Source organism: Embiotoca jacksoni, unplaced genomic scaffold (genome assembly GCF_022577435.1).
Source record: "Embiotoca jacksoni isolate LCO1_2020_lvr unplaced genomic scaffold, fEmbJac1.0.p SCAF_7, whole genome shotgun sequence".
NCBI classification, from domain to species: domain Eukaryota; kingdom Metazoa; phylum Chordata; class Actinopteri; family Embiotocidae; genus Embiotoca; species Embiotoca jacksoni.
The window spans coordinates 9,480,806-9,624,984 of record NW_027185425.1 but is presented as its reverse complement, the minus strand read 5'-3'; the positions used below and the strand labels follow the sequence as shown (position 1 = coordinate 9,624,984).

The 144,179-nt window shown below is 42.1% G+C and overlaps 5 protein-coding genes across 5 annotated transcripts; 2 read left to right on the top strand and 3 right to left on the bottom strand.

Annotated features, from left to right (window-relative positions):
• Nucleotides 1–8,826: 8,826 nt before the first annotated feature.
• Nucleotides 8,827–16,668, bottom strand: fam8a1a (family with sequence similarity 8 member A1a). Its single transcript, XM_069176714.1, has 5 exons — nt 16,136–16,668; nt 15,727–15,847; nt 15,396–15,519; nt 14,433–14,572; nt 8,827–13,329 (listed from the first exon to the last, which is right to left on the bottom strand). The coding sequence occupies exons 1-5, from the start codon at nt 16,554–16,556 to the stop codon at nt 13,185–13,187; spliced, it is 951 nt and encodes a 316-aa protein (XP_069032815.1). The 5' UTR covers nt 16,557–16,668; the 3' UTR covers nt 8,827–13,184.
• Nucleotides 16,669–30,087: 13,419 nt separating this feature from the next.
• fabp4a (fatty acid binding protein 4a) lies at nt 30,088–32,007 on the bottom strand. The gene is made up of 4 exons (XM_069176708.1): nt 31,859–32,007; nt 31,436–31,611; nt 31,231–31,332; nt 30,088–30,372 (listed from the first exon to the last, which is right to left on the bottom strand). Exons 1-4 carry the CDS (start codon nt 31,929–31,931, stop codon nt 30,319–30,321), a joined length of 405 nt encoding a protein of 134 aa, XP_069032809.1. The 5' UTR covers nt 31,932–32,007; the 3' UTR covers nt 30,088–30,318.
• Nucleotides 32,008–33,250: 1,243 nt separating this feature from the next.
• Nucleotides 33,251–36,674, bottom strand: mrpl53 (mitochondrial ribosomal protein L53). Its single transcript, XM_069176912.1, has 3 exons — nt 36,557–36,674; nt 34,448–34,560; nt 33,251–33,455 (listed from the first exon to the last, which is right to left on the bottom strand). Exons 1-3 carry the CDS (start codon nt 36,649–36,651, stop codon nt 33,337–33,339), a joined length of 327 nt encoding a protein of 108 aa, XP_069033013.1. The 5' UTR covers nt 36,652–36,674; the 3' UTR covers nt 33,251–33,336.
• A 2,667-nt stretch (nt 36,675–39,341) lies between these two features.
• Nucleotides 39,342–91,763, top strand: pag1 (phosphoprotein membrane anchor with glycosphingolipid microdomains 1). Its single transcript, XM_069176001.1, has 9 exons — nt 39,342–39,613; nt 72,649–72,684; nt 74,768–74,999; nt 76,406–76,463; nt 81,098–81,194; nt 81,659–81,828; nt 82,109–82,540; nt 88,238–88,297; nt 88,667–91,763. The coding sequence occupies exons 3-9, from the start codon at nt 74,812–74,814 to the stop codon at nt 89,027–89,029; spliced, it is 1,368 nt and encodes a 455-aa protein (XP_069032102.1). The 5' UTR covers nt 39,342–39,613; nt 72,649–72,684; nt 74,768–74,811; the 3' UTR covers nt 89,030–91,763.
• Nucleotides 91,764–93,260: 1,497 nt separating this feature from the next.
• znf704 (zinc finger protein 704) lies at nt 93,261–140,110 on the top strand. The gene is made up of 9 exons (XM_069176799.1): nt 93,261–94,099; nt 99,789–99,976; nt 130,087–130,190; nt 131,508–131,785; nt 136,670–136,770; nt 137,109–137,406; nt 138,131–138,265; nt 138,361–138,452; nt 139,511–140,110. Exons 1-9 carry the CDS (start codon nt 93,839–93,841, stop codon nt 139,623–139,625), a joined length of 1,572 nt encoding a protein of 523 aa, XP_069032900.1. The 5' UTR covers nt 93,261–93,838; the 3' UTR covers nt 139,626–140,110.
• The last annotated feature ends 4,069 nt before the right edge of the window (nt 140,111–144,179 follow it).

The window sequence follows — 144,179 nt, the reverse complement described above, 5'->3', positions numbered from 1 at the left end:
AGTGAGAATAGGATTGATTAAATGCAATAGTACCTAGTCCCCAGTCACCAGTGGAGCAGCACAACCAGAAGCCATTACTCCATTGTTTGATGTCTGTGTTCACCCTGCTGTCCCCAAAATAAAAACAGCAGCCCCTCATGTATCATAAATGAGGATAGTTCCTCATCCATCTTTTCTGGTTTAATAAGGGTTGAAAAAAAAATATCTCTTATGTCTGAGCCACTCTCCTCCCACTAAGCAGTCACTTTAATTATTGACCAGATCAGGGAGGCTTTCCAACACACTTTAGTACAAGCGCAAACACCCAAGCATACATACACACATACATACAAAAAGTGGTGAGTGATATCAGGACAGATCTTCTCAGAAAATAGTCACTAACTCAGGGGTCAGAGTGGAGTCAGCTGGATAATAGATGAGCTTGAAAGAGGCAGCCGACAAATCTATAGCACTCGCCTTACACCCTGCCTGTCTGTCCCTGTGCATGATTTGTTTTTTTCTTTGTGTGTGTTTGACAATATAACTGTGTTAGAGGGACAAACTGTCAGTCTCAGGAGCCACTTTCTGGAACACAAGTGAGTGGTAGAAAGACAGAGATAGAGGTAGAGGATGAAAGAAGAAAAAGTAGAGCAGAGTTTCCCTTTGATCTATGGTGGAGGAGGCCTGAGAGTGCATTGAGAAAATCTCCTTAATTTTAGATAACTGTATGTTAAACTTTGTCCCATTTGTTTTGAACATGATGAACTTAATGAGAAGACTGGAATTCAAATGTCATTCAAGAATGAATTAGTTGATCGATTTACTAAGTAGTTGACAAAAAAAACTATAAAAACAATTTTGGTTGACAGGACTGGTTCAGGAGTTTATTCCCGTCTTGCTAGTTCTAGATGGGCGGATCGACACCATCAGCACGTGAGACTCCAATGTTTCGCACATGGGACACATGTGGTCACATGTATGACACATGTTTACCACATGTTGCAACATATGATAACATTGGGAAAATATGTGGAACATTTTTCATGTGGGAATCTAGGTTAGGCTAGGTAATTACTTTATTAATCCCCGAGGGGACATTTTTTCGCTACAGCAGCATACAGAAGCAATAAGATAATAATAGAATAATAGAAAAGCAATAAAATAGCAGTAAAATAGCAGTAAAAAAATATTAAATATAAATATAAAATATAAAATGCACAGTGTATACAGTACAGTATATATCTATATATATTATATACAAACAACCAAGAAACACAGTCAACAGTGTTGTTGTTATGTGATCTACATGGACTTCACAAATTACACCATGAAAATATTCCAAAACCACATGTTTCCAATGAAGTAAATGCATGTTTCACAACAACGTGTATGTGGTCACATGTGATCACATGAGTTTTGAACATTGAAATTCATGTGTTTTTTCTGTAAGGGGCTCATGTGACAGGGGCAAAGGAATCTACAGGCAGCAGACAGTTATCTTAGCTTTGTATCAACACTGGAAGCAGAGGTTCAGCTAACCTGGCTCTGTACAAAGGCAAGAAATAATCCACCTATCGGCACCTCTGAAGCTAATAAATGAATGTATTAAATATTGTTTGCTTAATCTGTACAAAAGAAGTGAAAAATAATTGTGTTTTTAAGGGCATAATGTGTGCAACTATTGCTTGGCGTGTAACAGAGACTTCGAAGACACAGGCATTAGAAGGGTATTTTCCAAAAGAGCTATTTCTTTACAGTCACTTATGATGGAAATATTTCAGAAATGTGGTGGTTCCACTTCAACAGCATGTGGATTTGGATGGTTTTCTCAGTTTTTTGTATCTGTAAATTCCACATCTTATAGTTGTGATCTACAGTAATGGTGAGTAATTCTTGTGCTTCAAAAAATGGATCATAATTATTAATGACGACAGGAATCTTCAGTTGGAGTCCTACATTACCAGAAACGTTGTTAGAGGATAAGTGGAGCAGAGGGACAAGAGAAATTCCCGTATCTTCATCACATGCTTTGATTACACTGCATCGTGGTCACTGATCAATACTGGCTTCACCCTCTAACTGTCATCATTAGCATCTGTATATTGAGGTTAGGTTTGCTTTCTCACATGTCTCTCAGAGATGCAATGTGTTGGTTTTCCTCTTAAGGGGCTCGAGTGCAGGCCTTTTCCTTGTGAGGGATTTGAGGAACATAGGAGACTTTAGTGTTGTTGTCAGATTCAAAACTTAAGTTTAGTTTATTTGACATTGTATGAGGAGTAATGTAGACGCACACATCTACAAATTTGATGGAGGAAATAAAAAAGCCTAAAACTATCATCATTATGATATTGTAAAGTAAAGAAAAAGGACAAAAGGGCAATCTATTTTAAAAGGGTGATTTACTGGACTCTGCAAGAAAGGAAATAAGCATACACTATTTTCCAAAATGCTGAACTACATGGCATACACACTATCCTTTGATTTCCTCAGACTTTCCCTAATCAGGTTTTTCCAATTATGTTCCTCTCTATGAACCACTGTCAGTCCGTTGCAGATCTAAAGTGCTTCTCCTCCACCTCTCCAACTTCATGACGACATGTGGTTCGGTGCATTAAAGTGTACAAGAACCTTGCAATAGTAGTCGAATTGAATAAGATTGAAATGCAAATGCCTGACTGCAAAGCAAACTTGTAAAAAAAGCTGACTTCATCTGCTCTTGAATCTCCTTCACCCTTTCATTCTGCCACTAAAGTTATCTGACGGCTGTGCTCATCAAGTGCAATTGAACATCCGCCAGGCCAGATCGTCTAGACGCTCGATTTCAAAGGCTTTTTAAAAACGTGAATCAATAAAGTTGCTGTCTCATCAACACACACACAGTCTCCCTAGATGCCTGGCCACAAGAGGACTGATAACATTGTGCTCGACAAACTCTGAAACACCACCAATTAATCTTTACCGCAGAGTCTCTCTGTATGTTGTTATAAGTGGGGAAGAGCTTTCTGAGTGGGGAAAAGTCTCAGTATGAAGTTGCCGAGGATGTTCTGTAGTTATGATGAATGCCAGTTAAGCCTCATGTTTACATGTGGTTATGTGTGATCAAGCGCAGTCTGTATTGGGGAGTGTTGATTTATGTATTACAAGACGTGGGAAAATGTTACCACTTATTTTGATTGTGGTAGTCACTTCCCAAAGTTATGAATGTACTGGTTCATCAGAGTCACTTCACACTTCACGTCAGAATGATGTAACAGTCTTCTTTGTCTCTGTTTTTGCTCATTTCAGATCTACGTGATTTGGGAGATTCATCTATGTGTTTTAACACTGCACAATATCAAGGTAAAATGTGCAAGAATTGGTAGCCAAAGCTTTACTCTATCTACGACAATGAGCCTGAGGCTTATCATCAAATGCAAGCAACACTGTCAAACCGTTTTCCTACATTTAAGGTCACAGTACTTTTTATTTATCAACATTATTAACATCTCATTTCTTAAGATTTTGCTTTTACTCAACATCACATTCCTGGTCAGTCTCTCATTTTAGTTTCAATCCATTAAAACAAATATAGAAATTTCCATGCCAATTTTTCCTCCGACTTCCCGATGATGAAATAATAGTCAAATAGTTGTCAGCGAAAATTGAAAACTATTTTTGTTTAAAATTCCCACCCTATCAAGTATACTATCTGGATTTATAAAACACATCTCAGGCCTGGCTATAGAATCTGCAGCACAGGCTTTATTTGATATAAAGCTGAATGTAACAGGATACTATGCCCTACAAATGCCCTCACAACTCAACACAATCTTCTACTCACTGGCTCTCTGAACAGCATGTGTCTGAGTCATGTATTGCAGCTGATGGTTTCCTCTTATGGCTGTGTGTGTGTGTGTGTGTGTGTGTGTGTGTGTGTGTGTGTGTGTGTGTGTGTGTGTGTGTGTGTGCATGCGTGTGTGTGAGTGTACTGAGACCTACTATGTGATTTAAAAAGTGGGGTTTTCCAAATACGATATGTATCTTTATCAGTGTAAACAAGACTAAATTATTACATGTCCCAACTGAGGCGAAGACACATTTCCACTTACACTAACACATGCTATAGTGCAAATTTAATATCTTCCTTGTACAGCATGCCAAAAATATAATAGCGATATTTATGAAATTTGCTCAGCACTGGCACTAAAGAAAAGAGTCGTTGGTGGGAATCAGCTGGAAACGGTTAAGTGTAATCTAGCAAGCTAGCATTGATAAAAAGCAGAATCAATTTAGCAAGAAATGTTTAAACATACAATAAACAATAAATCCTACTTGCAAGTTTTGATTTATAACCTTCATAGCCTCATGGATTCACTCTCAGGTAATATTCTTACCATTACTGTGCCTGTTTGTTGTTTTAACTATCCAAACTAACTAAATAGTATTGAGGTAATGTGCCTGGCATTAATTATTATTAAACACAAACAGCTGAATTTTAAAGTGGTGTGTTGTTATTTGACCTGTGCAGTGATTTATGACTATGCTTGTGTGCATCTGATCGTGAGTGCGCTTTCTCACTTGCCTCTATTAATAGCAGACCTCCAGTAGCTGACCCTGCATTAACACATGTTGTCAGTCAGCAGGCCAGATTATGACCCATCACACTGTTACTCGGCCATCTGGTAGAGAGGGGTGCAGTTTTCACATTAAATGTACACTTACTTCCTAACTCTAAGACTGACAAGGGTTAAATCACATTTGCATATTTAGCTCTCTGGCTCCATCTTCCTTATTCTTACTTATTCTGATTCTCTAATGTGTCCTTTGAAGTCCTGCTTCAGGCACTCCTGAAACCACTAAACACACAATGACATGCATAAATGCCATCTGTCTACACTGATACGCATCCACACATTTGAACATACAGTACGCCCACACCAGCAGCCATTCAGAGATTATTTTAGATCTGTTAGTGTGTGGGACTCCTGGCATCTTGTACATTCCTCCACCAAGGGGAACCAGGTGTTGGGTGTGTTGAGGCCCTGCTGCAGAGGCACTAATCCTGGGTCACTGCTGGCTGTCAGGGCCTCGGGCCTGAAACTTCTGTGTCATGCAATGCATCAACGCAGCCTCACAGAGGACACAAATGCTCTGCAGATTCTGTCGACTGAAGGATTACGCACCACTCGGTACAGTATGTTAAGTATGTCGACATTAATCACACACACATACTGCACTGCAAACCCTGCAATGTTTGTCTAGATAGATGCTGAACTCTTCCAACACACTTTTAAACTGGGTCACACCTTGAAAGTATTCCCAGTCTCTGTTCATATTAATTTAAATTGTGAAAAAGAGTACATGTGAGAAAAATAACGTGTTGCGAGTATGAATTCTCAAAGAAGGTGTGAGCTGACAGTACTGCTTTGTACACACACACACACACACACACACACACACACACACACACACACATACACATTAACACAGCCCACAATGAGGCTTCTGCTCTGTCATTGAGTGTTTACCACATCCTCCGCCTCTCTACTCGTCTCCTCCTCCCGCCCATCCGAATATAGTATAGTACTACATGCTCTAGTTGACAGCTCATGCCGAGCCAGCACATTCCACATTATTACTACTTCAGATGTTTGTGGCCCAGAAGTGTGCCGATTGGCTGAGCCGCCTCAGACACTGAGGCTACCGAGAACCAATGAGGAGCCGGCTCTGGGGAGCAAGGAGTCCAGACAGTTATTTCAAAACGAACTCCCTCTGCTGGATAACACAGATAATGCCTGGGTTTATCTCAACACACACACACACACACACACACACACACACACACACACACACACACACACACACACACACACACAACTGTATGTTAATTGAATGAAGCCTGACACTCACGTCATGAAGAAAGTTACATATTCCCATCAGCCCTATTTTATCAACTCCCTTCCCCCCTTTTAGTCTTCACTTACATAAATGTATGCACATACTTTTTTCCTTCTTTTCCCATCCTCCCGTCCTCAATTACTTATTGTTACCTTCCGTTCCAAATCTATTAGCAGTTGTGTTGCCATACAGTCTGCTGCTGCCACACTTGTCCCTGAGAAGACATAAAAACACAGAATGTGAGTCACCTTTTCCTCACAAACATACAAACTGATATGGGTTTCTTTGGTATTTTACCAATAATGTACAAGATCATCTCATTATTAGAACATATGGAAACTAAACCACTGGTCCAAGAACAAAGACCTGTTTGCTGTTGCTCAATTAAGCCCTGTGTGGTGTTGGAGCACATCCAAAAGGCCTACGGTGACATTCTGTGAGGTATCTGAGTGTCCCGGTATAAAAATTCCTATTAAATGTCAGTCTATTGAGTCAGTTGGAAAGTCCAGTTTTGTGAGTTATAAAAGGGGAGTCACAATGTGTGTCAAGGGGCTTATTTTAACATCCCGGTGGGGACTTTATTCTGAAGGCACACTAACCCGCGGGGACTCATATCACTGTGGGGACAAAAATGAAGGTCTCCACGGGAAGATTCCACTTTTTGAGGGTCAAGACTTGGTTCTAGTGTTATGGAAAGGAATAAGGTTAAGGTTATCAGCATTTATTTCTGATGGTTAAGGTTAGGGTAGGGTGCTAGGGAATGCATTAGATCAATATGTGTCCCCACTGGGATAGTGAAACAAGTTTAGCTGTGTGCTTGTGTGTCTTTATAAACTTCACTCAGGTTTCCCGAATAAAACTACAAACACAATCATTTGGATGTCTATCCTTTCTACTGTAACAGGTTAATCAACAGATTTTTGTCTGTCTATATTGCTAGTTACATCACTACATACTAATAGTACACCCATGATCATTTTACACAAGAATTTAATCTGATAAAACACTCACCGTTCTTCTTCCAAATGTTTTAAGTTAATTAGTGAACCCTGAAATCCACTTGTGAACACAGTAGAGCATTCAGCAGCTAACTAGCCACCCATTTCCCCCAGGATATGACAGAAACCAGAACAGCACGAAAATCAGAGTGAACACTGGAATTTGTTGTATGGCCAAAGACATGCTTATGTTTATCTGTATTTGCTGAACGTGCAACTAACATTGTTTGGCTGGCAAGTTTGCCACATCAATTTTATAGTGATTGGACCGAGTGATTTTAACTTAAAATCATGTTAAACTGAGACTGTTCTCCTCCACAAAATGACCCCTCAAATCTTTTATGCAAGCATTATTTAGACCAACAGTCATGTTTTAAAGTTCAGTGACTTCTTGTGGTCGTATTAATAATGACAACCTCGGGTCCCAAAAAAATGACACCATTTTAGTGACGTGTACATAATGTGAGTTTTTCCTTGTGAAGAGGAGGCAGATTTGATAAATAGTTCAATACAACAGTGGGTGCAGGAGACTGCTGTTCACTTCCTGTTTCCAACTACGAGTCGGGAAATTTTTTAACCAATGTTTGCTGTTGCCATTATCATGAAAATTGCGTAACTTGAACACACATAACACTTCCTTCATTGTAATCCAAACTACATTTCCCGAACCAAGTGGTGTTTATGCTGAAATCTAACCAAGGGTGCTAATTTAGGAAACACTTATGATAGTTGTATTTACGGTAAAAACAAAATACAGCCTATATGGTCGTATGGGTTGAAGGACTTTAATGAAACCCCTTTAAAGCCATTTTGGTGTCCTTTTGTGTGCTGGCGGGTATGAACTCCTGTCTTGTACCTGTCAGTGATTTGTGTTTTTGATGTTTTGAGAGATGTTGGCATCATTACACCCTGATGTTGTTTGCAGCTTAACAGTTAAAAGTCAGACAGTTTTGTAAAATAAATAAAGTGTATAAAAAAAATAAATAAAAAAAAAAATCACTGTGAACTATGGACAATTAAAAAGAAGTGTTCAAAGATTAGGTTTAAAAAGCAGCAAATATGTCAACACATATGTTAAGTAAAACATTGTTTTGAAACAGCTTACTTCAGTGCTCTGAAGACCCATGCTAAAGTTCCATATTCTATACTGTACCGTGTGAACTTCAAAAGATTTTCCTCCTATATGTTTGCTTGTCTACCGGTGAGGACACCAGTGAAGTGGTCATGTGTGTGTGTGTGTGTGCATGCGTGTGTGTGTGTGTGTGTGTGTGTGTGTGTGTGTGTGTGTGTGTGTGTGTGTGTGTGTGTGTGTGTGTGTTGGTGTGTATGCAGCTGTTTGTCTTGTTGCTTGTGTGTTCATGTGCTGCATGTGTGTGTGTGTGTGTGTGTGTGTGTGTGTGCATTCAACAGAGAGCAAACAGAGAAAGCTGAGCTGTGCAGGGCATCTCGTGTATAATAACTGAAGGTTTAAGTGAGGCTGGTTGAATTTTAATAGAGTTCTGCGGGGTATTCCATCGCCTCTGGTCCCACAGCTCAAAGATCAGAGAGAATTTTCAAGCGTGGTGTCTCTCAGCCTCTTACGCTCACTCCTTTTCATTCTTTCTCTCTACCTCCCCTTTTTCTTCCACTTCTCTTCCCATTTTGCTCATGTCTCATTTTGAACTCTTTTTTTCCAATCCTTTCGTCACTCCTGGGCTTTTGTCTTTCTTTTAATCCCTTTCTGTGTCTCACACTTTCTGTTGCTTTCTCTCTCCACTCTGACTCCCTGTGAAATTTGTATTAGAGCCACTCGAGGCGTAATTATTGCTAAGCCTCTCCCGGTTCCCGGCACAGAGAACAACTCATGACTCTCAGCACAAAAACTTGCAACTGAAGGACAAAATGCTGCGACGTACATTTAATATCACGCACAATGGCTGACAAAATGTTTGGATAGTTTTTCCATGCACAGAGATTATTCAACAGAAAGCTAATTTTCTCATTGCCTCAAAGCCATTTGAGGAATTCCATCCCATTTTTTTAAACTCATATCAAGTAGCTGAAGATTTATGGAAGATATTACACATTTATAATTTAGACACTGCATTAACATATGCTCTAACCCTCCACATGTGCTGAAGACCACACACGTAGGCGTAAATGCAATCTACAAATTGATCTGATGATCCCTGACAGCCAGATTTTGGTAGGAATTAGAAAAAGAGAAAATATGCGAAACAGCTGGCATGACAGGAAAGAGAATGAAATTAAAAGAGTCGAGCTAGTAAAAAGTCCTGAATGGTGGCTGTGATTTGTCTTTTGTTTCATTTGTGTGCATGTTGGAGTGAGAAAGTTGGCAAGAGACTGGTGATGATTACTAATTCATAAGGATTAATGGTTGCTATTTAAAAACTACCATTCTGAGAAGAGCCGAGCGAACATTGCGTCTTCCTGCTGGGACCATAAGACAAAATATGCCCCTGGCTAATCTTACATAAACACAGCACATACGAATTAAACTCTACAGCAATTTGGTGGTGGAAATAAAAAAATGTAAAAAAAGAGGGTAAAGGAAGTTATTTCCAAATAACAACTTGCTTGGGTAACTCAATCAATTATTTGAGGTGTTTAATCAAACACAAAACGTTTGCTCGTGTGAGGGAGTCAGTAGATCGTCATGATATATTTAGGTGCTGCATCAGAGCCACCCAGACATGCTGTAGATTTCTTTAATACATCTCATCCATAAGGCTTGTTCAGTTATGACTGACTAATAAGGAGTTCCAGGCTTTATCCCGTGACATGGATCACAGAGAGTCTTCACACACAGCATGGTGGTATCGCACCATTACTGATGTGATCAGTAACACTCAGTAATAAAAAATAAAGAAAAAGCCCCATGACATCCAAGCATCAAGCAAAAACAAGTTCTACCATCCACTTACATGTGCACAATAACACCACTCACTATAGTGGCAAGTTTTATCAATATAATGCATGAACCTACCAAAAAAATGTTGATTCTGCAGCACCACTTGGCTCTGTGAGTACCAACTTAACTGTTCTGGTTCACTGTCCCTCTCAGGGTGTTTTTCAGCCAGAGCAACTCTTCATGTTCTACAAATCAACAGTAAACTACCTGTTCCTACTGCCTACACTAAACAGGAGGTAGACACAGCAACTAACTGGTGAAGATCAGCATTCAGCTGCTAAAATTACAACTTTTTCCACTGGAAGTGTTTGAAGACCTGTATTTTAGCTCTGTTTTTAGAGACCAAAAAACAGAGCTAAAAGAGAGTGAATACTGAACTTGTATTTGCCAGATTGCCGGAAACACGACTCCAAATGAATGTTGCTCTGTAACAGCTGGAGGTGTAAATCAGCAACTTCCGTTTATCATGTCAACTGAAAAGATGATGTGTTAAGTCAATATCCCTGGGTGACGTAACGCAGACTATATTCACACCAGTAAAGCTCTGTCAACATGCTAAGTAGAATGTTGTGCTGTGTAACTTCTGGCCACATGATTTCTCCAGATATTTTAGCTCCAGAAGGGATTTTGACAACAGATGGCTGCAGATGTCAGAGGACAGAAGTCTACTGTTGGACTGTGGGGAACTGTGTTAGTATGGTAAAGAAAAGTCTGCCAAGAATGTGAGTGACAGGGTTCAGGGTTCATGTTTGACATATACCTGACAAAAGACAATACGGGAGAGGAAGTGCGTAATGACAAAAAGACAAGCAAGGACAGGAAAGTAGGCACAGCAGGTAATACACATTTTTGCAAGCCAGCATACATCCCAGGCTTTACTTTTTATCACTCCATGAAAAGTACGTGCAAAAAAATATTTTAAAACTACTGCAAGCAATTACAGCGGGTCCACGCCACCCCACGCAATTCAGACATGAAAGGGCTTTAACCAGTGGTTTGATATACAATGGGATGCATGGCTGGGTTCAGGCAACCTTTCAAAGCACACAGTGACAGGATCGTTGGACCAAGAGGAGTTTTCATCACATTCCTGAGTGCTAAAAGGACGAAAGGTAAACGTGTTCAACATAAATTAATTACATGTTCTGCAATAATTCTGAAATCAATTTGTTTAATCATACTAATTGCCTCGTGGGCATGTCAGCATTTATGAAAGTGTACGTAATAGATGCAATAGAATATGAAATGTAGAAATAAAACATATGTATGCAATTTGAATCAATCATTAACTTGTAAATCGTTTCACACACTATATTTGGTAATAAATAAATTAATGTTACTTTAAATAAACAACTTTCATCATATAAATTGACAATTTTATCCATATTTGTTCGTAATAGAGAATAAAAGTTATTCAACCTCTGCATTTCAGCACCTTTGCAACGCCAACAGTTGAGCCCAAAAACACCTTTTTTACAGCAGCAGAAGAAAAATCCAAACTATTATAAACAACTCTGTTGCTGCTTCGACCTGTAACATTTCCGACATCTAGTAAATACAGTATTTCTGTCTGTCTCAGCCAGTATTGATCTGTGTTGCCCCCATGTGGTGTGACCCCAAGTGTGCAACTGTGGAGGAAAAAAATACTACCCTATTCAACACCAGTATGAAATTCCCTTTTCAACTAAAAGAAAGCAAAGGTGTCATTTACTCTTAACTGGAAGTTGGTCTGTACAGCAATTCAAAGTGACCTTTGTGGTAAAGGCCAGTTATTGACATGAAGTTCCACACAGCATGCCTGTTGTACCCAAGTGTGTAATGTCCTTTCCAGGTCTTTAGGTAAAATCTAATCCATTTAATCCTATATTTGTACAATACATTAGCTCTATCGCCCACTCTCTGGGGCATGAGTCAAAGAAAATTGATTTCTAAATATTTTCGGAATCGGCTGTCAGTTATCATTCGACACAACATTAAAGCATCCTCCACATCTCTGTGCAGGAAAATGCACAATATATAGTATGACCCAACAGAAATAATAAAAAAAATATATCAAACTATGGATTCTATACATTGTAAAATCTAGTTTTATCAATGTCTGAATTTGTTCTTTTAGTGAAAATCTTTTTATTTGGTACAATATGATGGCAACCTTTGCAACAGAGTGTGTTGCATGACATCCAAAGGTAATCTGTTAGTAACCATTCTAGTGAACACCCTATAAAATCTCAAGAAACTATTCACCTCAGCCACTGAAATATTTGACCAAGTTATAAACAATGAGTACTTTAAATGTCTCATTTTAATTTGTATTCTAAATCTTCCTTTGTTTTCAGCTCTGATGTTTGACATTGATTGTATTTCAGTATTACTGAGACAAGCAGAGCTGATGACAAAGGTATAATTCAGCATAATAATACAAACAAAATAAAACTGAAATTACTGGCAGCATAAATCTGGCAATAGCAGTAGCATTCAATAATCAGTTGAGACAAACAGTAGTTCTTTGATGCAAAACAGTTGCCCTGAGTCACAGAAATTACGAGTTTGAAGAAAATATAAGAAGAGAATTTACAAACAGAACTTCTCATGTTTGAAGCACGAGAAGTTTTATCTATACATTTCATCATATCAAAACAATACTTCATCCATAAATATATCCATATAGGCACAAAGAATAGATACAGAGAAGCCTGGCATTTTTCCTTCTGTGAGAGTGCATAAGAATTATCACAATATAACAAAAAAATGATTAGTAACAGAAACATTTGACTCAACATTGTTACCTTGAGAAAAAAAAGAAAGAAATTAATGCATATAAGGAAACGCAGCAAAATAAAGTTGCACCCATGTCAAATTATTCTGAAATGAATTTTTCTGATAGAATATTAAAGATGAATTAGTATCTGTTTGTAGAAAAATTTGACAATCACTGTTGAAAGAGGGTGGAAAGACTTACGGCCTTTTCTGGTACAGCCACAAGGTTTCAGCCAAAAGTAAAATTTATCAATAGGAGCTTTCAGCTTCACCAAAAATAAATAAATTATATATTGTGACATAGCACACATATTTAAATTGACATCACACAAAGAGACATCTCGGGATGTCCCCTCAAACCACCCGTATCAATTTACCAGACTTTGCAATAAGCAAAAAATGAACAATACTTTTGAGGGCGTCCTCGTAGCTTATGTGTCATTTCAATGGTAAAAATTAAATGGTTTACGCCAAGAGATGAAATCTGTTTACATCTCACTTTAAAGTGCAGTCTAAGTAAAGTTATAGGCCAGTCCATAAAACTCTTCAATGTTAGTAAATTTGAGTTAAATAAAATCTTCCGGATACTCGGGACATGCGGTCTTGTCGCACTCTGTTGTTACCCGAGTATTGTGTGTAAGAGTCTGCCAAAAGAGGAGAGGCTATCTGTCCCCTCTGCGCTGGACAACTATGGTCCCCGCCACAATGTCATACACAGTCCTGTTGTGCTGAAAGAAGAGCAGAGTGATGAAGACGGGGAAGAGGAAGGCAATGGAGAAGTTCTTGTTCAACGCTCGCACTGTGGAGCTGTGGAAACAAAGACAACAGGCACAAGACAGAATCAAGTTACCGAGTCCCATTTCAATCAAATGATAATTTAAAAGGACAAATCAAGACCAACTAAGATCTTTAACATCTTAATCAAGCAATTCCACTAAATGCTGGAGCCAGACCCGTCTGCGGTGTAGGCAGTGTAGGCAGTGTAGGCGGAGACTAGGGGCCCCACTTTTAACTAAAAATATTTCAAATTAAAATATATTCAATGCATTATGTTAAAAAGATCAAAGCCTTCTGGTGCCCAGAGAAGAAAGGAGGAAAAAGACGGAGGTAACGTAATCAATGAATAGTTTATATTTTGCTCAATAGTTACAGTTGAGGTTGGAGCAGAATGTTACAAGCTCACTTTAGATACTAGTGACATTTGCTAATTCAATAAATAGCTAGAATTAACATTAGTTTCTCACATGTTAAATTCATTAGTGAAAGTTTCTAAGACACTTCAGGTGTTTGGGAAATAACAACATCATAGAGATCAAGAGAAATACTCTTTTTTTCTTTTAAGTGTGGTACACAAGTCATCGACTGTTTGCCTCAAGACAAAGAAACCCCAAAGACCCCAAAAACACTATTTATCGACTTTTATCGATTGCTTCCAAAAGTAAAATAAAATGCTTCTCCTTTTCTATCCCCCTTTTGAGATTTATATTCGTAAGCTTTAACATTTTTTTTATTATTATTGATTAACTTTGTATGTATAGCAAACAGCATACACCATGGGAGAAGTGCTCATCGAATACAGGGTGTAATTACTCTCGTTGTTTGTGTTTAGAGTATTAGAGGATATAATATGCTATTATTGGCTGTGTTTTACCATCAGTAGCTTTATTTATAATATAATGTGACACCCAATGGTCACATACAGTATACTCCTCTCGTCCCTTCATATATCCTTTTGAAATAATTCAGTCGCACCCCTGTAAATACTGGGCCACCCGCAGACCCCTTCTTCAGGTACGGCACACTCATAGTACAATTCCTCATACTGTCTTGTGTTGTTGAAATTAGTACCTAGTTTGTGCTTTTCATTCAAATAGTAACTGAACAAAAACAAACAATACGTGATCACTCACGATGAGAGGGAGACGTTGGATGCCGGGACCACAAAAACACGGTTTGGTCGCACTAAAGTGGATGTATCGCACGTCACCACCCGCAGGCCGAGCAGGAACTTCCCTGGAGTAGCACCACCAGCACCCCAAATACAGATCGTCTGATCGGACAAGAACGACAAACGTCAGACAGCTTATCACTGGATATGATATCAGTTGCCCAAAATTGTTAAAAACGGCAGACTCCTGAGTATGTTCATAAAATATATAATACAACAAATACAGCTAGAAGTTACTAATGACACCACAGTCTGAGTCAGTTTCATGTTTACACACCACACATGGTGTTACTCCGAGCAGAGGTGCCTGACAGTGCCGGTTGCCCTCCTGGGAAAACAAGCCACCGACGCAGAAGTCCAACAGGAGGCGTGATACATGACTTCATCACAGGCAACTGTGAATGCAACGTTGCATCACTGTCCTCTATGGGAAACAATGTTGTGTTGTAAAGAACTCTGACTTGGCCTGACTCCTCTCATTAACCGGGAGCATGTGGCAGCTCCCACTGAACGAGAACGAACACACTGGGGAATATTATAATGTATTTCAAGTGGAATTTAGTTTTAATTATCAATCAAATTCTGTGATAAAAGGTAATTTGCGTTGAGCGTTTCTGTTCAGGTCGGAAAAAAACCCTGTGCAGCGTTACATTAAAAATACTTAGCATTAAAGAGTTTGTTCACCCACAGAAGGCGTTTCTAAATGTAGTTAGGGGTTAACTGACAGTATTATCTTCATACAATACAGATTTGAATCAAATATTGAGCTAATTTTGCTAATTAACAATACAAAACTTAACTACGTTTGACCAAAAATGACCATAATAACCAAATAACGCTGCTTGATGTACGATTTTTCAATACATTTTGCATATTTATATGACTTAAGTTTGTCATTATCTACGTGATGTGAAATGTGACCCACCTCATAGACGCAGACTAGTACCCTGTAGACCAGAGCTACAGCCATCATCTTCTGTAGGTCCTCCATGGACGTGTTGTCATCTATCTCCTCCACGATGAAGTGGGTAATGAATTTGGCAATGTCCCTTTAAAGAGGAGAGAAAGTAGTTGCTTTGTTAGCACGAATCTGAGGAATGGTGAAATACTTCGGCATGAGAGTAATGATCTCAACTCTTCGGGCATGAAAATTGTCCGTTTTATCTAACTCACAATGGCACATCTGCCGCGTGAGATTTGTGGATATTTGCTTCTTTATCCTCTTGGTTTAAAAGCTGTCTTGTGGCTTTACTCACTTCATACCACTCAGATGCATGATCCACAACACAATAGTGGCCTTCACACAAAACAGGATAAAGAAGTCGACCGTCTCAGCGAGGAACCTCTGGAGAGGAGAGGGGATGGTGTACTCTCGTCCTGTGAAGCAGATGAAAAGACAAGTGATTCAGTATTGCAAAGAAAATGTGATTTCCTCATTACCAAACTCTAATCATTTATGTACAGTCTCAGCTAGATCTGCTGAGAGTCACCAAAGGTTAACAGAGGACTAAGAGAGACCTTGTGTCTAAGCGTATAAGCCTGTTTCATTTATTTAAGCCTCGCTTCCCATCAGACTCATGAGAGAGCTTATGCACAAAAGAACCCCACACATTACTACAGGCTCAAAGACAAAGTAGGCCACGCCACCACACTGAGCCCTCCTACCTGCCTGCGGTGGGTTCCCGTTCTGCTGCTGCTGGGCGAGCCGGGCATCGGCCGCTGGGTGCGGGACCGTGGCCGAGCTCTGCCCGCTCTGGTCACCACCCGGATGCGGAGACGATCCGGGGGAACCGAAAGGATACGGGTAGCTGTACCAGTGTCGTGTGTCAAAAACGTGCTGCTGCCCACTGCCGGAGGTGGAGGCAGGTGTACCCGACGTCTGAGCGCCTATGCCCGGCGGAGGGAAACTGCACGGCGGAGGGAAGGGGAAAGTCGACAGAGCCACCCAGTTCTGCCAGCTGGCGTACCCCCAGTAGTACTGCCACATCCACTGCTGCAGCCTGGCGCAGTAGTCCGTTGTGGCGGCGGTGGTTTGGGGTTGTTGCGTGGCAGTTTCAGGGCCGTTACGGCTCTTGTCTTCCGTCATAGTAACAAATATGTCTGGCCAACTGACAGGGTTGGCGAATTCAGCAGGAAAAGCCTTTTAAACGCCTTTAGCCGTCAGGTAATCCCTCGGGTCAGGAGCGGTCTGCTGTTGTAGCGCAGCGCCAGCTACGTCTGTTTGTAAATACAGGGATTTCCGGTACCGCTCAACGTTACACATTACTCCTCAGAGGGGTGTCAATGTATTATATTTGAATCAATCAAATTAAACAATAATATTTATTTTGGAAATACAGTGTCGGCTTTTTTTTAATGCTTCAGATATCACAAAACCACCACCGTGTTGTGGAAATAACTCGTAACCCCCCCTTTCCCGTCATTAATGGTATGAGCCATTTAAAGGGTCGTTCTGTGTTTTTTTATTTTCTCAGTGTGCAACGTTACTAACCTCTGTCAAGGCACAACATTCACTATATTGTGGTAGCTTGTTGTGCCAAAGTCTATTTCTTACATAAATGAAAAAATATATACTTAAACATTTCACTTATCAGTTTGTGTACAAAAAGATGGAGCATATCGGGCTTTTATTGATCTCTCATTTTATTTTCATTCACTCATTTTACTCTGACCGGCATGTCTCTCGTCTAATTTGATGGTTATGCACGACCTCAAAGTTGTTTTTTTTACTGTGTTGTAGCAGGTCATTTAAGAACAGAAATACTCTATGCCAGTTGTATTCGATATTCATTCAGAAGGTTCTGCAAGGTAAAAGTGGGCAATCATATAAATGAGAGTTCGTATTTAGTTTACTTTTGTCAAACAAACACATGTGCCATTATCACAAAATCTCACCAGTAGCAAATTTGATAGGAGAGTTGTAAATATCTGTTAAACTGAAGGGAATAAATTCTAACTGTGTAGCTTTAACACGTCACATTTTTAACATTTAAGTGCAATTAGAAATTAGCATTGCAGTATTTTGTTTATTTATGAGAGTGGCTCTCTGTGACAAAAGGTGTGAAAATATAAGTAACCTGCAGGATAAACATAAATGTCTTTCCTCTGGTACGGACTAAAAGAGCACAACCTCTCAGACTGCACCACAAGAGAGCAGCAGAGGCCCATTGATCCAAATTCATAACACATCAAATACAGCCAGAACAATACATATACAACAGAATAATCTTTCCAAATATGTTTGTATTGTAGCCTATTTATGCATATTTGTATTAAAGTAATCATATTAAAGCTGGTATAACTTCAGGCTTATTGGAATTTTATGCTCTCTGCTTTAGGTCAGGTTCATTTTCTGTTCATGTTAATTTGAAAAGATTCTCCAGAATTTTTTACCATTTCGATGTATATACCAAGAGTGGGTGGTGTGAGCTTGCAGCTTGCAGCCATATTTAGGAATGCCAAACATCTGAGTGACAGATCAGTAGTCTGTCATAGAGGTCACTGGGCTCAAAAACTCAAAACACTTTAAAAGGTACGGGGCTTTGTCTTTACTTTTTTTTCCCTTTGACTCCACTCTGAAGAATTTTCTCACAATTCTCTTTTCTGCTCCACCTATACTCTTACTTGTCTCAGTCTCTTTCTTTGTCCTCCCCATCTCTCATTTTCCTCCCCCTTCTCTTTGATTAAAGCTGGAGGGGGGCATTATATTTGCTGACTGGGCTGGCCTGACTCTTTGGGTTAGGTGTTAGGTCTGCCAGCTCCAAATGATTGTGCCGGGCCTTGTGAATGGAGCCAGTGAGGCGGACGCCAATCCGACCCCAATGAACGTTATCCCAGTCTACAGAGGCCATACGATGACTGTGCCCAAAAGTAATCGGGTCCAAATAAAAGCTGCGTCCAGCAAACGCTGACCCCCATAGAAACCCGACAACCTGGTGGGATTACTGCTGTGGAGGTGTGTGTGTGTGTGTGTGTGTGTGTGTGTGTGTGTGTGTGTGTGTGTGTGTGTGTGTGTGTGTGTGTTTGGGTAAGTGTATATGCTGGAAGAGAGGTGAATGAATAGGGGATTTTGGGTGACCTGGTTACTGCTAGACAATGTATCACATAGATGAGGAACATTTATTCAAGCAGTGTGACATAGTTTTAAATTTCATTTCATTTGCTTCACCTCAAATCCACTGTACATTTGCACCAACACATCTGATGACTTAAGCAACATATAATGAGCTTAAGGATATGATTCAGCCTGACTCAGCTAATGAAACAAATGACTGTTTGTCACGGATTCAAAAAACTTTTCAAAAAAAACAAAAAGAGCATTTTTTTTTTCTAAGAATGCCCGCAGTAACACAAAACTAAGTATGATCTCATGCTTAGCCTGCAGTAATAATGTCACCGATGTTATTACTGCACGTATTTTAGCTACTTTTTCTGTGTTGTTACCTTTTGAAAAAGTATGTGGTTACCATTGTTAAGATGCAGAAAATGCAAGTTTGCAATAATGACAAATTAAATCAATTCAAGGCAAACCTCACAAGCTCAATACCGTGAGATAAAGCTGTCTTATGGAAATATTGTGAACACTGTCATCCCAGCGGACACACAGTGTGTACCGTATAGGGTGAAATCCTAACTTATGTAATCAGAATGTACTTTTTTGAGTCAACACAACATGTATACAGTACAGTGAAAATCAGGAGATGAACATCATACAGCCGTGTATGAGTGCAGACGTGACCATGGAACCAGGATTTTCCTGTGCCCTAAATTGCACACTTTTTAAAAAGAATTTTAATTTGAATGTCAGATAAGAAGGGCACCAGGGCTACTCAAGTGTATCTGGATGGCTCGGGGCACATGTTCTACTTGTGAGGTCAAGTTTACTGGAGATGCACCCAACACACTCCCTTTTAAATCAACCTCATGATGGAACATTTGCATGCTTAATTTTTCAGTCATGTCACAAGGAATATGTTTCTTTCTGCCATGGCTGCCGCCGCCTGGTGTGTGGAAGACAAGCCCCTTCATTCAGTATGATTTTTTTTTTTTTTTTTGATCATGCAGCTTAGAGACTCTATGCACACTACAGAGAGTGAGACAGACGAAAGAGGGAGTGATGCATTTCCTGACTGCAAAAAGTACACACAGTCCATGGAGTTCCTGTGAAAGAGGTTGCTGTGTCTATACAGGATGGGTACCATGCTCCTAGACATACACTAAAGGAACAAGGTCACCAAATAACCTTAATTGCCCCAAAACACCCTTTTCAACAATTAGTCACTGTATGCCCTGACATGTTTGCGTCCTTGAACATAAAAACATTTTGGCTTCTTTGATGGATGTGACAGATGAACGCAGGCACCTGCCGGCCTCTCCATATGGGATATTTAAAATGCAAAACGGAGGCTAGCAGACATTAACTTGATTACTGTTAATGACTAGTTTGACATTTTGGGAGATAGACTGGAACATCATGTTGATTGTTTGGGGAGAATATTGACACCACTTTCATACCTGTATATTAAGTCAGCAGCCAGTTAGTTTAGTGACGCATAGAGCAAACTATAGTGACATTCTGGTGTATTGTCATCGTGCAGGGACTCTACAGAGTTAGGCCAAGGAAAAGTCCTGTAAATAATCTCTCATAAAACAACGTTGTGCAGTAAGCTGAAGATGAGATGAGATAGCCAAGTAGTGCGCTTTAGAGGTACTGCCCATTTTGTTACGTTTGTTCCAGTCTTCATCCTACTGTAGGTTATTTATGCTAATTGATTTTGTCTCCAGCCTCGTTGTGAATAGATATAAGAGAGTGGTATCAATCACTCACAGCAAGAAATCCATTAGACATATTTCAAAATGTCTCACCATTCTTTCACAATAGAGGTGGTTTGGTGAAAGTATCTATGCAATTTGTTTTGTAATGAAGGCCCTGCTGTCAACAGTCTGAGGATAATAAAGAAAAAAAGAGTTAGTTTCACTTGGTAAACGGAAACGTACAGCTAGCACCCATGAAATCTGAAATTAATGGCCACGTTTTTTTTTTTGTCTTTAGCAGGCTAATTATCCCAACACTGTTCACAGTGGTTAAAATGAGTGACTCCCACAGTTATTTGAAATTTAGCCAGTTTAAGTAAAAAAAAAAAATCTTTAGATAACAGCATATCGCTGGTGTTAGCCAACATGGGTGTGAAACACTTTACAAAAAGCAGTGTCTTGGATCCTCAAATATATCAGTCGGATAAGTTAAGTCGGAAAAATTCCACTCCTGGTCTTGTGGGAATTCGGGGTTTAGGGTTCTTTCCCTGCTGGCATGTAGCCTCGTAGCCCATGCACTGGTTTACGTTTTTACTGTGTACAAAGGTTAAAGCACACTGATTTAGCCCACTCACAATGGGTCGCAGGTTAGGGAAATGAACAAAGAATTTGTTAGTCTTCCAGAGAATGTGGGGAAAGGGGTCACTCATGTCCTGTTTTCAGAGTGGGGAGGGCAGCTGTCATGTGATCTATGTTTAAATTAGTGAGACTGGTGGTCAAAATCCATCAACCAGCTTTATTATTATATGCTATTTCATGTTTCACATTGTTGAGACAGTTCTTAGAAATCGGCTTAATCACTATTATTAACTAACTTCATGCAGAGATCAAGGGGTGTATTATGTTTACAGAGTTGCTCCTTTCACTGGGATTTGTGCTTTCAAATTAGTTTTGTCATCATATCAATAGTATTGTTGTAGAAATAAATACAACTTGAGAGTGTTTAAGAGGAACAACGACTTCATCTGCTGAGGCAGCAGAGTGAAGTTCATGCTACATTTGGCCCAAAAAAGAGAAAAATCCCTGCTTTTCCCCGCAGTGAGAGCCAATTAAGTAAATTATATCTGCTTCCCTGGAGTACTGACAGGAACACCCAAGGGGAAAATGAGGGCCCAACTGCTCTCCCACCAGCTACTGGTTCAAGCAAATCCCCCCCCCCCCCCCCCCCCCCGCCTCCACCAACCTCTCACCCCTCTTCCCCATCCTCCTCCTCGTCACTTTATCCCTCACCTAATTCTCGTTATTTCCTGTGCCTTTACCATCTCAGCACATACTCACCTTTCCCCTACTGTTAGTACACGGTGATAAGGAGGTGACCAGTTTGTTCATGTAACTGCATCAACCCTCCTCTTCCTGTTAATCAGGGTTCTTTTCCCTCTTATTAATGTCAATACTCTTTTTTTTTTGCCCCATTTCTGTTCTACCATTCATAAATGGTACTCTTCATAATATTTATTTATTCAGAACGTACATTCTAACGGGATATATTTCCCAAACTACTAGAATGATGTCAAAAGACGCTTGTGTCTAGCTGAAGCTTCACTTCTCAGCTGTTGTAATGGTTCTGTATAAAGTTTGATCAAGTATGTATATCTCAAAGAATACTAATAAATGTGGATTGTGATACGGAGTCATCATACTTCAAGAATGGCCTATGTTTTTTCATTATTGAACTTTTATTAAGTAGACCAAATGCCCTATCTTGCAATGTTAATGAAATACTTTGTGGATCCACCCTATGATTGGGATCTGCTAAAAAAAATGTATGGGTGCTTCTTTGGCCCACAATACACTCTTTCACCAAATTTCATAAAACTTAGCGCAGTAGTTTTTCCATAATCCTGCTGACAAACAGACAACCCTAACCAAAAACATAACTTCCTTTGCCGTGGTAATTATCACCCAACTCTGTAGTTCCTTTCAACTCTACTGATTATTTTACCACCTTTAAAGCCCGCAACTTTATCTTTGTGGTTTTCTCTCAACTTGCCACACAGCAAATACAAATCCTGATATTTCCCTTAGGAACAGATAAATACAGCGTTTAAGAACAGTGAAAATTAGACTTGGACAACACAGATTGAATCAACTTTAAAAGCTGGTATTTCACTTTTGCTTCTCGTATTTCCCACAAGTGGTCAAAACATCTTTTAAACGACCACCAAAGTCATAAAAAACATCTTGAACACTACAGAAGTTTAAATTTATCAGTTGCTCTGAATTAGATAATAATAAACAAACTTTTACTTTGGCAGAAATATTGAATGGTGACCTAACTTTACAATGCTTCACAATGCTTTCAACACCATTATTGCTGGATGTTACATCTTCAATGTTTACTTCAAGTAGATAACGTTGTCATATTTATGGTTATAGTTAAATTTTAAATTCCATCAGATCTCATTTTAAAAACTAAACTGCTTTCTGCTGTTTCCACAGCTCCCTGTAGAGCAACAAATTATTTCAGAAAAACCTTTTAACGCACTCAGCAGTCCAAATGATAAAGCTTCCTCTGGATGTTTCAGTATGTCTCACATTAACCTTTTAGTCACATGCTCCAGTTCTCTCCCTTCTACTTTTTTCCCCATCAAAAGAGCCTGACAAGACAAAGAGCTAACTAAAGAGTCGACCCACACAGGGGATTTGCTTGTTTAACGTGCAGCTGTGCATTGTGAGGAAGGCAGCTGAAGTTTTCCCGATGAGTTTCACAAGGACGTCAGTTCAAACAGCTGTAAACCCACAGACCTCAGAATAATGATAATACAATTAATGAAAACACATACAGCTCAAATAGTTAATACAGTTTTACTGACAAACTCACACTACCATTAGTATCTATCAGTTGTCAAGAGATGTTACCAATTACATGAAAACTTGATCAGCTCTGTTTAGGAATTGAGCTTTGTGCTGGCTTGATACATCTTGCCTGAAGGGTTAAGGGAGGTTTGGGTTATGGCTGTTTTCAAGCCACTTGGCGAAAGGTCAGCCGGTGACTAATGGCTTCCGCTTTCCTCCCGCCTGTTAGAGCCTGTGGTTATCTCTCCAGTGCATTGTGGGGAAGTGCCTGTTGCCTATATAGCACGTCTCAAAGTGTCTATCAGGCCAACTTTCCTGATGGCCCATTGTTTTTTCAATATAAGTTTCCTAAGCAGTCCAAATGGTCTGTGCTCTGTCGGTGGTGAAAAAAAACAACTGACATCAATTACTGAATGTATATATAGAAGTACTCATGCGCTTACTGTAGATAAGGACTCATGTCACTTTTTTTTTCTTTTGGCTAAAGTAAGATGACATATTTGGCTGTATGAGAATCCCAGAGACATGACCCACATACTGACTCTTTATACATTTTACAGCTACTGTGAACTTTGAAAAAAATCCTTTCAAGAACTGACAAAATGAACACAAAAGCATAAAACTGAAAAGAAGTATAAAGTCTGAGATTCAGTCTCTCACTCCTAACCCTTTTTTGCTTCTGGTTACATTATGAATAAAAAGATGTGAACCATTGAAACCAGGGCAGACAGACAGCATAGTGTAACTTTTAAAATATCAACACCACTTAGCCATACCACCTGCAGTAGAAGGTCAGTGTGTCTGTGTACCATACTTATGGCATAGAAACCACAACAATACATTACTTATCCACGACTCTATCCACTTAAATTTCTTGAAATCTCACAGCGTGCTGTATTGTCTGGCACAAATCCCGTAGAAAGGTACAGGCAAAGCTTCAGACTGTAATATCTGCTGTGACTCCTGAACTCAGCAACGCGGCCTCTTTTCTTTAGAAGGTCATGAAACACGGTCACATATGATCTTTGAAATGTCTCAAGAATTGCTTTCATATGCTGCTTTTAATGCTTTAATGCTAAACATTCGCAAATAATCATTTCAAATGTATATATCACATCTTAGAACATAAATAGGTTTCTTTGATCAGCACATTCCTTTGGGCAAAGTACAGTATGACGAATGCAAGGCCCTTTTGGTTTCACTGATATGATTGTGTAATATTGTAGTGTTTGCTCTCCCTAACAGAAGTTTCATTCATGCTCTTCATGCTGCGGCCATAAAATAAACTGCTCTGCATGTTACAGAGTCGCTGAGTTCTTTCTGTGAGCGGACCACAAAGAATGCTTGATGTGACAGAGGCCATTCTACAGTGTTACTTCCCATCTGGCTTAACACGGACATGCATATATTCAGCACAGATGCACACCCACACACTGATTTTAAACATCACCCCATTCCTCGCTCCTCCCTCTCTCCATCACCCCCTCCAGATTACAGATCACATGTCCTATCACACAGTAGTGGTAGTGGAGGAGGAGTGGATAAGCCAAAAGCCCAGATACCAACCTTTCCTGACTTTCTTAATGTTTTTTAATAGAACGTAAATGCATACATACATGGACAAGACAACAGACCGGTAATCATGCTTGTATATATACATAAAAAGTTCAGGGTTTAGATTGTAGTGATCTCTGGGGGGGAAACCATTGTGTACGGTCTGGTTTGCATAATCTCACTTTAAAGATTTCCACCATCCTTCCTGTGAGCAATACAATCGGTCGCAGGGGCCTCATTCTAAGCTAAACTTTGACAGGAACTCGTGCTGGGATGACTTGAAAAACAGTGATTATTTGTGTTGTTCTCAAAGGCAGAAATTAATTTCCAAATGTATAGTACAGAGGCCTTTCGAAGTTATATTTTGAGCTGCTTCCGTGTTCCTTCATCTCAGAGTGAGCCATCCGCTTTATCAGAAATATATTTTAAAGCTGAAACACCGAAAACATTTTCAGTTTCTCTAAATGCTTACGCCTAACCCTAATCCTAACCCTAATCCTAACCCTAATCCTAATCCTAATCCTAACCCTAATCCTAACCCTAACCCTATTTAGTCCAGATGTCTGCACAGAAATCTCTGATCCAAAACAGTGTCCCTGCCTTTTTCAGCATTTTATGGCAATAATAAAACAGCGTGCCTTGTGAGACCAGACAGAGCCCAGCTTGCATAACACTCAGAAACTTGTTGATGCACTTGTGATTAGTATAACTGGATTGCGAGGTTCACTGGAAAGAAATCTTGTTGCATAGCAACCAGCCTCCCCTACAGCTCCGAGGGGCCTCAGCACACATAGTTGTGTTCAGCTGTTTGGTTGCCCTGGAGACTGATCTTGGGTCAGCATAGGTGTCATATAGGTCCTGTGGAGAGGACTGAGATAAAACTGATGTGTATTAAGTGTTTTCAGTGAATGTGGAAGCATACTTCACAGAAACTCTCCTTAGAAAGCAGGTGGAGGTTGACCTCAAGGTCATCCCTACCCTTGAGCAGAAACCGAAGTCTAAAACCACTGAATGGGAGTGGGATTTGATCTGTAGTTACAGAAAAGATTGTCTGCTCATTCTGTTTTTGTTTCACGTTTCCTGAAACCAAAGACATTCAGACTCAACAACAAGTCACAGAGAGATAGTGGGTGTAAAGTTTTGTGAAACTAAAGTAGTCCCAACTTGTTGCTGCTGCTACTTTTTGCTTCATCATTTTAATAATGACACATTAAGTTACACTTTTCAACTTGTGGATGAAAAAAAAGGTTGTTTTTGAATTTCAAAGTGTAACCTCAAAAGCATAATCATTAACAAAAAGTGTAAAACCCCTCAAAACATTGTTGGAAGTTTTAGAAATACAAATTCTAGACATTTCAGCCAGGTCACTTGTCTTAATCCTCCCGATCAATTTCTGCTGAATTCATCTCCTGAATTCAAACATTACAGTCACACAACTAAATGAAAAATCGTCTTTTCTCGCAAGAGAAGAGTGTGAATAAAGTGCTGATAAAGGGGATTATCCACCTAATCCTCCTTATCTTCACATTTGTGTAGATGTGAAATTAAACAGGACCAATTTTGTCTCTGATTCTGTTCTGTTCTTTGCGGATCAGATTGTTGTGACTGAAGTTTCACTGGCCCAGACACCACACAACATTCTTACGCTTCATACCTCCTACCATGTGGTTCAGCATTCCTTGGCATTTAGCAAGTATCTCGCCATGGAGGCAGGTCCTCCTCAAGCAATGGCTAAAAAGTAAATAAAATATAATCACTCTTGACATGCAATCGTGTAATTATTGCCAGGTTTGTAATTGTTTTGTACACATTTGTAAATGCACTTTGGTTGTCCAACATAAAGGAAAGTAAAAATCAATCAAAGGAGTCACATGTCATGTGTTGCACGAGAAATAAAGGTTATATATCATACTTTTTTTTGTGTGCTGTTGATCCCCTAAAACATGAAAGGTGTTTGTGTTTGACAGAGTTTAAGTTAAGGACAAGCAGAGGAAGGGTGTCAACGCTAAAGCTCAAGTAGAGCTTTCCAGATGTTATGCGAAGGATGTGAGTTCATTCTTCAAGCCCGAGGTCAACAAGATATATTTGTCTATCAGGCTTGAGAACACACAGACACACACACACTCAATAAAACATATGCAGACAAGCAGCATTGCATTGAGTGCATGGTGTCAGAGTCTCTTTCAGCAACAAATATGTGACAATACATTCATATTTTCTTCAACATCATTTTAAGAGAGATGCCCTTATTGGAGAACAACAAACACTGAAGGTCACAACTCCTGTGTTTCTCCTGTGATGCCCTTTGTTTTCTTTACTTCCTTCCCTGCCGGTTCACCCTCAATGGGCTTCTCACTATCTTTCTCCTTCCTGAAAACTTTCCTAATTGCACTGTGAAACCACTCTGCTGATGTACGGTTTACCTCTGCAAACTGCGGTCAGCGGAGGAAGATCAGGACCTTTCCTCTCCAGTGGAATACCTCCCTCTCTATCCTGTTTGGTCACAGGCTAACAGAGTATTATTTCAGATGGTCAGAGGGAGTCTCTGACTCATACACACTGTTAATGTTTATGGTTGTAGTGTTTTTTTTATACGGTACATCTTCCACCAATCTGGTCGCAGGGAAAAGGAGACAGATTTAGTCATGAATGTCTGTGATCGGTTTACTTGGGCGTATTTGGTCCTGAGCACGTTGACACTCACAAACACACATAACAGAGCAGATGACAGTCAGCTCTACTTGTTGTTCTTTGAGTCAGTGTGTTTTTCACCTCTATGGAGAATAATGTTACTTGCACTGGCATTTTTAAGGTCCTCACACACACACACACACTCGACAAAAATATAAACAACACTTTTGTTTTCGCTTCCATTTTTCAGGAGTTGAACTAAAAGATCTTGGACTTCTTTTATGCACACAAAAGGTTTATTTGTCTCACATTCTTTTTACAAATATGTTTATTGGAGCCACTTGTTCGTTCAATAGTTTTCTAAATTTCCTGACCTGGTTTCCAAATTACATTTTAGATAATGAAGGAAAGCCAAGTACCATTGATACAAGATGTCTGAGATGAAAACAGGGAGCTGGAGATCTGCCCCGTTCCCTGCAGTTATTCAAACAGAGTGACGTGGATGCCTGTGGTTTTCAAGCAACGCACCTGTAAGTCAATCCATAGCAGATGTGATCTGTTCTCTCTGGCTGAGAAAACGTTGACATACTGTTGGAGTACTTTTTTATAATGCACACACCAAATACACAGCTTTTTGAAGTGCAATAGCATGAAGATAAAAGCAGCTCTTCAGGTGAAATTTAATCAGGATTTATTTTTTTCAGAGGTGATGTGAGTTAGAAGAGTTAACGTCTCTCACAGGAGAAAGTAGTTTACAAAGGTTTGGCTGTTGAAAGCTCAATTTCATGATCAATAATGAAACGAATGACAAAGGATATACAACATACATGCATTTACCCATTTATTAGGTACACCAAGTACTAAACTAAAACTAAGGTAGTGTAATACAACAGTACCAGCCATAAATCATTAGTTTATGAAGGTCACTCTATGATGTTCAGTTTCTGTTTTAGATAAGTTTTAATGCAACTGCATGGTCGTTGTGGAAGATTGAATTTGCAGTGCTGCTGAACTGCATCACACGATGAGGTGTTTCTGTTATTAAGTCCACCCTCAGCAATTTTAATAGGGTTGACAAAATTACAGGAAAATAAATAATTATTTTGGTGGAAAGTTATTCTTTTTTGGTATTCATCACATTCAAGTCTCTGCAAGATGATTTATGGCACAGCAAAAAAATAAATACCTGGTATTTTTTTCTTTGTATTGTACATGTTCTATTTTCTCTGAGCCTAGACTAAAAAAAAATGTTATATCTAAACAATACAAAATACAGTCAAATTTCTGAAAATGCATACAGTTTGTGGCACTGCCAGAGGAACCTGTTTGGATGAACAAGCATTAATTTGCTGTTAGATCCCCACTGCTTCCAGTTTCTAAAGTACAAGACACACAGCACCGTAGATCGTATCTTCACTACATTTTGTAGAGAACCCAACGCTCCAATTTGGGAGCTCTGCGTGACCCCAGGTTACCTGTATGTCATAGTTTGTACTAATCCAAAATAATAAAATAAAAGGTTGAGTAAAAAATTAACAAAAATTTGACACAGGACCCCCTCAACAAGAAAGATAATATAGCCATAAGATTTCCTGATAATACAAGACTCAGTTGATATTGTAATATCGTGGTGCAACTGCCCTGATAATCTTGAGTGTAATCAAATAACCAAATTGACCTTGAGGATTTTGAGGCTCCTGGAGTTCTGCAGCTAGCTTTGCCCAGTTAGTGATCCAAACTGGGCTGGAGCCACAGTGTTACGTTTCTTCTTTTTGTAATGGATGGGAACATACTAAGTGAGTGAATTTGTACCTCATTTAACTGATTCAGACGAGTGCTGTGTGTTGTGCTGTAAAAGGCCAGGGAGATTACAGTGATGCTTTTGTTTCCCAGAGTTAACAAATGGCTCCCCATCTGTAGAAGTGAAATGTCTTTGAGGCACTAAAAAACCAAGCCAATGACACACTAACACAGCTCTAACACATTAACCTTTGCTGGCTGTCCACTGTGATATTCTCATTCACTTGGCGTCTCACCAGAAGTTCAAACACTGTGTGTCCTCGACTGCCGCCAGCTCTATTGTCCAGGCAGAAGGGAACAAGTGTTTTGGCCCACAATTCCACCTGGTTCAGCTGTTTTGGCCATCAACGGCAATCAGTACTATCGTCCTCCCTTTTCCTGTCATGGGAAAGTGGCCGTAGCCTCTCGAACAATCTCCCCAACACACAAAAACTTGACCAGCGGCCAAAGGGTGGGGACGTCTGCAGGGACGGCCCCTGATGCTCCATGTACTCCCGCTGCCAGTACATGTGCAATGGGAAATGTTCAACCTCCCAAAAAGGAAGAGGGGACACATTTCCCCACTGACCTCGCTGCATGATGCTCTCAATACTTCGAAAGAGGTCACATTCCTCAGAGTCCCTGCCAACACACATCATATATCATCAGGATGGCAGGATGGTTTGCTTCTTGACCTTTCAGTAGGGGATGTGTTGGGATCTTTTTCGTTTTGTCTTCTGACCAAAATAAGGAAGCATAAAACGAACTGTACAAGGCAAAGCAGTTGGAAAAATCCAATGCATGTGGAATGATTACACTATTACTCCCCCAAGTATGGAAATAAACCAGGAAATCAGCAGTCAGATTAGGTGGTATGTTCCCATTAGAGTACATTTTTTGCATGACATTCTTCTGCATGCTCAAATGATTAGAATGCTTTCAAGAATGCCATAATTGAAGCAGGACGTCACACCGTCAATAGACGGCAGACAAACTGACCGCTACCAGTTATCAATATTCAACAAACTCACAGGAGACACCGCTTTGACAAATTTTTCTGCATTTTTATTCAAATCACCACAACAATTCCAAATGAAACCAAACGTGTCATGTTGGAGAACAGGGGCACAGAAATTTTATTTTGGCAACACAGTGAGGATAAGAGAAGAAGAAAAAGTAGAGCAGAACACGCTACCACTTTAGTTTGGTATTACGCTCATTGAACTGAGCCTGTCATCCAGCGATGCATCTACGGTTGGACTGAAAAAACGCCATCATGCCTCCTTCACGTACATCCTCACCGCCACCACGTCTCCCATTATGCATTTCTGTGTGAAAAGACAGATCAGAGTGAAGGGATCAAAAGATAAAGCATTTGGAGAAAAGATGATGTTGAAATCATGCTTTGAGTCTGGTGAAGAATTTGTGCTACAATATGATGACGGTATTCTTACGAAACCCTAAGTACAGGCTTAGATATATTTTTATATTAATCTTCATCGGATGTTCAGCTTTTTGTCATTTTATTACTTTATAGTAGTACAACTCTTTACCTTAACATGCATTACAGTTTGACTTGTTGTTATCCTAAATTATAGGCCTACTGAAAACATATTTATGATGGAAATAAACATATGCATCGTTTATTAAAACTTAACAAATCAAATGTTAAGATGTCTGTATTTAAAAATAAATATATATGCTCACTGTAAGAGCCACATGTGTATTATTAGTTCATTTGAATTTCGGGAATATTAGTAATTTAATTTCTGAATTATGCTCATTGTGCAGGAACTGAGATATGTAAAATATATTGAAAGACATTTATCTTAATGATGAACGTTCCCTTTTTTGGGGGGGGGGGGGGGGGGGATTTAATGACGTCGGCAGGTGCCACACAGAGAGCTGCATTAGGCACGGGAGCATATAGTTTTTCTACCGGTTGACAGAGTATATTATTTTGTGTTTTCAGTTAACGCTTTGCTGCGTGAACTAAAGATAAAAAGAAAAAGAGTTAAAAGATCTCCTGTCATTCGCGTAAGAAAAGGAAGTCACTGCGTCTGCAGCTCATTTTGGGGCTTAATAATGGACAACGCAGACGGAAGTTATGGAAGCAAACTACTGAACTACTGCCATGTTAACAATTCAGATGTCTAAGTAAAAAGTCAGAGAGACAAAATCCTTACCGCTATCAATTTCCCTTCATTGACCTCCCTCTCGATATTCGTCTCTTTTCCATCCCAGCTCTGTTTCTGCACAAGTTTGCCGTTCTCCAGAGTCACCACGGTCTGCAGGGCACATAAATACAGCAGTAAGCCGTTACTTCTATCATGATATTATTATTATTATTGTTTATTTTTTTTCTGCGCTACCTCCTCAGGCCACACTAACCATGGTCTTCCTGTCGTCTGCGGTCGTCTCCTCAAACGGCTCGTTGAGCTTGAACTTGATTTCAGTAGTTTTGAAGGTGCTCTGAGACTTCATGCATATGGTGCCCTGATCGTCCACGGTCACTACGAGATTGGGCTTGGTCCTGTTCCCCACCTGCCGGGTCGCAAATCCTACACCTGCAGAGGGGGGAGGCGGGACCATCAACATGCATCACATGTAACACAATTCGCACATTTGCACTTGAATGCAGCTATTAAGCTCAACTTTAGAGAGTTAGGTCGCCTATATCAAATGATGCCGTCCATGCAATCATATTTTAGAGGCCATAGCAAACTTTTTCCTCATATGAAAAGTTTTCATTTCAAATTGTTTTGAAAAATTGTCAAATTGTTTAAAAAAAATAAATAAATAAATCTCTCTTACCTATTGCTTTCATGTAGTCGTCAAAGTTATCGCTGGAAATCATCTTCCATGTCCCAACAAACTTCTCGACCATTTTTGCAGTCTTTGATGTGATATCCTGAAAAACAACAGATCGTCCCACCAACTCTGGACTCAACTCTCTTTCGGTGTGGGAACACGCTCGGAGCGCTTTTAAAGGGACAGTGCGTTCCTGGGCATCGCAGTGGGAACCAATCACAGCCTGCCACGTCACAAAAACAGACCAGTGAATACCCGCCCCCCCCCCCCCCTAGCTGCTATCACCTAAGAGGCTTTGCTAATAATGGATTTTGAAAGCTAAATGGGATTTATCACAACTCTGGACACAAAACTTTCAACACTGCAATTTGAACAAAAGATAAACATCGATTGTTTTGTTTGCATTCAGTGTCACGTGATTCTTTGGCCTTGTAGGAGTGTGTGTTTATTTAGTGTTCATATTCACATTATCCCCTTTTTCAATAATCTATTTAATAGTTACGGCAGTTATGGCAGACTACACCAAAATATAAACATATCAACAACTTATCTACAGCTGTATGCTCGATAATAAAACATAGAAGAAGTACTTTGGTCCTTTAATTAGTGCTTTACAAGAAGTACTGCTGTGCACTTCAAATTTGCTTGTGGGAAATGAGACAGACATCAGCATTAAATAATGATTACTAATATTTTAAACTGAATTATTACAATACAGAGAGGCTAAACAGCAGCTTTCAGGAACATTTACAACCTCCCAATCCACGTGTTTATTAAAGGCTTAAAACTGGTTTATAAAGCATTAATGAAACTAATAAAACTGTACATGATACTTTACAAAGAGTGCCTCATTAGGAGTTTTTGCTTTTCTGTATGTTGGAAGATATTCAAGTCATATCTTCATCTTGGCAGAAAAAACTGATATAAATACATTTATAAGTGCAAGCGGATGCAATACTAATCTATCAGTGGGGGAAAAAAAAAGAAAGCAAGTTACAGATGGTAATGTAGCAGAGGATAACTAGGAAGGCAGGATTTCAGTTATCGACTGGGTGAAAGGTTGTTTGTTTTCTTTTGATTTAGGTCTGCTGTGTCAAAGGTTGGAGCTTGCATAATGTTCTCCCAAACACTGAAATGGTCTTTTTTATCAGGAAAAAATGTCACATTATGCAAGGACACACTATAACCCCGCGCTGAGCACAGCTAGAACGATGAGGCTGATGTCCAAATGATTTCCCCGGGTACAACAGGGAGCAGGACTATTTATTTTATTTATTTATTTTGTTTTTATTTGACAGCAGTAAAGTTCATGTTGACTACAAAAAAAAAGAAAAAAGAAAAAAAAAAGATCAAAATTATGAATTGAGGTCCAATTAACACCAGGAGCACCACATGTACTCAATGAAATAGCTTTTTATTGCACGTTGAACAAGAACATACACAGATAAACGCCGATGAATTCAAACACAGCTACATCACGATCATTTCTTCGCTCCGGCTTTGGCCTGCTGGTCCTTGGCTGCGCAGCGGGACTGAAATGCGCTCAGCATCTCGCTGGCGGTCAACTTTGCTCCCTTCATCAGAAGCCTCTCTCCATCTACTGCGGTAAACAATGACACAATGAGGTGACTCACGGTGACACAATCGTTCGGGAGTGCGGGGAGGGAAAGGGTTGAGAAGTTCACTCTGAGCAAAAGTCAAGCAGCACAAAAGGAGTTCTCGTCAGTAACAGCGCTCGTGCCGACCCGCGGCGGACGTCTCCGCGCTCGACCCTCACTGTCTGCGAGTGACACCTCTTCGCGTCGGCATGAAATTCCCAGACCGGGTCACGCGGTGCTGAGCGTGCGGCACGCCGGACGCTGCGTTTTGCAGACGCGCGTTTGTTTTCCTTTTTTTCCTTTTTGTGTTTAAAGAAACAAACGAGGCCGCCGCGAGCTCAGGACTGACCGGCGCATGGCGGTAGTTCATTTACCGAGAGACGGCCCGTCAATTGCAGCGCCGCGACTCATTACTGTTCGCACAACTAATTCATCTGTCGATTATTTTCTCGATTTACCGATTTAGCTGTTTGGTCTTGAAAATGTCCACAAAAAAAAAAAAAAAAAAAAAAAAAAAAGTGAAAAATGTTGACCAGCGTTTTCCCTTAAGTCCAAGGTGCAGCCTAAAATGTTTTGTTTTATCCCAATCCCCCCCCCCCCCCCACACCCTCCCCCCCACCCCCGCAGTCCACAACCAAAAAAACAAATTTGGTTTATCATCACGGCGGACTAAAGGAGCCAGAAAATATTCAGCTTTAAAAATCCAGAGAATTTAAGCACAGCTGTTACTTAAACAAACAGCTCAAAAATATGAATCGACACGCAAAATAGCTGGCAACTAGTCCCCTGTCAACTAATCGATTCATCGACTGATCGCTGCGAGCCGTCCGATCGACACATGAACGCGTCCTCGGTGTTTCCCGCCGGTTGAGTGTTTACCCGTCGCGGGAAATGGCGCGGCGTGCGACCGGTGTTCGCGCGGAGGCTCGTAACGGTGTTTGGAAAAGAAGAGCAAAAACAACGTTCTGACGGGACGCGGCCGGGCGATACTTACTGTAAGTAATCTCCACGACGGGTTCAGACTTGTCGTGCTTCACCGCGGAGACCACCTCACAGTTCATGTTGGTAGCTCGGGCCTTCTCTGAACCGACCGAGGACAGGAACTCCCTGTGGGCCGAGAGGAAGAGCTCATTTCACAGTTGCTGCACGGCAGCCGTTGTGGGAAGTCAATATTTGATCAAAGTCTGAGGAGTATTTCGCCGGCTGGGAGACACTGTGCGATACTTTGTTTTTTTTATTCCGCTGCTGTAGTTACTTTAGAGATTTAGATTTTTTTTTTTTTTTTATTATTATTTTTTTTTTTAGCAAGGATTCATCATGAAATATTACTTTCCACCAAACCGGTCAGATGTAGGAAAAGTTGATTACATGAGCTCCAACCTGTGACATTAAATACTGTTTACCAGTGATAATAATCCAATGATACAGACTCCTTTATGCATGAATAATGACCTCTTAAAATGAAGGACTTATTTTAGATTTTATTTAGAGTCTGCAGGTATTAGAAAGTTAAAGGTCCTACACATCCATGGCCCACCAACCCCAGTGTTTTCACTTACGTATTTCATACCCGTCTGATTCTCTGCTGAACCTTTGAATGGGAGAAGTTACACCCTTTTTTTTTTTTAATTATTATTATTATTATTATTATTATTATTATTATTATTATTATTATTATTATTATCATAGGAGGTGGAAAGTAACTAAGTTCATTTGCTAAATTTACTTGAGTATTTCCCTTTGATGGTAGTTTATACTTCCACTCCACAACATTTCGGAGCAAAATATTGTACTCTCCACTCTTGACAGTTTAAGTTACTTTTAAGATACAGCTTTGACAAAATGAATAACTTAACAGGCTTTTAAAATACTACACGTTGTTAAAGATTAAACGAGTGGCTCCCAACCTGTTTGGCCTTAACGTCAAAATCCACAAAAATTCCTCTAAACGAAATGTTTTCATTTCAAGAAATGCTCAAATGATCCAATATCATCAAGAAAAGATTTGAGAAAAAGTTCAAAATCTGTGAACACATTTGCGGGTCAGATCTTTTATTTTTCCTTCTTTCCGCTCTCAGTAATCATCTGACTACTTCCTACATTTATCTGCTCTCTCTGTATATAAAACTAGATATATAAAGTCAATTCAAAGCGACTCCAACTGCAGCAGCTACAACAGCAGCATGCTGCTTACAAGGACTCGACAATATCAAATATCACAATGTTGTCAACCAAATACCTCAACATCAATGTTACAATGATATTGTATGGATGACTGTCAGTGCGTTCATAAAATGTTTACACAATGAGATTTTTGATAATCATCAGTAATGTGGATATAATTGGTAAAATGGTAAATAACAGAACAGCTAAAATAGTCTGGTAAATTCACCTTATTGCCTTTAAAACCAGGAAAAGACTTACGCTGTATCACGTTACAACATCCAAAAATCTGAGTTGAAAACTAATCTCTTTTCACAATGTGATAAAATATCGATATAATCACCCAGCCATACTGCTTACACACCGATGCCTTAGTAGTAAACATCTAACGATGTCATATAATACACCAGTCAAAGGAACCAAACCAGGACAATTACTTCAATACTTTTAACTACATCCTGTGTACTTTTCCGTGTACTTTTTTTTTTTTTTTACTCGAGTAGGATTTTTCATACAGGACTTTAACTCGTAATGGAGCATTTAAAAAAAAAAAAAAAAAATTTACGTTGCTTGTATTGATACTTTTACTGAAATAAAGGATGATGAATGCTTCTTCCACCACCCGGTGTTGCCCTGTGCAGTCAAAACCAACCGCAGCGACGAACACAGCTGTTTTAGAGGGCACGAGACCTCTTTTTTTTTTTTTTTATTATTATTATTATTATTATTATTATTATTATTATTATTATTATTATTTTAAACTACTTTTATAATCGCCATTACAGTACAACCAAATTTTGAATTTCAGACCTCACAGTAAAGACACAGATCAGACACACGTCACGTCACCGCACCGCGCGTGTCCACATAGCAGGTGAAGTATAACGACGAGTAAGACCGGAGAGCACTTTAAAAACTACGCAGCTCGTCCTTTTCTTACCGTGTGGACCGGACATTTGACTCGAACGGGCAAAACTGAACCGTAATTTTCTTCACAGCCTTCAGCAGCACGGTCGCTTTCCTGGGAGCCGCCATGTTTTCGTTCTGTTTTGTTTTTGTTTTTTTTAGTGGAGTGACCTCTAACCTCAGCGGGGAGTGACGCTTCTCACGGGGGACCACCAGAGGGCAGCAGAGGATAAAGAACTCATCGGTGATCGGCGGCGGCCCGGGGAAATTGATTATAGGTGCGGAAATATCACCTAATAAGCACATACGGAGATGAGAAATGAGAAGTATTTATTATTAGACAGGGGCCTATTTAATGTAGTAATGTGTGATAATAATATTCATGTGGATTTAAGTTGCATTTTGCAGCAGTAAATTCGTGCGTCTTCATCAGTGCACGTACTCCGTGATGTGTCCAGTTTGTAATATTCTGCCGCTTGAATTTTCCACCTCCGCAGTTTAATTCATATATGTGCGGGGCTCGTCCTCGCAATCATTCAAAACCCTGAAGAAAATTTGGTTCGCATCTCTCAGTCTTTATTTATTACCTACTGTCTTGAGGAGACATTGTCCCTTTAGAGAATTCACGTGACGTTAAAAATGCAGCACGATTAGAGCTGGGTAAACAGCAGCCTCTTTTCCACAATGGCATGACAGAGCTCATTAAAAACAAACTCAGGGGAGAAGAGGCTGCTGGCACCGTCCTGTAATCGTCACCGTGTCACAGAACACAATTACGTTAGAGGACGAGTGGGTAGAGGAGGTCTGTCAGGAACTAAGTCAATAAAGGAGGTGCTGCCTCTCCAAATAGACAATCAAACAGTCACATCTCATAATCAAATAGACAAGCGGGATGGGAAACGGTCCCCAGCTATTGCTGCTTCCCACCGAGCAGATGAAAAAAAAAAAAAAAAAAAAAAAAAAGGTCAAAAGCCTGGTCAGGGTATTGGGACGGAAATGCGTTTCAATTTTGACTGTGGAAGCACTTGAGCGTAATTTAATTATTGCATGAAATACTGTGAAGCGATGTGCTGGTGCGGGGAAGGAGTCTGCGCCATCACATCAAAACAACCATTTTGCCGCGTTAGTAGGTAAGGTTGTCAATTTTGATTTGAGCACGACGGTGTGTATCTCACGGACACTTTTTTTTTTTTTTTTTTTTTAAATGTGTGTTCAGTATTTTCCTCTACAATTGTAAACGCTTTTCAGCGGTCAGATGTTCTTTCTCTCAATAAATTGCTTGTTTACTTTGAAAGGACAAAAACAACAACAACAACAACAACAACAACACGTCGCCTTCAGCTGGGCCCTCCCCATTTTGCGCTCAACTTTACAGCTGTGTTCACTTCTTTGACCTTTGCTGACTTGCTTCAAGCTGAGTATTTATAGACTCGCTGTTTTCAGGGCGGGTTAAGAACAAATGTGTTATTCTCAGATTAGTACGCCCAAGCTTGTGCATTTTATTTGAACACGCCTCCAGTCTCTTTCCTGAATGTCCGACAGTCCGACCCCAGCCTGTGACAGTTGGACCAGTGGGGGCTCTAAATTTAGACTGTACAGCTTACTCAGAGGCGAACACGTTTCCTATACAGTACTTGCTGGAACTGTAAGAGCAGTGAGAAAGTAGGGGGGAGAGGGTGCTCCAAAAAAAACAACAACAACAATGAGCGCTCAAGGGAACGGTTGACCTCAAAGGAAGAAAAACACATTGTCTTGTTGCGGGACTTCATCCAAGGTCTTGAGCACAATGAGTTACGAAACGGCTCTACAAGGAAGCAGCGGTGTTTGCAATGTTCTGCTCATGTCATTTAAAATTTTTTTTTTTTTTACATACTATTAGTGCTGCGAGGATCTTTCACTGCAGGAAGTTGATGGTTACAACTCCGTTGTACTGTAACATCAGCGTGTCGTATTCGCTGATATTCACAGATTGGTTCCCATTCGGTTTATCTGTGAATATAGACTACAGAACCTGCGGTTAATCACTTGAGAGAACGAACTGGGAACGATCGTAATGGTTTGCTTTTTCTTTTTCTCGTGGAAATAGTCAAGGTTCAAGAACTCAGAGGGGGGGGGGGGGGGGTCATACGGGTGTTCCTACCGGTATTGGTAACACAGAACCACAGGAGCAACCGAGAAAACGAAGACAAATGAAGCAGTGAATTATATTTCTCACTCATTTCATTCTTCCCCCCCCAAACCTATCAAATGTAAATGTAAACTGGCACTAAACTCATAAATCTTGGAACTCGTAAATCAGTGAAAAAACAAAAACATTTCCCGTTGAGTTCCTCAGGGCAATCTGTTCTGTAAAAAAAAAAAAAACACAAGTGTGAAACTTGAAAGAATCCCAAAGTGTCTCCGACATGAACGACAAAAGCACCAGCAAAGCTTCTTCATTAAAGTTGTAGGAATATTTTAATGATAAATATTACAGTACACGAATAACAGTATTGCAAAGCGCCTTTTGATTAGTATATTTACTCTTAATCTCGGTTTTATTTTGCGAATGATAGCATGTCAAACACTTTTTAAGTTTTATTACTGTAAATAAAATTACGATTTGTGTGTTTACTTCACCGCGAGAGCGAACAGAGAAGCCTCACACTCATTTTACTGTTCAAATATTTCCACGCTGCACGTTATGTTGCTTTTGAAATTATACGAATTAAACAAGGCGTACTCGTGATCGACTACATTTCCCGTGAAGCTGTGCGCGGCTGCTCTCCGGCACGCCTCCGCCTCCTCCTCCTCCTCCTCCTCCTCCCAGCAGAGTCCTCGCTGGCTGGCGGAGCTCAGAAAGCGCAGCAGACTGAACCGAGGAGCTCCGGGTCCCCCATGTCCTGAAATGCGCGCAGGCTGAAGAAGAAGAAGAAGAAGAAGAAGAAGAAGAAGAAGAAGAAGGAGTCTCATCGCTCCCTGTCGCCTCCACAGACAACAGAGCGCTGTCACCTCTTTAATGTAGCGCGGGAGGCTCCGGACCAAACCCCACCACTTTGTGTTCAACCAGCCCCTGAATGCAGATTTGTTTTGGACAGTCCTCTTTCATCTGGTAAGCGCTCGTTTCGCAGCTCCACATCAGTGTGTAAAAGTTGTGTTGTTTCCCTGTGGTAGTTTAATTTTCGGTCCGTGCTGCATCGGAGTATGTGTGTGCTTTGCGTTTATGTATGTATGTATGTATCTCTGTGTGTGTGTGTGTGTGTGTGTGTGGGGAGGGAGGGTTGCACCGGGAAACTTCAGTGACAGAGTGCACCAGAGTTGTTACTGCGGCAGCCTCACTGCTGGCAGGGAAAGCCAAATTGGGAAGCGGTGACAGTCGAGAGCTGAGACAGGGACTTGTTGCCCGAGCTCGTGAAAAAAAAATGTCGTGGTCCCTGTTAATATAGAAAATCAATGCAGCATGATCAATTCATTATATTAATATAAAACATTTAGGCTGCTCCTTTCCATTTTCTCTTTCAAACTGGCTCGTTGTTAATTGCCTCATGCCTTTTATTCTTCATCTTTTAGGCTGCTGCATTAGATTCAATTCTAGTGATAACAAATCTGCACAATTCTGTCGATTCGTCGCAGCTTCAACACATGTCACCTTGCTGTTGCATCCAGAGACACCTCAATATTCCTATGATACTCCTTGCATGAGTTATATCTGGCCTTGCACCGTAGCTGCCTTCATTTTTGTATGGTTGCTTACAGTTCGCCTGCATGACACAGGAAATCCTTCATGTGGTTGGTTCATTAAATGGTCACCACGACATTCATGGTTAAATGAACGGATCTTTGTAACTGTGCGATACGCCTTTATTTGTTTTTGAGAAGCAAATCAACTTCCTTGATGGTGGTTTTAGTCACAGCCATACACACACACACACACACACACACACACACACACACACAAACAACATCCAATATGGATGGTCATGTGTTTAGATGTTGCTGAGCCCCCTGGGCATCCTCAGACTATTATAAACAGCACTCATCATCGACACTGACAAGTATGGCCTCTCTTCCCTCTGTATAGCTTAAAGCTGCCCAATGCATGCAGACAAACACGCATACTGTATGTGCGTATACGATGCAGATGAAGCAGAGGCACACACGCTTTTCTACAACCATCCTCTATAATTGTGCAAAAGAGTTTTCTCTCGGCTCACCTGCCAAATAAATAAACACCCCCTTTCACACTCTGTTAGTTATCTTTTCCCCTCCCCTCTCTCTCTCTCTCTCTCTCTCTCTCTCTCTCTCTCTCACACACAGCCACACACACAGCCACACAACCACACAGCCACACACACAGCCACACACACACACAGCCAAATGCCACCAACAGGAACCCCGCCTTCAGTCTGGGGTTGATGTGTTGGGTTGTTGAATATGTTGGCAGATCATTTACCCTGCAGCAGTCTGGCTTTCACAGAAGTTGACATTCACTTCAGCAAACACAATTTGCACTTTTGTTTTGAGCTTCCTTTTGCATTCACTGCAGTTCCTTGTTTTACAGCCGAAATGTAAATAAATTTCTGCTTTTTCCTGACAGCATCTTTTGATAAGAGCATGGTAAAATGAACAACCACCCCTGTGACAGAAGCAGTGGTTGTGTTTTCAATCCTGAATGTGTAACCATGCTTAAAATTAGTTATTTTTCAAACACACGCGTGACAGCAACAATAAAAGCCATTTAATATTTAAACCACCACGGAAGCCGAAGGATTTGAACAATGTTAAAAAAAACAAAAATCTGAAAATGCTGAGCTGTATATCATCATATTATGTCTGTAAGAAAGCTGGCGTGCTTTTTGTACAGGAGGGTCAGAGCGGGATGTCTGTGTATGACTATTTAACTGCCACTCTGTAAGCAATTCTCAGTGTTTCGGTGAATGTAAAAGGACAGTAGCGTGGCGAATGCTTTGTGACAATTTTAACTCCAGAGTATTCATAGCGTGCTGCTAATGCTGGAATTTGGATGGAGAGGAGGCTGGGTACATGCAGCTGTTGTACTTAAGAAGGAAGATGAGTGACGAGCAAGCGGGCCAGAGTGTTCACCAACGAGTTTACCAAACTGCACAGAAGGACGGGACAATCCCTGCGTGGAGAGGGTATGAATGTGGGATTGCTTGTTTCAGAAAATTGCAGAAATTGTTCAATATACACCCCAAATTTTCACATTGTCAAAAGTTTCAAGCACTGTTTGACCGGCACAAAAAAAAAAAAAAATCCCTGCCTGTCCTCATTTTAAAAACTGGAGTTAAAGGGAGTGAAAACTAGTAAAACAATTGTACTGTGTTTTGATAAAGCCAAACTCATAAAATTTGTCGTGGTTTTAATCACAGCTTACAAGTGCTGCTCGTTGAACAGGTCGGTCAGCTGTCTGCCTCGTCCTATGCGGACACAGAAAGTCTTGATTACTTTCAGGAAAGGATATTAAGTCTTATGATGAAACTGGTATGTTGAGTCATAACACCCTGTGGTAAAATGACTTTGTAGAAAGTCATTTGCATGACTAAAACCGTTCTGTATTCTGCAGGGTGAAGCTGAACAGCTGCCTGTAGTTCTGCACTCATTAAAACTGCTCATAATGTGTCTGTCTGATGGAGAAGCCGGTGATGCTGCTGCGCCGGGCCTGAAGGTCCTGCTGCTGAAAGGATGAGGTATAATCGCACTCTGTCCCACTGCCCCGCAAGTAGAGTTTCATCATAGGCTGTCAAGATGTCGTTTAGCAGACTACACACATTTCACAGTCACTTAGGCTTTAACAAGCAAGAATCCCATCTCCATCATTGGTAGGCAAACAGTGGAGTGTGTGGCTGCGCACCCCGGGTTTTACAATTACCCTGCACGCCCTGTTTGACACTCCTGTCCATCTGAGACACACACCTCGGGGAATGAGAGTGAGGATTGAGTCTGGTGCAAGCGCGTGTTGCCGTGACTACCAAAAAGTGTTTGTTAAACGTCTGGATGGATTAGGATTCTGTTATAAAAAAAAAAATGGAGAATGCTGTTATGTGCTGTTGTTCAAAAGAGTATTTGTTCAGTCACTGATCTGGAACAGAGCAAAATGGAGCGGCTATTGTCCCTTTAATTGCAGTTTCTGCTGTAGGGTTTTTTGTTTTGGGTAGATTGAATGGAATAGATTGAGATTTCTATCTTTGCATGATGTTTGCTGCCATCCGTGTCGACGCCAAAACATCACAAAGTGGTTTGCTTGTTAACCGTCTAAGCTCAATGTGACAGAAATAGCAAAACAGAAATTCCTATATTTCAAGATGGCCTCTTTGATACTTGTTTTTTCTTTTCATTTCTTATCTTAAAGTTATTTACATGTCCAGGAAGACGTGGTTTCTCAGTCTGTGTGGGGTTTTCTTGAAGAAACAGGAAACACCTTACATGCGCTCACACAGCAGTCAACAAGCTGCGGTTGGGAGGCTCATATTGTGCTTGTTAGCTGCAAACTGTCATGGGAACATCCATTCATGCTGCTAATGTAAACTGTTGTCTCTACTGACATTAGATATGCAGCGCTTCACGGACTGGTCTGAACTTCCACTTTTACCCTTCTGAATATTCACTGCCATGTGACCGGCCTGCGTTAAATGTGTCACTTTGATTTGAACATCATTGGCATAATTTGGCATCTTTTCGACCCAGCCCCGCCTGCGGTGAAGCTCTCCCAACTTAATCTGCAATTTTGCCACGCGAGTGCTGTCATTTTTCGAGCGAAAGAACCGAGCTGCTGCTGGAGAAATAGTCATTAACTATGCACTTGTACACTCTGGCTGAATTAGGGGTGGTTGCTGAAAATCTTTGTGTCCTCCGCTTGTAAAGATTAGAGGGTTTGGAGTGAGAAACGAGACGGAAACTGATTCAGAAAGAACGAGACGGCTGGTGCGACAGATGAGGAGAATAAGAAATGAAAGAGCAATTTTAATAATAAAAAGAGGATATTGATCTGCAGTGCTTGAGTTGGGTTATCACTGGTGCTCCTCTCTGTCTCCTCAACGCTATTGACCCTTGCAGAATTGATTTTTCATTCCCTTGCCTTATAAAGGGCACTTATATTTTTTTTTAAATCTTGTTTGTGGTAGTTATTAAAGTGCCCAAAGTGCATCTTCTTCAAAAGCGCACCATCTTCAAAGGGTGCACCTGACAGAGCTGATGGATCTTCAACAGGTCTCGAGCTGCGTTGGGCTCAGAAATGCAAATTCCCGCTGCAAAAGATGCCTGCACACGGGTAAAGACAGCTGACAGGTATTCATTTATGAAACGCCTCGGTAAGATCAGGAAACGCTCCGAGGTGCTTATTTAAAGCAGGGAAACCACCTCATATCCTCCTGAGCTAAAATATTACCACGAGTTAATCGATGACGGAACAAATCGTTGAACCACTGTGAATCTTTCTCTACATAGATGCGGTGTTTCAGACTTTGTACAAATTCATCATGCAGTAAAGATCTAGCTGAGGGATGTTTTACAGCTTTATCACTCTTTTGGTATTAAATACATTGTGACTGCAGGAATATAAGAAAGTGACATGTCTTAAAAGACTCTCGTTTCATAATTTATTTTTCCGATGTTGGAAAGCTTATACATGTTTCACTTCTAATAGCAAGACAAGAAGCAACAGAGCTATTTATGTGATACAGGGTTAGGAATGCAAAATCTCACCTGTGTGTGTGTGTGTGTGTGTGTGTGTGTGTGTGTGTGCGTGTGCGTGTGTGCGTGCGTGCAACCAACACTTAAATCATTGTTGGAGAAAGACTTGTTTGTTCTGACGTACAGTAGTTGGAATCCTGCCTTATCATGCTCAGAAACACACAAACACACACACACACACACACACACACACACACACACACACACACACACACACACACACACACACTGAAAAACACATAGTAAACACACACTCACAGCTGATACACACACACACACACACACACACACACTGAAAAACACATAGTAAACACACACTCACAGCTGATACACACACACACACACACACACACAGGTCATTCAAATACACACACACAGAAACTAACCCCCTTACACGTGCATAATTTGGACACACTTAACAATGCACCAGTTTCCACTCACACACACATTGTTTACCTCTTTCGTCCATACAGTAAGACACATTGTTATCAAATCACAGCGGCCCTTAGCAATTTTCTCAAGGATAGCAGGGTGTTTCGACTCGTGTTCGGCAGTGCACCAACTCTCTCCGTGCCACAGTGCAGAAACCGACCACTGTGCTGTGAAGGGGAAAAGAGTGAGCCGGGTGGGAGAGAGAGAGAGAGAGAGAGAGAGAGAGAGAGAGAATGGTTTGTTCAAGGCAAATAAACGCTGTGGATGCAATTCATTGAGAGGAAGCTCTGATAGTTCCTCTTCACAAAGATGGCGGGTAACGCGAGTTGTCATGCATTCACCCCCCCACCCCCCGTTGTTCGAGTCTATGTTGAGACGAGGGTGGGGAGTCCGAAATGACTTGCATTTTGTCATTGCTGTCTCCTGTGGGGAAAATAATGAGCTCTATTTTGAGCTTTCAACTCAATGACAGTCTCAGATTTACTGTACAGTGCTTTCAGTGCTTATCTCTCATTTATTTCTCTAAATGCTAACTTAAAGCCAAGATGGACAAAATGTCCTAAAAGTGCTGTGGATGAAGTTATAATAGGGACTGAGCTTGTATCTTCTTTTATGACAACCTCACCAACTCTATTCTCTCCAGAAGTCTGTGCGATGCAGTTTTAAAATGCAGAAAAAGACAATAAGTGGACCTTGATTTTGAATTGTTTTGTCAAACTGCGATTTCCATCGTGAAGTCGAAAGCTTTTTTTTGTGTGTCTGAAATACATGTTTTTTCTCGCTTCCCTCGTGATGTCTCGCAATGCAGATAATCTGCTTTATCTGGTGAGGTTTTGAGATCTGTCTCTGGGATGTCTGCCGCCATCCCGTTACAGTGGAGGCGAATGGAAATTTTTACACTCACAGGAAAGCGATGACATTCGGAAAAAAAAAAAAAAAGCTCAACAGGAGCACGTGTTTGCGGAGAGAATGTACAGATTGCTGCAGATAACGTCAGGGGCACGGTGCTTTAACGTTCAGCCGGAGAGATAGTTGCAGCGATAACGAATGTGAGCTCAGCGATTGGAGTTCGCCGGCTGAGATACTCCTCGAAAACGTAGTGTGCGCGCACTTCTAAATCCCCGTGTGCGCCTCCTTCTCCCTCCCTCTCGGTGTCACAAACATTTCTTATTCCAAAAGACATTTCTCAGAAGGCTGGCTGCACCAATGGACTCTACACTGGCTTTACACTTCGCTGCTGCCAGGTAGGATTTAGCAGGAGAACTATTTTAATACGCCTGGAGGCCCGTGGAGCTTTATTCCAGTTGTACTGGTGTAGTGGAAATAATATCAGGTTCATGTTACCTTCCTTTTGTTTGAGTAGTCGTTCCCCGCTTTCGAGGGCTACAACTTGCTGTTGTTGTTGCCTCTTGCTCGTCCGGTTAAAGTGGAGTGATGCCGACGACTGAAAGGGGACACGCAGCGGCGTCCTCTCTGTGACGAGAGCAGAGGGGTTTGTGGGAATTGTGGTTCCAATTTTAGTCATCACCACAAATACAGCTTGTAACACTTTTTACGTGGCTGAAATGTTGCCGTGCCAGTGATTTGTACTGTATGAGTAAACATTGTGGCAACCAAATGATGAACAGCATGCTGAGTGTGTGGCAGCGCGAGGTGAGATAAGTTGATGGACAGCGAGCATGGGTGAGTGAACACAGTGTGTGTAGACTGTCCCTTCTCCTTGGTGTAAAAGTGCTGCTGATGCAGTAGACGTACACACACACACACACACACACACACACACACACACACACACACACACACACATAGTCACACACTGCAGGAGGGGGGATGCTATAATGTCGCCCAAGGGGAGGATCCTCACCTTACACTCTGCTGGCTAAAGCACTGCAGGAGGTACACACACACACACACACACACACACACACACACACACGCACACACACACAGTTACATGAGCTGTACACACACAAAGGCCTGCATGCACATTTTGCTGAGCCTTATCTGTATTCTGTGGTGCCTGCTCATTTTTTTTTTTGTGTCTTTGTCAGAACAATATCTGTCTTTTTGTAAAATCTTTTTCTTCTCTGAATCTGCCGTTCTATTGGACTTAAACTGTGTGTCGTTCTGCATGTGCAAGCATGACTTTGTCCTTGCGTTCATCTCTGCCTGTGTTTTTCTGGGCATTTCTGCCTACGAAACTCGTAACAGCTGGTAAAAAAAAAAATAGTGAGCAGTTAATCATTTATTTTTATTGTTTTCATAAAGTTTGAGAGAGACGTGATACAATAGAGAAGTGATCTGCCAATGGTTATAAGGTCATCTTGTGTTTATGCCATCGACTGCACATAGAGATGGATGTAGTGAGGTGTGAAGTTACACACTGTTTTGCTCAGAGTTACAGGGAAGGTCATCATATTCTGTGTTTGGACCGTCCAAATAAGACATGCAGGGTTTTTCCTTTCACGCTATGGGAGCACAACCCCGTTAGCTTATTGGAAACACTGACTGGATCTCCAAAAATGAAGCTGGCGTTCGTTACTCTATACATTGCCGTCAAAGGCATCTTTAGTCAGCAGAAGCATTAAACGCAGCAAACTATGAGGAGACAGCAGCCCTGAATGGTGTTGTCGATGCAACTCCTCACCACAAACACAGTGGAACGGCATGTCTAAAAGTTCTTTTGCGCTGGCTCCAGCCCTAAGACGTGGTGTTCAGTTATACATGTTCGGAGGCAAACAAAATATCTGTTCACGGCCAGTTTATATCTGGTGCTGGATGAGGGTTATTGGAGACTTGCAAAGCTAAAACAAAAAGAGAATGATTGTTTGTTGGTTGTCTGACGTCTTCACGTTTGTGTATGTAGCGTGTGAGATCCACGTTCCCGCTCCATATCAATTGGACGAGCAATGAGGTGCACACGTGCGGGTGATAGCGTGGTGAGGTTTTGTCCTCTCCGGGGTGGTTGTTTGCTCCGGTTATGTATGTGCGGTCAGATGACGGATGGGACGGCCAGTGGATTGGCTTTCATCCATCACCGTGGACCTCAGGCTGGCTAACACCATTTTACACTTTCTCTCTCTATCTGTGTCTGCCACTCCTCTGTTTTTTTTTTCTTCCTTTATTTCTTTGGCTCCATTTCACAGTTTGTTTCATTTTCTCGCCAGTCTACCGTATTCGTATTTTCCTTCACCGCACCACCTCTCCCTCCTCTTCATCTTGTCTTGCATTCCAATCCTCCTCCTCCTCCACCTCTTCGAGTCTCACTTCTTTTTTTTTTTTACATTTTTCTTCAATGTGTCTGCTTTCCATTCCTCTTTCTGTATTTGTCATCCCCTCTTCTAACCTTTCTTTTTTGTTTGGGAGAAACGTCTGAAAACCTGCATTCTTACCACTGGTTGGACACACACACACACACACACACACACACACACACACACACACACACACACACACACACACACACACACACACACACACACACACAAAGACAAAGACAGTCTGTCCTGCTTACTATTAAAGCGTACCTCCCTTTTCCCTTTTCCCCAAGCAGGCTCATAATAGGAAATGCCCCTGTTATCTCATCAGGTACCAGCGTATTAATAAAAGCCGCGGACAAACAATGTGGGGGTACGTGCTCTGCTACAGTTTGCATGTGCTCTGATAAAAGGCGATAGTGCTGATATTGCATGGTCAGCCTTTTCATACTGTGTTCCTAGGATTTTTGTACTCCCCAGTATTGAATTGTGGCGCAAGGTGGTAAAGAACAGATAAGTGAGAGAGGAAAGGCAAGAAATGCGGGGAATGGAGTGAAACGTAGAGCTCTCCAGGGTCGGACATAAATTTTTATGAGTGTGGTGTAGGCTTTTTTTTTTTTTTTTTTTTGGCTGATAGGTAGAGATGACATAGCTGAGCGTGCATGAGGAGCTAAGCACAAGGGGCTCCGAAATCTAGAGGTCAAACTCAGAGGCTTGTAAATACACGATTGCGTGAAATATCACTGTTCAACACCCAAAGATGTTCAGCTTACTTTTCAAAAGTAGCATACTTTCTTTTGAGATGCTGAAACCAGATAATGTTCCTTTCCATTTTCTTCTGTACTGGGTCACTTTGTTCTCAGGATGATACTTCTTCTCACTGAATAAAGAGGCAAAAATATTGTATCATTCACTCATGTCTCGTAGCTGTCTGTCAACCATTCCTGTTTTGTGGAGTTGTTTAGGGTAGCTTCCCTTGAGGGTCAGCACTGTCAAGACTGCTTGATGCTGGTCAGTGAGTTAAATTTCTCTTTGCCCTTTAAAATGTGATACAACTTCTATCTTTTCTTATTTCTGCCTGTGATTTGTTCTGCTGCTGCTGTGTTACTGCCATGACAGTCATGTACATTAAATCAGATCATGTGACCAGAAAGTGGGAGCAGCGGAGGCAGCAGTCATGTGCCGCCTTCAAATGGAACTTGTGAGCTTGTGGTTTCGACACGGTAAGTCGTGTGCATGGCATGCTTGGCATGCAAAAGTGGTTCAGTTGTGAGAACACGGTTGGCAACAGCAGCATGGATGACATCTGGAAGCAACAGCGATGACTAATTTAGCAAGCTGAGAGGTGGGTAATGTAATTTGGGAAATGCAAAGGCACAATGACAGGGAAAAGATGAGGCCAATGGAAAAATCAACATTTTTCTGAAAAGTATTATTAAGTTATGTCGAAATTCTTGACTAAAATCACTATATATTGGCTTACCATCCAAGGAAAGATAAACTTCCACAGCTTTGTGACATCAGCAAACTGGGGGTGTTTATCTGGATTCTTCTCATGCACACAGTAAACACAACCACATTTGAAAGCAGCATGGGAACACGGTTTAACACTGAGGCCATGAGACCTATAATTTTTTCTGTGTGCAAGCCAAAGGTTAAAAAGATACCGCAGCAAATAGCCTCCAGCTGTTCTGGTCAGTTTTATGAAATGTTTAGTCTTCGCGGGTCGGTGATAGTGGACACTTTGGTACCACATTAAACACACAAGGTTAAGGACTTTCTTGGATGACTAGACTGAAACGACACATTGACGAAAGGAAACATGTTATTTTATTAAACATAGAAGCCACAAATCTGCCAACGACTATGATACAATGTTGAACTAACTCCGTTTTATCATCATGCATCAGACTTTGCCCCTCAGTTAATTATTAGCAATAAAGGAAGTGATCAGTTTTGATTTCTGTCTTGGCTCAGAGTGTATAAGCCATTATCTGGCTGCTACAGAGGAAATGACTGGCTACATTTATCAATTTTTCTCTGGAGATAGAATTTAGCCTGATTGCAAAGGACTGTTTATGGCAGGGACAGTGTTTGCTAATGTACCACGGGGCTTTATGTCACCGGAGACCATCACGCGTGTGCGTGTGCGCGCGCGTGTGCGTGCGCGCGTGTGCGTGTGTGTGGGAGGACGAGAAAGACAGACAGTGTTTGTGTCTGAATGTAACAATTTGCAACTTAAGAATTGTAAGAGGATGCAATTACAGCCATTAGGACTGTTTTCAGATGTTGTGTTTTCTCTGAAGGGGATGGCTTATTGATATCTGCGAGTCATCCGGGGAATTTACTCCCCGTCTCCTTCGGTTTTTCCCGCTCCAGCTTCCTCCTTCCTTTCTCCATCTCCGTCAGCGCTATACTCTTTGAATAGGCTGCTTGTTTGCCTCCGCTGGCTGCTGGTAAATATGCTTCACTATCGAGGAGAAGACAATGGCAATGACAAAAGGTGAAGGGAAAGAAGAGAGAGTGGGAAAATGAAACATACAGACAGAGAGTGACAGAGACAGAGAGTTGGTCTTGAATGAATGAGTAAATAGAATTGGAGAAAAGATGTTAGAGCCAAGTGGAAGAACAAAGAGCTGCTTGTTGAAGTAAACTGAGGGGCCTTTCAGTTCCTGGACAGTTGGACCCTGATGTTTTTCTTAGATTCCCCGATGAAAACTTAGAGAGGATTAGGCATGTTCACTGGGTAAACAGTTTCCATCCACACTGCCTTATAAGAAAAGACAGCAATGTACCGTTTTATTCATTGAACTATTCAACAGGCGTGCAATGTTTAAATGTTTTTGTTGTTGTTTGTTTTTGGACCGTCAACAGTAAAGGCTGACATACTTACTTTTTTGGTACCAACCAAACTGTGGCTACAGCCCAGAGTACAAGGGGAAACAATGATTTCTGTTTGGACTCCGATTATGATACTTTGATTTATCAGGTAATCTTGATTTCTAATTCATGTTCAATGCGTTTAATACCCAAATGAAAATTCTCTGTACCGCACTGCTGAAAGATGTGCTTTTTCTTTTCTTTTCTTTTTTTTTCTTTTTTAATCAGACAGTTTCTGTTTGAAATCTTAATTTTTGCACTGTATTTTATTGTAATTAGGGCCCGAGCATCGGTGCGAAAGCCCTATTGTTTTTCGTAGAAATATTCTTGGTAGTTCTTCTCCTTACCTAAAGTGATTTGCCTTTTTGGAGGCTTTATCATATTCAAAAACTCATGAAAGTGGATACACACATGTCTCCCGGCGAAAAATTGCGTATTCTAGTGGAGTCGCGAATGGGCGCGGCCAAACGGCTCGAGAGCGCCCCCTAAAGAGATGCCCCGGCGGCCACATTTACCTAAATTCACAAAATCCGGTGGACACGTGTATCACACCTAGATGCACAAAAAAGTTACATTGCACCGTTACGTCAACTCGACAGGAAGTCCACCATTTTTAATTTAGTCGCCATTTTGGGCGATTCTGACACGTACTTTGTCGAACTCCTCCCAGGGATTTTGTCTGACCGACTTGAATTTAGGTTCTATGGATATAAAACATGTTTGGGATTAAAAATTGTATAAATAATTCGTTTTCATCAATGTCTGTGCCCGTAGCGTGGTGGCCATTTTGAGTGTCTTGCCATGAAACTACGAGTTGCTTTAAATCTTATGCACATGGACCGACCTTCTCCAAACATCACAGGGTACATCACTGCTTGCAGTTTTAATTAGAGCTGTTTTTGTAGGCTTGACATTTGGGCTTTTTTGTTAAATGCAATAAGGTTTTTGTTGAACAATGTGTTTAGTCCTCTCTATTTAAAAAAAAAAAAAGGTTATTTGGAGGTGAAATTTTTTTATCTGTACTACAAATGTTTCTAAAGCCCACTTCAGACCAAAGATTCTTTAGGAGATGAAACTGCTTTAGATTATTGCAGGAGAAGTTGCAGCAGTGTGAACTGGCCTGTCTCAGCTCGATTGAAGCCAGCTGATGGTTGCCTGAGTCAGCTTGTTGAGTCGCAAGTGGAAAGTTTTGAACACAAGGCCCGGTAGTTTGTGTTTTTTCTTATTAGAGGAGACACCGACTTTTATGAATGACGTAGTTGCACCGGAAAAAGATGTTCACTACAACTAAAAACGCAAAAGATACAAGTAACTAAATCACTATCCTGACTCATGTTTAAAACAGTTAAAGCCACGTACTGTATGTGAACCTTGACCACTACATCTTCACTCAATGGAGTCAAAGTACTTATCTTTTACTTCTACTGTATAATCTGTTTTTTTTTCACACAACAGTTAGGTTGTGAAGAGTACATGCTTGGCCTGGGGAGTAGCACGTTTGAAAAATGCCTACAAAGCTTAAATGCTCCTGTTGCTTTGCGGAAGCGGCCCCTTTTCTTCAGATAGTGGGAGTGGGAGTTTTGACAAGAGGAAGAAAAAGAAGGAGGGGAAGATGAAAGTGGTTTACCTTTCAGCCCCTGGTAAAGGATGTGATCCTAGCGTCAGCGAGTGAGGGAGAGGACTGGACATTTTTAAAAGAGCGAGATGTGAGCTTGAAAAACAAAGATACCCACCACAGCGCGGTGCTTTGCTGAGCTACACTGAACAGCGACATAAAAAGGTTTTGAACCAGGTCCCTTAGCTCCCTACGAATACTGAAGGGCCGACGAGGGGAGAAAAAAGGGAAAGGAAATGATGGGAGGAGAGGGGAGTTAAAGAAAATAGGAGGGGTGAAGATGAAAAGAGTAGCATGGAGAGAAGAGGAAAGCAGAAAATAGGAGAGGAAAGGACAGGGGAGATGAGAGGAAAGGTGAACCCAGGGGAGTGATATGAGGAACAGTGCTTTCCACTGTCTTCTTTCAAGTTGACAGACTTCAGGAGGAAGCGCTGGAATTCCAACTAATTTCTAACGCAGTGCTTTAACTCCCTTGGAGACACTGCACTTCCTACAGAATCAACTACAAACACTCTTGAACAAAGAACAGAAATTCAAACATGAAGACTCCCTTAGAGAATGTAATGGTGGGTAATAGGAGTTGAAATCTATTAAAGGCTGTACTTTAGCTGGAGGTTTGGATATGACTCATTCAGAAATGAATTCACTGGTGTGTGTGGATCCAGAGGAATTTAGACATGGAAGGATGGAGCTGAGAATATGAGCCAGTGGCAACTCAGACAGACGGAGGAAGTGACAGCGGGAAATCCAAGTTGTAATTAAACCTACTTCATGCCGATTCTCTAGACATAACAGAGCTTAGAAATGCCTCTCATTCCGATTTGGAAGTTTCCAATTTTCCTAATCCAAGAGGAAGGCCCTAATTGGTTTAGGTTTTTGGAAATAAATTAGATAATATAAAGAATCTCCAAGCGTCAGTGAATTGTCTTTGCCAGTGAATTAGAGTGGAATTCATTCAGTGTGGAGATGAGTGGGTGAATTGTGTGTTTTTACCAACGCTAGCAGCGCGTGTCTGCGAATGGAAACTGTCTTTCCACGGTTGGTCGGACCACCACTTTGGACCAGACTGAATTATCTCAACTATTATTGGAGGGATTGCTATTAAAATTTGTACAGACGTTCATGTTTCCCACAGGGTGAATCCTATCAATGGTGGTGATGCTCTGAGGTTTACTATGTACGGCTTTTAGCAAAGTGTCCTGAAAACCATTGGTTAAATTGATTTAGTACAAACATCCAAATGTCCGTGAAGGTTATCAGTATTCCAGGCCACGGTCAATCTACGTTTTATCCAAAGGCGACTGGACTTCTTTTAGTTTCTTGAAGACGTTTCACTTTTTATCCAAAAGGCTTCTTGAGTTTAAATCTTCAAAACCGAGACAGCCTTGGGATGGCAGGCAAAACGTCTTCAAGAAACTGAAAGAAGTCCAGTTGCCTTTGGATAAGACGACCATGCCCCCCCCTCCCTCCCTCAGGATGAATTGTGAAGATGATCTCTTGACTTGTCATTTGGTCAAATACTAGATAAATTGGCGCTGTTAGTTTCAGATGCTGCACATGAAGCACGGACACAGAAGTATTTATGAACCACCCTAGACAATAACGGTCTTACGTGCTACCACAACGTAGCGTGCACAACATCGTATGTGTCATTGGATCAGAACTCAAAAATATTCCCGAGCATTATCCCGCCAGCGCTAGCCATCTTTCTCGGCTCGGCTGCCGGCCTGTTCTACCTGCTGCCTGTGTTAAGAGTGCTGTCCACTGCACTACATCGCATTAATAGAGCGTTTGAGTGCCAGTTTAACAAAAATATTAGTGCATGTTGTTAATTGAGAGGCAGTAACCAGCCAAACGTTTTGCATTTTTGCTCGAATGATGACTGCAACTTGTGCCTACAGCTGTTCATAGGCATTTCTCTTTTGCATACCATTGTACTGTGCTTCTGCAGAGTTGCACTGATTTGAATAAATGTTCAGAGAATTGTTTTTTCTCAGGTTTTCAGCAGCAATAAGAGAGGCCCGTTTTAAACAGCTATTCAGTGTCCTGTGTCGTACTTGATAAAGAGCACGCTGCAGTGGCTGCCGCAGTCCTAAAGCAGGGGAGACGGAGGATGGGGGAACTCCACGATATTGTTTGTCAGTTTTCTCCTCTCCCTTCCCCACACGAACACATTTGCCATTCTAGACTGGTGGCAGTAAACACACACCCGGTCATTAACCAAGAAATTAAAAGCCTGAGTCAGAGCAACAAATGAGACTGGGGGATTAGCTTCTCTTCAACCATGTTATGAGGGTTATTTTTAGGCTCCTCTCAGCCACACAATGCCTCATAAAATAACAAAGCTGGCAGGGCTTGGCTCTGAACACAGATCTCTGGCACTGTGTTTCAGTGGGTTTAGGTATCTAATTGATTTTTGGCTTCTAGCAAATTTAGCTTTGTAGCATTTTACATGACATAAAGGCAGGAGGAGGAGTTTGTGACAAATACATGAAAAATAGACTTTAAACTGAGACATGAATCTGTGTGTTTGTGTCTATAGCTCAGTTAGACCTGCCCCCTTTCCTCCCCCTTTAAACATACAAATGTACAAAGCCCCTGCCGTGTGCGCATAAATACACAGAAATCAGTGTTGGCCCTCAGCCTCCGCAGTAACTAATCACTCAGACAGCATGGCTTTACCCTCCCATTAAGCATGATGTACACTGAAAGCAACAATGCTAATGACTCTGCGTTGCTTGTTACAAATTACTTTTGAGACTTAATGCCATAATATCTGTCTAAAGCCAGACAAACTCTGCAGACCGACAGACAGACGACACACCTACCCAACTGTTTTGTCTCAGCAGAGAAAATAGATATTGAGACTATCAGGGTGCAGGTGAGCGTTCCTATATGCTTTCCTCTATTCTATCAATAAACAGAAGCTATATGACCCAGAGACCCCCGCTGTGCTCCCCCAACAATACAGACACTGTTCCAGAAACTTCACATCATATTTGTCCTGACGCCTGCGCTGCTGGTTCTCTCTGAGCTTTTTTAGCACTTGTTTCTGCGCTGTCATCTTGCATCCACTGAGGGCTGGAAGCGAGCATATAGCCCCCTCATCTATTATAGTAGAGTAAGCCTGCCTGCGCTTCACTAACTTGACATTGTCAGCCGAGCATGCACAGATTCAATCAACAAGAATTTGCAAGGAAGCGGATCACAGCACGGCTGAATCTGAGTCAGTAGTGTGCGCTGTCTGAAAACACAATCTGCTTCTTCTTTTGTGAAGCTCCAGAAATATTGGGGCGTGGCTCCAAAATAATGTACAACCACAAAGAGTTTTTTTGTAAACAGATTGTGACGTCATTCCTCACCACATTGTTTGTGGCAGAAGTTGTTTGCTGTACTTCACTTTTATTTTTCACTCTGACCATTGTCTTTGTTAACGGTTTTGTGTTGTTAGCTGGTAATGAATTAGGAAGATCATCCATTTCCCTTTTGTCAGTGCGAAGTAGGATATTAACGGTCTCAGTCACTCAATCACATGAATAATAGTACAGAGTAGAGAGTGACTACAGTGTGTAATACAAGAGTGTATAGGCTGGTGCTCGACCTTGGGTTATTCATAAATGTGTACAGGTGTGAGAGGGTCAGTGTATTCTGTGAATACTATATATGTGTATGCAGGAGGTGTCAGTCCATGTCTTTGTATTCTGTTTTCATACACAAGTGATTAGGGGTGTGTGTGTGTGTGTGTGTGTGCGTGTGTGTGTGTGTGTGTGTGTGTGTGTGTGTGTGTGTGTGTGTGCGTGTGCGTGTGTGCGTATGCGTGCGTGTGTGTAGGATCTGAAAGGTTTGCATTATCAACCTCCTGGCAACAAGCAAATGGAGAACCACAGAGTTCTGTTCTGTCTGTTCATTGTCAAGACCCAGTCGCCCCGGGTAACAGGGTTGCTAGGGGATGGATGGACGGACAGACTGGCATCACCAAAGTGCCAGCTAGACATGTGGTGCTCTGCATCTTAGTTTCCAGCTCATTGTTGTTGCCATCGTCCGTTTCATTTTATATCAAGATAAGCCTGTGAATTAATTTTACCTTTACAGAGTTTTATTTGAAAACCCAATTTGGTTTCTTTTTTGAGGTTTAAACAGAAAAACAGTGGTGCTTAATTAAATTCATGCAATTTAAGGAGATTTTTTTGTTTTTTTAAGGTTGATTTGATTATTTACAAGTCCTCAGGGTTACCTCTCAAAAAGGTGCTCCACCAAATGTGTCCTGCAGATGCTTGACTCCAATACCAAACGATTTGGGGATTAGGAAGCAAAGTTTGTGTGCTTGTGCTCGCCCCATAAACTGGGTGTGTTCTGTCCTTACAAACGGGAAGCATGAGTGCTTTTTTTATCAACCTGCGCCTGCCAAAACCAATGCAGAAATATTCACAATTTGCAAGTAGTCGATGAGGAATCCAACATCATAAATGCAGTTTCCTGTTCGCTTCCACTTATCGAGTTGTCATGGTGATGAATGCGTGTTTATTCACTGTAGATGTTATTTATTATTACTGTAAAGTGCTTAAGTAATCATGATGCTCCATTGTGACAGGATGGACACTTGAAGATATGTTGTGGTTAGAGAGTACAGTAGTGTGTGTGTGTGTGTGTGTGTGTGTGTGTGTGTGTGTGTGTGTGTGTGTGTGTGTGTGTGTGTGTGAGAGAGAGAGAGCGAGAGAGAGAGGGAGAGAGAGAGAGAGAGAGAGAGGGGAAAGGAGTGGAGGTATGAGGCGCCAGCAAAGAGGATATGTCTGGCAGCTGTGTCATTTTGCAGTGTAAAGGATTATGGGAGAATTACAATGAATGAGCAGGAGGAGACACACACAACGTTCGTTCTAGATTGCATGTGTGTGTGTGTGTGTTGAAGAGTCAGTGGAACTATTCATTGCTCAGTTGCTGCCTGTGACTTGCTACTGTGGCATTCACAGCAGCTGGTGCCACTTTAGTCACAGTCTACCTGTGCAAACAAATGACAGCAGTGACATTAAGCATTCACCACACTGTGGGTACTTTTTGTTAACTCTTAATATATTCATATATTGTATTTGTTGTGATGATTACGATAGGAGTCATTCTTCGGCTTAACCCTGCAAAGAGAAGGGACAAAAGGGCTTTTGGATTATTTGCATGAGTTTGCCATATATTGTTCCCCTAAACTGCCCTGGTTTGTAAATGACAAATGCAAACGTTGGTTTATAGCTTAAAATATTGTATCACTACACGATAGAATTGTTGTAGGATTTCTAACTCTCACATTCAGGCAGTACGCTCTTGTCAATGTCGGTGACACTTGAACATGATTGCGGAATGTGAGTCGTTGCATCAACTTGTCATATAGCCAAACCCAAACATACACATGAACACACACACACACACACACACACACACACACACACACACACACACACACACACACACACACACACACACACACTACACACCCCAGACACTCTCCAGTGACATACAAAGCCAGTCAGTCGTCTGGGATAATAGATGCGTAATGTGTCTGCGAAAGCATGTGTGCGCTTGTGTGTTCGACGAGTTGATGTGTCATCTCTCGTGCGCTCCGACGCCGCACTTCAAGGTTGCTTTATATCCTCGGGAGCATCCCCGAGTGTCTCTGAGGCTGACGATACACATTGTCGTTTTTACAGCCTATTATTGGGACACGCTGCTTTGGTGCAAGATGGCTTGCCAAGTAATAACAAGACCCAGGGAGGGCGTCCGACCTCTGAACATCAGAAGGGATGTTAACAAGCTTTCCTTGATCCCCGCATGTTTGTTATACAGCACACACACTCGCACAGATGTGCGGCTACTCACTGGCTCACTTACTTAATAGCATCAATCAGTTGTGGAACGACACACGCGCAATTCAGAAGTCCTTCATAGCTGACTACAGGAGCAGTCAGAAAGCTTTAATGTTCTTCACACACCACCTGCACCTCCTCTTTCAGGAAAATGAATGCATTCATTTCAGCCAAATTTTGGATTTTGATAGAAATCTGTTGTTTAAAAGTCCATAACTAATTTCATTAATTTCATTAATTATTAATGTTTAATTTTTTCAATTAACTGCAATTAATAATTTAGTCTATGTCAGTCTGGCATACTGACAGATGTTCAGGATATGTCTTCACAGCCATAACTGATGCTTTAAAATCACATATTTTGTATTTAAATCAATATATAACCTTATAAAAAAGTTGCATAGAAAAGCAAATCCTTACATTTAAAACCAGTAAATCAATAAGTTAGAGGTGTATTGATTAGGGCACTATGCATACAGTACCAGGTGTCATATAACTAAACCTACTCAATTACAGTTATTTTCATTATCAATACATATGCCATTTTCTCAATTAAGTGATTCATTGTTTGTGAACATCTCAATTTCCTAGATTCAGAGGTTTACATTTTTTTTGTTTTCTTCCACTTGCAGTCAAAAGGCCAAATTAATTCCTCTACTATTGTGGAAGACAATGAAAACCAGCACAGATACATTTGAGAAGCTGAAACTAGTTAACTTTAAAAATGTATTTTAAATAATTAATCAGCTGTCAAAAACTGCTGCCTGTTAATTTTCTGTCAGGTAGCTGATCAAGCACTTCAGCATGAAGAACACGCCACAGACACCAACTCCGTCTTCCAATATTTCTTTCTCTGTCTTTCAAAATGATTTAAAATAAGGTCAGAGAGAAACTTTGAGAAAGTTGTGAGTTAATTTTCAGTCAATGAGTTTCTACAGCAACTTTGATAGGCCGGCACTGAAAAACAATCTGAGAAATGTGGTTAGGGTGCATTCCACATGAAACACCATCAGCGGTGAGTCCCCTGTTCGACTGACTTTACTGCAGATCCTTTCTTTGCTTTGTTTCTCTACATTTTCTGTCTGTCTCTCCTGCTCCTATCGACCAAAAGGCAAAATGTCCAATAGATAATCTTAAAAAAAAAAATCTGAAAATGACACAGACATCTGCCGATCTCCCTGTCAATTCACAACCATGAAGCTGCATTCAAACACAGAAAAGTTAGAAGCCTTGGTGCACTGGATCAGCGGTCTAATGAATTCCATGTGTGTTGCAGGAGTCCAGGATGTAACATAAGTCCCATATCCCACTTTTTGATCCGAAGACATCTCGTCTTTGCTGCGACTCCTCACAGCAATCAATAACTAAAATCTATATTCCCCCTGAAACTGTGTTCTGCTCCACTCAACCAATCAAGCTTGGGATCAAGCTATGGAGCTCATTACAGAATCATCATATGGACCAACAGCCCGATGCACTGATCAATTATTCATAGGAATACGGTGTGATCTGAATCACAAGTGTGTGTGTGTGTGTGTGTGTGTGTGTGTGTGTGTGTGTGTGTGTGTGTGTGTGTGTTGAGTTAGGATTGTGTAAAACATCTGCTAGAAATCTCAGGTAAATGACTTTCTATTACAAAAGCTTTTACAGCCCCCCTAAGGTAATGAGATTCTACACCTTTCTCTGGCGGCTACAATGAGTCTCTCCGCGGCTTGTTGTGCTTCAGCAGTCAGTTTGTGTCTTCTTCTACTTTTCTACTTCCTCTCCACTCTGTCTCTTTCATTTCCTGTGAAAATCTTTGAAGATGAGGTGGCGGCCTTTCTGGAAGGACTCCAAACATCTGCTCTAACTTCTTTTACCTTTAGAGAGCTTCACATGAAAGGACTCTCAGCTTGGTGATCCAGTCTGGCTAGTTTAATGGGCCATTATGACCTTAAAGTGAAGGGCTTTATTACAATAGAAGTTATTTTATCTTATTGACCGTCTCTCCTTTTAATTACTGATATAAGGGAATCAACGCAGAAAGGGCTTTTTAAGTTTAACTAATACTTTTTTACAGACTTCTTTTACTTTTTCTGCTTCATATTACAATTTTTTTTTAATTTTACCTTTCTTATTTCCTTAGATGTATTTTCTTTTTGCCTACCCTCAAGGTTTTACTGAACAAACGTGTCAGCATCTTCATGGCAAATTTTGCAGACAAAACATGTGATCGTGGTTTCTCTCTGTGCTAATAATAATTAAAAAAAAGAATCTCCAACTTTAAACAATGAGGAACGCCCGTTTCAAAGGCAGACAACTTCAAATGCCTGCTGTCCTGTTTTTGAAGCAGTTGCGGCTTGTTTAGCCACAATCACATGGGCTGCAACCAGCTGTTTATTAGCAGCCTGTCAGCAGAACAATAAGTGTACTAGCCTAATGCAGAAAGGGGACACGCCGATAAGCTAAACGGCAACGAAAACCCCAGAACAAGGCCAGAAGTCAAAACACAGGAAATTAGCTGCTGTTTACTTTCGTTTGTCTAGACTTGTTCCTATTAATTAATTGCAAAGAGCCCCGTTGTGGATTTCTGACCTCAACGGAATCATCTCAATGATACTGCCGCATGTTTTATTGTTGCTTTTGAAGTGAAGCAGTGTTTGACCCATTTGTGGCCCCCAGGACTGTGTGCTGTGGTGTTAGCCCGACAGTAATCCCCCAGCGACCCAGAAAGTCATTTCTAGAGCAGGTGGTTATGTGGGCCATAGGCCTAATAACACAACAATGGCGTCATATGGCTGAGAAAAGTGTGAATGCCACGCACGGGTTTGGCATCCTGGTGGGCATTATTAAAAGCAGAACGCTTTTACCGCCGTCCGCTGCACTACTGATGAAGTTTGAAATCTAGTTTAAATCTGTTTGTTCATAGTTGCCTAATAGCAGCTGAACTGCATTTTGGTGACATGATCGGCACACACAGACAATCAGGATTATAAAAACAGTGAGAAGTGTGTCCCAGGAGAACATGTCTCTCATCCAAACCATCCATAGGATAACATGAATGCAGAGGATTAGAGTCACGTAATCTGTGTGTGTGTGTGTGTGTGTGTGTGTGTGTGTGTGTGTGTGTGTGTGTGTGTGTGTGTGTGTGTGTGCGCGCGCGCGCGTGTGCGTGCGTACGTGTGTGTGTGTGTAGGTGTGTAGGATAATAAGAATAATGCTGTCTGGGTTTTTCATTAAATTTTAGTACCCCCTGGTTTACTTGAGCCTTGTAAGTCTCTCTAAGCACTCAGTATTCTTCACTTTACTCATAATACTACACGATTTTGCACACAGGATGTTTAGTGCAAAAGAAAAAGGCGAAGGTTGACATATTTCCCAGCATTCAGCTGCACTCCTGCAGCCTCTCATGGGGCTTTGTGGAGGACAGTGTGGACAGACGGGGTAAACCAAGAGGACAATCCCAACAAACTGCACTGCTCTCTGGGGCATCTTTTTCCAGATGAGGCCCTTCTCTCACGGCCTCTGATGAAGCACTTTGAAAGTGTGTGTGCGTGTGTGTGTTTGTGTGTACGTGTGTGTGTGTGTGTGTGTGTGTGTGTGTGTGTGTATATGGGTGGGTGGCCTGTTTACATTCCACTGATTTCCTCACGAGAATCCCGCTCTATATCCTCTGTAGTGCCTGGGAAGGCGCGTATGTTTGTGTGCGCTTTTGTTGAGGATATTTTTAGATTCCTCTGTGGAATACAGTTGGCAACTGTCCTCAGACCAGCAGCAACAACTAAATACTCACTGCTGCACAAACACATGCATCCATGATGGACTATTTAACTTTGAGCAGACCTCTTTTGGAGTTTAAAGTGAGAATGTTAGATTTTAAAACGACATTTCTGTTTTAGGATAAAGTTGGATTTAAACTCGGTGCTGAGATTTCTAGGAAGTCTTACACAACAAATTTCTTGTGGGAAGTGAAGGGATTGCAAATGTCATTTTTGTACTGAAGCAGCTTAAGGCAAAATCTACAATCTCCTCTCTGGCCCTGTTCACGCTGTTAATTCCTCCTCAAGACAGATGATTTTATGCTCCTTGCTGTGTCAGCTGACGGTTGGTTGCCTTTTCTATCTCCCTCCTAATCTCCAGAAGAAACAATCACATGAGCTTCACTGGAACAAATCACCCTTTGGGCTCTGTAGCCTTTGTCCTTGACTCTCCCCGACCCCTGTTACTTTCTGTTACCCCATCCCTCTCTATTGCTGACCTTCATACTCCTCCTCCAACCTCAATCCTCCACCCCTGTGCACAGGACACACCTTTAAGCAATTCTAAAAATTGTGTATGCTAATAATAATTTTATATATTTGTATATTATAGCCATAGTCAGGGAACGAAATGATTTTTTTTTTGGCTTTACAGCCATAGTTGCTGGTAGATGAAAAAGTTAGCGGCCATTTTTTTATAACACCCAGAAATTACAAATTTATTTTTGTAGCTAATAGAGAAGATCTACATGTTACAAAAAACAGAGGTAGTTTACTTTACTCAGCATCTCTTTAAGGAAACCATAGCTGTTTTCTTTTAATTGATTTCCTCATTTGAGAAAACCTCATGATCTACACCAAACAACATCCTGTCTGCCCTGATAAGCCTGATTCACATTACTTGATATGTCACTGATAGACACTCAGGAAGTTCTCCAGTAACCAAGTCATGAATACACGTCATTATCACTTGATGTCTATGTTGCATTACCCATTACACTCAGGCTGATATCAACAGGAACAGAGTCACCATCCGCTGCACTGCTGGGGTCAGAGCCGAGTGGAGTGGCTCTGTTGTGCAGAGAGTGTTAAGTGTTCAGGTCTCTAATGGCCAAATGAGATGGCAGCCAGAAGCATTGAGAGGTAATTTACAAATGCTGTAATGTAATGACTGTTGATTGTGAGGGTCACTTTGGAGGAGTGTGCAGAGCAGATCACAGTGGTAGGCAACACATTTAAAGCGAAGTGATTCAACGAGGAAATAAACCAACAGATGAAATAACAGAATATATAATTTGTAATTGGCCTTTAAAATAAAGCAACATTTTCTGACCTGATACCACTATCAGCAGGTGGAATCATTTTCCTGTGACTTCAAGTTAGAAAGCACTGTTGCCAAAAAAAAAAAAAAAAAAAATCAAATTTGACACTGATACAAATACGTTTTGATCCACTTAAGGCCCAGACTACGCAGCGTGGTTGAGTGGTGAGCTGTTCAAACACCTTGACACCAACACCTTTCTAACAGGGATGTAGTTGTATTTCTGTAAGCACTGAAGCGCACTTGTGACACGCGCACATAGTTAGGTTGTGGCTAGTTTCTAAGGTTACGTAAGCACTGTTAAAGTGAACAATACAATCAAGTGTTTTTGTCGCACTAGATTACTCATCTAAAGTGTTTTTTGTCTGATTCCACTCACTACACATTCCTTCTAATACGTTACAATAAAAACCTTTTTAAGAAATGAAGTATTTCTCTCGACTGAAACACGAGAGGGCTTTTAATTTGAAATGGAAACAGCGTTGAGTTTGTATTAATGGTGTAATGCAGTAACTTTAACGGGGCAAACAGGAGCGGATCAAGAGAATGTTATTTCTTTACTTGGTAAAAATAAAAAAGTGGCAGAGCGTCGTAGTGGTGCACGCAGGCACCACTGCACCTTTTCTTACCAAGACACTGATGGTTTTTCCTTTAATTGTCATTCATCTGTACAGTTTTTCAGCATTATTAACTTCATGAAAGTCTGTCCGTGTTCCTCTTACTTTGCTTCCACCTGTGTCAGTCTGTGAATATTTTCAGAGTGTGTCACCCTGCTCTCTCCACACACCTTGCCACATTATCCACCCACTGTGTCAGAATGGATTTGCCATTGGCCACCTCAGCTTCCTTGAAAGTGTCAGAGTGTGAAGGTGCCTCAGTTGCATTTTCCTCTCAGACTGCTGCCTGCACACCGAGTGCTTTAATGTATTCTTACACATCATCTCTCTCTGTCACACTTGATGTCTGTCGCTTGCTAATTGGTTCATCTCTATTCGAATGAGTGTGCCTGTGCGTGTCCATTTTTCATCGTATTTTTGTGTCTAAATTCCCGAGTGTGTGTGTGTGTGTGTGTGTGTGTGTGTGTGTGTGTGTGTGTGTGTGTGTGTGTGTGTGTGTGTGTGAGCCTAAATAATAGAGTACATGCACGTGTGACTGACAGCAGATTTTCCGCCACCAGCAGGCATTGTGTTTACAGCGCTGTTGCACATTCAGTTGGTTCATTTGGTTTTTAGCTCTCCCTGGGGACACACTGAGTCGCCCCCATTAACTGATTTAAGAAGGGCTGTGGCAGCCGCTGCCGCTTTGTTAATAAATATGCTACCATGTTATATATTTATCATACAGGATTTGGCCCTCAAGTTTATTTAGCTGTTGAACACAGCAAGCAGTGTGTCTGGAAATTGGAGTGCCCCCTCCACACTGAATTCTACTTCCTGCCATGAAATATGGAATAATCTTCGGCTTGTGAAATGAGAAATCAAATGGAATTGTGGAAAAGGTGAAAGCAGGACTGTATCTGTCTCGTGCAATCTTCCACAGTTGCTCAGGCGTGTGCAGGTTGGAATTAACTAGAAATCTGAATATTGCTGTCTGAAGGCTGCCAAGTCTTGCAGCATCCGACCTCCCTCCCCCCAACCTACCCCACCCCAACCACCCCTCTCTCTTGGCTCTTATAGAGGTTGCCATGTATGTTTCGCTTCAAAATCCCCCCGAACCAACCCCAACTGTCCACCCCACCCCCCAACTGCTGTTTCTGATTGTAGATGTGCCCTTTGAGTCCCTGCAGGCTTCCATATTTTACCATATCTTTATGGGCCTGCAGACATGTTGAATATGTGATGGTCTGGTCTGGTGAGGGGTGAGACTCTGGAGGTGCGGAGGAAGAGGTTGAGGGCTGAAGCTTGAAGAGAAGTGAGAAAAGATGCAAATTGTTTTAAAGCAAAAGAACATAGGTTAAAGAAATGGTGGTTTATGTGTGAGGGAGGGAAAAGGGTTGTGTGTGTGTGTGCGTGCGTGCGTGCGTGCGTGTGTGTTTTGTGATATAAAAAAAAAATCCCAGGGAGTAGAAATCTATCTGAAAAATGGCTTGCACTGAAAGGTCAGATGCCGCATCAGCACGCCTCAGAGTCCTTCTACTCCTTCACTATTTCCTTCTTCTGGATCCTCTCTCTTCTCTGCTCCTTAAACCCTTTTCAAAATGCACACATACATCCATTAGCAAACCGGACTTTCCTCTTAAGTACAGCAGTAACGTTACAGCGGGTTGGAAGGGTCAGACCCCCGACCACTCACCCCATCTGGGCCATCTAACAAACCCACCCCTGCTGTGGTTAGAGCCTTGTAAAGATGGATCACATTTCCATTTCAGTCGCTCATGTGCTCACACACTGACACACACCTCTATTTAATTCCCCCTTTTGCCCTGTTCCTTTTGTTCAAAAGGCTGGTGTCACACAGGAGGAGATAAATGAAGGGCTGCGTGGCAATTTCCAGAGCAGCAGCAGCAGCAGCAGTAGCAGCTTCGGGGTGTAGCAATAAGACTTCTAAACAAAAATAATTCTTGTTGTGGTTGTAAATGCATCTTTGACAGGAAGAGTGCATGTGTGTCATCTGCATCTGTTGCATCTCATTAGCAGCTTTAAGAATGAATTACCTCAGTGGAGTTCTCTCCCGCAACCACACACACTCCCACACACAACATCCTTCGTCCTATTCCATCCACACTGATAATCCCTTTATCTTGGCAGCTATTCAACACGTAAAGGCCAATCCCACTGAATAATGATGTGGTCGTATCTAGTCCTCATTCACTCTCATGCTAATCTTCATCTCAAGGTGACAATGATGTAAAAATGTTATGCATGCAGTCGTTCGGGGCTGAATAAATATGCTATTTCCTGATCAGGGTTGTGCGCGTGTTTGTATGAGTGCGGTTAATATTTCACGTCTATTTTAAAAGGTTTGTTTTTTTTAGTTGATGATTGATTTAGTTCCAGAGCAGAAGTCAAAATGACGCAATCAAAAACAAGACAGACATTAGTTCAACAATTCAACCCCAGCTCCTTCCCTTTATTAGAGTTTGCCAAGAAGTTTACTTACAACATGAGTGACAATTCCTAAAATCATTACAACAATCCATCCTTATTTTTTTTAGGCTGTGCCCCACCATTTACATTTTCGAATGACACGCCTGGCTGGTTTGTTTAATCACTGTAAATTGCTCCGCTGCACAATTACTAACGTCACTTTTGTTTTAGCATTTTATTATTAGCTGCGTGGCATGGTTGTCACAAAGCTAATCAATCCCAAAACAATGACTGAATGTAGTTTGTTCTGCTGGAGCGAGGAGAATAGAAGTGCTTTGTTTGTCTTGTGTGGCATTAAATTTCAATTTAACCAATGTTTGTATGCTCTGCAGACATGACTGTTAACACGTATAGCATCAGTTGTAGTTTTGGGAGTAGCAGACAGTTATATTTTACTGATGGGTGATGTTCTTAATACTTCGGTAACACACTTCTGCTTTTGAGAGGGCAGAGGAAGTGTGTTAAAGAAGAATTTATATGACAAGATTTAAATGGAAAACAACTCAGTGCGCCTGAGAACGGTGACTGTCGAGAGAACGAAAGAAGGGGAGGAAAGAGAAAAGTAGAAGTGAAATTGAAAGGCTTAAAGTGTGTGAGAGTGAATATTCTTTCTGTATAGAGTGCGTCAGCGCCTCACACAGGCACACATTGTTGAGCTTAATTGAACAAACACTCACAGAGTCTGGTCCCAATGATTTAAATGCAAAGCAACCGCCTCAGGCATTGGCAAAAAAAATAAATAGAAAAGACAACAAGAGGGTAGATAAAGAAGGAGAAAATGGAGAAAAACCTGCCACAGATGGAAAAAAATAACAGCATTTGGGACAAAAATGCAATTATGCTCAGCGGTAGTGTTATTTATGCGTCTAATATAAGCTTTTTGTTGATGTGAAGTTACCACAGAAACATGTTCCGCAAAACCAATCGAGTAAAAGGCCAGAGGCGACCGGGCCAGTCAATAAAGATGCAACTTTATGTTCATCCAGTTTGAGTGCGGTGGTTTCTGAGTGTCTTTGAGATAAATATCTGCAGGCCTCCGAACCCTTCAGGGTCATCCGTGTCCTCAAAAACTGGCAGAGGGAGACAGGAAATGTGGCTTTCCCGTGGGGTAGAGTGACATTAACTTCAGGCAGATTTTTCAGACACAAGCATGTTTACACAATCTTGGCACAAATACACAGAGCCTGTGTGGACTTGGAGTGGCTCTGCAAGGTCCAGACAGGTCATGAAATGCTGGGGGAGAGAGGAGCTTTGTCATTTTTGGTGAAGACATGAGACACATGTTGCTGTGCAGCTGCTCAGGATTCTTGAAAATTGGATTCTGCAGTTGAAAACGTGGCCATCCTGTAAAACGTGGTTGCTAACGACTTATCATAAAGTAGACAAGCACAATAACTGGAGGATGTAGTTCTCCTTTTGTGTGCTGTTTTCATTCTGGTACAAAAAAGAAAGAACTAACGTATGTACATGTTCTGTGCACTTTAAGAATGAGAGATAGGATCCTCGGTTGAACGGCTGTTGCATCTCTTTTAATCTCTTCGGAAAACTTCAGGGAGCGAAACGTTTATCTGCTCAGGGATAATGCTTCATATTTCGCTCATATGACCCTACAAGGAGATCGTTATAAATATGACTGCCAGCAGACACAGTTTCTATATCTTGCAAGAGAGTCGTGTGGCTGTATGGAGATAAAACATGTATCTGTAATATGTGAGAGGAAGGAAACGGGGAGCCTTGCTAAATTATGCATTTTCAATTTCCCCTATTTAGGGAGGATAGATCAATTTCTCCCGCTAAAACCATTAACCCTTAGGATGGGCAGAGTTACCATGGCAACACTGATATGTCGCTTGATCAGAAGCACCTGTTTTCATGCTCGTACAAGCATGCAGACACACACATACACTGATTAGACAGTATTTCTCCTGTCTCAGCCCTTTGGCTACACACACACACACACACACACACACACACACACACACACACACACACACACACACACACACACACACACACACACACACACACACACACGCAGACTTCATTCTTGCAGGTTCCTTTATTTGTAAGGATGCATGTAATTCAGCAGACTTTTGCCATGTCTGTGTGTGTGTGTGTGTGTGTGTAAGTGTGTGTGTAAGTGTGTGTGTGTAAGTGTGTGTGTGTGTGTGAATGCACTTGATTGCATTGTCAGGGCAGGGTCCCTCATGCACTGCAGCCTGTGGAGAGTTGTATTTCATCAACCAGCCCTGGGGATGGGTCTGTGTGTGTGTGTGTTTGTGTGTGTGTGTGTGTGTGTGTGTGTGTGTGTGTGTGTGTGTGTGTGTGTGTGTGTGTGTGTGTGTGTGTGTGTGTGTGTGTGTGTGTGTGTGTGTGTGTGTCACTATGACTGTGTCGGCCTATATGTTCCTTCTGTGTTTCCCTTGCCTTACTTGCCTTTATTTGTCTTTTCCTCTGGAGTTGTCCTCTCTTTTCTTCATCACATTGTGTATCTTTTAGTGGCAGTGTGGTTTCTATACATCTTGATTACTCCCCCTCCTCTCTCTCTCTCTTTATCTTCCATTCTGTCCTCTCTTGGCTGCAGTCCCCTATCCTCCTTATCCCCTCCCCCATCTCTCTAACCCCCCACCATCCAAATGGCCCTCCAGTCAGGACACAAGATGGTCAGTGTGTGTGTGTGTGTGTGTGTGTGTGTGTGTGTGTGTGTGTGTGTGTATGTTTCATGGCGCATCTATGCTCATTGTTTTCCTGATTTTACTATGACCAACTGTTTTCTCACACAGACATGGAAGGATGAATCAAAGGTGACCAAAGTTCCCTGAAAGGGACCATTTGTGCATTAAAATGTGTGTGCAGGAGTGTATGTATCTAAATGTATGTTTATCATGCTCATACCCTGCATTATTGTTGTTTTATATGTGGATGTGCGTGTGCATACACACACTGTTTCCACTGATTGGCAGGTCATCAATTAATCTCAGCCATTAAGAGATGACACACTAACATTTAATTTATTATAAGAGGCTTAAATACCAATTGTATGCTGCTGCTTTAAAAATGTCTTTGGATTGTGCTTGGTCTCTGCTACGAAGTGTGTTGTCGTGTGTGTTTATATATTTTTGGTGGCCAGAAAGATGATTACACTTCTTCTCCAACAATAAATCCTGGATTATTTCCACAAAGAATGCACACAAAGAAGGTTTGAAGCAACCAAGCAAAATCTCTCATTGTGTGAAATACACTGCAGTCATCGCTTTCTTTTCAGACTCCATTTATAATTTTACAAAATGTTACTTTGGGCTTCCTGTAGAGCTCCACACAAGCGTGACTTCTTAAAGAAAGTTGAGGCTTTTCTCTCCCCTAAAAACTGGATTATTTATTATTGTGGAAATGCCTCTGGCTCTCCTTTGAGAAGCTTCCTGGGGCTCATTTCTCAGCAGCCATCCAGCTGTAAACCTTCCCCGTCTGCGTGCACCCAGAGGACCCTGCAGAGGGAGGTGTCACGCAGCTACAAAAGCATCCACGGAAACTGAAGCTCTGCCTTGCCTGTGGATGTAAATTTTTCTCTTTTTTTCTCTCTTTTTTTCTCTCTCTACTATCCAGCAGTTTGTCCAACAGATGAAACCCCCCCCCCCCCCCCCCCCCACACACACACACACACACACGTGTCTCTGCCTGACTTGTATGCTTCACTGCAGGGTCAGGTAGAGTCTCTGCCTGTAGAGCAGCAGGGCTCAGATTGGATGCCTTGGCTTTTTTGGCTCTAGTTTCTTGCACGGGAGGCTCTGCCATGATGGGGTTTGTGGTTCGTCTCAGGTCTGTGTGTGTGTGCGTGTTTCTATGTGTACAGCTGGGTGAGGGTAGAATTTGGATTTCTGCCTTTAATTCCCCAAACCCATTCCTTTTTAAATGGCTTTTCCAGTCAGTTATTTTCCATGGCATGAAACAGAAGACATCCACACTGATTGTCTCTTTTCCAAGGCTTCTGTTTTCTCTCATCAAAGCCTGAAAGTGTTGGGAGGAGGAGAGGGACAGCATAAGAAAGTGCAGTTGTAGTCCTTGGCTTGCCGTCCTGTATCACGTAGCAGCTGCCTGCGAGGAGCTTGCCACAGTCAAAAAAGATACTCCAAGCTTTTATGTATGGTGTTTATCAAGTATTAAGGAACAGAGTGTCTTGTGTGAAAGAGTGGATGGTTTATTCCACGCAGATTTTCTATTCAGCAGGGAAATATGTCACAATGTTACTCAGAGCTGACTCTGTGTTTGTACTGAACAGGTTCTTCTTTACATTTGCACCACTCCAATGTGTTATTTCTTCTTTCTAATATTACACTGTTTCATCTTAAATGTGTTGTTGTAGAACACTCAGGTGCTTTTTTTTTTTTGTCCAAAATGTAATGGAAGTTACAGCATGCAAGACAAAATGCTTCAATTTTGGTGCATTATTGAAGATGTTTCACTATACAAAAAAAGCAACAACAAAAAAACACGTGTTTGCCATGTTTACCACATTTTGCAACATATGATAACATGGAGAAAGAATATGTGGACAAGTTTTCACATGGGGATCTACATGGTTTTCACCATGAAAATTTTCCAAAACTGTGTTTCCCATGGGCAAAATGCATGATTCACAAGTGCATAATCACGTGTCATGTTGTCACGTGATCACATTTGTTTTTGCACATGTGAAATCCATGTGGTTTTCATGTAAGGGTACAAAATAAGTAAAGTAAGTTGAAAATCACATTAATAATCGCTTTTTGGGGGGGATTTGGCTTTTTTCTATTTGGTATTGGCAGTGCAGACACAGACAGGAAATGCGATGAAAGGAAAAGAAGGAGGTGACTTGACCCTGTTATCTACTCTCCATCTTCTGTGAAAAAATTTCCCTTCGGGAATTAATAAAGTAACGCCCTAACCTAAACTGAACCTCTTGAGCTTGAAAGTTAATTCTTAACCCTGGAAACAGGAAACATTTTCTCACCACAAAAACACCATTCAGTAGCTGTTCTAGTGCTTTTGGCTGCATCACATGATCTTCCTCAGCAGGTGGAGTTGCCCAGTTGTCATTGAACTGTAGATCGTTGGAGGCCGTTAAGGACTTCTTGGCCATGTTGGCTTGCTTAAAAGATGAGACTCTTGACCTTGGAAAGTAAACTAAACCAAGTAGGAACACAATGAAACTCTGGTTAAAAACAAGTGCACCGTCATAACGCCACACATTAATACCAATAACATACCTGCACACACACACACACACCACCTGCAGTTTAATAGTCCTCTGCGAGTTGCTTTCCAAACATTTCTGTTATTTTTTATTTTTTTCTCTCAACCACCATAAATAGCGCTGATGGGTAGAAGGAAATGTTGCTATGGTGACACAGTGCTGTGGCAGCTGGTAATTATTCTGGTTTAAGTGCCAGCAGAGACACACTTCGAGCTGGCAACACAGTGGCAGATAGTGACACCTGGACACGAGCCTCTCAGACGAGGGCGGACGAGGAGATCTATCAGGCATTTTTCACAGAAGACGTGACGACATTGTGAACACATGCAGACTCATTTTAAGTCATTTAAAACAAAATCGTGAGATCAAGGTCATAATCTAACGGAGTGTGAATTCAGTTTGATGCAAAGCTGTGAACTTTATGACTGAAACACTGCACCTTGGGGAGTGTACCAGTGTGTGTTCATGATGTAAAATATTACTGTGAATACAGTAGATATCCTGTGTTATATGATACAAGTCAGCAATGATGTCACCTGGTTATTATCCTCTCAGTTACATGGGCTGACCGATCAATAAAGAGGACATTGTGTGTGTGTCCCATGTGAAAGATACTGTGAAACGGCTGTTATATTCCTAAAGGTGTGTGTGTATGTGTGTGTGTGTGTGTGTGTGTGTGTGTGTGTGTGTGTGTGTGTGTGTGTGTGTGTGTGTGTGTGTGAGCAAAAGTGTGTGTCTGGGAGGTTGCAGGCAGCCTGTTGTCCAATATGTATTTGATATGGGTATCACAAAACACAAACACATTTTCGTCACTTCTCTCCCACTCACACGCCTGCACCGCCTACATCCAGACACACACACTTGTAGACCACACACACACACACACACACACACACACTCACACTCACACACACACACACACACACTCACAGAACAACACCACGCTCCAAGGATAATATTCAGCTCAGTGCTTTACCTCCACCCAGCAGTAATCCCCCACCCCTTCTCATTTTTATCTTCTCTATTCCAGGCGAGGCCGACCTGCCTAATCATCCAAGGTGTCAAGGTAAGGCTGTGTTAAAGCTGTGTTCGCCTCTCACCAGCCACTCACACTGATAGCAACATGAGCCCGGGTGTGTTTTTCATCTGGGAAAACACAACCGGCGTTCTAACAAAAACAGGAATTCCTCTGTGTCGTTTGAAGGAGACAAAGTTAAAATTGGGTTCTGCGGCTCCGTCTCGAACTTCCTCGCTTCTCGAAGACGAGGAGTGCTTCCCCAGCTCCCTCACTCCCTGGTCACATTAGCATAGGCGAGCAGACACAATGGAGTTTCTCCATCGGTGTACGCACACTCTGTACATACGCACATGCCCATTACTCCAGACAGGAGTTGTGCACACACCAGGAGAACATAGACAAGGAAAGATAGTTTGTCATATTTTTGTCACTGCAAGGTATGTTGTCTCTTCAGCTGGCTGAAAGGTGAAGGGCAAAAGAAGGCAGACACACACACACACACACACACACACACACACACACACACACACACACACACACACACACACACAGAGAGAGAGAAAACACTTATCACTGTGTGTGATTTTTCTCTGCTCTCTCTCATTCATCTTGTATGTCACCTTTTCTTTCTGATCATCCTTTCATCCCTTCTCCACCCTGTCTGCCCTATATCTCTGTCCTAGTCACGGCAGATGTCCAAATATCCCCCCTCCCCTCTCTCACACACACTTGTAAGAGCAATGCACACACAGCACAGACAGACAGCGGTATACAAACCATCCTCCCCACATTTATTTGTTTTCGGGTTTTTTTTGGTGGCTCAAAGTAGCACACAATCTCATCCCTGCCACCGCCTTTTCCCGCTGTGACTCGCCCGCAACTCCTCGCAGCCCCATAAATCATCCGTGATAAAATCAGGGGTTCCATCAGTTCACTGAAACCCAACTTTAGCTGTTAGACAGAGACGTGATGAGGTTCCTGATGCTGTGCGCAGAGCCCAGCCACCAGTTGTGGAGGCTCTGGTGTGAGGGGCCACTGCAGCATACTGAGGCAGGTTGCTGTCTTTACTGCAGTCTCACTCTGCTCTCTTCTGCCACCTGCTGGCCATAGTATGCAGTACAGCTGCAGGTGAATAATGCACAGAATTGATAACAATAAGTCTCAACAAATCCCATGAAGAACCAACAATGACTTCATCCTACAAACAAGTTTATGCAGCCGAAGCCTTATGTACCTCATTATGTTGTTCCATAGAGCTCCAAACATGATTAAAAACGTATTAGTGAGTTACACTACCGCACTCACTGCTGATGGACATGATCACTGTAGTATAACACTGCCCTGCTGCCATAGATAATCAAAACTTTACTAAATCGACAGCTGGAAATAGTTCACGACAAATGTCTGTCTACTCCAGTTAATATTTGCTAAAATGTATATTCTCTGTTTGGGTAAATTAGTTTGTCCTTTTAAAAATGTCAGTACGAACTTGAGTATTAAAGATTTACAGCTTTTGGCTGTCACTGAGGATGTCAAAAAGAGTTGAGAGACACACAAACACATTGTTGCTTGTGTTTTTTAATGCGATTTGTCAGCAGTAATACATGTAGAATATTACCTGGCTTATGCTTAAAACCACTTGTTCTGTTGTAGTAAATGATAAGGAGTCCACGTTTAAGGACATTACATTGTTGACACAGAAGTGACACTTCAGTAAAACTGGGTTCACTACGTTACTCATTAGCTTTTCATAACAGAATTGATGAACACAAATGATTAATGAAGTAAAGCTGATGAGTCGGGATTCTCACTTCAGTATGTTTTCTTAACAGATTCAGCACAGTTTGAGCTCTTTGGCCGATTGTATCCTTCAGTAAACGGTTTATCCTCAATCAACAATGATAATTTAGTTTCTGCTGAAAAACTAGAAACACCAAATTTCTTCTCTAATACATATTTAATGTGGGCTTTTCCAAAAGCTCCATTTGCTCAGTGTTGTTGGTGTCTCTCCGATAGAAGTAATGATCTAATAACAGAATAATTGCTGGCAAAACAAATAATCTGGTTTCTTGTTCAATCTGGATGTCAATTTAAATTTGTCTTGTGTTTCATTTTTCTTGTGTCTTTCCAGCTGGTACCTGTCCGATGTCCTCTCCTCCCACCGTGTGATGTGTCATGGCTCCGGCGCTGAGCGGAGTGTGGTGGGGGCCGGAGGCGGGTGTTGTCGGGTCAGGGACGGCAGCTGCTACTGGCGTGGCGTCGTGGCTGGGGACTGGGCAGCTGGTTGTGCTTGTCACCCTCAGCACCCTCACTGCCTTGCTGCTGGTCTCTGTGCTGCTGCTGCTGTGCGCCAGCTGCCAAGGGTGAGCGCCATCACACACACACACACAGACAGACACACATATATGAAGCTCGCAGTCCTGTATAGTTGCTGTTACGGTTGTTGTTCTAGAAAACACTCGCATTTGTTCATGATGTCAAAAAAGCTGGACGCGTGTTGTGAAAACAGCTTCCTGGAGTTGTGTATCGACACATCCTGCAGTGTCAGCTATCTAAAGCAAATTGTTGGAAATGCCGACAGTGCGCAAATACCTAAGAGGCCGTTCTTAGCAACAGTAATTATAGGTAGAGCGACAATATAGAACAGTGCTGCAGAGTTACAGTAAAGAATATCCTCAGGGGTAAAAGTGCTTTAATACAATTATGAATTAGTACATGTGCTGCCAAAGTAGGACACATAAAGACAGACAGGCAGACATCAATGTGATTTGCAAGTATCTAAAGAATTAAAAAAAATATAGAATGAATGACAAAGAAAGTATAAATGAAAGGAAAGGGGAAACAGGATATTGTCTTAGCATGTAGTTCCTGTAAAAGCTGACCAAACATATATACAGCATTGCTGTTCAGCACCTGAATTGCATGGTTTATATGGGGATTTATGTCTACACTGTGAACTGCAGTGCAGTGTTAATATTTGGACAGCTTGGTTTTGTCTCATTGTAATGAAGCAATGGCAATGTAATGAATGAGGTGCACATTTTCTGCTGGTATGTGAGGGGCTATTAATCAAATCCAAACTTCCTCATCTAATGTAGCATGAACAAATTGTAGATTTGTAATTATTTGTATATGTACCCACAAGAGTTAAAAAAAACATGAGTCCTGTTCACCCAGTGTAGAGCTGAGTCCAGTTTTAATGTCTCAGAGGAGCCCTTTGGAAAATTATCAACAATAAATATAAAAAATTGGACCAGTTAATAAGGTAGTGCTTGAGTACTCAAGTTATTTGTCTTTACCTTTAACATACATGAGGGGTGCAGGACATTAGAAATATCTCTGAATAATATGCTGTCCAGTCTGCAGCATATGCTAAAACACAGTATAATTCAGTTAACATCTCTAAGACAAGCTAAACCTTACATGTATCATCAAAGAAGCCTGTCAAAACAATTGTACTGGATTATATCATATTGTATGGATATACCTAGAAAATATAAATATATACACAGAATGTATATTTTTCTATAAAAAGCCAATACCTGATGGATTAAAAGACCTTGTATGCCTAGATGGACGTAAACTCTTCTGAGTACACTTAAAACCTAAAGTAATTCCATTTTAACCTCATTATGGTGTCATCTGAGATCCATTTTGCTGGAAAACAGAGCCAAAACAATGACTAACACACAAGCTGAGGTCTGAATGCTCGATAGTCATCAACCTTTCATACACAGTTCTCTCACCTCTCTGTTCTTCTCTCCTTTAGGCAGAAGAAAGCGGTGAATGGACATCCAGTGGCAGACCATGAGAACCTCATGAATGGAGTGAGTTGGACATAAGGTTTTCCCCTCTTTCTTGCAATAAGGCTTGCACTTGTAAAAGCCACTGTTTAAAAAGGAATTGAATAATAAAATATTAACCATTAACGATAATCCTTTTGAATCACCTTGTAAATGTTGGCTATGAAAAAGCTGTTATGAAAATGATTTCGTAAAGTTGTTGTTGGGCTTATGACATCATTTTGTGTGTGTGTGTGTGTGTGTGTGTGTGTGTGTGTGTGTGTGTGTGTGTGTGTGTGTGTGTGTGTGTGTGTGTGTGTGTGTGTGTGTGTGTGTGTGTGTGATCTATGTGGTGTGAGATGAGATGTGGAGGGAAAGTTGTGTATTTTCATTCTTGTCACATGCATCAGGCAGATTAATAATTACCTGCATGGTTGAACATTCATATCAGACCCACACAGGGTTTTCTCCCTCACACAGTTTCCCACATAATTGAGTGTAACTCTAAATGGTTTTCCAGCGGTGAGAGATCAATAATTTGATTTGAATGCTGTAAAAATATTTGCTCAAACTCATTGACTTCCTTTGACAAAAACCCCTGCTTTGCGTTACAGATGGACGCACGCACACACAGTTACATACAGTCCTTATTACTCCCAGTGCGGGAGAGTGTGTCATCAGGCAGTGTAACTGCTGGTAAATGAGGTTGCGGATAGAATTTCCAGATGCCTGAATGACACACACGCACACTCATACACATCTCTGCCCTGATATCCTATGAGACACACACACACACACCCTTTGACATTTGCCTCCAAACCCACTTCCATCACACCGACACCGAAGCATACACAAAACAAACCCTCCCTGCACACGGCTGATTGACAACCTCCACTTGTTTCTGCATCTCCAGCAGCTGCTGATGAGGAAGTAGTTACTCCTACTCAATGAGCACATGTGGGAAATTCCACTGACTGCTACGCCCATCAGTCAGTTATTTTCATATTGCAATGTGTCTTTTACTTAAGTCATTCAAAAGAAAGAATGCAATTAAATTTAGTAAAACAAAAAGATAGATTTAGAAAAAAGAAAGAATATTCGGTACTCATAGAGTTGACCTTTGCTTTTTCTTGCTATGAACTACTCATAATGACATACTTTTAAATTTACAATATGTCACTAATTAATATGTCACTAGTCACCACTACTAATTACCAACTGCCCTAATATTGATGCTTCAGTAGCCAAGCAACATTTAAGTGTGACAAATACTTGGCTTTCACAGACTAAGTGACATCCACTTACTCTCTCCTGTCACTCCCTCTGGGCCTTTGTGTATGTGTGTGTGTCAGCCTTCATGCTTCCACGTACACACACACACACACACACACACACACACACACACACACACACACACACACACACACACACACACACACACACACTCCTCAGAGCCTTTTTGCATTTGATTGATATCTTCACTGTAACCTTTAAGTGGCAGTGGAATTGCCGGGTGGTCAAATTGTTTCAAGAGGGGCCCATTTGTATGACGGACCATGTCACCGCCTGACAGGTTAAATGGGGGTCTTTGTCTTTGCGGATGAGTAGATTAAGTCTTCCTCGCTCACCCGCAATCTGTCTGTCTGTCTTTCTTGCGACCACATTGCAACATACAGGAACTTTCTCCCTCGTCACCTCATCATTCGCTGTATCAGGGTGCAAACTGACCCAAAATTAGGATTTAAACCAGAATCAGTGAACACCAGATCTCATGTGTTGTGAGGTCCAGCCAGAAAAAGGACAAAGTGACAGGCCAAAGCACAGGCTCTGTAATTGTGTTGCATTTCAGATAACACTAAAGATAGGCAAAAAAAAACCCTGTAAAAATGTTGTAAAGCGAGCATATTTTCTACAATTATCTCATCTTATCAATGATTCAGCTGAGAGGACCTCAGTCAAGATGACACATCATGTCATATGATGCATGTTAACAGGTTATCTTTATGTGTGGCTGTTGCCTGCTTTTCTAACGAAAATTCTAAAATAAGAGGATAATGTCAGACATATTGAGGTCATAAAATAGTTAAAGATTACCTCATCGACACCAACAGTTATGAGAGTATATGACCACTAGGTGGAGTTGTGGAGCTTCTAATACGCAACCTTCTGCTCCGGCATAAGAAAAACAACAAGCCTAAACAAAGACTACTCTCTGCTTGCACTGTTTCAGAGGTTTTCACACTTCATGATCTCTCAGTAGTGAGTGATAATTTTGCCGATAGAAACAAGAGCGTTTCTGTGTAAAGTGAATGTTGATAAATCGTGCCTCGGTGCACCAGGTCTTAGATAGATAGATATAGTTACTTCATTAATCCCACAAGGGGACATTTTTTTCACTACAGCAGCATTATAGGTACAGGAAAGCAATAAAACAACAGTAAAAAATATTAAATATAAAAATGCACAGTATATACAATAAAATAGAATAAAATAAAATAGAATAATTAAATTAAATTAAAACTAACTAAACAATAGTGCAAGGATTTAAACAAACAAGAAAACAGACAACCAACGGTGTTATTGTTGTGTGATGGATTTTGCCAGAGGTGAGTTATTGTACAGTCTTATTGCAGTGGGCAGGAATGATCTCCTGTATCTGTCCTTGTGACAGCGGAGCTGGAGGAGTCTTTTGGAGAACGTGCTCCGCTGTCCCTGCAGCAGGTGGTGGAGAGGGTGGTCAGGATGATCCAATATGGATAATAGTTTCCTCAGCGTCCTCCTCTCCACCACCTTTTCCAGGTTGTCCAGATTGCAGACAATGATGGAGCCGGCCTTCTTAACCAGTTTGTTAAGTCTGTTGGTGTCTCCGGCTCCAATGCTGCTTCCCCAGCAGATCACAGCGAAGTACAGTTCACTGGCCACAACAGACTGGTAGAACATCTCCAACATCTTGCTGCACATATTGAAGGATCAAAGTTTCCTCAAGAAAAAGAGTCGACTCATCCCCTTCTTGTAGACAGCGTTGATGTTGGTCTTCCAGTTCAGTCTGTTGTCATGGAGACACCCAGGTACTTGTACTCCTCCACCATGTCCACCTCCTCTCCCAGAACTCTCAGCGGTTGTGGAGCCGTCGTCTTCCTCCTGAAGTCGACCACCATCTCTCTGGTCTTGGCCACGTTCAGGAGCATTTCTTCCCGCCCACTCCACAAAGTCCTCCACTACTGCCCTGTACTCATCCTCCCGTCCATCCCTTATACACCCGACCACTGCAGAGTCATCAGAGAACTTCTGCAGATGGCAGGACTCCAAGTTGTACTGGAAGTCAGTGGTGTATAAGGTGAACAGGAAGGGAGACAGAACAGTTCCCTGAGGAGCTCCAATACCACTGACCACCGTATCAGACAGCACACTGCCCAGACGGACAAACTGTGGTCTGCCTGTCAGGTAGTCAGTGATCCAGGAGACGGTGGATGTGTCCACCCCCACCACCCGCAGCTTCTCACTCAGCAGCAGTGGTTGGATGGTGTTGAATGCACTGGACAAATCAAAGAAAGTGGTGTCGATGGTGGATGAGCCCTTTGAAGTTGAGGGCTCTGTGTCCATGCAGCTCACTGGGGGGGTGAGGGACGGGGGCAGCGTCTTGTGTTAATTAGCGCACTCTCTTTTCAGTGACTGTTACTCAGAGTTGAGAAGAGTGTTGAGAAGAGTGTTTGCTCTCTCACAGAGCTGATTCTGCTCTGTTGAGGCTGATGAAAACAGCGCCGTTAAATTATAATTTTTGTGGATACTGACAGTTTAATTACAGATGCTGAGTCTACCATGTTTCCATGATGTTGCAAGTGTCCTTGGGTAAGACTGAATCCCTGCCAGCTTCAGAGCTGCTGTTTTGCGGCACTGAGCTTCCTGTAAAATAGGGAAACAAGTTTCCCTGTGGGTATCCTCAATTTATCATCTTCCTATTTTCCTACTTTACAGTCTTCAGTTAAACTGTGCTATGATGCTCTACTTGGTTTCAGTGTGTGTCATGAATGAATCCATGTCACATCATGAATAAGGTCGTTCCATGAGAGATTTTTAGACCGCTTCGTGTGAAAAGCAGGTTGTCATATCAGGTCATAAACCAGTTAGAATCAGTTGAGATAACAGCAGCATATCTTGATTAGTCCAAAACGAGTATATGTTTTTTTTGTTCCTTTGTTGTTTATACTCATAGAAATTGATAGATATCTTTAGATGGGTAAAAATACACTGAGCTGATAATGAGCTTAAAGTAATCAGTAACGTGATTGAAAAGCTTAGAAAAGCAGAGATAAAGGTGCAGGGGAAGCACGATGATCGGAATCAGTGCTACAAATATGAGATGTTTCTCAAAAACCTGAAGATCCTGAAAATAAAAAGCTCCAAACGTATTACAGTCTCCTGCCAGTGGCTTTTGGATTGCACAGAGATGGAAAAGTCTTCTGTCCTGTGCAAAATGAGGTGCAGATTGATTTCTGTTACCTTCAAGATATTTTTTTTTTGGGGTGGGGTGGAGGGTTGGGTGCAACATATAATTGATGTTAGATAAGACTGTATTTTTGTCTGCATTTAATGCTTTGGTTTTGTCCGCACCGAGTTGAACTCCCAGGCTCTGAGCTGTAGATGCAGCATTGACAAACAGCTTATCTTTTGTCGTGCAGGTGTCAGAGAGAGAGACGATCAGCCAATCAGCTGACAGTCCAGTGACTGACGTGGCAATCAGCAGCTCTCACAATGGTCCTCTAACCAGCGGTACAAGTAAGCGGAGGAATTTAGTTTAAGCTTAGCATGTCATTGTCTTTGTTGTCCGTGTTGTTAACTATTTTAACTGATGTTAATAGGAGAGTCCTTGCTGCAAAGTGCAGCATATCTGCTGTCCTTTGTTTATAAATTAAGTCACATGATGTGTCACATGTTAAGCAACGTGTTTGCCATGCAGCTTTGGGTCATTTTAAACCTCAGCTGTTGTTTTGTTTTGGGCATATCTATAGTGTATAATGTTCTTAGTCATTTGTACCTCAGTGGTAAATGCCAGTTACAAAGAAATATAAATGCTAAATGTTAACTGTTTTGACAGAAAAGACAATGTGACTCTTTACAAAAGGACCTTGAAGTAAATGTTAAATATACATCTCATGTCTCCTTTAAAAAAAAAAACAGTGACAATGACAGTGAGAGGCTGTTCACTCCCTCTGACTCTTTTTCGCCCCTCTTTCCACCAGTCCTCACAGACACACAGGACACCAGTCCCCATTTGTCAGAGGAGATGCTCTCCAGCCAATCGGAGCTCAGGTCCTCCAAGTGTCCACAGGACCGCGAGCTCCCCAGCATTCCTCCCAACAATGCCCTTATCGGGGACGGCCCCCCAGCCTCAGGGGACAGCACATATGAGGTCAGTGTTTAAAGTCACCTTTTAACAGCAGAATCACGTTTTTTTTTTCTCAGACTGAGTGGCCATTAGAGGAGATTAAAGCTTTGATGGGTTAGAAAATTGTAGGGCTGGTTGACTGAGTGATTGATTGTTTGATTGATTAAGCTTAGGGTGAAAGCATACGGAAAAAGAATTGTAACTTTTCCACAAGAGGCTGATGAATCGATTTTCCAGTTTAGTGTTAAAAATGTCTTTGCCTCATATACAAGCAGATTAAAGAACATATGTGTCTGACATCCAGGTGGTGAAGGAGATGGCGGTGGCGTCACGTGATGTCAGTGTGGAAGACTCTCTGTACGAGACGGTGAAGGAGCTCAAAGACACCCCCGCACAGCTCGGCCTCCCCAACGGTACCGTCCAGCTGAGCCCCGACGAACCTCCGCCTCATCCTCCCGCCCTTCTCAATGGCCACCTCAGCCCTTGCACACCTGAGCGGGGGCCCCTGTGCGCAGGGGTGGAGTACGCCTCTATCGACCTGAATAAGAAGAGCCGCCACAGTGTCGACATGGAGGCCAGAAGGCGCTCCGATAACGCCGCCGCTCCCTCACACAAACCTCTGGAGGAGCCAGAGGAGGACTTGCCTCCGCCGGTACCAGAGAAGGTTCTGGATGAAAATGACAACCAGCCGGTGGTGATGAATGGGCTGGTGGGGGCTGGACTGCACAATGGAGAGGTGAGGATTGTGTGTGCGTGTTATATGTCTCACACTCTTCGGATTTAGTTGGCTATAATTTGCATAATGGAGGTTCATTCCTAATTTGATGGAGCAGAAAGAGAAAAAAACGAATTTAATAGATTCATGCAGAAGCAGAAAAAAAGAAATTGAAAAACAGCTACGGAAAATGTATTTTTACATTTAAAATGATGTTTTTTTCAGCCCCGGCATGACCTGAGAGTTATATTGCATTCCTATTGCATTCTTAAATGAGGTTTTTCTGAACATATTATGTTCTGAAGTATACTAACCGACAACTTCACAGAAAGCAGCGGGTTTGTTGAAAAAAAGTTGATTTGGTTTAGTCTTACTATAAAATAACCTTATATTTCCATGTGATTTGTGCATTTTTTTCACAAAAAAGTCAGACCGAAATTTACATGATAGGTGTCCAGTCTCTCATTTTTGCCTACCCCGAATATCCCCGTCCTAATAACACAATTTATACCCCCGTGTAGTCAAGATTGGTCACCTACAAAACAATTGACATGACTGGCGTAAGAAAAAGATCATGGAGAACAAAGAAAAAGGGAGATGTGTCTCTCCACCACAATTATTATCTGCTAAGGCTGCCATCTCAGTGCGGCTGTTAGGGAGAGTGGCAGACCGAAGGAGGAAATTTGAGGGTGACAGAAAACGGTGTAGGAGTGAGGAGAGGAGAGGAGAGGAGAATGAAAATGGGAGCCTGAGTGAGGAGAGTAATAGATGAAACAGAGATAGTGACGGAAAGATGATGGGAGTTAGACTAAAAAAAAAAAATTAAAAAAAAAGCGAGAGAAAGGAAGGAAAAACGAAACCCTGCGGCATATACAAATGAAGTCATCAGTATTGGAGAGGATGGCAGTGAAGAAACAATGGTGACAGAGAAGAAAGGGCAAAAGAGAGAGGGGAAAGGACGAGACAAGGACATTTATAGCAGAAGAGATGGAAGAAGTGTTGCAGCAAAGGAGACACACAAACACACACCAAGAGCTCAGATAGAATTGCATCAGACAAAACAACACGTTGCCAATCTGCCACAAAGCATTAAGTGTCAACTGTTCTTTACACTCCTCTCTAAAGTTTTAATCATGTTTTTTTTTCTTCTTCTTCTTCTACCTACATTCCCTTCTCCGGTTTTAAAGGATAATTGAGATTTTTTTTTTTGGTTTTCATTTAATTTTCACCCCACGACTCGTGTGGTTCTTAGCATGGCCATGTTGGTTGGTTCAGACTGAAATATTTGTATCTGCTCTACCAACTATTGGATGTGTTGCTGTTAAATTATCCATAATATCCAGGTCGATGAATCCAAGTGACTTTGGGTGATCCTTTTTTTTTTCTTCCTCTTAGGCCACCATTAAGTTTAATTTTTATGTTTTTTGACAGAAACATCTCATCAACTATTGGATGGATTGACGTGATATTCATGTCCCCCTGGAGACCCCTTCAGCTTTTTTTATGGTGCTGTCATTAGGTCAACATTTTAATATCTGCAATGCTTTGGTTCATGATTGAATCCCTAAAAACCTAACGGCATCACCCTCAGTAGTGCTATGTGTTGCTCGTTGGTGAATTTGCGAACACACCAGGTTAAAATGGTGGTATTTCAAAGTGTCCTTTGGCAGGTGAGCTCCCTGCATGGCAGTGCTGTCACCGTTGGTGTTTGAATGTGTGAATGGAAGGGAAATTTGAAAGCACTTTGAGACTGCTAAGGTGAAAAAGCGCTATATAGGTGCAGAGTATATAGTATTTTGACAAGGTAGCTATTTTGCCTGCTAAAATTCAGCATGTCAGCATGCTGGTGTTAGCACTTAGCTCAAAGCCTCGCTGTGTCTGAATACAGCCTCACAGAGCTGTTAGCCTGGATGTTAATTTTTTTTTTTTTTTTTTGGCTATCATTCCTCTCAGCAGTATTACAACTCTATTCGCCAAGTCACTTGCTCAGATTTGCAAATGCGGTGGCATCACTAAATAGTCAGGGGGTCGAGCAAGCTGATGATCACACAGACTTAATTTTCACCCCAAGTTAGCAAAACTAACAAAGACAAGCAGTTGAAAGACAAACATCTGTTTTGAGGATTAATCACATCAGCAGACTGACTTCCTGGTCTGACTTAAACATCCCATACTTCTTGTAGTTGTGGGCACATACAGTTTTTCTGTGCAACGACATATTATTATCTATACATCAACATATTATTACAATTTTAGATAAATTCCCTTTTGATTTTACATCCAAATGAAATGGTTTACCTTATCTAATAGATTGTTTACCTTAACCTGTCATTATCTGGCTGCTGCTTTTGTAACCCGATGGACTTTCCCAGATCTCAACAGTTACTTTACAATGTTATCATAACCGATAAAAAAAAAAAAACACACCTCAAACTATAAAACAAGACCTGTGCTGTAATAAACCATAATACACTCTGTCCTCTGTGCATCTCCTCCCCCTTTTTAGTCATTTCTCTTCTCTTTTTTTATAGTCACATCTCTGCTCCTTTGTCTTTGGTGTGGTAGGCAATTAGTTAATCCCTGTTGCTCATTTGGACAGGAGGCGAACGTGGCCTCATCTGACCTCCGTATCTGTGATGAAGTCTGGATCTAGTGAGCTCCAATATCGCTCCACACTCCACAACACGGGCAACCAAACACACACATACACACACACACACACACACACACACACACACACACACACACACACACACACACACACACACACACACACTCATGCGCGCGCACACATGCATGCATACGTACACTCATACAGTATATACTTAAAAATGCCCTCATTTATATTCCCACTCCCAAATGCAGCCACCCACATGTATCTTATTTTTCTGGACCTCCCCCATATTACACACACACACACACACACACACACACACACACACACACACACACACACACACACACACACACACACACACACACTTATACACTGTGACATATGACTTTACATACTGTATACTCTGCTACACTGAGACACCCTGGGGCTGATTTAAGGTTAAACGTGAATGTTCCTGGCTCCCTGTGGTTTACGCCCATGTATGACCAGGAGTCGTCTGTGATTTGTCTTGTCTAACCAAGTGTGTGTGTGTGTGTGTGTGTGTGTGTGTGTGTGTGTGTGTGTGTGTGTGTGTGTGTGTGTGTGCGCGCGTGTTTGTGTGTGCGTCTAGTGAGCACCAGCTGGCCACCATCACTATGACAGTTAGTCTGGCTTCATGATGGATGATATGGGCTATAGAAACTCTCTCTCTGTCTCTTAAACACACACACACACACACATACATATACACACACACACACACACACACATACACATACACATACACATACACAGATCATCTGTTCATACACGGAATTGCCTGTATGTAAATGTTTGAGAGGAATCCCCTCAGGTAGCAGCTCGGTAAATGCTGCTCACACAGAGAGGCAGGCTTTCTCATATACGAGCATTTTTCCATACATACACTTTCTGGTTTAACATTTGCTCCAGCCACACAGAAATACACACTCACACAGCCTGTTTGTGACCTTTTACTCTCAGCTCCTGTGATCCTGCGCAGTCGAACAGTTATTGAACTGTCATAAACAGCAGTAACACTTGTTTGCAGTCCTTTGCCAGTGTGTCGCCGGCGGGTTTTTCATACGAGATGCAGGAAATTAATTTGACCCAGCCACTGGGCTGCGGGGATATACATCGGGGACACCATCCAGGTAAACTGTAACATTCAGCACTGTTGAGCTGCCCGCCACAAAAGGGACTCACTATTGTTAGATAGACGATTATAGAGGTAATTCAAGTTGATGTGTATGTACTTCACACATTTAGCATTTCTATAGTTTCTTGCTGTTGTTTAAGAGCTTGAGTGACCACATGCAACTTCAACAATCTGAGCGGGTGTAATCACACTGATTTATATGCACGCATGCCAACATGCACGCCACCATGACTGACACATTGACACCTGAGCCGTCCATCTTCTGACGTGGCTGTAATCAGCTTACTGTCATACTTGCATGCCCTGTATGTCATTGCATCTCCGACGTGCACATAAACACATTCTTATAATCCTCTCTCACATAAACACACGCAAGCACATCCGGTCTTATTGCAACACGTCAAAATAATCGCTCCGATGTAAAATCTCCTTGTGTATTGACACAAAACAAACACCTGTCCACGTGCTTTTTATCGGTCTAGTTTGATATAAAACAACGTTTTTAAGAGTCAAATTTAATGCCCATATGTGTCAAACACAGTGTATATACTTTGTTTATTTCTAACTACATGACAGGCTAAAAAGAAATTCCACTTTAATTTCCAATAATGCTTGAGCAAAGGCTGAGGGGGCTTCATATTAGATGAACAAACATTGTGAGACACACTTAGAGGTGCAGTGACTGGTCCAAGTCACCTGTGTCCCTGTTTGATACGAATACTCCTGCGGGGCCATTCTGCCTAATTGGTCCGCTAATTAAAGTGAGATGAAAAAGGCATGCAGGGTGTATGTTAGATCTATAAAAGTAATCATGTCTTAAGTGTTATCCATAAAGTAGTCATATTGATTTACACGCTTTGAGACGATGCCAGAGAAACATGTAACCGCATGAAGATAGTACTACTGCCTACAGCCGGGGTGGACAGTTTGATTAATGATCTCGCTGCACAGGTTTCCATTCACTACGTGAGAGTGTAGCTAGCGTAGAGATGTGTCCTTACCTGGCAACAAGCTGTGCCTCAACAGTGAGCAGCTTTTCCTTGTTTTTTTTTTTGGTTTTTTTTAATGCTTTCGACATTGATATCCAACCAAAGACAAAATAATAATTTTTTTTATCTTTGCATCAAGTCAAAAACGTACACAAAAAGCAACATATTTTCTTTCACTTTTTACATGATATTAAGTATTTAGTCGGTGCTCGCCTGGATATTGAGATTCTTGTTAGACTCCTGAGGTGTTTTGTGCTGCTGTCAAATGTGCTTTGTTGATTAATGGCTCCGTCATCGATCATAAGGCGAAGTGGACAGAGGCTGTGCACAAAAGCATCATACTCCCTGTCACTGCCTATTGACTTTTGCTCAATAATTTTTTTAATGAATGGGTGGTTATATAGAACATTAGCTTCCCATGTATCGCAGCAGAAACAGCAAACGCAGAGCGTGTTTCTCTCCCGCCGCTGGGAATAGTTTAGAATGTCACTATTGATCAGTTACCAAGCGTTCGCTCACATTCAGGCAGATTTGCTGCCAGTGTGTATGTTTTTTTAGAACTCGTCAATAGTTTGCTGGCATGTTTTAGTAACACAGCTTGATTAGAACTACGGCCATATCTCACTTGTTTTCCCTCAGAGTCATTGGGAATAGCTCCGTTGCTGCACGAGGTTACCGTGTTACAGCCTGCTGCTTGTAATCATGAGAGCATTTTTTTTAAACCTCTGCAGATAAGTAGTTAAAAAAATTTCATCAAGGTGCCACCAAATTCTAAAAGAGAAAAATGTGTGACAACCTTTTATATGTTCTTACATTAACAGCGCTTTCAGGTGAAGTAAGAATTCACTTTGTAGCACATGGAAGTGTTTTAAACTTCTGATTGTGCTCTAAGGACTTTTCTTATCACCCACTGGCTGCCATATCTGATTCTATCTTTTTGTTCTTTTCTCCTCCAGTTACACTCCCCTCTGTCTCCTACATCGGGGTTCGACAACTGCGTTCTGTCAGACAATGAAGTAAGTGTGTGTTAAACTCCCTTATTCCCCAAACTGGCGTTTCCAGTCCCGAAACAGCAGCACTTTGCTACGTGCATGCCAATGCACCGAGCACCAGAAAGAGAAGAAAAAAACAAAAAGAATGACAAAAAGCACAGTAGAAACTGGCAAAATAGTCATCCAACATCAGATATAACGCTAAAAGCAGAAAAACCTAGCAGGGATCTTTGGATATGAATGCATCAGTGTCTTTACTAGTCATATTGCTATTATCTCTCCGAGTGTCTGAAGCACAGCTCTTTTGTCTGATAGATTTAATTATGTTAATGACAACATTATACAAGTTATTACAAACAGTCTGTATCATTTTGTTTGTTCCCTGTCTTTCAGTCAGCAGTGTACTCGACAGTCAACAAAACAAACTGTGACGCCGCTGTTAGTGATGAAGACAAAGAGCACGACTACAGCAGCATCGCAGAGATCAAAGGTCTGGTCCCGACCTCCTCCTCCAGTGACCTCTACGCCACGGTCCGAGATATCTACTCCCAGCACGATGAGCCCCAGCCAGGGGAAGACTGCTTTCCTGACAGCACTGATCCCGGCTACGAAACCATCTGCCTCCCAAAGACTAATAGCTCGGATGATGACCACAGGGTCGGGCCGGGGGCCGAGGAGTCAGACGTTGCCAAGCCAGAGCCCGACTACGAGAGTGTTGGAGAGTTGGGTCTGGGCCGAGAAATGTCCCGCCTTTGAGATTTTTCCCGCTCATCATCTTTATCTGTGGCGGTTCAGGGGATGCATCTTGCAGACGTCACTCTAGTGCTCTCAAGCCTGCTTTTGGTGCATGACTTGGGAGGGGGGAAACGACAGAAAACAGCTCAGCACAACCTCCGCCATCAATGCATGACTGTTCCTCGTCACAGCTCCGGTACAATTTATCATCTCTGAACTTGACTCCTTTAATTTATCAACCGGGGTGAACGACATCGGTACTGGTCGGCCTTAAGAATGCTTGATTGTGAAAATAATATCAAATATTTAAACTATCAAATAGATATCCAAACACAACACATATGCACCATTTATAAGGGTTAGCTGAGGACGCAATCAATGCTTGTGATTAAAAAAAATAAATATAAAAAAAAAAAAAAAAGACACCAAGAATTCAGTGCCATATGCTCATGAAATCCATGCACTTACTGTACATGTGAAGGTAACATTTGTATGCTCCGTCTGCAGCTGCTACTCGTTCTAGCTTCTTCCAGGTGACTTCAGTGTCGTGTTTTATTGAAGTGTGAGATGGTGTATTTGTAGGATATTGCTTGCCAGGTTGGCAGCACCTTAACTGTGCATTCTCCGCTAGAAATTCCCTTGAATTGGTTCTCGGCATGAAAACAAAGCTAATCTGATCTGCGGCCAAATGGCTCAGAGACACAAAGATATTTGTTAGATTACCACCTCAAAGAGAGCTGGTGACTTCTTGACTGTTGCATACATGTCCTTTTCATGAGAATCTATACTATGGGCTTCACGTGTCACAGGATGAAACTAGTCATCTGCAGAACCAAAAAAATAGAAAACAAGGAGTGAGGGAAGGCGGGGAGCCTGTGGTTTCACAAGACATTTTGAAAGCATTTTTAGAAGTTTTACAGTACATGTCAAATATTTTTTGTGAAATTCATATTTATTTGAAGATACATATTGTTGTGTAATTGTGAAACGTTCCAGAGTATGTCTGTGAGAGAAAAGTAAATAGGCATTTTATAGAAGTTTCTAGCATTTTTACTCAGATAATGAAGGTGAGTTGTAAGGATAACGACAGTTACTGTAGGTACGCTTTCCCCTGATTCATTGTTTAAAAAAAAGAAGAAAAAAAAAAAAGACGTCTGCCGAGAACTTGTTTTGGTCATTTTGACAGGTTGCAGCCAATTCAAAAGACTTATGATGTAATGAAATGACCCCAAGAATATTGTTTATTATAACTATTGTATTTTCTCGGTTACTGTGTATTTGTTGAATCTATGTTTGGTACAAGATACGGTCTTCAGTTGGCATTAAAGCACAGTGTTTGATATAATGGTACTGCATTTATATACAGATTATTGAAAGCATCATCACAATCCAGTTACATTCCTGCACAATCAAATGCTTTTAAAAGAGGAAACCATATCTGTCGGTTTGTAGCTTGACGTCATGCCAACCAAGGCCTGTATATAGTTAGAGCACTATTTTAACCAACTGTTACTCTGTGAAAATTTTATGTAAGCTTTTACTTATTTGTACAATGTCCAGAGTGGTCTTATTTTAAAATAGCTCTGTTGAGAGCACTGATGGATGTCTGACTTGTTTTAAGGAAAACTGAAACTCTGCTGTCCAATGGCTTTTTTATTTTTTATTTTATTTTATTGTAACTCAAAGTTGTCAAATGGTGTTTCATTTCTGACGAATAATAATAACCAATCAGACATATGGTACAATTCTTTTGGTACATGCATTTTAAGAAAAGAGTGGTACTTTTATTTAAAAACATAGAAATAATATCTCAAATACAGTTGATTGATGTTAATTTTCGAATGAATAGGGCCTGCACTTGTTGCTGTAAATATCTTTATCATTGCTACAGTATTTAGCCTCCTTTGCAGAAAAGATTGGTGTCATCTGTTTCCACCCACATCAAAATATTACAGCATTACAGTATCCTCAGCCTTAGTTCATGTTTCATTAGACAAGCTGGAGCTTGTTGGTGGTTCAGACAAACACAGCCAGCCAGCTCTGACTGGTATTGTACTCATAAATGATAGACATTTCAAATGCTGTTATATCCTCCGAGTATTGCGACTGCAATCCAGTCCCAGTAATTTCTGAACGAAGATGAGTTCGCGAAGCCCTCCAAAATATTATGCTCATTTCTGCAAAGAGGTAATTATCAGTGTTATTTACACTCCCAACCAAAACAACATGACCATTTGAGTACATTGTCTCTGCCAACTGCTGTGGCAGCATATCAGGGTGGTGCCATCCGATAGATATAATGGTGTTCACAGAACACTATAAATGACCTCTAAGGAAATGATCTGCCAAAGGGGGGGGGGGAGGTTTAGTGCCAAATCTAATCAGGACAACACACACAGACACAGTTAATAGATACCTAAAAAAAAAAAAAAATCACTTTTTCTCTCTGGCCATCTATGTCGGTCATATAAACATCCACACACACACACACATTCCCCTCGGGGGAGTGGGGGTGTGGCGGCGGTTTGGAGAAGCTCCCTCGCTGCCTCCCCTTCAGCTCCACTCCTCCCTTAATGAGACCATTTGTTCAACCAGCAGACGACTCTATGGTGACACCCGCCTTTGATCAAAGGGCAAAGCCTGTTTTGGCAGTTATGGCCACATCTGTCACTCCACTCTGTCCGATTTCCATTCTCTGCATGTAAATATTTTATGACATGAATTGTTCAATTAAAATATATATATATATAATAAATTGTGTCATTTTGTCTTTTTATTCAGTGGAGACGCTGTCTTGTAGAAGGATTGTATACGGCATATGATTTTCTAAAAACATTACATTTGACATTAATTAGGTCATTTGTTACTGTGATAACATTCTTAGGTGTTTTTTCTCTGCCACACCTGGTAGTAATTACAATGAATGAATCAGTCTCCTGGTTAACTTGATTTATCAAAGCACTGTAAACTTTCTAATCAAAGAAACACATTTATCAGATAATTTTTTTAATTTATTTTAGAGTGAGAACTTGTGACGTGCTGTGAAATTGCACTTTAAGAGTGGAGATTGTAGACTATATGGGGGCCCAGGCAAAGAAGCTCATCGAGGCCCCCCTTAGGGGGGTTATTGGGGCAGTGGTGATGCACTGTATGGTACCTTTATGGAAGGCTTAAGGTGGTTTAAAGATGTCATTGCAACGTGTCAATATAAGTGACCATCACGGGTCCCATCTCCCCATTTTTGGGGGGAGGGCCTCAAACATTTTCCTCCTTGGCTTCTCTGTAAGGTGCAGCCCCTGTTCTGAAATTCTTTTTTTTTATAGCATTTTATGCCTAAATTATCGGTTGGGATTTAGTTGGCTCTTGCCCCGATTGATCAATTAGTTGTTCAACTAAAAAAAAATAATTGCAAACTATTTTGATCATTCTTTTAGAGTCGTTTTAAAAATCCTTTCATTCCAGCTTCCTTTAGTCCTGTGTGATACAAAACTGAATATCTTTTGGTTGTGGACTGTTGGTCAGGAAAAAAACAACAGATTTGACACTTTAAACTCCAAAGAATTTATGGATTTATTGAGAAATTATTTGACATATTAATTGATAATGAAATATACTTGGTATTGGCAGCCCAAGGGCAGATGCATGATGTTCAGGGCTGATATTGGATGTTTCCCTCCAGTGCCTTTAGTACAATAAAAGTGCCATATTCAGTCATGAAATTAAACAACCTGTTGTGTTTACATTCAGAAAAGCAGACCAGTGCAGACCATTTAATTTTCAAGCAGATCATTTTTTAGTCCCATGGCTCTTAGAAAGTAGGCTGTAGAACTAGGTTATAGCACAAAGCTCAGTGTCTGGCTGAAGTTTTCCTCTCCGTAGCCTAAATCCCCCCCCCACCCCCCGTTTTCTCCTTTCTTTCGTTCTGCTACACCTCCTCCCTTCTCCTTTCCTATCCATCCTTGCGTCATTGTTTTGAATGGAGCATCCTCCGGAGTTGCATTACCTTCTGTCGGAAAAGGGGGTGGTGGTGGTGGTGGTGGTGGGGAGGGGATTGTGGAGGCGTGTGCTACGCCGTCCAATTGCAGCCCGCCTTGGCCGCCGGACCGCACATGTTTACAGGCAGCATTCCGCCGGTAGAGGCTCTGCTCGGTCGGAAGCGACTGCGGACTGGAAGTGACGGTAGGCGGAGCTGGAGTCACCAAACGGTGGTGTTTTCAGCCGCGTTCAACGCCTAACGCGGGGTTGCGACGTGTGTGGCTGAGCGAAGTGAAATAATTCGACGTGTTTTCTGTGATTCTTTCCCGTCCGGGCCGTGTTTACCGTGAAAAAGCCGCCACTTTGTTTAATCGTGTACAAATGTCATTTCGGTTCCAGACCGTGAAGGTTAGTCCGCGTTTTCCCGTCGCCCCCCCCCCCCCTCAGCTCGCAGGGAGCAGTGGGGAAAACAAACAGGTCGAACGGCGGAAGATTGGTAGCCGGCTGGATGTGGAGGTTGTTTAGCGGCGAATGAATCGGGTTTTTTTTTTTTTTTTTGGTTGGTTTTTTTTCTTCCCCCCCCCCCCCCACGTTGCAGGTTGTTATCGGCTGTTTGTTCACGTGAATTCGGTTTTCGGTGCTTTTTGAGTTCGCTTCATTCAGGACGCTGTTCGGAGTTTTCGCCCGCCGAGTATGTTGCCGCTTTCTAACATTTTGTCAGGGCTGTCGGAGCGCGTAGTCGACCCGCTGCGGTTTTGCGATTTTCTCGACGTTGTTTACCGGATATAATTCGACGTTTCATGATTTAAATTCACCGGGTCGCCGGCTCTGAACACAGCGAGACACTTGTAGACGATGCATACGAGGCGTCTGGTGAAGCGGTCGATCCTGGGCAGCCGCGTTTATGCGCCGAGTCCGACGGGGGACGGTGCCCCGGTGACAGGAGTGGTCCAGGCTGTCAAGCAGGAAAACAGAGACGTCTCGGCCGCGGGAGCCCGGCGCAGCGTTTACACCGTGCTCATGCAGGACGGGAGCCTCAAGGAGTTCTCCGAGGAGGAGATAGCTGCGGGCTTCAACCACACTGTAGCCAAAGGACCGCTCAAGTCCAGCCTGAAGGTGTGTGCTCGCAAAGGGCCCGGCCGGCACTGTTTTTTGTTGTGCGGTGTTTTGCAGCGCTTAACCGCTTCTTGCACGGAGCGGATTTGTGCCGCTGACGGCAAATTGAACCGGCCGGGACAAAACCTGCATCATTCAGAATAACTATAAGGCTCATTTAGTTGCACATTGCACCAAATAACGGGCTGTCATGACATTTGGCGACATCAGATATATGGGACAAAGGGCTTGATAGGGCCTGCGCAATGTTTATGTGGGCTAGTGGGTGGGTAAGATGAGGCAAACAAACACGCTCTGACTGCAGCGTTTTTAGGACTGGTGTAAAAGAGCTGGTCTTTGCACACAGGCCATCCCATTTATTACAAATCGTTTTCTGCATCCAGCCTTTTATTGTTTCATTTTTGCACTCTCGAGAATGCATCGTATTTTGGTTTTTTTTTTTTTCATTCATAGATGATGCATCTTGGCACCAATTCGAATATTGAATGGCTTTCAGTGTGAAGTCCTTCTGCACAAGGCTATTATTGTTTTGGTATGGGTAAAAACAGATCACGTGGGCTTCCCGTGGTATTAGAGGGAAATTGGTAAGTTTTGATGGTGTTCACATTTGTAGTCGTGATATGGGCCTAATAAACAACGACCTAATTGCCTTCCAATCCAACTTGAATGCTTTGCTGTCACATGGCCTCATAAAGACTGTGAGGAAGAGAAGCCAATCCAGTCCGTGGATGAAAACACTGTTTCTGCCATAGGGGAAGTGTGTGTGTATATGTGTATATGTGTGTGTGTGTGTGTGTGTGCGTGCGTGCGTGCGTGCGTGTTGTTTGTCCCCTTCAATCTAATAGTGAGGGAGTGACTGAGGAATGCATGTGTCTGCATAACAGCTTTTTTTATGCTCCGAATTTGATTCATATGCCTCCTTTCATTTATGCGTGCTGTGTTTTGATGCTCTTGATGAAATAACTCACAGTAATCTTAATGTTTGGCCACTGCTTGTTTCTACACATTCCCAATTGTACTCTTCTGTTAATCCTAAATTGAGTCGTAATCTGTTAACATTGCACACACGTCGAGCCTTAACGAAGGAACGACAACTCTGTGCGGAGACGTCCGAGTGATGGGGAAAATGCAATGTAAACTTTGGGTTCTCTTGTTTTGCATTTTGCACTCTTGCGTTTAAAGTGCTGCGCTCACAAAAGCTGTTGCACAAGGCCGCTACAGTCACCGGTGCAGGCTGGAGGAGTGCAGCTGAGACTGTCAGCACAATGGTCCAAACTCTTTCAGCACGACTCAATTCCCACCAAGGTCGAAAACAAGCCATAAAATGAGGAGGAGGGGTCTCCTCTCTCCTGTGTGTGTGTGTGTGTGTGTGTGTGTGTGTGTGTGTGTGTGTGTGTGTGTGCACATGTGCAGCTGTGGTGCTTTTTGTGTGCACGTGTGCGGATGTGATTTTAATCCCCCCCCCCCCCCCCCCCCCCCCCCCCCCCCCTCCTGATGTGTTGTTTGTGTTTGTGATATGTTTAATGAGTGAGATCTGGCTACTTTAAATTTTGGACTGGGGGTTGTTTGTGAGAGACATACCTCCCCATTTAAGCAGCAGCAGCTGTGCAGCCGACAAAGTGGGCACCCCCAGTTTGGCAACGGGTGGCGTTCTGCAAAGAATCTCGATGCTTGGCACGGCGCCTGGTATGGCAAACGAATGCCCCTGTTCTGGAGGCGGGGTGGGGGTGAGGAGGTTGGGTGGAGGGGGGGGGGCAGGATGCCACTTGTTGACTTGTTGGTGTGTGTGTGTTGCGTGAGCGAAGTTACGGCGATTTCTCGTCGCTAACAAAGAGGTATTACTTGTTTTTTGTTTGGCTGCTGCTTTTAGCGTTTGTGTTGATCGTTCGCCACCGTGGGAGTCAATAAAGCGAGCTTGTTGACAGAAGCTGAGTAACTCTTTGTTCTGAGGCGCCGTCCTCATTTGGATGGCTGAGCGACATCAGCATGAAGCTTGGTGGTCACACCAAAAAGCATCAAGGCTGAAGTATTTGAGTAAAATAAAAACTAAGCGATTGCAAGTTGTTGTTGTTGTTTTTTGTTTTTTTTTAATCAAGTCACTTCTAGTTGTGTATTTTTTTTTTTTAACCATGTAGTTATCGGTAAGTTTGTAATAAATCACAAATTTATCTCGCACCTTTTACTGTAAAAGAAGAGCCTGGTGGATTTATTGGTTGGCTATCGATACTGGCTTATATATGTTCATGTCAATAGATGCCTATTGAAATGTCGTCAGTTGAATATCAGAAGTTAAGTAGCTCGGGATAAACGGTTTGTGGCACTAATTCTACATTCATGCAGCATTCAATTGTAGCAAAGGAAGTCAAGCCAAGGCATTAAAAGAAAGCCAGTTAAACTTTAATTGGTGAAAAAATTACAACATTTCTGTTAGTTTCATCCAGCTGTTTTTATGGACACGACAGTAAATGATTCTGACGATTATGCAAAATGATGATAATTGTGCTAAAAAAAATAATTTAATCAGGCGGTTATGTAATAATTGTTATTGTTCTTTATGTGTGTGTGTGTGTGTGTGTGTGTGTGTGTGTGTGTGTGTGTGTGTGTGTTTTCCAGTTCTTCATAATTTTTTTAATTCCCAAGGAAGTTTACTGTTTTAATGCACTGATGTCATTTTGGACAATAAAGTTTGTTGTTAATCTGTAAAATAGCCTGCCTCCATTACATATCTTTGTAAGTGTTTGATAACCACAATTCGGTCAGAATAAAATTTTTTGAATATTTTTACTTCCAAACATTGGACTAAATTCAGTGTCAATCAGGTTCTATTTTTAAAAAAAAAAGATCTGACAAAATAATGCTGTTGAGACCATGCAAAAGTGTTTTTATTAAAAAGGTCTAAATTAGCTAGTTACTAATATTCCACTATAATCATGACAGCAGTTTAGGGAAATCATGGAATCGAGGAAAAATTGTAGCTCTGGCGACTCAAAAAATTTCCTTTTTTTTTTTTTTTAAACTTTAATTTCAGTACAAATCAAAACCTTGTTCAGCGGGAGACGAAGTCATACGTTATATTAGAAAATTTTATATAAGTGCAGTGTGAGATCACCGATTAATCATTAACTCGCCTAATCCTCATAATCTTTATGCCCTAACCTTCCCAGCAACAAAGAACCACAAGTTAACGGACACGCTTGAAGTTATTTATGACTTTCTTTATTTTGGCTTTGACCTTTATACATCTTTACGCTTGATAAACTGCTGCTCAAAGCAAGTAGCTTATGAGTCGGAGAGTTTGTGAGTCGGAGAGAAGGAGTGATAAAGAGAGCAGAGACACTCGGTGGGAGATTTCTTCTGCGGACGTACGCGCGCATCCACACCGGCTTTGACATGCGCTCACATTTCACCACCGATTTGGCATAATGCTCAATTTCCTGGCTCCCTGAAATGCCATAATTCATAAGCCCAGTGAAAGGCAGGAATTTCTGTTGGTTTTATCCCAGGAGTACACTCATCGTACACACAACACCTAATCTTCCCGGAGCCGGTGTAATCCATCTTGTTGTTTTACCCGAGCCTGTGTTTTCACAGTGCGTTTTGCGCACCGCTGAGCGTTTACGCGGCCAGCCATCACGAGCTGTGCTCCATACTCGTTTCATGTTTGTCTTTGACCTCGTCAATCTAATTGTTGTCTTGGTGTTTGTGTGATTTAAACAGGGTGCCGTCGCCTTTTTCCCCCAGTCAACACTAGTCTTACGACAGAAGTTTGATATCTAGATCGCGCACACACACACACACACACACACACACACACACACACACACACACACACACACACACACACACACAGTGGCCTGAATGTCATCCTCCTTAACGTTCCATTGGTGTGGGCAGCTGTGTATGCCACTCTGCTTGTGTTTTGGCCTTTTCTCAGTGTGTTTCTGAGAGCCTGATGGCTTCAGTTACCTACAGGGAGTGTGTGTGTGTGTGTGTGTGTGTGTGTGTGTGTGTGTGTGTGTGCGCGCGTGTGCGTGTGCGTGTGCATGCGTAGGTGCCTGCAGGTATTCGTGTGCAGAAGCACGCCGTTAGTTACTGTTGTGTAAGAGACTAGATAGTGTTGAGCTGTGTTTTTTTTTCTTCTTCTAACATTGCTACAGGTAGGCGTTTTCAGAGCGCTGCGATTGGACAAATGCTACACCTTTGTGATGGTCTGCGTGTCGGTGTAGGAACGTGTTATATGCAGTCTTGTTGTATGGAGTTTGTTTGTGTCTTTATTTGTGTGTTTTTGCATTGGGTTTTCAGAGCAGGAGAGATGTATGTGTTAGTGATTATGTGATTTGTCTGTCTTCCCGGAGCAGTTCCCCAAAATGGTTTGAACACCCAAACAAAGAGCTCATTGGTGCTGGTCGTTCCACTCTGACAACTTCACCTTCATGCATTATTGCTTTTAAAAACTTGGTGCACAAATTTGCAGCTGATGTCAAGCAAACGCAAGATTAATCTTTGTGGCTATGTGACAAAACACTTGGGGGGTTACAGAGGGGCAGCTGCGGCTCAGGTGGTCGAGCGGGTTGGCCACTAATCACGGGGTTGGCGGTGCAATTTCTGGCTCCTTCTGTCCTTGGACAAGACACTGAACTTCAAGTTGCTTGTAATGGCAGGCGAACACCTTGCAGGGCAATTTACAGTGAAAGAGTTTCTTTTGGCTGATTTAACATGGCCAATATGAGAGCTTTTATGTTATATATAGCACATCTATATCAAATTAATGTATAGTTGCAGTGGAACCAGCAACATTTATTGCGTAATTGTCTTCCAGCAGATGCATTTCCTTCCTCATACAGCACACAAGGGGGATTTTTGTGCACATTTTAAATTGTGCAATATTTATGTCTATGTTTGAATCCTTGTAGTCTTCTCCTTCCTCTCCATTTCTGTGATTTGCTGATTCTTCCCTTAACATCCTGATTTATGTTCTAACTCTTACAGCACATGAATGGTGATCGGGGTGCTTTTTAAAAAGACAATTTCAAGTTTTTAAATGTATACATTTTGAACAAATGCTTATAAGCTGCCGTCAAGCAGTAATCTGCTTTTGTCTGAATCCTCATTTTGTACTTTTGCTCATGAGAAGGGAAATTTAACCTCATATGTACAAAATGTCTACGGGAAGTAAGAAAACCAGCTTTATTTTGTAACTGATCACTGTGCATTTTTTAAGTTCATCCAGTGTGTTTTGAAAAGGGCATTTTAGGCCCTACAGGAAATGTTTCTTAAACCATGCTGGACAATATGCCACTTGATTTGAAATATAAACTGGAAATCTTTAAAAGTTAGGTCACAGGCTTCCGACAGCCAGATCCAGAGCCCAGAACCTGCCTTTCTGTCGGCTACTGTGCTGAAAAAAACATTTATTTTATAATGGTTTCCATGCAATAAAGATACATTTTGGTGATAATTTAATTGGTAATTCAAAAGGTCTGAATTTTATAGAAGTAGCCTTTGCCTGTATCAGAATTACATACCATATTTATCACTCTGGACCTTTTAATGAAGATGTTGTTTTTCCCCACGCTCTGCTCAACTTTGTATTTGTCGTGTCTCATTCCGACATCAACATTGCTACCAACTTGTTGATGTATATTTTCTATCCAAGCATTGACTTACTCTTCTTTGCGTCCCCCTGCAGCACAGCTCCAGTAATGGAGCTCCAGACGGCCAGAAGATGGAGGGCGGCTGCCGGAGTCCGGAGGCAGTGGAGGAGCAGCGGTTGGCGGATGGCAAGCGTGTTAGCCGTGACCCCGACACGCGATCGGTGTCCCTTTTAGAGCAGAAACGCAAAGTGGTGTCCTCCAGCATTGATGTCCCTCATGCTAGGTAGGACTCTGTGTGTGTGTGTGTGTGTGTGTGTGTGTGTGTGTGTGTGTGTGTGTGTGTGTGTGTGTGTGTGTGTTTAAGCATGCCAGTTCTCTGTCTGACTCCCTTCCTAGAGGGAGTTTGGCGTGTGTTCATACACACAGAGTTCATTGAAGGTTTATGACATAGATATGTCTTCTCACAAATAGATAGAGTTTATGTGGTCCGACAACCCATTTTTTGTAAATCTGATCCTTGGAGCCATTTTGACAGCACATTGATTAAAACGACATTTGACAGGAATCCATTCCATTTATATTTATCATATGCCTTTATATAAGCAACACTGCACATACTGTACATCCCGTCTGAATGTTGGAATTGATGTTTTCTGAATGCTGTACCAACATTTTGTTTGTATTGCTGTCCTAAATGTTCAGGAGTTTAGTTCAAAATATACATTTAAAAAAAAAAAGTCCCATGCTTTTGCCTTAACCTGCAGAAGCAATTACAGTTATTATACAGTTATTATTTCAAATCCTTGTGAAAGTGGTGCAACACAGACTCAAGTCCACAAGATTCAACTAACATAGTGAACTCATCACTTACCCTCTCGAATGTCTTTCCTGCTACATAGCAAAGATAATGTAGGCCTATAGCCTAAGAGAACTAATCTTGTAAAATATGCTTGAAATTTGTGTGGGAGAGCAGCTAACGCTTTCATGTTTTAGTGAAAGTCCATCTGATTCTGAACATCTGAACACAACTGGAAACAATTATTATTTTATGATGCATTAGTTGTCCCTTCACTCATTCAGCGGTTCTCTTTATGCTATACTGCGCACACACGGACAGAAATATTATTTTCAGATGGTCAGCATAATCCACTGCTGAAGCCGATCCATAATAGGGTAATTAAACCATTAATAGGCAGCCGTGCACAGCAATGAAGTGTCATCTAATAAAGAAACAACTCTCTTAAATGTGAAACACTAATACCTTGTAAAGCACTGCCCATTGAACTCCCCATTACTTGTCCTCGTGCTGCTGGAGGAGTCCAATCGATGGCGACTTTCTGAAAAGTACTGTGGAAGTCTCCCATTTGAGCAGCTTTATCACGACATCCTGAGCCATTGCTTTGAATTTAATAGTTATTTGCTGATGAAACATTGATTTGCTTCTCTCTTGTTGCCCATTAAGAGGAAAACTCACTTTTAAATCGAATCTATCAAATGGATTAGACAAGTTTTACATCTGTCCCACTATAATAACTTCCTTGCGTAGGAATTGCAATAATATTGATATTTGTGCAGTTATAGTGGTATGACTTATTGATTATCTCTACTGCTCTTGTATAAATTCAGCTTGCTGCCTCAGCTTATGGACGGTCACTTTATAGGCCAACTTCCTGTTAATCCTCCTAATGAGACCATCTAACACCAAGACAGCCACCGAGAGATGTCGTATGAATCAAAATTGAACTCGCACACAATAATCCTGATATAATGGTTTAGAGAAACCATGACCAACAAAAACCTTCACATCTTATAGTGTGGGTACATACAACCAAAATACCAGAACAAAACCAAACCATCAGAAAACCACCAGAGTTAAATTACTTAATACAGTAAATGACCCGAAGACACAAAGTCGAGTAAATGTATGTTCAGGCTGAAAAGTTGCATTTGATCCATCCTCATTCATGTCCCATCAGTTTCCAGACATCAAGTTGGTGCAGAAACACCACAGTGGTCTGAAGTGTCCTTTTTCTTTGTAAGCTTGCCACCATAAAGCCCTTCTGGATTTTGTGCAGGGGTGGAGGGAGGGGATGTGGTGGGTGGGTGGGGGGGGGGGGGATTGGAGGGCAGCGTTTTTTTAAATTTATTTATTGTTTGTGCAACCAACTTATAGAGAAACTCTTCTGCTTAGAGTTGTTCATTTGAAAGTTACTTTAAAGTAGAAGTCCGGCGACACGTTTCACCATCCTCCGTTTACCTTGTTGCCTTCTATGCGGTACACAGGATTGCCCCCCCCCCCCCCCCCCCCCTCCCAGAAAACTCTCATCACCACGCCTCACCACGGGACGTGGTGATGAGAGCCTGCTCTGGATGACACATGGCCAGTCTGAGGTATGTAAAAACAAACATAGAGCAGTGTTAGATTTACTTTTGGTTATCTTCTATCTCTAATGAGATTTTATCCAAAACCTTTTGGGCCATTCGCTGATGTGAGTGCTGGGAAATGCTTTTAGAAAAATAAAGCTATCCCGTCTCCATCTTTGACATGAGAATCTGGGCTTTATTTGACGGTCACAGTGTAGAATGAGACAGGAAACATGGGGAGAGAAAGGGAAAATCAATTGAAGCAAAGTTCTCCTTGGGTCAAAGAGTTTGCCCCATAATCAAGTTTTAGTGAGGGAGATTAAAATTTGTGGTTTCTTCTGGTTTCTGTAGAGGTTTGTCACACTGTACTCCCCTCTTATACAAATGTCCTCACAGTTCAAGTTCAGCAAGTTCAGCATGACTTTTTAATATCGCAGGCTTTTCTATATGTTAATGAAAAGTCCAACTGCATAGACTTGACTTCTAATTATTTTGTGTATAGCACTTCAAAGCCTGGTACCCAAAACCCAAAGTTCTATTGTTGTTGTCAAGTGCTAAATCAAACCGCTGCAAAACCAGACTTAAAAAAAACCCAAAACCATCTATTTTCAGCCCAATTTATGAAGTACACTTGCACAATGAAGAACATGGAAAATTCATTGTGGCCACAGCTTAGCAGCACATATGAGTCTGAGCTCTTGGATATCCCCATAGTGACCTCTTCAGTGCACAACACCATTATTGCCTCAAGATTAAGATCCATGGCTCTCATCCTCTGCACACCTGCGACCGATTTTCAGCCCTGCCTCGGCACTGGGGGAGAAATGGTGTCGCCACGTTTATCTGTAATGGAGACAAGAGGGGAGAGAGAGGCGGGGAGGGGCTCAGAGGAACGGTGGAAAGGGGTCGAAGGAGGAGGAGGACGGACAGGAAATGTGTAAGCAGTGAAGCTAACAGCAAACGAGAGATATGCCTGAGGAATTTTTTTACGAGCTAACGCTCCAGAGAAATCTGACCTTGAGGTTGTTAATTGCACTCTTAAAAAGTTCCATCTCTGCTGGTGATTTAGCAAGAAAATGTCTGGCTGCTTGATGGCTCTCCAAATCCCTTGAAACCTAGAGCGCAATAGGTTCCCTACCTCACTGGGAGTCACAGAAGAGCCTGAATGCCTCGTCTGCAATCATTGGGATAATGGAGGGAAAAATGACAGTGTGACATATAGATGCTGGACCTCGGGGGTTTTGTGTATCTACATTTCACGGTTCTGTCATCTGGTCCAGCTCTCATTGCTTTATTGAGTCGCCTCCTTCAACGTATTTGTTTACAGCACATTTACTTTGCCCGCATTTCGTCAGGTCTTGTGCCCACAATCCATAAGTGTCATTCCATGATTGACCTATTTTCCGCATTGCTCCGACTCCCAAATGCCCAAAGAAATGGTTTTCTTTATGAAATATTTTTTCAATGTGCTGTGTCTGTACATACAGACGAAGGAATTGCTCACCACGGCAAGTTCTAATTTGTTTATGCCACGCTTATTATGCGATTCTGTCTTTACTGAATTATGCGACATCTCTATATATTGTCATACCGTGGTCTTAGCCAGCTCCTGGGTCTGCTCCTTCCTCCAAGGGCTTATGTTTTCTCTGTGCAGGAAACAGTCAATTGTAACGAGAGCTGGCGGGAGCAGACCAGTGGAAACGAATGGTTTGGCTTTTGGCAAATAGCATTCTGGAAACTAATTGCTAGCAGGGGAAGTGAAGTATAACCTTAGTTGAAGGGGAAATCAAGGGAGTGCTTTGCTTATTGCAAAAACCCCAAAACAACGGATCTGAGGGTTCAAATCCTCCCTTTTTCCAGACTGCCAGCAGTCACCCTTCCCTCTCTAGCGTGAACTGAGGCATTTGTGTAATTGATAGTACCCCCATGTTCGCCCTCTGTGATCTTTTTATTTTCTTTTTAAATTTCTTTGAATTAGTTTAACTGAAACATAAAATCTGATGGGGATGGATGGGAACAACTTCAAAAACAACTTTGATGCCAAAACAACACAGTTTGTTATTGTCATTTTTTTTATTGTCAAGCAGTGTGTTTGCAGAGCCAACCATGTGCTCCACTCTAGGAGTCTGGGGGTGCGTCAGCCAACTCAGACATGGAACGAGGCCAACGACAAAAAGAGGCCCAGAGGGACTGTCAAATTATCATTTGTCTTTTGATAACGGGACATAGCTCATAATCGGCTGGTTTTCCTTCTGCTCGTGGTTTTGTTTGTCTTTATTGGCATTTCTTACCTTTTTGGATCACTGTTGCAGCTCCTACTCCTTTTGCACAGTGTTTGTGTTTGTGGCGAAGGAGTTTCGAAATCAGAGAAAGGAGGGGAGGACGGGCCGTGTGCATGATGAGAGCATTGTGGGTTCTCCAGAGAGCGAGCGACAGAGAGAGGGAGGGAAAAGAGTGAGAGAGATGCACAGCGTTTGCCAAAGAAAACAGTTTTCCTCCTGTGGATGCCAGTTGAGTCCAGAAACCATGAGATTACCATCTGAAAAGGCAGCAGCTCCTGTGATCTCTCTCTCTCTCTCTCTCTCTCTCTCTCTCTCTCTCTCTCTCTCTCTCCCTGTCATTCACCGTCTCACTCTCCTAATCTCAGTGTGCTATTATCTGATTGAATGTTGGTGTTTTTTCCTCTCAACAATGTACTGGACCAAACACAGTGCATTAAAGTCAAATATTCTGATAATCTGATTGGCCTAACTATTCGCAACTAAAAATAACAGAAAAGTATTCATATAAAAAGGACGTAGCCCGACGTGTAATTGAGCGTGCTTGTATTTTGAGCCATAATAACGACTCTCAAAATTCCAGATGTTACATGATTTATTACTCAGCGGGCCGTTTTCTGGAGGACATTGATTTTACTGCATTCTGACAATACAAGAAAAATGGCAGCGGAATGGGTTGAAAAACAAAATGTAAGCAGCCCATTTGGATGCAGTGTGTGTGTGTGTGTGTGTGTGTGTGTGTGTGTGTGTGTGTGTAGGCAGCCCAGTCGAAGTTTTACACGTCGTTAACGAGTCCATCTAACTCACTAACTCACTAACTAACTCACTGCAGCTGGAGGTGTCTTGAGCAAAAACCTGAACAGTGACCAGAAAGTTTTCTTGGAGTTTTTTCTGAGAGCGAGTTTTACAGTTCAATCAATTTACAGGGTTACTCAGGCTGCGCTCTTTACAGCAGGCTGCTTCGTTGTCCAGGAGCCCTGACAGAAAAAGGGACCAGAATGCTTATGTGGGGTGAAAAGGTCTCTGATCATATCTGAGCACCAGGTGCTTTCATGTTGTAAAAAGGGATGAGCAAAATCTTAAAATCAATTCTGAGAATATCAGCTTACCAGTGTAAACATACTAAAATTAGAGTGATATGATCTAATTTGTGTCAGGGTTGCGCAGTAACTATCACGTGCATCGCTGTAATATCAGAACCGTTCTCCAGCCTCCCACTTTTTCATCTTTGCCATCTCGGTGTAATATAACCCAGTATAACAGGACAAAATGAGATCTTCTCTGTGGCGAGGAAGAATAAATCCACAGATGTGAAAACCAGCTGAGATGGAAGCTCCTCGTGCGCCGTAGGGTGCCATTTTCAAACATGAAGGATTTTTTTTTAAAGGTGGACATCTTATTGAAGATGTTTCTTGGGATCGTCTGCGTCTGCAAGCCATTGACATGCGGTGTGCACAAGTGCCATGAAGAGAGTAGCTTAAATTGGTTTGGTTTGAATCTGATTTCAGATACAGCAGAGTATTCATGGATCGAACCCCACTGCTGTTAACTCGGCTTTAGATTTGTTACAAATAGACTAATCAAAGGCAAAGCCCTCATTTCTGTGTCAATATCCGAGGCACACAAGTGAGGAGCCACACTGACTTGGTCCACCGGCTCTTTCGACAGGGTCTGAATCCCAAGAAAACAACCACCTGTGATGCCGCAGGAGTGGAATTGCCAGGTTAGATTTGTATGCAAATTGGCTCTTTTAATTAAGTGTGCTGAATATCCTTTAGTGTGAGCGGGGGAATGGTTAACTATGGATTAGTAGAAGGTTAGCCTGTGATCTTCTGCCAAAGCACTGGACCCTGGCAAGGACGTGTAGGCAATGTGTGTATTATGGTTGTCATCTCAGTCCAGGATTTACATTCCATCTAAAGCAGGAGACTTCAGAGCTACTTGCAAGTTCACTGGCGTACATCTGGCATGCTAATTACAACATTAGTTATTGAGAGTAGAAAGAATCTCACAACACGAATACCATTTTTTTTTTTTTTTTACCTCGAAGGTTCACTGCATGCATTTTAAATGAGTTCCTCAGTGTGCCTCGTTTATCTAAATAACATATTTGACACTCAAGGTGTCCGCCAATGATGATTAGTAGTGGAATTTACTACATCCAATTACATCCAACATTCATTTCGAAGCCATCAGCAAAAAGTCCTTTTGCAGTTATTGATGTCGTAAATAAACATAAAACAGCTTCTTGGGAGTATGAACACCCGTTACCGCTGTCAGGAGAGCGTGACTAAATGTTGACGTGACAGCACTGATTTCATGAATCAACAGACGAATCAATCTAAAGCCTCACAGAAAATGCCACTAATATGCTAATATGTCCTACATTGCTGTTGTTGCGTCTATAAGTTGGTTTTGTGTTCAATCATTCCCCGCCTGCTGTCCATAATGCGTCGTGCAGGACCTCAAAGCCAATGTTTATGTGACAGTTGGCTCTGTGGGCTCTCTGCTGCTTCGGATTAATCCATTGTCCCCAGCTTTAATGGGCTGATGGCTGCAGGAGGAGAAAAGCTCTAATTGATTGTATTGACAGATGTGCATTATGGTCATCTACGGCGTATACAAGGTGGTACTAATTAACGGCAATGTCAAGTGTCTCAGATTGTGTTTAAACAGAAGCACTAATGAGGACTCGTATAAGGGAAGAATTTGACCCAAACAGGGCAGTTAAATCAGCAGACAGTGTTGATGTTAGCTTTTAAAGGTTCTGTGTGCGCAATGTAATGATATGATGCTTTTTACTTTTTTGATACTTTTTAGTATTTTGTCATATCAAGAATATCACTAATGCAGAAATACTCTGACATATTGTAATATTATTTTAGGGCCATATTGGGCAGCCCTATTGTGAACTGATGATTGTCAAATTTAAATATAGTGATAAGGAAGTCTTATGTGAGAACATGACCATTTTGTTTTGTAATTTTATTCAGTTTGCTTACAGAACTGTGTATGGAACATTGTTTGGACCATGTCAATTTATTTGATTACATTTGCTTAATGCTTTTTGTATCACAATGAAATCTGTTTTTTTCCCCCCATAAAGCAGTAGCAAGTCAGTCATTTGTGTTTATTCAACACAAATATTCAAGCAGTGATTTGATTGGAGTTTATGTTTGTTTTTACCTTCAGTTCTTGCTCGTTATTGCTGAAAAGACTATTATCCTTTGTAGAATAAATACTCTTAACAGCAAAGAATAAAAACACAAATCTTGAGTAGCTTTTATCATTTTGCACTTCCAGCCATAATTTCATATTAATATGACTGTACTGACCCTGGCAAAGTTTTGGTTTGGGGCAAAGACATTGTGACACAACAGGGAGGCGACATGCTTCTCAAACCTAACCTATTAAAAAACAAACCGAGCCCTGCAGAAGTACCCCCCCCACCCCCCATGCCACCCTCCCCCCTTCACACCCCCCTCACGTTCGTTCTAATTATGGCCATCAATTTTGAAGCTCCATTGACCTGTCTGTTTTAAATTATTGATATCTGTCAGGCTGACAGGCTTTATTAATTAAAATGGAGATGTACTAATTAAGAGCGCGGCATGAGGGTGTCATAATTGTAGACCCTTTTTAATTTGAGTGTCACACATCAGTTTTATCGCAGCTTAGCAGTGTGGGCGCGGGCGCTGATGACGGCAGGGTGGAGGTACCCCGGCTTGACACGCATGCCTGCGATTGTGTTTGCGTGAACGTGCGTTTCGGTGTACATTTGCGCGCGTTTACCTTCCTCTCGCGCTAATGTCCCATCATTTGACACCACTGCAACTTGCCACTTTGCAGATTGCCAGCACCGCCTGCTTCAAAGACCAGACGCTGTAATGGCTTCCTTTCTTTGTCCGTGACAGTTGGCCCGGCGAACATTAGTTATTCTTTGTCATAATCCAAGGAGATTAGTGCAAATTAAATTGAAAGACCGGCCCATCCAACAACAGAACATATTAGTTCGTCCCGTGCGCTGCTCTCCACGTACTTTATTGTGGGGCTCCTTGAATGTACTTTTAATCAATGGAGACGCTGGACTGGGGAGTGAGCGAGTTTACTTCAGTCTTGTGCAGACGCACATTTTAAAAGGGAACCGTTCCTTGATTCTTTCTATCGGTTCCCCAGATGAGAGTCCGTCATCTTGGAGCGAAATGTGTAAAAATGCTGTGAAGAACTGCGTCTGCCAAACCGTTAGTACGGCTTGATTAGTACGGTCCAGTACGTCTGTTCATCAGAGTAACTCGTCTGTGCATGTTCATTTAAGACGGGTATTTATTTTCACGGACACGAGGGTGTAATAATTCCATAGGATTAATGCATCAGCGCTGCCATATTACTCACCAGCAGCATCTCTCCGTGTCACATGCTGAGAGCCGACATCGGGTCAGATCACAGGTGTCTCTCTTTTCCTAGAAAATGTTGTCTTGTGCAGTCGTTCAGACACATCTCATATTTTCCCGTATGTCCTCAAGTCTCTCAACAAACGTTTTCACCGCCACGATCCTTTGAAACCGTCAATAGCTTCGGTACTCGTCCGGTGACGGCTGAATTATTGATGACAAAAGGACACAAATTACCTGCTAATTAGCAGTTCGGAACGACAGGTCGGACAATCTCCCTGATCGAGAGATGACCTCAGATCCCCAAAGTGCCATTCGGTGTCAAAGGAAACGCGTCACGAAAGCGAATTAGTAAATGTTGATGGTTGTCAGGAGCATATCGGGCTGTAAAATAGTTTCAGGTGTTCCATCAAAACATATCCCTCCACATTTTACACAGTCACAAGCACTGAAAATGTAAGCGGTTTAACAAATTTGTAGATTAAACCGTTCTTCATCAGAACTCGTGTAATGAATCAAAACCGTGAGTGTTAATTCCCAGATGTGGTGTGAATGCACCTTCTGGATGAACAGATGTATAGAAGCGATTTATACCGTGGGAGAGGCTGTAATGTGTTTAGCGTTGTTGCATGTAATCTCACCTCAACGGGAGCAAAACGATCATTTTTCACACAAGCAGCAGCCGTACAAACGAGAAATCGACATAGTTGCTGTTCCTTTGTTGTTGTTGTTTTTTTTGGCACAATCTTTTTTTAATGATGGAAATAACATTTAGTCTACGAGAAGTTGAGAACACCATCTGATGTGCAGCGTCTCATCTCTTGGCATCCTTTTGAAGTTTGCTCAACACTGCACAGACGTTTAGTCCGAACTATCCCACAGATGTCCTCCTCAACAAAAAGACCTTATGCTGCGAGGAGGGAGCGATAAAGTTAATTGAAAGTTAGCCGTTTGCTGACATCTAAGAACCATCTGCCGGGGACGATCTACATAAATTGTTCTCCAACAGTACAACAGTGGAATATCCTTTTACTCCATAATCCAATAAGAGGCCTGCTTTGGTTTTTGGTGTCTCTAATAAGAGCTAAAGCTGCGAGTACAGGCAGCAGACCAGAACTGTAAATAAGAGACCAAGCACCTCCAAAATACACTTAATTCATCATCTGTTGGGTTTTGGTAACCTGACTTGGCCACATATATATATATATAAATATATATATATACTTACTGTAGAGCCGAACGAAGAGAAACAGACATGGCATGACCATCTTATCTAAATTAGACCTTTTTTACGGGGAGCTCATCTGATGATTGTAGTCGTATTGTAACAAATAGTATTTTGAAAATGTGATGCTTTGGTCCCCTGTTGTGTCCAGATGCACGCACACTGTTTTCAACTTTGTTTTTCTGTTCGTCATTGTGACATTTAAAGGCCTTGAAATGCATCAACCTTCTGTGGTGTTAAAACCTTAAACGGAGGACCCCATCTGCGTCATAAATGGTACCAAATCATAATTGGCCCTTTTGCCAAACACACCACCCAACCTTCAAATAAGATAAAGCTTCGATTGTTGTACGTCTCGTTTGTGGGCGTCCTGCATAATATTGCCTCTGTCTCCCTGTTACACACACTCACTTTCTCTTTCTCGCTGCCGTCCTTTGTTCTTCAAAGACATTTGTCATTAGCTTCACCAGCTTCACCTGCAAGCGGGCAGGCTGTGGCACAGTTACTGTACACACACACACACACACACACACACACACACACACACACACAACCCCTGAAGGTAGCGGTTCGTTTTCACAGTTGTGCTCAGCTTCAGGTCGTCCCTCATTGGAGTTCAGAACAGCTTGTAAGTGGGTAAACAGCCAGTCGTGGCACTTTTAGCTTTGCGGTAGATTATTAGTGTGTATGTGTGTGTGTGTGTGTGTGTGTGTGAGAGAGTGTGTGAGAGAGAGAGAGGAGTGAGTTGTGCACACATTCATGGAGGTGGTGGAATTCAGAGGACAGCTGGTACAGTTGCCCCCTCAACCCCCATTTGGAGGGGTTGTTCAGACCCTCTCCTGTTCTTGAGACACACGCATATATACACACACACACACACACACACACACACACACACACACACACACACACCACCCCCCACTGTCAGAGAGCTGTTAATATCAACAAAGCTGCCGTTTGCCCAAACTATAGCTCCCCCCTCCCGTCCCTCCCGGTAAACAATGGGAGCCAGTGGCTTGGGTCACATGAGCTACCAGCATCTGCAGACAAGCTTGTTATTGATTTGATTTGGGTTCCACATGCTGAACTAGACTCCCATGTGGGCGTGACCGTGTGTGTGCAATCATTTGAGGGGTTTTGACTCGGCGGGACTCGGATGTTCTGCCAGACAAGGGGGCTGCCGGGCTGCAGAACTTTGTGTGTGTTATTGTATGTGTCCAAGATTGTGTGTGTGCATGTGCGCATGTGCGCGTGTGCGTGTGTGTGTGTGTGTGTGTGTGTGTCTGAGTAGATCATGGCAGCTTTGGCAGCATTACCTCAATGTGAGCTGAAAATGGATGTGTTTACCACGGGCTTCTCTCTCTCTCTCCCCTGTCTCTCTCTCTCTTAAAGCTCCCTCTCTTATTTTTCTCTCTTGCAGCGGTTTGAGGCTCAGAGCCGTGATGAAGGGAAACATAACGCCCCCCATTAGACAGACACACAAAAGCATTTGCAGGAGTTTAGGCCCACAAACCGCGTTACATAGCCACGCTCCTCCATGCAGCATGCATAATTCATGACCTCCCATTGACATCTCTGTAAACATGGGTGCTTCGCTGTAGTAGGTCCTTGTTGGTTACCGAGTTCAAGAAAAATGCACTCAATTTCAACTACACACACTTTTATCCAGTACGTGTCTCAAAGAAGTTTTCGTATCCTCTGCTGGTCTTGCGTGTGTCTTGTTGCATGTTAGCCAGTCACAGTTTTCACTCATCTGAATACAGCTGTACTGGGATTAAGTCTGATTTGATGGCCAGTGTTATGTATTAGATCAGAGGTGAACAATTTTTTGCGACTAGTTCTTGCTGTGCGAGAGATAATATTTCCCCGATGTTCACTAAAAGAAAGAGCAAACTGAAAGCCCTAACCTTTTTGTCTCTGTTCCTCCCACGTACAGTTCACTCTTTCCTCCCACTGTCCAGTCCTTTCCCTTTCTTTCTTTTTTTTTATTCCCTCCATCTCTCTTTTATTGTCCCCCATTGGCCAGACACCCGCACAAGCATTTCAGTGTTGTTCCAATCTTTCACTCTCTGCCTCGTGCTTTCACCTCCCCTGACTCGCTGTATACTATCTTGTTTTCTCCATCTCTGCTTTCCCGCTCATTTCCCCCTTCGTCTCTCCCCCACCGCCCAACCCCGCTCTGGGTTTCTCCCACCCTCCCGCATCGGAGCCCTCCCTCTCTTCCTTTGTCTCCTCTCTCCGTTGCCTGCTTCGTGTGTGTGTGTGTGTGTGTGTGTGTGTGTGTGTGTGTGTGTGTGTGTGTGTTTTTCTTCATCTGACTGACAGAGTGAGATGTTAGCCCACCGCTGAGCTGTGTGCTGGCGTTGTAGAATAGGCAGCGTGGCTCACTTACACCAGCATATGACATCCGTAGCTACAAACACAGTGAGGTAGATGCAAGTTGTTTGTCTGAGCTTTTTCTCTGACAAAGAACTGGGTCGACTTTTGAAATAAACACTCCGCAGACTTTGCTGTTGTCCAGTTGGCTTTTCTCACGAGGGGGAGTATTAGTCACATAGAAAATATAATTAACATGCAGGAGAGTGAACATGCATTTCAATTCTATTCCCACAGAGCACACGCGCGCACACACACACGCACATTTCCAATTAAGTATGTAAATATGGCAGTCATTTGTAGTTAACCACCACAGGAAGGGTTAACGAATAATGATCAGTGCACAATCCCCCATTTCCACCTGATAATGACATCACAGACAGACAGCAGAGAGGCTTTCCACACCCGAGTTTTGTTCCACGATATTCAAGCCTCAGTTTGTTCCGTGTTTTTTGTTGTTGTTTACCTTTTGCTCACAGACCGTTGTAAGCAAAGGCATGCAGCGTTGACCCAAATGATAAGTGACAATCGGCGCGCTGGCTGGCTGGAACTGTCCATCAATTTGCTGCCTCGCTTGCGGCCGCTCGGAGCGGTAGCACTGACGACGTGCGCCGCATACTGACACAGACACAGGTGGCGGGAGCGCAACTTAGGAGTCCACACACTCAAGACGTAGCTGTGGGGTTTTACTTCCTGCAGTTTTTGTTGTTATTTCTGGTGATGCTTGAATTAGCCGGCCCATTTCGCGAGAAACGTTTCTCGTAGGTTGAAATCGCTCCACGCACCAAGACGCGGGGCTATGATTTGCTGACCTCCTACACAATTAGAAATAATCAATAATGCAACTGTAATGTGAATAATTTAAAAAAAAAAAAAAAAAAAAAAAAAAAAATTTGTGGGACTTATTGTGATTCTTATGATACCTGCTGTTTCTGTCAGCATCCTCATGTTTGTTCTTTTGGGCCTTAATAGACAAACTCTGCATCCTTTTAGGCGCTAAAAATAAAGAGCATGCTTTCAAAAATAATACACTGGAGTCCCAACATACAAAATGCAGTAAACCTAAATATAATCAATTTTTGCTGCGAACCAGTTTTTGCCTTTTGCAGCACCACTTCTCCCAGGTAGACTTGTGCGGAGGTTTTCTTTCAGACAAAGAGGTACTTTCGACTCTTTTTGTAATCACAGTTTTGTGTTCCCGACCCAAAGACAACACTTTGACTGAACTGCTGAATTCAGCCGCAGTTCCTGACAGGTTGTGAATAGGCCGAGTCACAGGACGCACCATGTAAATAAAAGACAGCTCAGGTCTGTGCTTCGCGTACAAAAATAGACAACCATCGGTCGATCCAATCGATCAACAGAAAAATAATTGACAAACATTTTGGCAATCGATTTATCGTGTTGCATCATTTTCAAATGCAAAAATACAAGATTTTCTCTGATTTCAGCTTCTTAAATGTGAATATGTCCTGGTTCCTTTAGTCTTCTGTGATGTCTTCTGAATATCTTTTGGTTGTGGACTGTTAGTCGGGACACTCGTCGGCATTTTTCAACATTTTCTGACATTTTAAAGACCTAACGGCTAATAGATTAATCGAGAAAATAATTGAGAGATTAATCAATAATAAAAAAAACGTCATTAGTTGCAGACCTAATTTCATATTCTTTCATTGTTAACATGCTTTCTATCTTTGTCAAAACTTAATTTGATTTTCAGAAGGGTTGTTTCATCACAAATGCACAAAGTACCAAAAGAGTTCCCCTTCATGTTACGCTGTTCATTGAAGAGTGGAAGAATGATGAAACAAAAATGTTGATCGCAGAGTTGGAAGAAAATGCAGAGAAATGTATTTTACATAAGTGTGGGCAATGATTTATGGATGCTTCAGTACAGATCTATAAGGTACAATGGAGCAGAGGAGTCTTTGTGTGGACTTGTTGACATGGTTGAGAAGGATGAAGGAAGGGGCGGGTTCTCTCTCTCTGTGTCACCCTCTTTTCTCTCTCTCTCTCTCTCTCTCTCTCTCTCTCTCTCTCTCTCTCTCTCTCTCTCTCTCTCTCTCTCTCTCTCTCTCTCTCGAGTCACTCTCTTTTCTCTCTCTCTCTCTCTCTCTCTCTCTCTCTGTGTCACCCTCTTTTCTCTCTCTCTCTCTCTCTCTCGCGTCACTCTCTTTTCTCTCTCTCTCTCGCTGTGTCACTCTCTTTTCTCTCTCTCTCTCTCTCTCTCTTTCTCTTTCTCTCTCTCTCTCTCTCTCTCTCTCTCTCTCGCTGTGTCACTCTCTTTTCTCTCTCTCTCTCTCTCTGTGTCACTCTCTTTTTTCTCTCTCTTTCTCTCTCTCTCTCTCACTGTGTCACTCTTTTTTCTCTCTCTCTCACTCTCTTTTTTCTCTCTCTATCACTGACTCTCTTTTTCTCTCTGTCACTCTCTTTCAATGTCACTTTTTCTCTCTCTGTCTCTCTCTGTATTTTCTTTTTCTTCTTCTTGGTCACGGCTGTCTCTTCACGGTTGGTGTCACATCCTCATATCACACTGCAGTAAATTAATCAGAAATGATGCTCGCCTGATGGAGACCTTCCCCCAAAACACACCCTTCCGCTCTCCCCCTTCATCTTTTCTCTCTGAGCTTTGTTTTTTTTTCTCTCCAACACCGTTTTTCATTGCCAAAAAAAAGGATTCACCAGAAAGGTCATCCAAACATGCTCGTGGCTCGTTTCGATTGTCTCGCAGACAAGCAACTGTTCGGGTGACAATAGGCACGTCACTCATGAGCTACTAATAGTGTGTCGCGTCAGTGACAAAACCACATCCCAGTTAGCTTTTCTGCACGAAAAGGTTAAATATTATACAATTAGCAAAAAGATTGTGGGGGAAGACGAAGCGAGGAAGAATGGCAAGGAGGTTGCAGGGGTTAGTGTAAAGGGGGAGGGGTGTCAGTAAAAGGCCTTTAGGTGTATGTTGAAGTGACGGGCAGATCCTTTGTCCTGCCTGGAGGCATTGTGAAGCGATTGGACCAGCTGATAGACCTTTTATAATGCTGTCCATCAGCTCAATCTCCAGAGGTTTTTATGAGCACCTTCAGCAAACACACACACACACACACACACACACACACACACACACACACACACACACACACACACACTCACGATGACACACAGCCACATCTACCCCCCCCCCCCCTCAAAGTGTAATTAGGAAAGAGGCCCCTTTCCTCCAGTGTGTGTGTGTCACTCCTGGGAGCTGAAGGGCTGGAGGTGTGTATGGAAGTGCGTCTGCTGTGGCTGCAGCCAAGGTGTTTATAATCAAGCGCAGCAGTGATAAAAGGGTGCCAGCGTGTGTTTATGTGTGTTGTTTAAGGCACTTATTTGCTGTGTGTGTGTGTCCGTGTCCCCGTGTCCATTCAGAGGGCCAGTGGAGTGGAAGAGGCACTCGGGGCCAACTCGTGCTGCTCTTACAACCCTCATTATCACCACTGCTCTTGTCACTGAGCACCGCAACGCGCACGCACACACACACACACACACACACTAATGAGGTGAAAGGTAGCGGAGGGAGTGGATCACCTCAGTCCTTGCAGGAAGAGAGGAAGAAGACAGACACGGGGGAGATGCAGAGGAAGACCTGAGATGGAATTTCATGACCCTGCTGTCAGTTAGAGAACCATTTTCCAATCTCAACCTGTTCCCAGCTTAGATTTTTTTTTGGGGGGGGGGGGGGGGGTAAAGTAAACAAATGACCAGCAGACGAGTTGCTTACAGCTGTAGTAACTTTTTACTGTCTTGGAGCTACAGGGATTGTACATTGGGCTCTGAGCGATGCCAGAACCGTGCCTGAGTGCATCTTATGTAGACACTCACGGAGGACTGAAGCTGCTGCTGCTGCTGCTCTGCTAAGCCTCTGCTCTCAAACATAAGACGTTGTGTTGTACAGTAGTTCATCCAGTTGTTATTCTCACTTGCATTTTATGTCATGTAAGTGATTCTCTTGTTTTGACTAAAAGATGCTTTTTGTGGCCCAAAGTGGATTTTGTGCATATAATGCTGCATGTGATGGATGTTGGCTGACATTTTAGAGGCCTCAAGTGTTTTCGGTAATCTTTTTCATTGTTTAAAGTTGCAGATTTTCTAGTTATGACACAATAGATGTCTATTTTAAACATCAGCCACGCCGCATTTAAAACCACTTAGTTTCGAGGCATAAACCACAAGGGTAGCTTTGATTTCAGGGCTTCTTTTTGAATCACGACTGTGGAGTGATTCGGTTCCCAGATTCAGAGTGCTGATGTAAACACAAATAAATCACGCTATACCGCGACCGCAAAAAGGACATAACAGAGTCGCAGAGATGTAGAGAAAGACATCTGCTGATGTTTGTTTTCCCACCTACATCTCCGCTCTTCATTTATTGCATCTCTGACACAGAGCTCAGATTCTCCGATGCGCTCGTTGCGTTCCTTTGTTTACTCCAAGGCTTCATCATATGGATGGATGGTGTTGATCCATGATGAGAAGAAAGCCCGTAGAGAGGCAGGTGAAGGAAAGGACGAGGCGGGGGAGGGGGGGGGGTTAGAGAGGAAGAAATTAAAGGAGCAAAGAGAGGCAGCCAAGGTCGCCAAGACTCTCGTAGCTACTCCCTTTGTTCACATCAGCGGACTCTCTCTCAGACACATTCATATACATTCACTCTGCCGGCACGCCAAGCACTCGTGTAATTCTGAGCAGAAACATAAACAACATCTTACTGAAAGTGACACATTTACTCTTATACACACACACACACTCTCTCTCTCTCTCACTCACACACACTCACACACACACACACACACTCTCTCTCTCTCTCTCTCTCTCACACACACACACGCACGCAGTCACATGCACACGAGGCCAAATGAGTAGCTTGGAGCATTGAGATCCTGTGTATTCCCTCTGCTCATTAGGGCATACAGCAACATCAATTCAGGAAAAGCCCATCACTCTGTGTGTGTGTGTGTGTGTGTGTGTGTGTGTGTGTGTGTGTGTGTGTGTGTGTGTGTGTGTGTGTGTGTGTGCGTGCGTGCGCGCGCGCGCGCTGCGCGCGCGCGTGTGTGTGTCAAGATGTGTTATCCCTGCTGCCACAACCTACCCGTCTTCTTCCATCGCCCTCATCATCACCCTTTGCATTTTAAACGTGTTCCCATTATCCCACCTATTCTTATCTTTGTACCATTAGAAATATGAGAATATATTTTTGGAATAGTATTTCCAACGGTTTTCTGTATAATTTTTATTTTTGTGACATTGTTGACTCAAAGTTCATGCTGTATTTTTCACATTTGTTGTTTTTTGTTTTGTACGGTGTGTTGTTGTTTTTTCGATATACTTTAGGTAAAAGTAGAGATGGATAGAAGATTGGAGGGAGAAAGAAGGAAAATGATAACAGGGGATGTTGTGATTATCGGATCAGCATCTTCAAGCCCTTCATATCAGGACTCCCCGTGTGGTTGGTTTTGAGTGTTTATTTTTTTTTTTTATCTTGTGCTTAAAGCTGCCAGAACCAACAGATAGGAACTGACATGGCATAGTATGCATTTTTAATCCAGACATCCAGATGTTTGTGTGCAGTTTGCTGACAGTAGATTGTCAATATTTATGGGTTCACAAGTTCACGTATCAAACGGATCCAAATCACAGCTTCTTTTTAAAGTTGCTGATGTATATTTGTGTGGTGCAGAGACGACGCTGCATTTTTTTGTTCATGTTTCACAGCAACTTGGTTGTCAAGGTGCTTATTTGCTTCCAGTGCAGATTCAGTTCTGAGGAGAGTACGCTGAGATGCAATGATTGCACTGTCACCGGGGATTAGTTCAATACATAATAACACCAAAGGTAAATACAAAACAAACTACATTTAAAACAAAATCAACTGGGCCTGTATCTTAACTGAAAACAGAAATCATAACATATATAAGCCATAATCATGCATATAAATCAGTATTGTAGGCACAGCTTTGAGTAGACTGACCGTAGTAATGGGAGCTGAGGAGAAATACACCAAGAATGACTTCTGACAGTTTAAGATTGGTGAGTGAGTGAATATGTAATTTCATTAGGTAAAACTAAACGTAATGGACATGCTGCAGGGAGGAGTACATCTCTTGTTTACCATCCTCCAAGTGTGTGTTCACCGTCTTTTCTCTGCACCTGCTAGTACAATAGTGGAAAGGTTAGACACTTGTTAGTGGTGTGTGCGCGTGTGCTGTATGTGTGTGCTGTGTGCTGTGTGTGTGTGCTGTGTGTGTGTGTGTGTGTGTGTGTGTGTGTGTGTGTGTGTGTGTGTGTGTGTGTGTGTTTACCCACCGTCCCAAAGGCCAGGATGTATCCAGCCAATAATGCAAATCTAGGACACACTTCTAAAGCGGGCATGTGTGTCAATCAACTGCAAGTTAAAAGGTAAAGTGCAGCCATGAAGAGAGAGCGAATGATCAAATCCCCTCATCTCTGTCGCTCAAGGGGTTAATCTCTCTTTATAGATGTGAAATGAGAAGAAATCAGGACTTATATATATCAACCTGATGCACACACACTCACTCACTGAAGTCCTATGACGACCCTGCAGCCCTTTCCCTCCATAACACATGCACACACTTCCTGAAAACCATAGTCACTGAACCATCCTTGCATCTGAGCCATTAATGTGTCGCTATGTACATTCAGGCTCACCTTTGTGGTGACATGTTTACATTTGAGTTCAAAGGTAATCCTCTCGTACCACATAGTTTGACAAGGGTACATAAACAGAACAGTCCTGCAAAGGTGAAAGGAGGGCTAGACTCCAACAAGGAATATTGACACATTTTATGGACCTTAGTTAATTTTTCACGCATGGCGGCAAAATATTCAACAGATGCTGCTGCTGCTTATCCAAAAGTTGTTACTGAGAAGTAATAGCAACACTTTACAGTCTCAGAGGTAACCATCCATTTTTCTGATTACAAATCCAGCAATGCTTGAAAAAAACCCAGAACGCCATTTAACATTTCCCACGCAGATCTCAAAGATCGGTATCGAGGCCAATCAAGGCATTTTTTAAATTGATCGGTATCGGTTATTGTGAGCTATATGTAGCCCCCCCCCCCCCCCCCCCATCTTTTGTTTTACGTCAACGGTACTGACACAGTTCCTAAAAAAAAAAATAAAAACATTCAACAACATACAGTGACTCAAGTCACTGTGATAAAGTAGAATTGTGATTTAAAGTTATTACATCAAGTCAAAGTGGAATTGTGGTAATATTAGTCCTTTTTTAGTATGTTCTGATTACAAACTGCACTAAATTAAGTTGATAAGCACTATTTATAAAAAACTTTTAACATGTAGTATTTTGTGTACTCGGTTATTTTGTTTAAAAAAAACCAACTAAATAAATATACTTAAAACATCAAAAGACAGCTTAGATGCAGGCGCGTTTTTCTCAATGAATTACAGACCTATTCAATTATCATGCAAATGAAAATCCATGGTATTTTTGTATTGGCAGATACTCAATATTAAATAAATCCCCCAAATCCCCTGCTTTAACACTTGATGCTGTTCTGAAGGCACTCCCAGAATCTGCAGTGACTCTTCTAACCATCTGAGTAAGTTGCAACAGTTTCCAACCCGATAAAAGATGGTGTCTTTGCTTAATTAATTATTCAGCATCGACCAAAATGTAAACATTTTATCATTTAATTTGGTCTATATTGCCGTTATTTTCTTATTTGTACCGAAAAGGCAAGTTTGTACCATTTCCAACATTGGGTTAAAAGTGTCACAACTTGAGAAATGGTATGAAAACCTTATGGCTTTGTTAATGGTGACACGTGCCAAAAATGTAAATGACACAGGTTTCATGTGTAGATTATAAATCCAAAATGAATGTCTCTACAACACATGTATTTTGATGTCGTTTTTAAGTCCTGCTGATTTAAGTGCAGCTCAAAGACTGTTTTGCACAGATGATGTTCTAATCATTTTTGTTTTAAACTGTCAAAATGAAAAAAACAGGAAAAAAAAGAAGCCTAAGGGCTTTTTAAACCACATTTATACGCGCATATGTCGAGCTAACTGTTATATGAACAGTGGAAATAATTGTTTCTCCCCTGTGAATGCGTCGGTGTTCACATGCGTGATCTAATTTCCAATTTTGCGTGTGCAAGAGTCACATCTTTGCGCGTGCGTGTGTGCGTGTGTGCGTGTGCTCTGTCTCCCAAATGCTTATTTGATTCAGGTAAACTGGGGGAAAAAAAAAAAGAGCAACACTAAGGAGGGAGGATTTATTTTTTTGCGATACTGAAGATCTGCTGCGCGTCAAGACAGACAGAGAAACACACATCTTACACCCGCAATGAATTGTGCGCCGTTTACCGCAAGGAACACACCTCATCTGCTCTCAGTGCATTAGAGGCAGAACAGGACAAAACCAAAAAACTGCTCTGCTGATCAACAAATACATTTGAGGAAGTGACACACAGAGACGCACAACGGAGGTTCTTTGGCTTAACGCCCAGCTGATGTTCGCCACACTCTTTTCAACCGTTTCAACCATAAGATAAGTGTGTTTGTTGTTTTAAAAAAAAAAAAAAAAGGGGAACTAACAAACAAGCGTGTCGGTTTCTATCTGCACATACCGTCCCGTGCAAGTGTGTCTCTATGTAGCCCTCGAAGCGCGTCTGACTTTCGTGCGTGAGTGAGACGCGCAACTTAAAACATGCAAACGCGTAATCGGCTAATTAGCTGCTCGTGGATCTCGGTGATAATATTGTTGAGTCTTAAAGACTTCATCATCTGCTCTAACCTACACGCGGTCAACCCTACACGTCCAATACCCGTTCTCTGAAGCGATCCGTAGATTGTGTGCAGGATTTCCACGGCTGATGACGATCGTGGTTGGAGCAGCTGCGCGTTCTCGGGTGGGTTGTTCAGGAACACAATGAGAAACGACTCTTAAGGTATTACATGTTTCACATTTCCCCTTAAGAAGAAGAAGAAGAAGAAGAAAATGGCCCTGCTTCTTGGGAGTTTATTGAGGAAACTCAAACAATGGCTTGTATTTCGTAATGCCTGCAGAATAGTCTGCGATTGGTGTCAATCGTACAAAGCAATTGCTTGAACATGGCGCTGTTTTCGTCTTTGATCTAGAAAGCTTTGAAATTCAGCAGTCAGTCATTATGAAGTCTTCATTGCCTTCACTTCGCCAGTGAAAGGGAATTCTAGCAACTTCACAGCACAAGGATTTTGCCCGAGGTTTTTTATTTATTTAATTCTAAAACAGTGAAGAAGTTGCCTCAATCCATCTTTGGGCTTTCAGAATTTTAAACACGTTAACCCCTTAAAGGTCCCATTTGTATGATTTTGGGGATCTATCGGCAGAAATGAAATATAATATTCACAATTGTGTTTTCATTTGTGTGAGCTGAAACTGAATCCAACTGCATTTAGCAGTCAATCATTTTTCATATTCAAGACATGAATAAAAATAACGCAAACCATGACAGTCTCTATAAATCTGTCAAGTAACGCAGCATGTTCATGCAAGATTACAATGGGATGATACCAGATATATAGAATAATGACTAACTTTAGTTTGAGTTTAATGAAGCTGTCACAAGTTAAAATCCCAATAATTAGTCTTCATTACAAAGTTAAAGGGTCATTTTACCCTGAAAGTGAAGTTTTTTTTCCCTTCTTCAGTTCTGTCTGACAGTTCAGTCAGGGCTTTTCATTACAATCATGTCTCTCCAAATCTAGAAACAAGACAGTTATTGAATTATTGTAAAAATCAATTGTCCATGCAGGAGATATGTTGATTTTCTGGTTAGCAAGTCCCTTTAATTCTAGAGTCCCGTCATGTGTAATTTTATCACTATCTTTTTTTCAAATGTTCCCAATGTGATGCATCAACTCTGAATGAGGGTATCTTGACATTTCCAAGAACTAGGCCCATTTTTTTTTCTTTTAGTGTTGGAGGAACACCGATCTGGACTACAGTTCACTGTGAAGCTCCAGTTGCAGTGAATCAGATGGAGGTTTGGCACTGCAGCTCTAATAGCTGAAGCAGAGTCTGTGTGAAGGGAAAGATGCCGGCTCCTATTTCAAGACGCTGGTGGCCTGGCCAGTGCATATGTTGTTGTGGCTAAGAAGATTGCTTTCTTTTCTCATGATTGTGTGTGTGTGTGTGTGTGTGTGTGTGTGTGTGTGTGTGTGTGTGCGCGCGCGTGTGTGCGCGTGTGTGTGTGTTCCAGAACAGATGTGCAGTTCAGAAACACTGAATAAGCAACTTCTGCTAATGATTGACATCATTTGTCCTGGACATCCCCTCCAGACTTCACACATACACACCTCATGCAAAGCAACGACCGCAGTGTGCTTTGGGAAACTGAATAGGCGACACAGTGCTCTAATTATGCCCCTTTGTATGTTTCAGTTTTGGATGCGTGTCTTCCAACAGAGCCCTTATCTCTGAAAGATGCACATGAGCATGTCAAAGGAAAATCCTGAGTGGGTCCCCTTCATACACATCTGCCAATCAAAAGCGGAGCCCTTCATGCATGTTGGCCCTGTGTCATATGCAGATTCCTTTTCTGGTTTTCAAATCATGTGTGTGTAGGGGGGGGGGGGGTGAAATCAGATAAGCACATAGTAGAAGAGGACCTCTCTGATTTATAGGAGCTTATTATTGAGGAGGAAATAGGCTTCATAGTCCAGTGGCCGTTGTAAACGAGCAGACCTCCCTGCACCGCATCGAAGAGCCAAGCCAGCCTAAACACATATTGACACACACAGCTGCTCACCCACGCACTTTCCTTGCTGTCTTTCTTGCACACTTACTTTGCAGACACTATGATACGCCACGGATCACAGTGTCTTCTTTGGCCGCCACAAGTCAAGGAAGCTCAAAGTGTGGGAGGCAAAGGGAGCGAGGCTGAGAGAGAGAGAGAGAGAGAGAGGCTCACAGAGTTGAAAGTCAGTCCAGCAGGGGTGAAGGGAGGCAGCGGAGAGAGAGGACTGAGCGCAGACAGAGGAGCGAGAAGTGCGCTTGGCAGCGCCGGCCTCTCTTTCAGGGGAGTTGCTGTTACCCGCCACACCTTTCAGCCGCCTTCATTAGAAGTGACTGATAGTTTTTGGGTGACATAGAAACTTAACGCTTCCAGGGCTTTGTGCATGTTTGTGTGTGTAGAGAGAGACTGACCTCGGCCCATTTAGTTTGAAGGAGTTTGGAAAGAGAGTTTAAAAAAAACAACAACACAAACAATTTGAAATGCAGCGTGGCACCGTTGCTTCATGTGAAACGTGTTGTATCGGAACACGTCAAGGAGATAATTTTTTATTAACTCTGACCAGACAACTTGTTGATGCAGGACAATGTGTTGTTTCACAAGCAACTTTTGCTCAACAGTCTCCCTTTTTAAGCTTTATCTACAATATTTTTTTAACACAATTTTTTATAAATTAAGAGCCCGATCGATTTATCTGCTGGACAATTTTATCAGCAGATATTCCCTTATCCAAGATACGGTATATTTGTGTCAGCGTATATGTTGGCCAGTAAGCGCTGATATGAAAACATGTTTAACAGAATGAAATGCAGAAAAAGATGCTCGAAGTAAATGAGAAATTGTTCTAGTTGTGTGTGTGTTTTTATGGTTATGTATAGTTATTAAAGTGTCAAGTGTGGACAAACAACTATAAAATATCGTGTCTTCATATCTTTTTCACAAGTGTCAAAGGTGTTTGAGAGCCACATTTAAGGGATCATTGCAAAAAAAAAATGTATTTACAGAATATATAGAACATATATATAAAGAATATTGGCCGATATATTAATATAAATTTATATATATTTATATTTTTTATGCTTAAAATACCCTATCAGTCAGCCTATATGAGTGTTGGAGGGCGTGGGATCAAATGAGTGATTGAACTTCCCATTTTTTTAAATAAAAGAGTACCTATTTATTTATTTTAATTGGAGATCAAGTTTTAGCTGAATTTCAGGAGCAGGACCACGCCTCAACCACTCCCCCACTTCCGGCCACACTCCTATAAATATCCACCCACTCTAAACCTCGGCCTGTTCACGTTTTCTGCATCCCACCCTCCCCCCCTCTTGTTAAACCGTTTCACTTATGGTTGTCATGTTTCATAGCCTTTATCCTTCCGTCCCACATGGAGATCTCGGGGATCTGCAAGGCCCGGGAGCCGCAGTGGATCCTCGACTAAGCCTTCCCCCCAAACCGCAAAACTCTCACCCTGGCTTAATCTCCCCCAATCAATGAAGGTTTGTCCCCAGCCGAGGCGGGGTCCTAGCCAGTGAAAGACAATGGTTCACTATTGATTCGCAAACTCGCATGGTTACATTTACATTCAGACAAAACAGCAATACTTAATTTAATATCCGTGTTTTCCTGAAAAAGATTAGATTTGTCCTACTTGGAGAAATATGCCACCCTTTTCCTCTGTCCTCAAACTTTAAAGTAAACTTAGAAATGTATCATGAAAAACAAAAACCTGGCCCACATTTCATTGACTCCCATCTACCTGTCAAACCAAGTGGGCCACAGTAACATGAACCCTTGTTATTCTCTCGCTCTACCTGGTCTTTTGCTCGAAACTGGACACTGCTTGTCCCCCACAATGGTGGCGACTTGACTTCAGACAGACACACACCGTGACCATGCCTCCCGTCTCACTCCTTCTCATGCAGATCCTTTGTTTTCTTCAGTTCACTTGTGCCATTTAAAAGAGTGGAGACCTCTGGCTTGGGAAGCGCAACAAGTTTCATCACCTGATAGGTCGACAGGCACGCACGCGCGCACACCCACACACACACACACACACACACACATACATACATACGTACACGCGCACACACACACACGCACGCAAGCCCCTCCAAACTCATCGCAGCCCCTGAAGAGGGAGCTGTTGTTTTATTTGTGTCTCCCAGGGACCCACAGAGGGTTAAAACCATCCAACCCAGCTTCTGATTACAAATGACTTCATTTTCAACATGTGTTCATGATTTTCTCAAGCTGTCAGCCAGTGATCGACTCGTCTTTGTAGCTTTGAGGAAACCAGTAGCTCTTGAACATCTTGGGAACACAAATATTTGTTCTCCTCCTTGCTCAGAACCTGCTGTGTTTCTGGTTCTCTCATGGCCCTGTGAACCAGCCTTAGCCTGCACAGTGCAAATGTGTCTATTAATACAAGACTCAAATTTGAAAAGTGACGCACACACGCACACGCGCACACACACACATGCACACAGCCACATTACCGCCATAATGTAAATGCAGTATAAAGCTTCTAATCACCCTCAGTTTGCTCACACGGGTGTTCCCCATCATGTTGCCTGACCTAACGACTGCGTGGGGCTGTGGTTGATTGACACCCGTCTCACCCTCCTGTTGGATTTGTTGTATCTGTCAGGATGGGAGAGTTTGCACCTTCTTGGTTCATGAAGTTTGGTGACCTCGCTTGTTCCTAAGCTCCGCCCATCTTCAACCTGAGCAGAGGTTTAATCAGCCAGAATAGGTGAAAACACGCGTGCAGGTGTGCGGGACGTTGTGTATATCAATGTAGAGCTGAAACTGCCATTTGAGTTATTGATTGGAGAACTGACCGGAGATTAATCTACAGCAATTTGCTGATTCATTGATGCATTATTTTCTGTAATTTTCAAAGCCTAACTGCCAAATATTTTGTGGTTTCAGACGCTCAAATGCGCTTTTCTGAGTCTTATGTGATAATAAACAGAATCTTTTTGAGTTTTTGATTGTTGATGGTACAAAACAACTAATCTGATGACATCACTGTTTTCTGACATTCTCCGGACCAAAATAATTATATTTATTGATCAAGAAGATTATAAGAAAATGATTCAATAATGAGAAAAATTATTATGCAAGGCCCCAGTGGTCTTCTCTTTAAAGTTGTTTTTCCGTTTTTAATTAAAAAGCTATTTTCCTACGTGCTAATAAGAGCACTTAAATATAGAGCTGAGAGCAGGAAGGAGAAAAACAACATTAACACTACCCCGGAAAATAAAGTGTGGTACCGTCTGTACCTGTGAAATGATCTCATAATGAGGAAGTTGTCTCGGTGGTGCATATTAGATCTGTTAATCAGATGCAGATAGTTCATACCTGAACAGAATGTGTATTAATTACAGAGTCTGTGGCGATTTTTAAGGTCGTTTAAAAAATCCTGGCAGTCGTTAACAACTTCAACAGCATCTACAGTGTAAACTCATTTTACATTTCTGAATAGCCGGCAGCAAGGTAAAATTACACTGATCTATTTCAGGTAATCTGCATTAATAAACAAGCTCATCACTCTCTCTCTAGTTTTCTGTTCATGAAGCCAGGATAATGTTCCTTTTTAGGAAGCCTCGGGGGGGTCACGTACGGGGTTTATTGCCAACTAGTGAAGTAACGATATGATAACACAGGCGCACATACAGCGACACACAAAGACGCCAACGAATGAAACTCATTTCTCAGAATTCACTTACCAATCCATTAACAGTCCCACCACGACTCCCGTGTCACATGTATCATGTGTTCTAACATGTCTCTCTCCAACACACACACACACACACACACACACACACACACACACACACACACACACACACACATGCTCCCAGCGTGTGTTAATTATAGCCATAATAAGCACTTGGACGGAAACTAAGTTTGATAATACCACTAATGACAAATGCGATTTGGGAAATTCTCTTTCCCACCCTCTCTTTCCCACCCTCTCTTTCCCACCATGCCATCGATCACCTCTTAATTATTAGTCTTCCTAATGTGTTTTCCTGAGATTTACTCTTTCATATTTCAAGACAGAAAAAAAACTCCCAGCAATTATTGTCTGTCACTGTTGCCATGGAGATAATATCTATTGTCACATGATGGCCTCCCAAGGTGACCAGGAAGTGGTTTTATGGTGATGCAGGCTGGGGGGGGGGGGGGTTATGGGTAAAAGTGGCAGTTATGTGCGCAGCCTCTTTTCTTGATTTATGTGGAGGCTGTAATGACATCATATTCAACAGCAGAAAGGGTAATAAATTAGACATCAGCTAATGGAGGCGGAGGCTCTCTCTTTGTTAGAGTACGCACTCGTCTCCTTTCTCTTTTTGCCTGTAAAGTAAATACACTTTTAATCGTTTTCACATTAATTTTGAAGTTTAATTTATTCACAATGAAACCATTAGTGAGGAGACGCCAACTTTTACGAGTCTTGAACTACACTGCAAAGTACCAGCGCTCTAACTAAGCAAATTAGTCCATGATTCATGTTGTAGACCAAATACGACATGCAGCAGTGCCCAAACATTTAAAAGATTACAAATAAAAAGAATATAATGTTAAAGATTATTGTTGTGGACATCAATCTGCTCAATCTGTGTACGAGCAGATCAGTTTCCTCTGCAAAGAAGTGATTATAGTAGCAATTCCCCGAGAAGTAAACCTTGCTCTTAAAATACAGAGTGGGACATATCACTCTGATTGGTTTATTTTATATTACACCTGAAACACACCTGGGATTTTTTTTTTTTTAAAGAGAACCACGTGCCTTACTTTGGGTTGAGATTATAAACCCAAACGGAGGTTTAAGATAGTGACATCGTTTAAGTAGAGCCACGCGTGTGTGTTGGGTTGGACTGCTCATTAACATTTAGTTGGTTGCTACACCTGAGACCACAGATGTAATGATTATTGTTTTGTAAGCAGTCAACCAATCAGAACGTCCCCAGTAAAGATCATGTTGAATTTCTTTTTTTTTGTGTTGTTGTCTTTTTGTGTAAGTACCAGGCACGCTGCTATAGTTTGATTTGTCTCTCTTACAACACAGATGCAGTGTTTTTAGTGGCTACTGCAAATATCCTTCACAGTTGCTCTCTTTCCTGTCCACTTTCCTGGTGTTTGGTTTATTTTACTTTAAGCTGACATTTATTGATGAACCAGAGAGGCACAGTTGGGGGAGATTCCAGATAAATTCAGCCCTGGTTCCTTAGTCTGTGTAGTTCATTTACATTGCATGCAAAGCAAAATTTGCTCTCGCTTTACTTTTACATTGTGCATTTGAGAGCAACAATCTGCCTTCGGACTGAAATTAAATCTAAAATCTCTTTGTTATTCCTTCTTTCCTCCCTTTTTTACCTCCTGTTTATGAAGGGAAGTCGTCCAATTCAGGGCAAATGTGGAGTTTTCAACATTTTCAACTCAAACAACACAAGTCTTTCTCTCACTTTGAACCATGTATATTCTGTGTATATTCTCATTGAGTTTAGATGCATTAACATTGTGTTTCAGATTAATCCTAATCGGCCTCTTAGCCACGATTAGGTAAAAATGATAACCACTGATATGATTAGTGCAGCCACAGTAGTTCATAGTTGAATACGGTCACAAGCGTTTATGAAGGAGAATAGGTGTTGCAGTCGTCTCACGGGTTTCGCATAACTTGTGCAATCCTCTCAGTACCACGTGGGCATTTGTTTTGTTTTTTGACAGTCATTGGGAAACTAAAAGATGAGTTGTTTATTTCAACAGTTTGTTGCCTCCGCTGTCTGTGTACCAATTAAGATGCAGTGCAACCTACTATTTGATCTCAGCCGCTGTGAAAACTCGGCGACGGCTCATCTCGCGTTCTTCCGATGCAGCAGGAGATTTCATCATTGCTATCGGATTGACTTTGATCATTTGGTGTCCACACACTATCACAGCCTTGCCTGCTCATGGACAAACACACACACACACACACACACACACACACACACACACACACACACACACACACACACACACACACACACACACACACACACAGCTCGTCATGTTAATAGTGAGCACATAGCACAGGTTTACTGTCAGTAATAAAACTATTGACATCTCTATGATCACAGGGATTGTCTCGCTCTTAGGAATACATGGCACAGGATTAAGACGCCCGTCTTCTAGTCCACCTTCTCTGCACGCCAATTAGATGAGACAAATATGTGTGTGGGGTGTGGTTACAGTCTATAATATGGATTAGTTAGTGTGTGTGTGTGTACTGGGCACCATGGATGTTTATCGTACAGGCTCTACAGCTGAAATACAACGCTCACATCAGTCTAGATTAGTTTTATATTTATTGTTTTATTTTGTACTGAAGCATTTCAACTGTTGATTTATTTATTTTTTATTTTTTCCAATGGCGTCTGCGCGATTGCATCAATTATGACTTTTTGTCTGAAAACATCTGGCAGAAAAGCATGGAAAAGTCTCCTGTGTATAATGTGGCCTGTTAAAGAGGATTTCTCCTGGGTTTTCTGTCATAATGTTACAATGTCGCATGCTCAGGTTAAACGTGACCAAAGTTTTCAATACTGAAATAAACGCAGTATGAAAAAGTGATCAAAAAACTCAAGCTTCAGACTGCTGCTACGTGACCAGCTGTCGGCTCATCACATATTTCTTTGTATGGACGGTGCAGGGAGATACTCTCACTTGCAGCCGTTTGGTGAGAGCGGAATACAATTTTACGAGCTAAAAAAAATTGGATCTACAGCTTGTGATTGAAAGACCAAATCCACCGCCAGTTCACAGAAACGGAGGCCCAGAATATGTCAAAGAAATCAGAAAATGATCCCCTTTAAAATCAGCATATGAAAAGCAGAATGTTGTTCAGTGAGTCTGTTGATTGAATGTTGCAATTGTCTTCTTTTCCTGTTGTGTTTTAACAGACGGTCAGAGGAGGAAGTGGACATGGACAAGGTGACGGCTGCCATGGTGCTCACGAGTCTCTCCACCAGTCCTCTGGTCAGGAGTCCACCTGTCAAAGTCAGCGGTGAGTATCGCAACTCCCAAATAATTGATGAATGTCCTCCTGACACAGTGACTTTTCAGAAAAATACAAAATGGTCAAAACTTCGCAACTTGTCTTTTCTATCATGAATAAAGCAGGAAAAACTATAAAAAGCGAACTCAAAAAAAAAAAAAAAAAAAAGGTGCTCGGCCTAAGCCAGGGATTTGCACGTTTTCCTGTACACGGACTTTTCCTTCCCTCACAGCTGTTATCTAGTGAATGCATGCGGAAGCTTAGGTTGATAAATTACCGCCACCTGCTGTGCCGTGGGATCGTCTCATCAATTAGTTCTGAAAACCCGCAGAAAAGCACAATGAGTCTGGATCTGTGCCTCCCGACACGGTGGCGGAAATCCAAAGTGCCCCATAACTGCAACCACGTGCAACCGTTTGGATGGACTGTGCAACCATTCCACTGAGCAGACGTGCAGCCATCCCTCCAACCGCCCCGCACTTGTACCACGGTCGCACACACTCGTCCAGTTATAATGTTAAATGTGCATCACGTACGTCATGCACACGTGCACAAACTGGATTTGGAATACCGACTGTGCGATTGTTGGTCTCAATGTACGCATACATATGTCAAACCCATCTACACGCATATGAGATCATACAGTGTGCTTTTACATCAACGCGCACAGTAGCTTCTCATGCACACTTCATTTCCCTAATGTGTCGTTGTAATTATTCAAATGAACTGGTTGTCTAATGTTATTCAGCCGTAATATTTGCTTTTCTACACGACAAAGCCAAACACAAAGAGCTCCTTTCTTCTTGTTGGTGAGCTACTTCCTCTTTTATGTAAAACACTGCTGGAGTGAAGATAGAACGACTTCTGACAGGAGAAACATCCCAAAAGGAAGCTGGATCTCTGTGACACACACTTACACACCCTTAGACTCTCCCCAAAGTTTCCCCCAGCCTGCATCTTCACAAAGTAAAGTGCCTTTTGTAGCTGATATTCAAAAGAAATTTTTCTTTGATTTATTAAAAAAAAAAAAAACAAAAAAAAAAAAAAAACGAAGTGTCTCAGTGGAATCACAAAACAGGAAAGTAACCTTTATTTTCCTGTGTCACAGTCAAAAGTGCTGCCGGGAGGCTCTTTTATGTGAAGTGCAAATAAAACTCTCTTAACTTAATTGAATGTCTTGATATCATCCTTTTGTTGTGGTTGCAGCATCTACAAATATAACTAAAGGAGTAAGAGCTATTTGTTAGATTTACTCTCATGCTGTACCTCTCCTCCTCCTCCTCCTCCTCACATCTCTGCCGTTTGTGTTCACCTCCATCTCTTCAGAGGGTCTGAGTGGTTCATGGAAGGACAACGGCTCAGCGGGACCTTTCACCCCGTCCAGCAACAACTCCTCGGGGGGCTACTGGAGCTGGTCTGCCCCCAGCGACCAGTCCAACCCCTCCACACCTTCTCCGCCACTCTCTGCCGACAGCTTCAAGCCGTTTCGTGTGCCCAGCCTGGGCGGCGTGGGGCCCGGCCCCGCGGGACCTGAAGACCCTAGTCTGGATGAGCAAGACGGCAGCAGCCTGCTCTTTGATGAGCCCATCCCTCGCAAGCGCAAGGTGAGCACTGTAAACCGGTTGAAAGGAGAGGATGCCGGTCCAAACTCTGAAAAAATAAACATGAAGTACACACAGACGAGTTGCAACTAGTTGTTCTGTGAGTGGTTATCGTGACGTGTAAAAGGAGCGATCGCTTCACTGTTAACGGTCCCACGCCATGTCTGAGGCGTACATCTTTGTTTTTCCAAGAGCTCTGTTCATGCTTAAAATAATTATTTTCAGATTAAGACGTGAGCTATTTTTAAAAGCTATTTTCTCTCGGGTTTCAAGTTCAAATGAATTTGACCAGGTACCACTTCATCCTCACAGGTTTTAGGGGAAAAGATTTTGGTTTGTTGACGTGACCTTATGATACCTAGAGGGTTTAGAAATAACGTGGCAGTACTGTAAGAACTTCTTTGATCACAGCGTGGAGCCGTCCTCAACTGCAGTTGCACTTTTTATGACGAATGAAATTATTCAGATCGAAGGTTCGGGTCCGGTATTTACATGGACCGACATTTAATGGGGAACAGCTGTAAAATAATAAATACATGACGTGTTTAATCGCCTAATGATCTTCCGTGTGCATTCTGTGAAGACATCCCCCCCCCACCCCAATCATCCTCTGATTGGCTCTGATCCTAATATTCTTACCCTAACCAGCTCATCAACCTAACAACGAAGGTGATATGTACGAGTCATTCAGAGGCCGAGTAGGCCGGGACTTCGTGGAAATAATAGATAAGGTGATATCTATTGTCTGTTCAGCGCCGTATTTTCCATTATTGTGTTGTTCCAGCAACACGTTGATAACCAATAACATTCTGTTCTTCTGGAGAAAACAAACTCAGCTGTGGTCCAGATGAGTTTGGATGTCGGCATTTTTTGGAAGTGGAGGGAGCTGCTGGATTCCCTTCTTTACTGCCCAGCTGTATTAACCAGGGAGTTTGTGGATGTAATTCAGACTCCGACTGACTGATAGGCACAGATGAAACTGGGACGGGGAAGGACGCGCAACCTTTTGCTCCGGTGGCAGTTTTGTCTTTGCTGCCCAGATGTATGAAACATCATCATTTCCCCCTCGTGTCATTTTTTTTTTCACACCACTTGACAGCTCATCACATCCACAGCTCACTCGCTCTCATTGTTTTTCAGATGTATATTGTGTTCCTCTCTATCGCTGCCTTCATCTTGGCCTTTCTCTCCTCATCAGTGCTCCTACTTGTTAGTTTACTGGCTGGATCATCCATCTATCCCTCCTTTTATTCTTCCTTCTCCTCCACCGCCTCCCCTGCTCGGGTCCGTGTGTCCCCCACCCCCCCTCTCTTCCCTCCTTCTTCTCTGCATCTGTGTGTGTGTGTGTGTGTCCTCCCCAGACATTTGCCCTTCATAATTACTTCTCAGCCTTCACATGCAGCTGCTGCACAACAGCATTAATGATTTAAATACGTGCTACAGCAAACATAAAGATCCTGCCGGCCTCCAAGTCGATAGACACTCTTGGGCGAGCTCCACATCGGCACGCCGTACTGTATTAATTGGGGACTTCTCACAAAGAAAGGCGGGGGGGGGGGGGATTTAGTAGTGGGGAAGAGGAAGGGAGATGAAGGTTATGGATGAAATATTAGAGGGTGACGAATAGGAATTGGAGGAAAAAGGACGAGAGAACGGAGCGTGGACGGAGAAAAATACCAGGATCCGCGCGTTGTAGGCCATACCAGGGTTTCACGTGGAATTATCTACATGCTCCTTCCTCTTGGCAACACAATACCGTTTGAAGCACCCCATTTAATTAACCGCGAAATGTTCCTTTAGAGGGAATAACACACGCACGCACACGCACGCTAACACAAAATAGGCTTTTGTTACGCGCAGACAAAACAATGCACGGGGGACAGATGATTGTTGTGTGTGCATTCCTTTCCACTGAACGGAAGGAGAAAATTAAAGAAAGCATCTTGTCAAAATGAAATCAGCCCCCTTAACAATAGTTTGAAAGAAGGGCCTGTAAGAGCATTCATGGTGTGCTCGGAGTGGCGGAGCAGGAGGGCAGAGAGGAAGCTCACAGGGCTTTTGAGTCCATGAAAACAATATGCAGCCCCTCCAGGAAGCAGCGGTGTAATTACAGACGACGGATAAAAGATACAAGAGCTCTGCCAGCTTTGTGTTCAGTGTAGCTGCGTTGACAGACGCTACAGTAAAGCCGTGGGTCCGTTTTGTACATAGAGTAAGTAAAGATATAAAGTAGTGAAGATGAAGGTCCACGCGGTGTGAAATTGTTTTAAACGTTTGTTCAGTGTATATCAGGGAATGTTCTGGGTTTTTTTTTTACTGAAGTGACTTATGACAGCCTTCATAATGTAATGATCCAGTTTTTTTTTTAATAGCAGGATCACCACTCCAAAAAAATGATCTTAATGTTTTAGCTCACTCGACCACAACGATAGAGATACTGTGATAATATCATACTTAAAAATATTGACAATACAATACTTAGAAAATCTTAAAAAGTTTTTAAAAGTAGAAACACCGTGAATTTGTTAATATATACATGTGATTGTATTGCAAAGAACATTGATAAATTAAAACTGCAAGCAGTGATATGCGGACCCCGACGTGCAGCACGCGAGGGTCCGCATATTCCCTCTCACAGTTTAAATTTGTTTCTCGATCTCATTCCTTATTATTATTATTTTTTGGAGCATCGTTTGACCTTAAACATCAACTTCCTGTGTCACAGCGAAACATCAAACTTAGCCACATCGCCCTGGCTATACTATATACTGTATACAAAAATGAATTTTGGGTCACTTTTTGGACGAAATGCTATAGTGTGACTTTTTTGGGGGAATATTTTGGATGGCATACAGTGTACATTTTTTTTTTTTATCGCTTTTTGGAGTATGAACTTTTTCTGAACTGACATGGATGCCTCAAGTGGGGATCGAACCCAGTTACATCTCACTGTGAGGCAACTGCTCTAACCACTGCACCACTGTCATACTATAGCATGTTGTCCAAATTATGAAAAAAAAATTCATACTATAGGATGTTGTCCGAAATATGATAAAACATTCATACTATAGCATTAAAATGTTAATGGAATTTTGGGGGATAAAGTTTGTGGTAGATCGGGCAGAAATCCAAGAACCCTTTATTTTTTGTTATTGACTTTTATTTTTGTTGGGAGTTTTTGTTTTGTATATTAGGATTTTGTTTTGTATTCTTGTCAACCTTTGGTTTGGCATTAGTATGACTGCATTTACAACACAAACCCGAAACCGGCAAACTCGCACCCGTGTGGCTTACCCTTAGAGGGACTCGCCCTCCGTGAACTGTGTGGATTACCTTGCGCGGTCCTCATGAGGTCGTTTCCAGCTCTGAAGCGGCGTCGTAGACCGCTGGACTATCTTCGGCGCCAGAGTAGCGGCAGGAGAAAGAGTTTCACGGAGTTCACTCAGAGCTTCCAGAGACTCAACCGACAGCCTGGTTAACTCAACAGGTAAAAGATTCTACTTCACCAAGGTTGATATTAATGGTTCAGATTCCACCTGTTGATGGTGATTCAACTTTTAGTGAAGTTGAAACGTTTGGAGGAATTGAAAAAGTTTTGCATACACTACACATTACAGGAATATATTTAATATCACTGCAGACCCCCTTGAAAACATGTATATCTACTATCAAAAGAATGTCTGCAGCAATTTTGGTCGCATTTGAATGAATATTTGTGGACGGTGGAGTTATAGGTTGCAGGGAGCCAAAGATTTGTCACAATGCTGTCTAGCTCCTAGGAAGATTGGTGGCGCAGTGGTTAGCACTGTTGCCACTCGGCAAGAAGATTAGGGGTTTGATCCCCCCCATTTGCCATGACTTTAAAAAACAAAAATCATACTATAACATGGCGTCCAAATTATGAAAAAAAAAAAAAAAAAAAAAAAAAGTCATACTATTGCAAAAAGTGACCCAAAACTAATTTTTGGGTCACTTTTTGGCCGCCACGGGCACACTGATCAACGAAAACAAATTCTTATGATAATTTTTTATTCCAAACATGTTAAGAGTGCACAGAATCAATTTCAAATCGATCCGACAAAATCTGTTGGAGTTCGTTAAAGTACAACGTGTGTGAATCGCCAAAAATGGCAACTAAATTCAAAATGGCGGACTTCCTGTTGAGTTGACGTAATGCTGCAGTGTAACTTTTTTGTACACTCGGTGTGATGCACGTCCACCGAATTTCATGCATGTAGGTAAATGGAGCCGCCGGGGCATCTGTTTAGGGGGCGCTAGCGAGCCACTCGACTCGCGACTCCACCAAAATACAAAATCTTTCACCTGGAGAGACGCCTGTACCAACTTTCATGAGTTTTTGAGTATGATAAAGCCTCCAAAAATGCAGTTGTTTACGGGGAATAATAATAATCGCTCGAATAACAATAGGGCTTTCGGTGCTCGGGCCCTAATGAACCTAAATTAATAACTGGTAATGTACTTTTTTAACTGAGTACAGTGTGCACGATATCACGATGGCGTAGGGGCTGACATCCCATCATAATACTACAGCCATAAAAGTAAGCCAATACAATGGCGGCATCGTTGCTGACCAGTCATTAATGCTGCCACACCATAAAAACATCATTCAGTGTTCAGTTATTACACAGTTACATCCTGGAGAGAATTACCAGCCGTCTCCTGTTCCTATGTAATCATGAGATGAGTTGAATGAGCAGCTCAGCGGACATTTGTAATGTCAGCGATGATGGCAGCGGATAAGAAAAGGTCAAATCCTCAAAGGTGAGCGATTTCCTGCCATTTATTCCGTAGTTATGAAGGACGGCTGCCTTTGGAGTCGATATCTGAGCATCGGTCAAACGCTCGTCCGTTGTGTGTTTCCTCCAGAACTCCATGAAGGTGATGTTCAAGTGCCTCTGGAAGAATTGTGGCAAAGTGCTGAGTACCGCTGCTGGCATTCAGAGACACATCCGCACCATTCACCTGGGGTAAGACACCAGCGCACACACACACACACACACACACACACACACACACACACACCTCTGCCACAGTCGTTCTGCTCAGGGTGTGTGTGTGTGTGTGTGTGTGTGAGGGGAGGGAGAGGAGGTGTGAAGGGAAAATGAGTGAGGCGGGGAACGATAATACTGGATGGATCGCACATTTATATTGACATTTAAGTGGAGACCGACATTAATGTTGGGGGGCGGCGGGACCACGTGTGATCTGCAATTACAGGAAATCTCCTCTTCATTTTTTTTTGTCCGCGTCTCCCCTCTGTCCGTCATCTCTCGCCGTCCGTGTCCTCTGCTCTGTGCTTCACCAGGCGCAACTGTGACTCGGACTGCAGCGACGGCGAGGAGGACTTCTACTACACGGAGATCAAGCTCAACACGGACTCGGTGGCCGACGGGCTGAGCAGCCTGTCCCCCGTCTCGCCCGCCGTCCACCCTCCCCCGCCTCCTCCGCCCCCCGCCCCGCTCCCGTGTCTCAACCAGCGGCCGGACTCCAGCAGACCCCCGCAGCCCTCCGACACCAAGGAGCCCCCCGCCGGCGGCATCACCCCGCTGAGCCGCTCCGCGCCCAGCGCTCTCTACCTCATCCACACGGACCACGCCTATCAGGTGAGTGTGCACCTGTGCGCACACACACACACACACACACACACACACATTGTTTCTCACACACTACTATCAAGGTCCTCGTTGTGTTGATGATGCCTCGCTGTGTTTGTAAACAAATGAATGATGTCACAGCGACTTGTGGTCCCTCACTCCCGTTAGCAGCTGTGCTGACAGTTGTCTTTTATCAACACACACAGCTGCTTTGAATTATTAATTGTAGGTGAAGGAAAAATGACACAGTTCATCTACTTTCACAACATTTTTTAACCATATTTTATGAGAATTACTATTATTAATCATTATTATTACTATTAATATTAATGAGTGCATCTGATATTAATGTGGAGCCACATTTTATTAGCAACATACAGTATGTATTAATGTTGAATTGAAGAGACTGACTTGTTTCTTGTTTAGATAAAATGTGTTTGTAAAACACTATCCTGTTGCAAAGAGCAGTTTTTCTTTCTCGCTTCACCTGAAATAGATAACGAGGCAGTTTATTTGAAACAGAATTTACAATGAAAAAAATAGAGGAGTCAAAGAGAGCCCGACAGTGCAGCAGTTAAAAACACACAGAACGTCAAGGCTCGGGGAATTGAGAAAGATTCATAGAACTGCTAATATCAACTAACACCAGAACACAAAGTTGTTCCGCATACTTGGATAGAAGCAGAAAAAAAAAAGAAAAGAAAAAAGATTGACCTTTGACCTCTGCCTTCAGGCCACGGCTCCGGTGTCCATCCCGTCCAGCAGCAGTAACTCGGCCAGCTCCGCCTCCACCAGCTTCACTCCCACCAACAGCTCCAGTTTCAGCATCTCCTGGCAGTCGCCGCCCGTCACCTTCACCGGGAGCACGGTGAGGCAACGCAGAGATCCCGCCATTTATTCACACACATCCCTCCTGGCTGGTTTCAATGACCAGACGCCTGTCCGTCTGTCCGTCTTCTCCAGGTGTCTCCCAGTAAAAGCCAGGGATTCGGTGAACAGCGTTCGCAGACCATCGCCGTGCTTTCGTCCCCCCCCAGGGCCACCACTGCCCTCAGGTACTGCACCTCACTGCTGCTGTCCGCGTCGCATCTCACATGTGCGTGTTGGCTTTCATGAAAGTCAGCGTCACCTCCTGTGGTGAAAGATGAAAAATGGAAAGCGTATTCTCACTAATGAGCTTAATGGTTGTTAATTAAGAACAAGTCCTGATTAGTCGCCTCGGTTCAGCCTCTGATTTGCCTGATCCACTTCAATAAGGAGCCACGTGTGGTCTGTGCGTCGTCTCCCACATTAGGACACGAATGATCATTTTAGGAGCTGAAGTGATCTGTGAAGATGATGATCCATGAAGTGTTGTTGTTGTTGTTGTTGTTGTTGTTGTTCTTGTCTGAAAATGATGCTTTAGCTTCAATCAGAAAAGGTTTTGTTCCTGTGGAGAAAAAAAAAAACGAAGGCTGCGCTTGAGTGAATCGATTCAATATTTTGAGAAATACACTTGTTTACTTTTGTGAAGGAGTTCAGAATGATTTCTGTCGCTCTCATGCCTGTACAATACATAAACAACTGCAGCCAGCGGCGAGTTCAGCATAATGACGGGGGATAGCGGGGGGGGGGGGGGGGGGGGGGGAGCTTTGTTCAGAGGTATTGATCTGTTCATGTAGAAGAATTTCCCCAGATACGGAGCCGCTCCTCCAAACCAGGAATCTGCAGCGAGCAGCCTGCGGACCACATACGGACCTTTTCAAGTTTTCTATGGCCTACGAGAGGCTGCCTGCAAATCAGGCTGAACCCCAGACATATAAGGATGTAAGCAAGGAGGAGTTCTCGTCTTAAGTCGTAGATGATCTATGTCGGTAACCTGGCGGGTCACAGAGAAACTCACGTTAGCTAAGCTAACAACAAGCTTCAAAATGCCACTTGAAGCTGAAGAGACATCGAGTTGATTGTCAAAAATTGTCAAATCCAGAACGAATGAAAAGGATTTTTTTTTTTTTTTTTTTCATTTGTTCTACCGACAAGTTTCTTCAATGCCGGCGCTCTTCATATCGTTAATAGTCAAACTGGATCATAATTTCCATCTTAACCATCTGCCCCGTTGTTCTCTCGTCTCCAGTCGGAAGGTGCGCGGCGAGGGGAAGAAGTGCCGCAAGGTGTACGGGATGGAGAACCGCGACATGTGGTGCACCGCCTGCCGCTGGAAAAAGGCCTGTCAGAGATTCACTGACTGATCGCACCCGCCGCTGCAACGACCCGCCACTCCCAACAGGCGCTGCAGCTTTTTCGCCAGAGGGAAAAGGGGAGGAGGGTTGAGGGGGAGGGGGACGTCATTTTGCATGCATTTGGTTTTCTTCAGCTCAAAATCGCAACTGTCCGTCAAGCTCTCTCTCTCCCCCCCACAACCCCCCACCACCACCACCACCACCACCACCACCACCACCCCTCCGTCCACCACTGAAGTTGCCGTCCAGGATTCCCAGTACTGCCTCGCCATTCCCTTCATTTCCCTGTTTTTGGGAAACCCTAGTGCAGCTAAACCGTGTAAGAAAAAAGAAAATTGATCTAAAGATTTCTGCAGTTTTTTTTGTTTTTTTTTGTTTTTGTTTTTTAAGTTGAGTTCAGTGTTGCATCTTTCTATGTTTTGTACAGTTCTGGTTTTTAAAAGGAAAGTCTAGTGAAAGAAAGGGTCCAGAAAAACAGGCCAAAAGCTTCTTTTTTTTTTTTTTGTGGTTTCGTCAAAAGATTAAAAAGAAATCTTCACTTTTTTTTTTTTTTTTTTTTTTTTTTTTTTAATCCAAACGAAGAATTTCTTTCAGCCTCTTTGCTGAAGTGTTTGAAGAACGTTATGAAACAGCACGGAGGCAAAGCTCGCAGCTTTTCTTCTTCCTTCGACATTCATTTGTTTTATTTCTGGACCTTTCGAGGAGATTTTCTTTTTAATCACCAGCATCAGAGCCTCTCCTGGTCCCTCACCGCACCTTGACAGCTCTGAGGGAATGTAGGGCCAAGCCAGGAAGGGCTGGAGGAAGTGAAACACCAAGGTGAATGATCGTTGCAAAAAAAAACAAAAAAATGACAAAAACAAAAAAAGATAAAATGTATTGTCAGGGAAAGCAGATGGACCATAGCAGTGATTTAACACACAGAAACACAATCAAAGCAGAAGATTATGTCACTTTTTTTTTTTTTATCCAGCGGATTCATTTCCTTAGTTTTTATCAGGGATTTGTTTCTAAAGAAAGCAAAAACCAGCAGCTTCAACTTTTGGTTTTACTGTATGCAGCACTCTCTCAGCAGCTTCACTCTTTTATTACACCTGACAACTTTGCAACCAAAAACTCCTCCTATCTTCTCCATGTTTTTGGTTTTTGTTAAGGTGCCATGTTTAAGTGTTGTTAATGTAGGGTTGTTGTTTTTTTTTTCCTCTCTTTTTTTGGGGGTTGGGGGGGTGAAACCAAGTGTGTTGAAAGACCTTCCTGACAGCACTGGAAGTGTGAAGTCAGCAGCATGCGACGCCATAAACAGATTACCATCACCGCATACAGAGAGACAAATGCCCTCCTCCTCCATCAACTTTTACACCTTCCCATTGGGAACAGAGTAACTGTGTGTTTACGGACGCCACAAAGGCGCATCTTAATGATTTATTAACCAAAGGAGGAGGACTGAAAACTAAAAGTGAGGCACTTGCACTGTATGTGTGTAACGGAGCACTTGGTACATTTTTGCTTAGTTTTAGAAAGTTGAAAATGTTACTATCTTCCACAATTTCCTCTCCATTTTCAACTTAACTCATTACTGTTGGAAGTAACTGAAATATATATATATATATATATAAATATATATAAATATTTGTCCACCCAGATGTAGCTTCTCCCTCTTTTTGAATCATTCTTTGCACCATATGTTTTGGGGAGAAGATTGTGAGCACTTAATTCGGTCATTCCGTTGTTGTTTAATGTGCACTGCACTATTCATTCACTCAGCAACATGCAAGCGAAGCTTTTGTAAGAGTCCTTTTGATCTGCACGCAACCTTGTTACTGATGAGCTGAGGAGAGGTTAAAGGTCCCATATTTGACACTTTTCCGCTGTTCAATTTTCAGTCCTGATATCTATGAGAAGATATTTCGGTGGTTTTCAAAACCAAAAACCACCTCGATGCAATTTTATATCTCCTTTGTAAAGCTGTTCTCTGGAGCTCTACAAAGAACAGGCTGTTTTGTGTCTCTTTAAGACACGTTGATATTAGTGGCCCTCTTTGATCAGAGTGACTTACACCCAAACCAAACCGCAGGTTCTTCAGTCTGGTAGCTTGCTGTCTCCAGAACTGAATGACTGCTCAGTGTTTTCCTCCAGATTAAAGGTTGGACTAGTGGGCTGGGCTAAGGGGCGGACATGAGTGTGAGTTTGTGACATCACAAACTCATGGAAGTCCAAACAGCTCATTCCTGGTTACGGGCTGTGTGTATTTCTCATGGCACTGAGCGTTTTGACACTTTCACAGTATTTTTATATAACCTACACCTTCTTAATGATCAAAAAAAGCAACGGAAATCTGAATTTCTACAATATGGGGTCTTTAAAGAGTGTCAATGATGAAAATTATGCGGTTACCCGATTTTTTCATTTGAGTATGTTCATTTGAATTTCAGCCAGCTTGTTGGCTTAAAGGTAGAAAACAAAATGACAAGTTCAAATAGTTTACAAATGTGGTCTTTCTTTTCACCCGGGGAGTCCTAATTACAAAGTTCTGAAACTGTTGTCTAAGTTCAGACAAACTTGTCATTTTGTTACTGCATTTACTTTGAATCATGTGAACTCTGTTTGAATAGAAACTGAAGTCTTTGTTGGAATTTCTGTCACACACACACACACGCACGCACACACACACACACACACACACACACACACACACACACACTATCATTCTACACAAGAATTCTTCAAAACCAACACCAGCTGATAAACTCACAAACTCGCCCGTGTCAACATACCGTACTTCCGCACATGAAAAGCGTAGCTCTGTTCCGTTTCTTTTAACTGTTTCTTTTATTTTGTAGGTTGTGTCTGTATAAATGTGGTTATTGTATCTTCTCTAAGCTTCACTTTTTATGACCAGTTACCTCGGTCATCTGCCACCTTATGAGCAAAGGCCGGTTGGAGTGATGCGTGAGGAAGTAATGTTGTTCTGAACATGGGGATAAGCCTTAAAGTCACTCTTTGAAAAAGATCTTTGTGCTTCTTCTGTCCTTACAGTGATGTTTCTGTTGAGTAAGAAATATTTAGATGATCTCCAAACTGATTTGCCATTGTACTCTGAACATATTGTGTTCAAGAAAAGGCAAATCTATCTACGTAAAGTAAAGACATTTAAATTCAAAGCAAAAAAAGATGTTAATTTAGCTGTTTTATTCTTTCTTTCTTTCATATATATATATATATATATATAAGTATATATATATATAAATGAATATATATACTGTTTATGAATTTTGTTTTCATGTTCTGCTGAAGGAGGAAAGCTTGTTATGCAGTGTTCAGTGGGTGTGACCCGCGTGCCTCCGCCCGGAGCTCCTTCACGTCACGCTGCCGGCGCTGCTGAGAGGGGAGGGAGGGGGGAGAGGAGAGGGTGGGGAGGGGAGACCACCACAGTTGATTAAAACCTTTATATTATTTCCAATTCTCCTCTCCCCGTGTCACGCGGGCTCGCTCGCAATTAGTTTGATTGACGTCTCGTGTGCGCTCGGCGGCTCTCGAGTGTAAACGTGAAGGAGCCCCCAGGGCGAAGCGTGCGGGCTGCTGCTGAAGCGTGGTTCCCACCCCTACCTCCCTCTCTACCCACCCCACCCCCAAAGCAGCACTATCGTCTCCTCGTGGAGTTACGCACCTTTTTTTTTTTTTTTTTATCAAAAATGGCCCATGGCGGGGTTTTTTTTTCAGGTTGTGTGCCGGTCGAGTCCCCTCCGAGGCAAACAAACGCTCTCTGGGCTTCAAGGTTGTTGTGGTCGCCGTGGGCCCCAGCGGCTCCATTTGGCTCACGTTTGTGTGTTCGCGTTGTTGTCGGCCCGTTCTCCATCACTGCGGTGCTTTCATGTTTTTGCGAGGACCGTTCTCCTCCACCGGTGTTCGGAAAAAAAATCTGGCAGCCAATCCAGGAACAAGTCCCTGCAGTAGTCCAGATCATCCAGAGGTGCTGACACGACTGTATAATCGAACCGGCAGCATTTCCAGGCAGCTAATTTTACCAGAAGTTCTCTCTGGATGTTTATTCTAGTGTTGTGTCGATCAAACGAAAAGATTTGTCCAAAATGAGCTAACGTCACACCCTCATTTAGGGTTTCATCCAAATGACCTCAGCAGGTCTCAAACCTGTCCATCTCCTCGTAGATCAGTGAGGAACTGAGGGATTTGTTTGTGGACTGCGGCCCGGCCTGCGTCGTTTTACTGAGAACATCTCGGTCCCGTTCACCGACGGTGGACCCGGTCTGTCTTTGCATCCCGCACACTCTGGTGCTGAGGCCTGAGCGGCCCGGTCAGGGGAGAGTAATGGAGGTGCTATATTTACCTGTGCTGTTTCTCCCATGTGTCCTCTGGTCATATTAACTCCTTTTTGTACACATTGTCATGCTGTAGAACATGAAAATAAAAAAAACACCCTGCCTCAAGTCTACCAAGTGTCCGGACACAAGTCAGTGAACGTGTCTCTCCCCCCCCCCCCCCCCCCGAAACCGTCGTCTGCTTCATTGTCATGTTTGATGACTTTTATTTTGGTGACTTGTACTG

What these genes read in the sequence shown, in the direction of transcription:
- fam8a1a (XM_069176714.1), bottom strand. Translation starts at nt 16,556, where the DNA reads ATGACGGAAGACAAGAGCCGTAACGGCCCTGAAACTGCCACGCAACAA. An exon ending in CGGGAACCCACCGCAGGCAG is followed by an intron (nt 15,848 to 16,135) that starts GTAGGAGGGCTC and finishes TCTGCTTCACAG; the next exon opens with GACGAGAGTACACCATCCCC. An exon ending in ATGCATCTGAGTGGTATGAA is followed by an intron (nt 15,520 to 15,726) that starts GTGAGTAAAGCC and finishes TCCTCTTTAAAG; the next exon opens with GGACATTGCCAAATTCATTA.
- fabp4a (XM_069176708.1), bottom strand. Translation starts at nt 31,931, where the DNA reads ATGGTCGAGAAGTTTGTTGGGACATGGAAGATGATTTCCAGCGATAAC. An exon ending in CGACTACATGAAAGCAATAG is followed by an intron (nt 31,612 to 31,858) that starts GTAAGAGAGATT and finishes CCCCCTCTGCAG; the next exon opens with GTGTAGGATTTGCGACCCGG. An exon ending in ATGAAGGGAAATTGATAGCG is followed by an intron (nt 30,373 to 31,230) that starts GTAAGGATTTTG and finishes CTTTTCACACAG; the next exon opens with AAATGCATAATGGGAGACGT.
- mrpl53 (XM_069176912.1), bottom strand. Translation starts at nt 36,651, where the DNA reads ATGGCGGCTCCCAGGAAAGCGACCGTGCTGCTGAAGGCTGTGAAGAAA. An exon ending in TCAAATGTCCGGTCCACACG is followed by an intron (nt 34,561 to 36,556) that starts GTAAGAAAAGGA and finishes CTCGGCCCACAG; the next exon opens with GGAGTTCCTGTCCTCGGTCG. An exon ending in CGTCGTGGAGATTACTTACA is followed by an intron (nt 33,456 to 34,447) that starts GTAAGTATCGCC and finishes TGTTTACCGCAG; the next exon opens with TAGATGGAGAGAGGCTTCTG.
- pag1 (XM_069176001.1), top strand. Translation starts at nt 74,812, where the DNA reads ATGGCTCCGGCGCTGAGCGGAGTGTGGTGGGGGCCGGAGGCGGGTGTT. An exon ending in ATGAGAACCTCATGAATGGA is followed by an intron (nt 76,464 to 81,097) that starts GTGAGTTGGACA and finishes TTTGTCGTGCAG; the next exon opens with GTGTCAGAGAGAGAGACGAT. An exon ending in CAGGGGACAGCACATATGAG is followed by an intron (nt 81,829 to 82,108) that starts GTCAGTGTTTAA and finishes TCTGACATCCAG; the next exon opens with GTGGTGAAGGAGATGGCGGT.
- znf704 (XM_069176799.1), top strand. Translation starts at nt 93,839, where the DNA reads ATGCATACGAGGCGTCTGGTGAAGCGGTCGATCCTGGGCAGCCGCGTT. An exon ending in ATTGATGTCCCTCATGCTAG is followed by an intron (nt 99,977 to 130,086) that starts GTAGGACTCTGT and finishes GTGTTTTAACAG; the next exon opens with ACGGTCAGAGGAGGAAGTGG. An exon ending in TCCACCTGTCAAAGTCAGCG is followed by an intron (nt 130,191 to 131,507) that starts GTGAGTATCGCA and finishes CCATCTCTTCAG; the next exon opens with AGGGTCTGAGTGGTTCATGG.